The sequence below is a fragment of the Marmota monax genome, unplaced genomic scaffold (genome assembly GCF_021218885.2).
Source record: "Marmota monax isolate L192 unplaced genomic scaffold, Marmota_monax_Labrador192_F-V1.1 WCK01_AAM20220418_F8-fsc00070, whole genome shotgun sequence".
Classification (NCBI taxonomy): Eukaryota; Metazoa; Chordata; class Mammalia; order Rodentia; family Sciuridae; genus Marmota; species Marmota monax.
The window spans coordinates 9,396,121-9,540,299 of record NW_026692116.1 but is presented as its reverse complement, the minus strand read 5'-3'; the positions used below and the strand labels follow the sequence as shown (position 1 = coordinate 9,540,299).

At 36.2% G+C, this 144,179-nt stretch overlaps 1 protein-coding gene and 1 long non-coding RNA gene across 3 annotated transcripts; one reads left to right on the top strand and one right to left on the bottom strand.

Moving 5' to 3' along the window:
• Positions 1-54,839: 54,839 nt before the first annotated feature.
• On the bottom strand, positions 54,840-95,615 carry Plppr4 (phospholipid phosphatase related 4). The gene is made up of 7 exons (XM_046462358.2): positions 95,125-95,615; positions 72,849-73,034; positions 66,543-66,672; positions 64,255-64,450; positions 62,590-62,647; positions 61,773-61,946; positions 54,840-58,699 (listed from the first exon to the last, which is right to left on the bottom strand). The coding sequence occupies exons 1-7, from the start codon at positions 95,344-95,346 to the stop codon at positions 57,374-57,376; spliced, it is 2,292 nt and encodes a 763-aa protein (XP_046318314.2). The 5' UTR covers positions 95,347-95,615; the 3' UTR covers positions 54,840-57,373.
• On the top strand, positions 71,206-130,073 carry LOC124105228 (uncharacterized). 2 transcript variants are annotated; one of them, XR_006855668.2, is made up of 4 exons: positions 71,206-71,258; positions 119,509-119,681; positions 127,664-127,746; positions 128,680-130,073. It is a non-coding gene; the product is annotated as an uncharacterized LOC124105228 (long non-coding RNA). The 2 variants fall into 2 exon arrangements; XR_009228574.1 differs by lacking the exon at positions 71,206-71,258 and adding an exon at positions 105,408-105,582.
• The last annotated feature ends 14,106 nt before the right edge of the window (positions 130,074-144,179 follow it).

Sequence of the window (144,179 nt, the reverse complement as noted above, 5' to 3'; positions counted from 1 at the left end):
TGTAACAACCCATCTAGGGCCAACAAAATTGGGCTTGAAGAGGTAGCGCCCATAATGTTTTTAGAGCTATAAAGAAAGTGAAAGTACAAAAATCCCCGCTCTCTTCCTTTTACAGGGGAGCGTCCTTTTTCCCGCTCTCTCTCTATTTACAGAGAGAGTGCCCCGCTATTTGCTTGCGGATTCCCACTTTACCTGGGAACTTACCGGTGCACCACCCTGACTGCTGAAAGTTCTGGATCCTGGGTTCGAGGAATATAATTCCCCGTCCGGGGCACCAATTGTCGCGACCCCTCGCCGGCAAGGGAAAACACGACACAGGATTCTTCTTTCAGCAGTTTACTCAGGCCTTGTTTCATGTATCATCTTCTAGTGACCCCCCCCGCCGAGCGCCCAAGCACAGCCTAATAAAGCCTCCCACATACCAATCCCAAGCTGCCACGTGGATCTCTCTCATAGGGTGGGAAGGGATTGCGTGCCAATTCTCCATATAAGGAGTTGTTTATCACAGGCCACAGTGGAAGCCGGCGCCATCTTCTAATGGCGGCCACGGTCTATAAGAATGGCTTACCACACCCCTCTTCATAGGTCACATTAGAAGTCATTCCGGACTTCCAGGTCCTCTGGCAGCGGGCAACGCCATGGCAGACGCTGCCACACATGCCACTAATTTTATATATACAATAACTGAGTATGATAAGGCCCTACAACTTCATAAATTTCACCTAAACGCACAAACTTTGCGTTTCCGCTCAGGATGTTCCCGGGATCAAGCTTTAAAAATTGTCTCCCTATGTCCTACTTGTGCACCTTTTATCCATTCCCCTTCTCTGGGAGTCAACCCAAGGGACCTTCAGCCAAACAACATCTGGAAAACTGATGTAACTCATATTCCTAGTTTTGGAAAGCTGTCTTTTGTGCATGTCAGTATAGACACGTTCTCTAGTTTTATCTCCGCTACTTTACATTCAGGAGAAAAGGCTAAGGACGTGATACAGCACTATGTTAAAACCTTTTCCTTTATGGGAACCCCTCGATGTATAAAAACAGATAATGGCCCAGCTTATATTAGTCAAACCTTCCAAAAATTTTGCTCACAGTGGGATATTATACACAAAACAGGAATCCCATATAACCCCCAAGGACAGGCCATTGTTGAACGGGCCCATCAACATCTTAAAACCTATTTGCAAAAAACAAAAGAGGGGGAGATATACCAGAATTGTCAGGGACCACAAGCACTCCTAAGCATAACTCTATTCACTTTAAATTTTTTGCTCACTGACGCCGAAGGCCGTACAGCGGCGCAGCGTCACTTTTCCCCTCCCACCATACAAAAAGCACAGATAAGATGGAAGGATCTGGCTACAGGGAAGTGGCAACCCCCTGCTCCACTCTTGGCTAGAGTGAGAGGAGCTGTATGTGTCTTCCCTCCAGGGACGGAAAAACCCATTTGGGTCCCTGAACGCTGCACGAGACCGGTAGACGCAGACTCGGGAAGGAGCAATGACCCTGGGACTTCAGGGGGAAATTGACTCCTATCTTCAGTTGGCTGGGTGCCAGGGTCAAGTCGGTAAGCCCTCCTGTTGGCCCACTGAAGCCCCCACAGGGATCTCTGACGGGGGGGGGGGAACCCACGGATTCTGTTAAACATCTTCAAATCATCAGGCTTTTGAAACCACAGGTCCCTGACCTCATATACCACCCCTTGGTGCTGCCTAAGTCTCAGCTCCCAGATCTGGATGCCAACACGTGGGATATCTTAAAAACCACCCTTTTCTTACTTAACAACTCTGATCCCACGCTTGCTGGTGATTGCTGGCTCTGCATGATGGCAGGTGCAGTCATGCCATTGGCGGTCCCCATTAATTATACCATTGATTATGACAACACATGTCAATCTGGGCTACCCTTTAAGGTGCAGCCTCTAGGTGGTTTTATGTCTTGCCTTCTGGGCATGATGCAAAATAATACCTATGATGTTGATGTTGGAGTCTCTTCCTTTGGGAACTGCTCATTAGTAAAGAATTATTCTTCACCTACTCCACCCATTTGTCCCCCTAATGGTACAGTTTTTATGTGTGGTGGAAATTTAGCTTTTCCCAGGCTCCCAGCAAATTGGACTGGCTGTTGTGTTCTGGCATTACTGCTTCCTGATATCACGATTATTTCAGGAGATGAACCCCTACCCATTCCTAGCCTAGACACCCTAGTTAGAAGACATAAGAGAGCTGTTCAGGCCTTACCACTCCTTGTTGGCCTTGGAATAACCGCTGCTGTGAGCACAGGCACAGCTGGACTGGGTACGGCTATACATTCTTATCGCCGTCTATCTCAGCAGCTTATAGATGATGTGCAGACCCTATCTGGCACTATTAGGGACCTACAAGACCAAATTGACTCTTTGGCAGAAGTGGTCCTCCAAAATAGGCGAGGCCTAGACTTACTGACTGCCAATCAGGGGGGAATCTGTTTAGCCTTAGGAGAAAGGTGCTGCTTCTATGCCAATAAATCAGGCATAGTTCGCACTAAAATCAAGGAGCTTCAAGAAGACCTAGAGAAAAGGAGAAAAGAATTATTCGAGAACCCTCTTTGGACTGGGATGAATGGGTTCCTGCCCTACCTTCTTCCCCTCCTGGGGCCCTTACTGGGTCTTCTTTTGATTGCAACCTTGGGACCTTGTGTTGCAAACAGGATAACTCAATTCATTAAGGACCAGATTAACATTTTAACCTCCAAGCCAATACAGGTTCACTACCAACTCCTGGAGATGGACGACTCCGCCCATGAGGTGTACTTATGACCCATCCGGAGATGAGATGTAACTGGACAGGAGCCAATACCCGAGCCCTCCTATGTATGCCTGCTTTTGCCCAGGTCCCTAATTACCCTGCCGACTTGGTGCCGTCATCCCAGACCCTTACGTTCAGAAAGCTCCCTGGTCATAGCTATCCCACTGGCAAAGATGATGACTGGGATCTGCAGTTGTGTCCTGCTGGCCATGACATCCTTACTGAAAAGTGTCCGTTTACGTAGGACAAGAGCTGATCTTGTAGTACCCAGTGGCAACTTCCACGCTTGCACTGCAACCTAAGCCAGGGGAATGGGGCCTCCCCAGAGAAGGGTAAGCAGTGCAAGGGCGGTGGATGACCTAAGACAGGGGCTACTTGATTCCCATTGACATGCAAAAAAAAAAAAGAGGGGGACTTGCTGATAGCAGGCCCGCCCTGGCCCCTGGGGACTCAACCCCCAGTTCTTTGTTATGCATGTCAATGTGGCCAGCTCACAAGGCCATGACACCGGCTTGCGGTTCCCTGTTTATCTGCCTGGAGCATATGTGTCTCTCTGGAACATCTTGACCTGTTCGAGCCTCCTGATAGGGGACGGTGACGTGACGGTAACCCAAGGACGCAGTTATTACTCTTCCCTCCTCACTTTTGAGTAATTTCCCGCAGCTGTTAAAAAGATATATAAGGGGAACAAATCTGGCAATAAAGCGCGCACATGCTCCCTCCTGGATGAAGAACCTTGGTGTCCTGTGTATTTTTTAACCCCGCCGTCCCTCGCCGGACTCGGCTCCTTTAGCTGGACACGGCAGGAGGAGGGTTTAACAAGGCTAGGTATCAAAGGAATAGAATACCGGGTATTTGCCCACGATGCCATAGAGGGAAACATTGGGCTAATAAATGCCGTTCTCAAACCACCATAGAGGGTATTCCGTTATCAAAAAACAGACAAGGACCAAGTGTTTACCCACGATATCGTGGAAAAAGACATCAGGCTCCATTGCCAAAAAACAGACTGGAGGGCCCAATGCTCCGGGGCCCAAAACAACAAACATACGGGGCAATGGAGGAACCCAGCAGCACCATCAAGGTAGTGCCCAGGACGCATTATCCATTAAATCCCTCATCAGACAAACTAGAGGGAGCACAGGGTTGGACATCTGCGCCTCTGCCAGAGCAGTACTAACTCCAGAGATGGGAGTTCAAATCATTCCCACAGGAGTAAAAGGACCTCTTCCCCAAGAAACAGTAGGCTTATTATTGGGACGCAGTTCTTCAACACTAAAAGGACTTATGATAAGTCCTGGGGTAATTGATCCTGATTATGAGGGTGAAATAAAAATTATAGCTAGTTCTCCAAGAGGTATATCAGTAATTTCACCAGGAGATAAAATAACACAGTTATTACTAATACCCAGCCTACATGATAAATTTTCCAGTCGTACTGTAGAAAGAGGTTCCAAGGGATTAGGCTCCACAGGTGTAGATTGGGCTATGCTGTCTTTAAATCTAGATTCTCGCCCCATGCTAAAACTAAATATTCAAGGACATAACTTTATTGGACTACTGGAAACAGGTGCTGACCTTAACATAATATCTCATCAAGAATGGCCAAAACACTGGCCATTACAACAAGCCACTCAAAGGCTTCAAGGCCTAGGAGTGGCAACTAATCCCCGTAAAAGTACAATGGTATTAGATTGAAAGGATCCTAAAGGATGTGAAGGAACTATACAGCCCTATGTATTGGATCATCTTCCTATAAATTTATGGGGACAAGATGTCCTAGATCAATTAGGTTTGACATTAACAAATAACATCAATCCTAATGCGCCCACTACTAGGGCTAGACAAGGCTTTAGGAAAGAAGAAAGATTAAGAGAACAAGAACAAGGTATGATAGCACCAATTCAAATAGATCAAGAAACAAATAGACATGGATTGGGTTTTCAGAAAGGGCCACTGAGACAATCAAAATTACTTGGAAATCAGAAAGACCAGTGTGGGTTCCTCAGTGGCCCCTGACTAAAGAAAAGATACAAATAGCCTGGTCAAACAACAATTAGCGGAGGGATATATACAACCTTCCGTATCTCCCCATAATACTCCCATTTTTGTCATTAAAAAGAAATCTGGTAAATGGAGATTATTGCAAGATTTAAGAGCCATTAATAATGAGATGGTTATTATGGGACCTGCTCAATCAGGGATTCCCCAATTGTCTGCTTTACCAAAAACCTGGTATGTTTTAGCTATAGATATTAAAGATTGTTTTTTTTTTTCAATTCCAATTCATCCCAAGGATAGTCCACATTTTACATTTACTATCCCTGCACTAAATCATGAAGGTCCTGATCAGAGATATGAATGGAAAGTACTCCCTCAAGGGATGGCTAATAGTCCAACTATGTGTCAAATTTATGTTAACAAAGCAATCCAGCCACTTAGAAATCAAAATCCTGAACTACAAATATTTCACTATATGGATGATGTGTTATTGGCACATAAAGATAAAAACACATTGCTAGAATGTTATGCCACACTTACAAATTTATTAAAAAATTATAATCTAGAGATAGCAATAGATAAAGTACAATTAAATCTTCCAATTAATTATTTAGGGGTTTTATTATCCTCAACCATGGTCCGTCCACCCAAAATTCAAATACGAGTAGATCAACTCAAATCACTTAACGACTTTCAAAAGTTATTAGGAGACATAAATTGGATAAGGCCTTATCTAGGCATACCAACAGGAGAGTTGGGACCTTTATTTGATATTCTAAAAGGTCCATCAGATCCAAATTCACCCCGCATGTTGACGCCTGAAGCAAGAAAGGCATTAAAAATCATTGAAACATATATGGAAAATATGCATTTGGATAGAATTGATATAAGTTTGCCTTTATTATTTATTGTACTGCCAACAAAAAATATTCCTACAGGAGTATTCTGGCAAGAAGGTCCATTATTGTGGATACATTTATCTTATTCTCCTAACACTATTCTTACTAGGTATCCTGAGGCTGTAGGACAATTAATACTCAAAGGAATAAAAGCAGCCAAGGGAGTGTTTGGGATTTCTCCCAATAAAATTATTACTCCATATACTATAGATCAAATTGATGAGTTAGCTAATGAGTTAAATACTTGGGCAATAATCATGTGTAAATCTAATGTTTCATTTGATAATCACTTACCGTCTAATCCTTTGTTGTCTTTTTGGTCTAAACATCCTGTAGTTTTTCCAAAGATGACAAAAAAAAACCCTATCATGAATGCTCCAAATATATTCACTGATGGGTCAAATAATGGTATAGCAGCAGTTGTTACCCCTGATCAAACTTACATTTTTAGTACCCAAACAATCAGCTCAAAAAGTAGAGCTTAATGCAGTATTACAAGCTTTTATGATGTTTAAAAATTCTGTATTTAATTTATTTTCTGATAGTCAGTATGTAGTTAATGCTATAGTATCCCTTGAAGATGCTGGTAGGATTTCCCCTTCTTCTACTGTTTTCTCTTTGTTTTCTACTATACAAAGTCTAATCTGGGACAGAAAAGATCCATTCTTTATAGGACATATCAGGGCACATACAGGATTGCCTGGAACCCTTAGTTTGGGCAATGAGTTAGCAGATACATCTACACATGACATACATATTTTCTCCACAATAGAAGAAGCTATAAATTTTCATAAAAGGTTCCACGTCAATGCTAATACTTTACAAAAGCATTTTAAAATAACTAAAGAACAAGCCCGACATATAATAAAACAATGTCAAAATTGTGTGACATTTTTACCACAAGTTAATCTTGGAGTCAATCCTAGAGGACTGATACCTAACCATATTTGGCAGATGGACGTCACACACTTGCCAGAATTTGGAAAATTAAAATATTTACATGTTACAGTTGATACTTCTTCCGGATTTCTGATGGGCTCCCTTCATGCCGGAAAAAAAACTAAAGATGTTATAGCTCATTGCTTACAAAATTTTGCCACTGTGGGCATTCCAAAACAGTTAAAAACCGATAATGGTCCTGGTTATACGTCCACCTCTTTTAAACAATTTTGCTCATCATTTGGCATTACTCACATAACAGGAATTCCATACAATCCACAAGGACAAGGCATAGTTGAAAGAGCTCATCAAACTATTAAAATGTACTTATTAAAACAAAAGGAGGGAATTGGAAAGGGGTATATATCCCCCAAAGATAAACTTAAAATAACCCTTTTTACTCTAAACTTTTTAAATTTGGATTCATCAGGGCTTAGTGCTGCGGAAAGACATTTGTATCCAAAAAATGTACATAAGCTTAAGGTACTTTGGAAAGATATTCTAACAGGACAATGGAAAGGTCCTGACCCAGTGATAGTCTGGAGTCGGGGCTCTGTTTGTGTTTTTCCACAGGTAGAACAGCAGCCGATTTGGATTCCAGAGAGACTAACTAAAACAATTTCTACAGACCAAAAGGAAGATGATTCGACTCAAATCCATAACAGCTGATATCCAGATCTCCCGCTTGGCTATTCTTACATCTGCGACAGTGATTAACCAGGATGTTTTTTTCAATATCTATTTTATTATTGCTTTTTCCCACATCATAAAGTTCTATTTTATTTTTGAGCTCATACAGACCTAGGTTAATGTTTTTTCTGATCAGTTTTATTTTTTGACTGTGGAGTTTTTGAACATTGCAATGGAGATTTCACCTAGGTAAAGCTACAAGGCCTTTACTATTGTCTTATGTGTTATATGTTACGTGTGCACACTTCTGTTTTGTGTTGTATGTCTGTATGTGCGTATGTCCATATATCACATATGAGGAGCGCTCATGCACATGGATCCAAAAAATTTTTTTTTTATTATTCACATGATTTTAATAGTTTAATTTAATTTGGGTAAACAGCTGTTGAGGATTGTTTTAATATATGAACAAATAGAAGGTTAACAGATCTGTTTGTTTACTTTCACCTTTCCTTTTCATTATATTTAATAATTCTGTTCAGGATAATGTAAATTGTTCTAAATATTGTTTTCTTAGTGCCTGTTGAAATGTTACATATTTTTTCTTAGCATCATTGTCAAAATTCCTATTTTCATCCCAGTGCCGGTGAAGACAAAGATAAAACCAAACTACAACTTCTTCGAGAGTTATCACAACAAACCGTGTAAACTGATACATCAATGATTTATAACTCAACAAGTAATGCTCAATCAATGAGTCGATTTATTTTGGAAGGATATGGACATATTGATAGATTCCTCTGCTTTGAACTGCTTACAAAACTTGCCTGGACTATGTATCACTTGTATGCTTTATTTTGGGAGGATATGGACATATTGATAGATTCCTCTGCTTTGAACTGCTTACAGAACTTGCCTGGACTATGTATCACTTGTATGCTTTGTGATCTATTTGTTGATGCAGCGAATTATGGTAGTGCTAGCGTATCTTTGCTGATGTGTCACCAGTGATGCAATTTTTCCTAGGAGCCGTTAATTGACTTGGTGTCATGACATTTCTGTATCCTCCTCCCTTCTACTAGTGATGGTCTAATTTTGGGGGCCAACAGAGGTGAGGTAAAGAACCTCACCCCCCCACCGGCACCAAGGCCAAATTTGGGGGCCAACAGAGGTGAGGCAAAGAACCTCACCCCCCCACTGGTACATAGGCCTATCCACAAGTATGGCTATATGCTGGACCGGTAGTCAGTGACGGGTATGATCCAATTGCAGTGGTATCAACCTAAGACAGGAGGCTGATGCCTAAAAGTCAGTTTTCCGATGACGGGTAAGAACCATATGTTGAATTGGACAAACCTAACAGGCATGGTCCCTAGCCAGATTGCTTGTTACTTAAACAGAAGGAGGGAGATGCTAAGAGCCAAGTATATGATGCATGGCATTTTTGGTCGAAAGGTGACACCAGCTAGCCATTGAGATGATATGATTATGTTAAGATTTGCATTCATATGGATATTGGACTCCTGCTGTTCACCTAGGCCGGCTACGGGACTCCTGGAGAGTTCCCATTGGTTGGGGAAGTACAGTAGGAGGGAGTTCCGGGGGAGGAGCTCTCTGCGGGTCGGGAGGAGGCCACATGGGTGGAAAAAATCTTCCCTGGTGGTACCGGACATTGGCGGCAGTTTCAAAAAATAAACTTTGTTCCTGCTTGAGTGGCTCGTGATTTTGTGCCCAGCCAGACTGAGGCAGGCAGGGACCCCCACATACATCATAGCATCTCTTAGCAAATCATCACACACCACGGGAAAATCAAATAACAACTCTAAAACATGATTAGCACATTCACTGGAGGGAACAAGTTGGGTAAGGATGATTGGTCAGTACAAAAGGGGTATTCATTTGAACTGATTGGTTAAGCCAAGAGGGGCATATGTGCTGAACTACCTGGTTTCCCAACATGTTATCAACCACCATAAACTACTGGGAGGGTCATCTGGCATCCCAGGTATTTCCCTGTCTTATGCTGATTGGTGGCTGCTAGGGGGATGCTATGGGTCCCCACCTAGCCTGACTGAGTCAGGGACACCTGGCGCAGCAGATCTCTCCTGTTATTTGTAGATAAACAACTTAGCAGGGTGGGAATGTGCCTAGGAGCGCTCTGTGGGTCTTTCCAAGGACAAAGGTCATGTCCCTTCCTTGGACAGGCTTTGCTCTGAGATAGAGGCTGGTTTTTCAGGTGTCTCTTGTATGTATACAGATAGTTAGATTTTATTTTTAAATTAATTCAGCCATTCTCTTTTTATTGGAGAATTTAATTCATTTACATTTGAGGTAATGACTGGTAAATAAGTACTTCTACAACTATTTTGTTAATTGTTTTCTGTTTGTTCTGTAGGTCTTTTTTTATTTTCTGCCTTTCTTGCTATCTCTGTCATTTGGTGATTTTCACTAATGGTATCCTTTGATTCTTTAGTTTTTTTGTCTTTGTGTCTCTAGTAGAGATTTTTGTTTTGTGCTTACCAAATGTTTCTTATATAAAACATCACATAGTTATAATAAGGTAGTTTAATCAGATAATTTTGTATAAAAATATGCAATTTTACTTCACCCTCATTTTATGTTTTGATGTCACCTTTACATCTTTTTATATTGTGTAACAGTTTCAATAAATTATTGAGGCTATAATTATTTTTCAGTAATTTTGTCTGTTAATCATACTAAAATTATCAGTGATTTATGTATAACCACTATTGTATTAGAGTGTTCTGAATTTGACTATGTATTTACTTTTACCCACCAGTTTTATACTTTAATGTTTTCATGGTACTGATTAACATCCTTTATTTCAGTTTGAAGAACTCCCTTTAACATTTCTTTTAAAGCAAATTTAGTGGTGATGAACTCCTTACACTTTTGCTTTTTCTGAAAAATATTTTATTTCTTCTTTATTTCTGAAAGATAACTTTTCAAAGTAATGTATTCTTGGTCAGAAGTTTCTTTCCTTTAACACTTTGATAATATTACCCCATTCTTTCTTGGCCTATATTGTTTCTGCTGAGAAATCTGCTAATAATCATATCGGAGTTCCTTTATATGCGATTTGCTTCTTTTCTCTTGCTGCTTTGAAGATTCCCCACATTTTTGATTTTTGATGGTTTGATTAATTAAAATAAGACTTAGTTATTTAAGGTTGATTAAAATAGTCTTATTTGGTTTTAATCTTACTGAAGTTCCTTGATCATATTGTATGTTGATATTTAAATCTTTCCCAACTTCTGAATGTCTTTAGCTACTATTTCTTTAAATAAGTTTTATGTTCCTTTCTCTTTCTCTTTTTCTTGTGATCTCCTATAATTCAAAAATAACTCCCTTAATGCTGTTCCACAAATGCCATAGGCTTTCTTTTTTTCTCATTCTTTTTCTTTTCTGACTTTGTATTTTCAAATAATCTATCTTTCAGTTCACATTCTTTCTTTCTACTTGTTCAAGTCTGTTGTTGATATTCTTTATTGCATTTTTCATTTCATGTATTGTTCATTTTTATTATTTAAATCTCTGTTAAATTTTTCATTTTGTTCGTTGATTATTTTCTTTATTTTGTTGAATAATGTCTCTGTATTTGCTTAAAGTTCACCAAACTTCCTTAAAATAATTGTTTAGAATTCTTTGTCAGTTTGTAGATCTTCACTACTTTGCCATCTGTTAAAGAGATAGCCTTTGATAGTTATATTTATCCTTGATTTTTCATGTTTCTTCTTGCCTTATGTTGATGTTTGCATATTTTATGGAACAGTCCTCTTCTAAAGTGTGTTTTGCTTTCAGGGGAGAAGGACATTCACTTTGAGGGAGTAAGAGGGAGGTTTCTGGGTTGTATAATGATTCTTGAACTGTTTAGTCTCCATGCAGCTCTGTCAACAGAGTTCAGTGTTGATGAATATTTCATAGATCATCAGCAGACAATTCTATGGATATTCAAAGTGGTGGCAAGAACTATTGTGATTGGTGATGATAACTGCTAAGTTCCTCCCAAAGTCTGTTTCTCCAACTGGGGAAACTGTGACTGAGTGGATCATTTTTGGCACTTGATCTGGCTTGTATGCCATTTTATGGTGGTGATGGAACTGGTGTTAGATTTGTAATGAAGCCAGATTTAAAGATAGGTAGTTAGTGTAGTTAGGTAAATCGGGTCTAATATCAAGTAAAGTAAAAAATGAAGGCCTCCTTGAGAATGGAGTCTGAGAAAAGCAGAACAACTCTTGGAATGTTAATGTCCCCAAGGCGCAGAGCTCATCCCAAAGAAATGTTCATAAAACAGCTCCCAGCAAAAGTGGAGATGCTAATCCAAAAGTCCTTCCTTCCCAGATTACTCCTTTGGCCCACCTATGTCCCACCCTTGGGGCCTTCCCACCTACATTTCATCACTGAAAGACAATAGAACAAAGGAGAGGAATGGGGGGAAACTAGATGAAGACCTTAGCTATAAAAAGTGGACGACATCGCCCATCCACGGATTCCACCTCTTGGGTCCCCTTCTTCCTCGGGAGAAGTCTTTTCTGCTGTCCTTTAATAAAGCCTCTACTTTCCACTCTAAACTTGCCTAGGTGTGCTTCTCTGGTGTTAAACTTCAACATTAGGGTAGCAAGGACTCGTCACTGGTAAACAACGATAACAGTAATGTCCATGAATTGGTCAAAAAGCCAAGGCCAAGTATGTGTACACATGAAAGAAGACAGCTCTAGATTCCAATTATTGCACCTCCATCCAGGGTATAAGCTTCCTCTGCTGCTGAGTTGCTAATAGTATACTAGGTTCAGATATTACAAACCAACAAGGGATCCAGGGACAGCAGCATGGGCATGTGGAGAGCTATAATGGCTCTGGATTTGAGGCAAGTTTTGTCTCTCAATGGTAGCTGAGTTTGTGCCCAAAAAGTGGGTATGGGCAGATAGACCTTGACTCTGGAGTCTTAGATGAGAAATAGTTTGATTTGGCAGTGGCTCCGGTATCTGAGGAATGATCATATACAGTATATAATCAGAGTTGGGTTCTGGGGTGCAGGATATCTTTAGTTATGATTGAGCTGTGTCTAAAACTCAGACACATACCCAGAGATAGATTCTGGAGTTTAGTATGCAAACTAGTTGCTATGTTGATGGCTTTAATGTCTGGGGCAAGAGAAGATGCAGTGCAATCATATTACTGAGGTCATATTACTGGACTCTTAGAGTGGCCACAGCCCAGGGTTTAAGGTGGGTTGGGAGACATGACATTTGTAGTGCAGCAGCAACACAACAGCAGGTACTTCCTGAGAGTAGGCATATGCAGAAGTATTTATTTCTCTTAGTTTTCCTAGTGCGGATGACTATTGGTTATCTGAGTGGCAAAAAGTGCCAGAATCCAATGTGGGCCAGGATTCTAGGAACTGTAGTCACTTCTGCTGTGTGACTGATAGCCTAAGTCTTTCTTATTCCCAACCACCCCTTGGCATATCTGTTATGTTAATATCATCAGTGATGTTTTTTGTTTATGTTCTTTTTCTTCTTTCTTTCTTTTATTTTTGTGTTTATTTTTGTTTATTAATTTTTGAACAACTGTGTTGTTGCTACAACTCTTAATGGGTCCCTTAGCCATCGCAGAGCTATTTCGCTTTGTGAATAGCTATCTATTTTTTTTCTCCCCTTTATGGTGGAGGGATATAAACTGACATTTCCTACTTGATCTTCTTGTTAACATCTTCCAAACTGTTGCTCTTTAAAAGACTATTTGACTTTGAAAAATAACCCTTATATTCCCAACTCTAGATTTGCCTAATGTGGGTTGGGCATTCCATCCTACGAGTATCCGGATTGATTTAGACTCATTCTTAGAATCTATTTATCATTACTATGGTCTAAAGTATTTCCCCAAAATTCATAGCTGAAATCCCATCTTTAAGGTATGGTACTATGAGGTAGGATCTTTGGCAGATGATGAGCAGAATGGGATAAGTATCCTTATAAAAGAGGTCCAAGGGAGCCCATTTTTCTTTCCACTAAAGAAGGACACAGTGAAAAGATGTGTATAGATGAAATATGAAACTGGGTCTTACCAGGCACTATATGTGTCAGAGCTTGATCTTCCATTTCCCATTATCCACACTGTGAGAAATAGATTTCTGATCTTTATAAGCCACCCAGTATGGGCTAGTTTGTTATAACAGCTTGAATAGACTAAAAGAATTAATTCCAGCCACACAATAGTGGAAATCCTATATTATAAACTATGAATTTGTAGTTTTATAATTTTAGTTTATAGATCAAGAATTTATGAAACGTGTTTTGTGTTAGTTCCTCTAGTCTGGTCACATTCTAATAAGTTGATTAAGTTAAATTTTTGAACTTGGAGAGTGGAGAATTCTTCCTTGGACTGCATTGCTTCTTGGTGAGAACTTCTTTTGAGTAAAAAAATCCATCTACTTTATCTTGTTAAAGTATTAGTATGTCTTCTTTAAACCTGAAGTTAAATGCTATTCATTTATTGAAAGTCTTTCAGCAAATGTTGTAGGTATTGAGGATACAACAATAAACAAAATCATTGAAGCCTTTGCTTTTATGGGCCCTATATTCTAGTAAGATAATAATATTTATTAGTAGTACAAAAGAGTCATTGAATATTTTCTAATTATATTCTATCAGTTCAATATTTGGAAGGGAAAAAAACTTATTGAAAGGTAAAACCACCTGTTCAAGACCAGACAACTAATTGATGTAAAGCTAGGTCTTAAAACTAGGTTTTCTCATTGTCATAAAAAGGAGGAAGGTGTCAGAGAGTCAAACTAATATTTCCATAAATTGCTGTGTATCCTGGTAGAGAGGATCATGGGCCTCTTAGAGTAGTTGCAGCTACTAAGGGAGATGACACACCAGACAGAGACTCATTTTCATTTAGTTCCCTCATTGCTCTTCCTCAATTTTTGATACAAAAAATTGCCAAAATATCTACTAGAGAAAGTATAAGACCATATTTTACAGCACAGAAAGAAAATGTACCACTAAATAATGAGGAGAAACCAAAGTAAGAAAGACAATCTTTAACTAGTTAAGTGATTACTAGTCAATTCTGAAGATCTCCTTTAGCTTTGCTATTGGAATTGTTGCTTAAGTAACAAAAACAACAATACAGCCATGTGAAGGGAAGCATTCAAAATACACCCTCAAAGAATTAAATTATTGTGACACTAAGAAAATTAATCTCATGAGTATTTGACTTGAGAAACAATTCAATTAATTCTGTGTTCATGAGGCTTTAAACCTAAGAACACTTTGTGTTTACCTACCAGTTTCTTGAAAAAGTAGAAAAAAAATGTGGCTTTGAAGTTCAGTTTCCTGGATTTGGCTGCATATTCTATCTCCTACTCAATACTAGGTCTTTGGCCTAGATATTAGTCTTTCTGTTTCTATTTTCTCTTCCTTAGAAAGTAGCCTGTGTGTCTTTCTCTAAACATCTGCAGAAAGGGACAAATAGATCAGTGTATAAAAGCATACTTTAAACTAGGGAAATGTATACAAAATTCATTAAGCAAACATCAGGCATTCGTTATATATAAAGGTCCATTTAGCACTTCACTTAGTCCAAAGCATACACACACACACATACATACATAAACAACATAAATGTTTATGTGTGTGTGTGTCTGTGTGTGTGTGTATTCGTGTATGTGCATGCATACGTTAGCTTATCTCTTGCTTCTTTGTGGACTCCTACCAAAGGCCTACCCTGATATCATTACTGACTAAGAAACTTCTGGATAAAATGTGAGGTCAAAGAAGTTTGTCTCTATTCTCCCTCAAACTATTTTCCAGTTCACATTTCCTTCATATAATGGACATTAATATGCAGGACTTCTTATTTAAGATTATTTGAAGGATGTCATGAGAAATGCAAAGTAAAAAGTGCTTTAGATATGCAAGGACAAATTCTTTGTTTCAAGTGCTTTTAGCACCCATATTCAACAGAAGCTGCACAGAAGCCTGAGGTTTGGAAACTGATTTGCTTTATTTTATTCCCTTGTTCGTGAACCTCTTACTCAGCAGGTGATCCACATTTTCTTTGGATTTTAATTTGTTCTATTTTTAGGCAAATGGTATAAAGTTGTCCAAAATCTTCTATTGTATTTACAAATTATTATTACTAGAGTTCTCTGATGCAGGTAGTTTCTGGTTTTCTTTTATAGATAATTCATCTTAGTGTTCCCAGAAGTTTAAATGATATGTAGATGCTGATTTAACAGTAGCTCCAAATTAAGTAAAATCAGACAAATTTTAGATGCTTATAGGCAATGAATACATTTAATTTTTTTCATACAATCTGAAAATCATTTACCAAAAACCCATCTAGATATATGAATGATTCACCAATTTCTAATTTTTTTCTCCATACTATATAATAAGTATGCTAGCAATATTTGAAAAATTAATAGAAATGATTAGGTAACATCACTCTATCCACTTTTCTGTACACAGATCCTTCAAAAATATACACAAATTGGACATTATATTGCTCTGAAAGGAACATGGGTTTTGAAAAACTGGCTTCCTATGGCAGGGGCCATGTCTTAACATTTCTCTGTAATAAACATATTCTGTGTGCATAGCTGTCACTCAAAAATTTCTTGTCAATTTAAAGTGAATAGAAAGATCAGGAAAAGAATCTGGTAGTTGGGAATAGAAAATATATGTAATGCAAAGGTCTGACAGTACATCTTAAAAACTAGAGATGTATAAGCCATGTATAAAAGTCTAAAGTAGAATTTTGCAAGAGTAAAAATTTAGTCTGCTTAACCAATGTTATATTTCTGGGGGAAAATTGAAATCTGAAAGATTGCTCAACAAAGATAGTTTGAGCCCACTTGGTAAAAACAGAATGCAAGTTTATCAAGCAGAGTTGGAAGACTTCTGGAGAAGGATGGGAAAACCTTGAGAGAAGGATACAGTCAGAGGACCATAACAAGAGGATGAATGAATTAGGCATTCTGAGTGTTGTAGGAATAACTAATGCACAGCAGGAGGAAGCAGGAATGCAGATTATATGTCAGAGCAAGGGGAAGGGGCTGGCCTCAGAGTCTTTCTTATATACTTCTTACTTGCACATCTGAAAGCTCAGAGTCTACTGTGTTGGAGAATGGATTCTGATGATCAGTACCCAGAAAACCATCCTGTATGGGCACAATGCCAGAGCAGCATCCAGAGAACTGAGTCTAGAACAGAATACAAATCTCCAAATTAAAGAATTGTCTTAGAGGAGATGCAGGTAGCTTAAGGCATATACAAACTATTCAAGAATGTTATTGAATGCTTTCAAGGTTTCTAAGTGTACTGGAAGAGAACAGTTCAATGTTAGATAAGACCTCACAGACATGGATTTTTAAAGAAAGTTCCTATAATATTCTTTTGTCTCAGAAAGAGTACTATGATTTTCACTGAGAATTTCATATTTCCACATTTTAAAACTAAGATAGAAGATTGGGCCCTATGCAAATGAGAGTATTGCTGGGTCTAAAAAATTACAAGCCATTTAGATTTACAGAAAGGTTATTCTTGTAGGCAAAGACCAGTGACAAAGCACAGCCATCAGAAATGAACTGGAGAGAAAGCAAGGGAGAATTTTGATCTACAGCTTATACTTTGCAAATATGGTAGTAGAAATAACATTTACATAACTAGGCCACAGGGGAAATCTCATTTACAATAGTGACATTTTATGGCTTTTGGTTTCTAGAGCTGACCATTTCTTTACTAAGGTTTTTCTTTCTTCCGAGTCTTACAATTCATCCTTTATGCCATTTTTCCGTGATAATCTATTCAAAGGAAACACCCTATACACAAATGTAGGTGGAAAAAGTTCTTCTCTAGGTATATACCCCTTGTTTGAATAGGTCAAGAAATGGGGCACATTGTTGATATTTGATTTTTTTATGTTACTTTTCTTTCCAATACTTATAACAATTAAGTATCTTAAGAAGCATTGTTTATTCAAGGCATAATAAAAATAGCTGTTGGAAGAAATGATTGAGTTTCTTTAGCAACAGAAATATGTACTCAACCACAAGTTACTGAACATCAGAAATAATAGCTTCATAATGTAGTGTAATTGAATCTCATTTTTGCTATAATGGAAGACATTTTGATTAGTACAAGATACAATTACTTCAGTTATTAGACATCTGATAAGGTCAACTCATGCTTTTAAATACAAAGCAACTTAAATGTCTAACAGTCATTAAATGTCTGACATACATTTCATTTCATAATCTGCCCTGAAATACATGCAAAAATTCATCCATTGATGGAACATTGTATTCCACTCAACATTGAGTTCAATAAAATCAAGTTTCTCTCTTGCATATTTTTATGCTATCATAGTTATTCAGAATAAATCTCAAAAAGTGATTAATGTAAATGATCTATTAGGAATAATTCATACTTGTCTATGCTGACATACCATGAGGGATATATAACTTACATTTCCTATGCTGACAGGTCACAAACAATATGCTTTATTAACTTTGTCTTGAATTTGTACTAAAAATTATAATACTAATGATGGCTTTAATCAATTTCAAAATAAGAGACCAGATGACAGTAGTGCTTTGTTTCAAATATTTTTTTTTCCTAGAAAAATAGACATTTTTTTCAGCAGAGGTATTTTTTTATCTTTCTGTTCTCTTTTGTGAGACACCCACAGGTAATTCTGATTTCTATTAAAATGAAAAAAAAAATCATATTCAATTAAAAGTATAGTTGCATGTGAAAAACATTTAATAAGACTAAATGTGGTATAAAAATACAATTATTTCAAAGCAGAGTAAAATTTCATAGATTTCAATCAAACTGTGGTCTTCCTTTGCTGACAGAATGCAATAGGGTAGAAAAGATGTGGATCAACTTACCAACAACCATGAGATAATGCCTTGCATGGGCCTAGGAACCTAAAGATGAATAAAGATTTACCATCTTATCTTTAAGGACTTTAAGGAGCTCAAAAAACAGGGATTATATCATGTGAGAATTTATAATGCATAACAAATGAGGAAAACTTTGGAGATATTCATTTGCATTTAAAAAGTGATAATATGTTACTTATTCTGTAGAATGATGGTTAATACTTTCTGCCTATTCATGCATTAATTGGAGAAGTATACAGACTCATATACACCAGTGTATATGTGTTACATTTTCTCTCCAAGATTTTGGTACATATTGTTTTCTAAAATGTGCAAAAGACTTGTTGAATGATAATGAAGGTTTATTAAATATATGGACAGCAAATGAAAACATCTGAGCATGTCTTTAAATATGTAAAGAAGCTGAAAAAACAATGCAACTAGCAAGATAATGTAATTATATAACAAGTTGCAAAATGAACATGCAAGGATAGATAGAAACAAATAATAAGTAGCAATAAATAATTTAAAATCTCCCAAGCACAATAGCACAAAAACTACACTATTATTCTAGATTTCTTTTCAGAGCAAGGAATAAAACATTACAGCATTATTAATGAATAGAAAACTGAAGAGACATTCATGTTCCTTGGGAAGACAATCATATAGATAGAAAATTTGAATTAAATAATAGACTAAATGCAAACAGTAATAGGAAGTGTATGGAATATTTGGTTCTAATTTCATATAAAAGAGTAAATAAACATAATGTTAACACATTTGAAATATACTATTACATATTAAAACAACCTACTTAACTGTTATCAGAATGGAAATGGAAAAATAAATAAATAGACCATAATAAAGGGTCCAAGATAAATCCATGTACAATTGAAATTTAATGTATGATAAATATGTTCCTTAAAATTAGTGCGGAAAGGATAAAAGCTGATAAGCCTATTGACTTTCTATAAAAAATACCTCACAATAAAAACAAAAATCAATTCCAAATAGATAATAATCAATATACTTTTAAGATTTAAAAATATAAAGAATTACAGGGGAATGTTTTTAAAATCTTATAATAACAAGCAAGTAAATAAGTCACACTTAGAAGCCACAAAGACTAATATATTTTACTTCTTAAATTAAAATACCTGTGCAGCAAATGAAATTACAATAAAAAAAATGTTAAAAGAACAATTAGGAGAAAATGCATGTTCTGAATATAGGCCAAGAATAATACTCATATAAGTATAGTAACTCTATAAGCCAGGTTGAAGAGTCCTACTAGTTGCCAATGAAGAAAATGCAGTCTGTAGTTTGTATGTGATTAGTAAGTGTTATTTAATAAGATATCATAAATTCTTCAATGAGGGATAAATTTGAAATAAATATTAACTCTGTATCTTTGTTTTTAGATGCTTTACTATTCCTTTCTTTTCACCACATGCTTGCAGCATAAAACCTGCATGGATTTTCAATTTTAGTCTTCTATTTTTATATCTTAACAGGTTAAGATTCTGTTTCCTTAAACCTTGATTCATATGTTATTTTTCTAGTAAGTCTCCTCCTTACTGAAGAAGGGTGCTTAAAAATTGAACTTTCATAAGCCTGCTATTATAAAATATCTATTTATAGGTAGGCAACTGGCAGAGTTACCATAGAAACTAAAACAGCAATAAATTCAGAAAACATGGATGTGTAAGTAAAGATGTATTATAAATAGAATGCAATACAACACAAAATCCCTCATAATTATTAGAAAAAAATTCAAAATAGGTTTTTTTATAGGAATAATAGAAAAAAACAGCTTACAATTGTGTTTTATTCAGTAGTGTAAATCTGGGCTACTGGAATGAAGTTAGACAGTTTTCATTTCAAGATGCTGCCATGAAATCACCTTAAGAAAACTGGGTAAAGATAAAATTTCAGTATACTTTTAGAGGCCTGTGTATTAATATAAACAACTATTATTCCTTTCTAATTTCCCAGTATTAGATCTACTTCAAATGCAGTGTCCAAATTATTTTTATTTGGCAGATACCTTGACCTAAACTCATTCCTTCTACAAATACCACTACACCAACTTGCATTGAGCCTACTGTGTAAAATAAAAAAGGAGACCATCAAAGTGACATAATCCCTCTTGTTTTATTTGTTCTACTTAGTTACACATGACAGTCGAATGCATTTCAATTCATTGTACACAAATAGGGTACAACATTTCAATTCTCTGGTTATACACAAGGTAGAGTTGCACCATTCGTACAATCATATATGAATCTATGATCATGACGTCCATCTCACTTCACCATCTTTCCTGTTCCATGCCTCCTCCCCTCCCCACCTTCCCCTTTGCCCAATCTAAAGTTCCTCCATTCTTCCTATGTCCCCCACCCCCATTATGGATCACTGTCCACTAACCGGAGAAAACATTCAGCCTTTGGTTTTATAGGATTGGCTTACTTTGTTCAGCATAATATTCTTCAACTCTATCCATATACCTGCAAATGCCATAATTTTATTCTCTTTTCATGCTAGTAATATTACACTGTATATATAGACCACAGTTTCCTTATCCATCTATCTATTGATGAATGTTTGGGTTGTTTCCATAGTTTAGCTCTTGTGAATTGACCTGCTGTAAACATTGATGTGTCTGTGTCACTGTAGTATGCTGATTTTAAATTCTTTGGGTATCGACCAAGGAGTGGGATAGCTGGGTCAAATGGTGGCTCCATTCCAAGTTTTCTGAGGAATCTCCATACTACTTTCTAAAATGGTTGAACCAATTTACAGTCCCACCAGCAATGTGTGAGTGTACCTTTTTTCCCCGCATCCTCACTAACACTTATTTTTGCTTGTATTCTTGATAATTACCATTCTGACTGGAGGGAGATGAAATCTTAGTTTAGTAATTGGACTTTTTTTGGACTTGCATTTCTCTAATTACTAAAGATGTTGAACTTTTTTTATATGTTTGTTATCACTTGTATATCTTCTTCTGAGAAGTGTCTGCTCAGTTCCTTAGCCCACTTATTGATTGGGTTGTTTGTTTTTTTGGTGTTAAGTTTTTTGGACATAATTCCTTGATGATTAATGACATAGATATTTGGTGTGCTAATGCAATCATTCCTGAACTCCTGAGTGTAACTCCTTAATAAGATTGTACTCAGGAAGTTGAGGCAGAAGAACTGCAAGTACAAGGCCAGCCTTAGCAACTCAGTGTCTCCCTAAACAACTTAGTGAGATCCTGTATAAAAATTAAAAAAAAAAAATAGAAAGGAATAGGAATGTGGATGAGTGGTTAAGGGCCTCTGAGTTTAATCCTAGGTATCAAAATAAATAAATTAATTAATTAATATAAATAAATGAACAAATAAATAAATAAATAAAAGATTGTGATAAGAATTGCAGTTAATTCTGGTGGGAATGGGGTTTCATTTTCCCTCTTAGAAATATGTTTTAATTTTTGTAAAAGAGAGAGAGAGAGAGAGAGAGAGAGAGAGAGAGCAAGCACAGATGTTCTATTGATAAATGAGTTCCTGAATGGATTTTCCTCACCTATGGGTATCCATGAATATAAAATGGATTCATATGAAGAAATGTCAGTAAGGATCCTTTATTTAGTAAATTATAAATTGGTTTCATCCTAAATTCCAAGACATTATGTCATTTAATGTAATATAAATCAATAAGAATAACTGGATTTTCTTCCCAAATAAGTAGGGCACACAAAGTATTTCATATTTCTATGAATATTCTCTTGTTTAATTAAAAGCTTCTTAAAAATTGGCATGCAAAAGTGAGTGATTGCATTCCCATATGTCTACTAAAGGGAAAGAAAAATGAGTAGGGTGCAGGAAATATATATTAAATTATATCAAGTATCTCCATTGGTAGAGAATAGGAGGATTATGACTCAACATAGATTTGTTTGGGTGCAGAGAGCAAAGCATTCCATTTCTGAAAGGAAATAGCTATTCCCTCAGGGAGCTGTAAATGATAGAACCTGATTCAAAAAAGAGTTAACTTGACTGCAGGGGGATTACATAGTAAATTACTAACCAGGAAACAATTCTCTTAATGAAATATTGATCTCATTGCCTGATTTGGGGAATGTCAAAGGTCTCCCTTCATTTGATAAAATACAGTGAGTATGAAAACTAAGAGAACAGAACAAGTCACTTTAACGCAATGCAATGAGAAAAAAAAAAACAGTGGTGGGCAATATTAGGCATAAGAAATCCTGATGATAAAAATGTACTTTAATGGTAATTTTGATGAGTCAAATTAGAAATAAAAGGAAATATTTCTTCTATTTTTATTTGGAATTTTATTTGAAAAATAACATGCAAATGAAGTATGACAAATCCTATAGGTACAGCTCAATGAATCTTCATCAAGTGCTCCTTCTCTTTAAATAGCACACAGTCAAGTAGTAGAATACTGTCAATCTCCTACAAGCTACACTAACCCTTGGTTCCCTTTCTAGTCACTATTCACCTGTCCAAGTTTTGGCATATCTAATTTTGTGAAGGTAATGACTTATTTACCTATTCTGTTGCAGACATTGTAGTTTTCATTTTGGCTCTTAAACATGATGCTGCTCTGAATATTTTTGTACACATTTTTTTATCTATATATAAATATTGGGAATATACTAAGCATTTGAGTTGCTGAGTCCTAGGGTATGCACACATTCAGTTCTAACAGATACTCCAAGCAATTCTTTGAAGTGGTTGTATATCAACTTAAACTCCCACCAACAATTTGAGAGTTCTAGTTGTCCCATATCCTTGTAACATTTGACATTTTCTGGTAGGTGGGTAGGGAATCTCACGGTTATTTCTAAAGAGCAACTTCCTAATTTGTAAGAAAATTGAGGACCTCTTCATGAGTTTATTAGTTATATGGATCTCTTCATTGTGAAGGGCATACTAAAAATAGTAATTGTTTCATCCCGTCTACATAATTGTAATTGTAATCCCGTCTACATTTTAACATTTTGACATTTAAAAAAATACCCGTTGATGATTATTTATGCCAATGTACGACAAGCATTACACCAGGCTATCTTTACCACTTGAATTTTCACCTTATTATCTACAAAAGTGACTAATGTTTTCAGAACATGGTAGATGATTATCCTGTCTCCGTAGTTTTAGTTTTAGTGACTTATCTTGTCTGGTTCTGGCTTCTTGGTGTTTATGCTAACTACATACATAGTCTCAGAAGGCTGAGATGACATCTCAACTTTCCATATCCTGGTGTTTTATCTTAATTTTTTAGCCTTGAAGAATGGTCTAAGTTTAATTCCTGCTTTTCTGGAATGTTTGTTAATGCCATAAAACTGAGAGCTAGTTTGCCTGTTTGACTTTCCCTTTAAATTTAACTTCCTTAATCTTAAGCGGGTGGTGTTTTTCATGGGGAGGGGGCCTAGGACCTCAACATGTAATATATAAACGTAGTTAGGTCAAGTTGTGATAGTGTTTTAAAACTTCTGTGTTCTTAATGACAGTTTCTCTACTTATCAGTATTTCCAAGAGAAAGGTGTTAAAATCTCCACCTGTGAATGTGGCTTTGTAAATTTTTATTTTGTATATTTTGAGATTCCATTAATAGGTGCATGCACATAAGGCTATGATTTCTTCTTAATGCATTGATATCTGGTCTGTGTAAACTGGGTGAACTGATATCACTGTCTTTAGTTCTTTTCTCTTATGCTACTCAAATTCCCTGAAACGAGTTTTTTTCATTTTTGATCTTGAGATTACTAAGCCTATTTAACATCATTCCAGGACCCCAATGAAGAAAGACATTGGGTTTTCAAAATGCACTCTATGTCTGATGAAGTTTCACTTAACTTTCAGATTTTGTATGGATTCTTGTCCACAGCTGTGGTGAGTAATTCCCAGAGAAAGAACTCTGATCCTTTCAAACAAGCCACTGTCTTACCATCTCAGGACAAACTTTCCGTCTTCTGCAGAGTTGAGAAAGGACAATAAGAACAGATATCTGGTGGTTCATGCTGATTCTTAAGCAGCTTCTTATTTTAAGTCCCATGTTTATCTCCGTTTTAAAGGTACCAAGTGCTGCAAATTCAGCCTTGTGGCAGAGCTGGTGAAAATAATCAGGTGGTTTCTGTTTCCAACATTTGGTTTCAGCACTGATGATTGCATGTGGAGGAGTTAATTGCCCAAATTATGCAAATTAGAAGACTATCGGGGTCTACAGTTGTGTTGCTGCTAAAATTCTAACATCATAGATTCATTCTTTTTTAGAGCATTGATTTGTTTACTTATTTAATAAAAACTTGTTTTCCCCATTTCAAAAGGATTTGAATTAGCAAATTATTTTTTTTTTCATCATAAATCTGTTTTAAATGTGAATTACCCTGAGAAGTATAACACATTGACTTTCCTATCAATCATTTTCATTATGTACTAATCAGACCCTTCTAACAAACAGAGAAACCTGCCCATTAGGACTGGGAATATGGGTAAGGAAGTGCAAAAGGAAGGTATTTTTTCATATATTTGCTGGTATGTCTTCTTTAGAGAAAAGTGTATTTAGGTCTATTGCTGTTCTTAAATCAGGGTTTTTGTTTTGCTATTAGGTTTTTTAAATTTCTTATATAATCTGGATATAACCCTTTTTAAGATGTGTAGTTTGCAAACACTTTCTGCCATTGTGTAGGCTCTCTTCCCTCTGTTGTTGTTTCTTTTAAGCTGGGCAGCTTTTGACTTTGATGAGACCCCATTTGTCTATTTTTGCTTCCTGTGCTTTTGAAGTCTTGTTTGAAAAATTCTCAAAAAGTTGAGAAATGTAACAGTGCTTACCAGAGACTTGGGTGAGCAGGTGGGAGGGAGAGGTGAGGAAAGGTGATCAATGGGTTTTAAGTTACAGCTAGATAGGAGCAAGAAGTTCTGGTGTGCTATTGCGCAGTTGGGTGACTATATATCAAGATAATGTACTGCTTATTTCAAAAAGCTAGAAGAAAGGATTTTGAATGTTTTTATCACCAAGAAATGCCAAATGTTTGAGGATATAGATGTGTTGACCCTCATTTAAATCTTATAACGTATGTACATACATATCAAAACATCATATGCTATCCCATAACTATGTACATTTTCTGTTATGTTTTTATGTCTGGTTACCAAACAAACAAAAAAGTGAATCCATTTTGGAGCATTGTAAGCCTGCAGTGTGAAGACTTAGGTCCCCTGGGGAGAAGAGTGCTGGAGGGAGGGCTTTGGAGAGATGAGAAGTAAATGGACACAGAGGTGGACATGCAGACATAGAAGAAAGAATTCAAAGATAATTCTGAGGTTTCCAAAAGTTATCGATTCAATTTTAGTACTTAAATTCCCCTTCAAATCCTGTAATAGTTTTTGAGTTTCCGTGAAAATTATTAATTTTTTTTACCATGAATTTTTTCTTTGAGTTTTTAAGATATAGTACAGATTAATCTAGTTTTCGATTATTGTTTATGAGAAGTTATTTCTAAGTTACAAACTTTTTACAAATTGAATTATTTCATACTAATTTGTCTTTTAAATTTAGAAGTTTTAAGTTATTCATTATTTTATCTTACTATTTTTTGGTTCTTTAGTCTATCAACTAAATAACTAGTATGTTTTACAATTAGGAATACTGTAGAGTTAATGACTAAGTAAAAGTATCTACTCTGTATTGTCTTAGTTTTCTCTTAGAGTATTTATATTTTAAGCTAGCCTTTTTTCCCTCAAATTCAAATTCTACTAATCCAAGTAAATATTACAATTAATTTTATGATTTAAAATATTTTCATTTTTATAGGCCAGTTAATCCATATTTATATATAATTAAACTTGTAAGTACTACATAGGGACTGAATGTGCTGCTCATAATTCTGGAGTGACGGTTCAGCTTACCTGGAAGCAGTACTCTAGCCTAACAAGTTTTTTTTTTTTTCCATTGCTACATTTGTTCCTATGGAAACAGGGCCTCTTTTGCATTCTCTCTCTTTCTCTATCACTTTAGAAACAGGCTACAGAAGCAACAGCCAGGAAGAAACATGAAATATTCATACAGCCACTACTTAGCAGCTTCAACTCACATACTTACAAATGTATATTTTCTCTTAAAGGTTATGCATACACATGATGGCAGGCATTTCTATATTTCTGAACACCTAGCCACAAGCACTGAAAGCATTCTCTCCCCCACGGTAATGAAGCAGCTCAGGGATGATGCTCTGAGATCTGTCAGGGCATGTGTGGAAATGGACCAGGGAAGTAATAGCAGAATTAAGAGACAATGAGGACTTACTGAGAACATCAAAGGTTCAGTCATGCTCCTGGAGTCTATCAACAAATTTAAAAATGGATTAAAAAATCAAGTTTAGAGACAGCAGGTTCTTGATCAGGCTGGGCATGGATTTTGGAAGAGGCATTACTTCCCCCCACCCCCCAAGACTACATCTGAAAACTCAAAATAAACTGAAGTAATTTTTTAAAAAATTGACAAAAAATGACTTGATTTATCTTTATCTTAAAAGATAAACTCACCTGTAATCCTAGTGGATTAGATGACTGAGGCAGGAGGATTTTGAGTTCAAAGCCAGTCTCAGCAACTTGGTGATGCCCTAAGCATCTTAGCGAAAACTTGTCTTTACATAAAATATAAAAAAGGCAACTGGGTTCAATCCCTAGTACAAAAAATAAAATAAAATAAACTGAATTTATATTGGAACAAGGTCTCTGTTAAGATTGTGCAATCGAAGGAATCAGTGATTTTTATTTTTATTTTGGTATTGATAAGGAATTTTTCAGGTGAAATTCCCTTGATATACTTTTGGTGAATTAATTTATTACCTCACCTCCTCCAAATCTGGATGGTGCCTTTAAGTTGAATGGATGTGCATTTTAGAGCCTGACACTTATCAAGAAGTGGGGAAACGCCAAAATTCTGTGGAACACCATCATGGTCACAGCTGTGATCCCAAAACCATGGATTTAGGAGTCTGGTCTGTCAATAACAAGTTTGACAAAGTAGTTTAACTTCTTTGGGTTTTTGTCTCTGATTTTTCAAATTGAAGTATTAAGAATTACTAAGTTGTTAGGAGGACTTAATAAATCCATATAAATGATTTATAGTTTCTTCAACTCCAAGACATGATGCTGGGCACCAAAAATATTATGCTGAGTCATATTTTTATATATAATATGCCCTGTCCTAGAACTGAGTAATTCTAATGTAAAATTATTAAAATTTAAACCACAGTGTAGTTTTTTTATGAAGCAATCTTTGTTTTCCATGAAATTATTTATAGTACTTGCATGAAGGTACATGTTTTTTAAAAATTAATGAAAAAGTTTTGGCTATTTTAAAACAAAATTTTGTCATCTGTTTAATATGTTTTAGACATACGCTAAAATTTTAGTACTAAAAATTCAACACATTTGTTCAATGTAAGTTGACTTAATATCAACACAGAAAAGGAAATTGCTGTGGAAGAGAGGATTAATTAGAGGTAGAAGAGAATGAAGTCGGGAGTTGGGGATACATATAGTTCAGTTGGTAGAATGCTTGCCTTGCATGCACAAGGCCCTGGGTTCAATCCCTAGCATCACAAAAAAAATGAAAATAGACAAATAAAAAAGAAGAGAATGGACGTCCTCTGAAAGTATGTTTACTTTACTAATCGGATTTGAATTGGAAAGTGAGTTGGATGGCCACACTTTATGGTCTTTGAGTACAGGGATGTATAGCATTTGTTTTCCCCTTAATATTTTGCTGCCTTGATGTGGAAGATGTAAGATCAGTTGAAAAGGAAAGGTTGAAAATCTAATCAGAAAGTAGAAGTCTATCTTCTTTTTATCAAATACACTAAATTAATAATTTAGAGATAGCTGAAAGGGCCATTTACATTTAACAAGATTCTTTCATTAGTGATGGAAGAACAAAAATTCTTTGAGGGCAATTATCATTTCTTATTCATATTTTTTTTCTTAGAGCCTAGTTTAGTGCATAACCTGATTTTTTTTTTTTAATTTGTGAAATGAAGTGGCTAAGTACCTATGAATGACTCTGAAGTCACAATATTTTCAGGGTACCAATTACAGTATAGCTTTTGGGACTTGAACTTGATGCTGAATTTTTTCATTACAGTATTATCAGTTTTATTATTTTTAGAAAGAGTTAACTTTTACATTAATAATAAAATAATAATAATAAAACTAGTAAGGGTATGTTATATACAGACAGTCAGATAAGGGACGTACTGTGAATCTAAAAAATTTAGGGTTAAATCCTGATTTATGACATTGAGCTCAGCTCTCAATCTTTCAGTTCATCATTTTGCTCATATTAAGTGGGGGTAACACTTTGTGATGATATGCTTAAAACTCAATATGCTCTGCCTCTGTAGTTGTTATTACCTCACCTCCTCCAAATCTGGATGGTGCCTTTAAGTTGAATGGATGTGCATTGAGTAGGTACTGGAGTTCTACACTGGATCAAGAATGTAAGGTCTTGTTCCTGTCTTGCCATAGCACCATACACATCCTTGCCCTAACAACAGCAAGAACAATACCACTTGTGATGCTCTTAAACAGCAACACTGGACCCTGTCATGCACCCTGAGCCCCACTGTTTTGAAGAGAGTTGAGAAAGGGAGCCATTTTAGTTCCACACTGGGTGACATCAGTGCTTTTAGGAGGGGACAGAGAAGGCAGAATGCAGTTCTCCCTTAAGTGCTGATTTATGCAAATGAATTTAAACAAAACTGCTTTAGACTGGGTTTTATGTTTCTCAAAATTCTGTTCTGAATGCTGTTTTTTATGTTATATAAATGTATGCTTTTAAATTTTTTTCAGATTTATTTATTTTTCTTCATAAATATCAAGTAGCTTGTTTATTATCAATCACTAGACTGAGATATCAGAACTAAACGTTATAGTCTAATATAACACACATAGCACTAGTATCTCTTGGTGGCAGCCAGCTGAATTACAGGGACACATACTTGAGTATTGAAAATGTCTCCCAAACACAAAGAAATATTTGAACTGTTTACTGAAACCATTTACTTGAATATGTCATAGCCCATTAGATTTATACCTTCAAATATTTACAACAAAGCAGCTGAAATGTGAGTTTTAAGCAACATTAAATTTATTGAGTAACTTATATTTATGCCAATTTTAAAATTTTTTACAGTTTTAAAATAAATTGTCATCTATCATTCATTTGATTCTCAAAATCTTTGTATGTATGTGTTTTCTTTCTTATATTTTTGTTTTTAGAACTGGTATTACTTTTTATTTTACAAGTGCAGTGTATAGTCAGCTTTCAATTACTGTAACAAAATATGTGCAAGGATAAACTTAAATAGAGGAAAGATTTATTTTGGCTCATGGTTTCAGAGGTTTCAGTTCCTAGTCTCTTGTCCCCTTTGCCTTGGGCCTATGATGGCACAGTGCAGCATGGTGGAAACACAGGGAAAAGAAGGCAAGGTCATCTTTTGGTGACTGGCAAGCAAAAAGAGAATCAGAGAATCAGGATGAGTCCCTCAATGACCTGACTTCCTTCCATTAGGTGCCACCTCCTTAAGTTTCAGCCACTTTCCAATAGTTGCAGAGGCTGGGGACAAAGCCTTTGACACATGGGCATTTCAAGACTATCAATTTCCAAACTAGCAGGTAGTAATGGAAGTTCAGAGAGACTGAAGAGGTAATTTCCTAGATTGCACCACAGGTAAATGATAGATCCAGGACTTGAAACCAAACCTTCTGACTATATCCTCAGCCCTTATTCATATTACTAGAGTGTTTCTAAATAGAACTATGCACTGATTTTAAAATACAACTGCAAACATATTTTTAACAGCTTTCACAAATTCCAGGTCATGAATTTTACAAATTCAATTAAGCTTAAATATACAATTAGAAAAAAATTAATTTCTTGAAAGATCAAACCCACACTTTTATTATATAAAAAAAGCATCACAAATATGCTTTGGAGATGTTTAAAATAATTATAGTGAAAGGTTATTAGCTTACCATTGGGAGATGCAGTCAGCTGTGGTCCCCATAATCAATGCATGTCCTTATTGAACATGTTTAATTGAAAGGTCTAAGCATCCTCTGATCCAGAACCATTTATTTAACCAGTTCTGTTTGATATCAAGTAGTTCAATGTGACTAGACCATGAATACTCTGGTACTGCTTGCTCCCAGTGGAGGTGGAGGGGAAATGGTCTTCTTACTACTTCATAAAATGTGTGCTGAGCTCTTAGACCTGGGTTTCTACCTCTAAACACTAACTGAATCCAGGGTTTCACTTCTCGGTAGTTGGGGGCAGGGAAATCAGTGCTACTATTTGATGCTTCTGTGTTTCTGCTGTGCTGTAATATACTGTCCTCTGATACACTGTGTATTTTTGTCTGTTTTTGATATAATATATTTGTGGCAAACCATTTTGTTTGCTCAGTCTTTTCCTTTGTAGCCTTGCAACTCTGTTATTTCCTGATACTTGTACATAATTTATTCCTAACTGCCCTAAACACAGTTTTTGACCAGGATTAAGAATAAATGAAAAATTATATTAATGAAGTTATATTCACTTATAAGTAGAAAGTGATGGAATTAAAATGCAAACATGGTGAATGTCTCTGTGGATCACTACTCTTGAAAGAACAACAACAACAAACAAGCAGTGAGTCTTAAGCTTGATTCTCAACCTTATTTTTCTCTTTTATATTTTTGTTTTATTTAATGTATTCTGAATAACGTGATAGTCACAGAGAATATCCCAGTTACATATAAAATTGATCACTGAAAATAGATTAAAATAATTCCTTTTTTTTAAAAGAGAGAGGGAGAGAGAGAGAGAGAATTTTTTAATATTTATTTTTTAGTTTTTTTTTCGGCAGACACAACATCTTTGTTTGTATGTGGTGCTGAGGAGCGAACCCGGGCCGCACGCATGCCAGGCGAGCGCGCTACCGCTTGAGCCACATCCCCAGCCCCAAAATAAATCCTTTTATATTGAAAGAAACCTTTTAACATTTAGTTGTTTCTTTAATGTTTTTATTAGTGCATTATAGTTATACATAATACTGGGATTCAAACATGCATGGAATATTATTTTATCAATTTTAGTCCCAACTAGTTCTACTTTCCCTTTCTACTCCCTCTATATGTTCCCCCTTGCTCTTCTCTGCTGGTCTTCCTTCTATTTATTTATTGTTTTTTAATTGATGGTTTATAGATATACATAAAGATAGATTCATTGTGAATAGAATTCATATGTGAATAGCATAATTGGGTCAATTTCATTCTCAAGGTTTTCCCTTTTACATTATTTCTCCCTGGTTCCAATATTTAAAAAAACAAATCTATAGGATCACCAGATCTGATTGGTTTGGAATGCCATTTTGTCTATTTTTAAAGTTGCAACAGATGATCAAATCTGAACTCCAGAATGATTGCAAACCAGATATATGTTAAAATTAATTTTAGAAAACTTTATTTCTTTCTTGAAGATTTAGGATGTATGCCTTAGCTGTGCAGTAGGCTTAATGCAATATAGGATTTGATTTAGGGGAGAGAAAGGATTACACAAACCGAAATGCAAACCATAGAAGGCAGAGACTAGACTGGTCTGTGGCCCATAAAGAATAATGTTGAAGTATAGAATTGAGAAGACTAAGGGCATAATGTTCCTGAAGATTCAATCCAAATATAATCCACATACTAGTACCCAGGATTTGGACTAATTGAGTAAGCAGGATGTAGGAAGAGGCAGCTATGGTGCAGATATAGTGTGAGGACCAGAAAACTGGGTTCAACACCTACAGAACCTAACTCCCAAGTAATAGAGGTTGTGGAAATATGACTCTTAGCCAGCTACGTGAATTTCAGGGGCATGGCTTCAGTTCTTCTAGTGACTTAAAGCAAGAGGGACAATATTTCCCCAAATATCTGAGCAAAAGACTGTCCAGAACTTAGATAAGGGTGTGTTTATGAGGCAAATAGGAGGATAAGAGATCCTGAGGGTATGGGGAATTGTGAGAACCTCACTCAGAATGGCCCTTGGGTTATCTCAACAGGATGATGTTCCATCTGCCATGGACACACCATACAAAGGCTTTTCATATCAGGTTGTGCAGTTACTTTCTCATTAGTTCAGGGAGTAACAAGATTGCTGCTGGTTGCTAGGCAGTCTTGAAACAAGGACTGACTTTCATGGTTATTTAAAGAAAAAAATGTGTTTAAAAATGCTGATGCAGTGGTTAATTGAACAACACAGGAATCTCCAAGATCGTGTATTATTATGGGCACTCAACATCAATTTGAAGTGGAATGCCTGTCATCTACAATTCTACTTTCCTCATTTGGTTTAATCTCAGAAAAGTGACCAGTCGAGCACCTCATTCTTTCTCAGAGATGTTATTTGGTATTAGACTCAGCAGACTAGAGAAACTTGGCTAATATGTTTGGTCTGAACTAGGAAAGATGATTTTATAATGTCTATGAATAGGTAAGTATAGATTAATATCTTTCTTTTCACTGAGTGGTTATAAACCCTTCATCTTAATCCTTAAAATTGAGATACAAAGTTTGGCCAGGGAAGAGGAGAAGAGGAGTATGAGTTCTTAACTAGTATAACTTTTAAAGAATATATGTATGTGTGTGTGTGTGTGTATATATATATATATATATATATATATATATATATATATATATATTTTTTTTTTTTTTTTAGGTTATTAGCATTTTATTTTTTTATTTTTTTTTTAATTTTTTATTGTTGGTTGTTCAAAACATTACAAATTTCTTGACATATCATATTCCACACTTTGATTCAAGTGGGTTATGAACTCCCACCTTCCCCCCATACTGTATGTATGTGTGTATATATATATATATATATATATATATATATATATATTTTCCATATAAATTTACATTTTAAGTGTGCTTTTTTGAAGCATCAATTGTATAAAGGAAATATCATTAGTGATGGTGGGATGAAAATTTGCTGAAACTCTCAGCAAGTATCACCTGCATTTGTGTCTCCAATTCTTCTCCTATTGGTTCACAAGTTCACTCCAGTCCGATTCTTCTCTGCTGGTTCCTTAAGACTCTTATCAAAGCCTCTGGTAATGGTGACTTTCCTGTTGTACAAATTTAAGTTAAGTCAACTGTTGGTGCTCCTATTATTCCTTATTATGTAAATGTCATTCACTATGCAGTTAAGAATGTACATCTCTCTCTTTTTGTCTAAAAGTTTGAAGAGATGGTTTTTTGATTTGTTTAGTTTTTCTTTTAACATTCCAATTGGCAGTTGCCTCCCAAATGCTTCGAGATCTGTCAAATTGCTAGCAATCGTTCCTCCAGATGCTCAAACATTTCAGATGCACTCGGTTCAACTCTGTTTCTAATGAAATATTTCCCACCGCCCTCCAGCCTCCTGCTCCAATCTGGACTTTTTTTTTTTCTGGGCCTATTTGCAGCTAAACTCCAGAGATTCTCTTCACTGTTTTTGTTAGACTTGTGGTTTTGAATCCTGTGTCTCCTTTCATGTTTACTCCTTCATTTGTTGAAGCAGATCCTCTAGTACCTCTAGCTAAGCATCATGAAGCAAGAACATTTTTCCCATGCTTTATATCCAGCACACAGAAGTGTACTTAGGTAGATACCCACTAAATAATTCAATAATATAACAATAATTATGTATATTTATGGAATACCATGCAATGTTTTGCTATATATAATCATTGTAAAATGATTAAATCAAACTAATTAGCATGTACAGACACATCAATCAAAGGTACATGACAGAACAACCAGAAATAAATCCTCATATACAGTCAACTGATTTTTGACAAAGTTGTCAAGAACACACATTGGGAAAGGACAATCTTTTCGACAAATGGTCCAGGAAAATGAATGTCCAAATGCAGAAGAATGAAATCAAATCCTTATCTCCCCCCAGGTATAATATCAACTCAAAATGGATTAAATATAAAACCTGAAACTCTAAAACTACTGGAAGAAAACATAGAGGAATTTCCTTGACATTGGTTTGAGCCCCAAAGCACATGCAACAAAAGCAAACATAGACAAATGGGATTATATCAAATTAAACACTTTTGCATGACAAAAGAATCTGAGTACAAAGATCATTTGTGGAATGGGAGAAAATATTTGCACACTACACATTTGATAAATGACTAAAACATAAAATATTCTAAAAGAAAGTGAAACAAGTTGATAGCAAGAAAAAAAAACTTACTAAAAAATGAGTATAGGACTTAAATGGACATTTCTCAAAAGGAGACAGAGAAATGGTCAACAGTTATGTGAAAAAAAATGTTCAACATCATTAATCATTAGAGAAGTGTGAGTTAAGACCACAGTGAGATATCACCTCATATCTGTTAGAATAACTATCACAAAAAAAGTGAAAGATAAGTGTTGGAGAGGATAGGAGAAATGGGAGCCCTTGCACACTGTTGTTGGCAATTAAGTTTGTACAGCCATTATAGAAAATTGTTCAAAAACTGTAAAAATAGAACTACAATATGACCCAGCAATCCTAGTACTGAATATAGACATAAAATACATGAAATATACTTGGACATGTCAAAGATATCTACACTTCTATATACAGTGAAGCATTATTTTCAACTATCAAGAAATCAGGACTGAGAGGGAAGATGGGGACTGAGAGGGAAGATGGCGGCGAGGGGAGTGCATTACCCCCGTGTGCTGCTTCACTGTGTGGGAGTATGACAAGTCAGGACGGCTAAAGGATATCTTATTAGGAATTTCCAGCAATAGTGGGGTGCGCCGGAACCTGGAGGAAGGATTTCCATCGCATGAGGATCGGCTACGGGGACTCAAACGCGAGAGGTTTGTCGCACGGAGGGTAAAACTGCTTATTCAGCAAATCGCCCCGCGGCTAGAGTCTGCAGCATGCGCTGGGATAGAGACGCAGGGTTACAGCGCTGCAGTTTCTGCCAGCCGCGCAAGCACCGCACTCAGGGCTGAATTCTGGGTTCGAGACGGGGAAGGAAGCGGTCCATCTCGGTTCTCCACACCGGTCAGACCACAGAGGAGGCCAGCAGCCACCATGTTGGTAAACTGACGTCACCACACCTGTTTTTGACTGACCGCAGCTCATTCAGCCATAGAACAGGTAATTTCAGGCTGCAATTCGCCTGCGGCTTGCAGACAGATTGCTAGGGTTCAGCGCCTGGGGGCTTCTTAAAATCTGATCTTATCGGAGTGAACACGGAGCGCGGGGCGGCCGAGTCCCGGCTCCCGGAACCGTCCCGGAACCGCCCTGGCTCCAGGCTGCGGAGCCTGCGGAGGCTGCTTCTTGGACCCTGCTAATATCAGAGCAAACACGAAACACCAAGAAGCCGAATTCCAGCTCCCGGAACTGAGCCCGCGGGGACTGCTTCTTGGAGCTTACACTTATAGGAGCTTACACCGAGCACAGAGCGGCCGAGTTCTGGCTCCCGGAACCGTCCCGGAACCGCCCTGGCTCAGGGCTGCGGAGCCCGCGGAGGCTGCTTCTTGGACCCTGCTACTATCAGAGCATACACCAAACACTAAGCGGCCGAATTCCGGCTCCCGGAACTGAGCCCGTGGGGGCTGCTTCTTGGAGCCTACACTTATAGGAGCTTACACCGAGCACGGAGCGGCCGAGTTCCGGCTCCCGGAACTTCCCTGGACCGGGGCTAGGAGCCCGCGGAAACTGTGTCTCGGTCCGGGTCCTGCTGAGGGCAGGTCAGGACTCACCCATTGCTTGGGTTGCCTGGCAAGGGGAACGAAATGCTGCCATTCGCATAGGATACCAACATGGCAGAGATCTGATGTCAGCAGAAAGCGGTGGAGGAGAGATCTTCATCAATACCAGCGGTGACATAAGCAGTTGGTCTCCTGGTAAGGGGGGTGAGGCTCAGTCACCCGAGTCTCCTCAATTTGTCCTCGAGCCAGAGGGAAGGAGCCGGGCCACCGCCAGCCCCCGGAGCAGGCCCAGCGGCTCGCCAGCGTGGTGACCGCGTGACCCCAATTGGAGAGGGGGCGGAGCGGAGCCGCCACCCACACCCGCCAGGTGGGCAGACCCACGACCCAGTAGTACATGGGCGTGGTAGGAGGGGCAGGGCAGAGCCGCCCTTCGCGCTTGCAAGGTAAACAGACCTGTGACAGCCTGGCGGGTCAGGCCCAGTGGCCTGCCAGTGTGGTACACACGTCACCCCAACTCGAGTAGGGGCAGAGCAGATCCTTATCCCACGCCCGGATCAGGCCCTGCCGGTGTGGTGGTCACGTGACCCCAATTGGAGTGGGGGTGGAGCGGAACCGCCACCCGTGCCCGCAGGGTGAGCAGACCAGTGATCAACCTGCAGATCAGGCCCAGGGGTCCGCAGGCGTGGTAGGAGGGGCAGGGCAGATCCGCCGCCCGCGCCTTCAAGGTAGGCAGACCTACAACAGACCGGCGGATCAGGCCCAGGAGCCTGCCGGCGGGGTACAAACACCACCCTAATTGGAGTAGTGACAGAGCAGAGTCGCCTCCCTTGCCAGGAACAGACCCAGCATCCTGCAGGCGGGGTAGTCACGACACCCCAATTGGAGTAGGGGCAAAGCAGAGCCTCCACTCGTGCCCGAAAGGTGGGCAGATCTGCGACCGACCAGCAGGACAGGCCCAGTGGCCTGCTGGTACGACAGACACGTCACCCCAATTGGAGTAGGGGCAGAACAGAGCCGCCACCAGCTCCCAGAACAGGCCCAGTGACCTGCCGGCGTGGTAGCCACGACACCCCAATTGGAATAAGGAGAGAGCAGAGCCGCCGCCCGCACCTGCAGGAAAGATACGCAAGCAGTATGAAAAGACAAGGAAAGAAAGGACCACAAGCAATGCAGGTCAACGCAACTTTAGAAGAGGTAACAGCTGCAGCAGATGGAATGTCAGATAAAGAATTCAGGATATACATGCTTCAGATGATCTGGAGTATCAAGGAAGACATTAAACAGCAAAATCAGACAATGAAAGATCACTTCGACAACGAATTACGCAAACAAATCCAGGAAGCAAAGGATCAACTATACAGGGAGATAGAGGTTATAAAAAACAAGCAATCAGAAATCCTAGAAATGCAGGAAGCAATAAACCAACTTAAAAACTCAATGGAGAATACTACCAACAGAGTAGAACACTTAGAAGATAGAACATCAGACAATGAAGACAAAGTATTTCAACTGGAAAAGAACATAGACAGCTCAGCAAGACTGTTAAGAAACCATGAGCAGAACATCCAAGAAATATGGGATAACATTAAGAGACCAAACTTAAGAGTCATTGGGATACAGGAAGGTACAGAGCTCCAAACCAAAGGAATGAGCAGTCTATTCAATGAAATAATACAAGAAAACTTCCCAGACTTGAAGAATGAGACAGAATCCCAAATCCTAGAAGCCTACAGGACGCCGAATGTGCAAAATCATAAGAGATCCACACCTAGACACATTATAATGAAGATGCCCAACATACAGAATAAGGAGAGAATTTTAAAAGCTACAAGAGAAAGGAAGCAGATTACATTTAGGGGCAAGCCAATCAGGATAACAGCTGATCTTTCAACACAGACTCTGAAAGCTAGAAGATCCTGGAATAACATATTTCAAACACTGAAAGATAATGGGTTCCAACCAAGAATTGTGTATCCAGCGAAATTAAGCTTCAGGATGGAGAATGAAATTAAAACCTTCCACGATAAACAAAAGTTTAAAGAATTCGCAGCTAGAAAACCATCTCTTCAAAACATCCTAGCCAAAGTATTACAGGAAGAGGAAATGGAAAATAACAATGAAAACCAACAGTGGGAGGTAGGACAGTAAAGGGGGGGGGAAACAATCAAAGAGGAAAACAAACAATGTTTAGTAACAGAAATAAACAAATATGGCTGGAAGAACAACCCATATCTCAATAATAACCCTAAATGTTAATGGCTTAAACTCACCAATTAAGAGACACAGGCTAGTAGAATGGATCACAAAACAAGACCCAACAATATGCTGCCTACAGGAGACGCATTTGATAGGAAAAGACATACATAGGCTGAAGGTGAAAGGTTGGGAAAAATCATATCACTCATATGGACTTCGGAAACAAGCAGGCGTGTCCATACTCATATCAAATAAAATAGATTTCAAGCCAAAGTTAATCAAAAGAGATAAAGAGGGACACTACATACTGCTTAAGGGAACCATACACCAACAAGACATAACAATCATAAATATTTATGCCCCAAACAATGGTGCAGCTATGTTCGTCAAACAAACTCTTCTCAAGTTCAAGAGTCTAATAGACCACCACACCATAATCATGGGAGACTTCAACACACCTCTCTCGCCACTGGACAGATCTTCCAAACAAAAGTTGAATAAGGAAACTATAGAACTCAATAACACTATTAATAACCTAGACCTAATTGACATATATAGAGTATACCACCCAACATCAAGCAGTTACACTTTTTTCTCAGCAGCACATGGATCCTTCTCAAAAATAGATCATATATTATGTCACAGGGCAACTCTTAGACAATATAAAGGAGTAGAGATATTACCATGCATCTTATCTGATCATAATGGAATGAAACTGAAAATCAACGATAAAAGAAGGAAGGAAAAAGCATACATCAATTGGAGAATGAACAATAGGTTACTGAATGATCAATGGGTTATAGAAGACATCAAGGAGGAAATTAAAAAATTCTTAGAGATAAATGAAAACACAGACACAACATATCGGAATCTATGGGACACATTGAAAGCAGTTCTAAGAGGAAAATTCATTGCTTGGAGTTCATTCCTTAAAAAAAGAAAAAACCAACAAATAAATGATCTCATACTTCATCTCAAAATCCTTGAAAAAGAAGAGCAAAACAACAGCAAAAGAAGTAGAAGGCAAGAAATAATTAAAATCAGAGCTGAAATTAATGAAATCGAAACAAAAGAAACAATTGAAAAAATTGACAAAACTAAAAGTTGGGTCTTTGAAAAAATAAACAAAATCGACAGACCCTTAGCGATGCTAGTGAAGAGAAGAAGAGAGAGAACTCAAATTACTAGCATACGGGATGAAAAAGGCAATATCACAACAGACACTTCAGAAATACCGAAGATAATCAAAAACTATTTTGAATCCTTATACTCCAATAAATTAGAAGATAGTGAAGGCATAGATAAATTTCTTAAGTCATATGATCTGCCCAGATTGAGTCAGGAGGATATAGAAAACCTAAACAGACCAATATCAATTGAGGAGATAGAAGAAACCATCAACAGACTACCAACTAAGAAAAGCCCAGGTCCCGATGGGTATACAGCAGAATTTTACAAAACCTTTAAAGAAGAACTAATACCAATACTTTTCAAGCTACTTCAGGAAATAGAAAAGGAGGGAGAACTTCCAAATTCATTCTATGAGGCCAACATCACCCTGATACCTAAACCAGACAAAGACACTTCAAAGAAAGAAAACTACAGACCAATATCTCTAATGAACCTAGATGCAAAAATCCTCAATAAAATTCTGGCGAATCGGATACAAAAACATATAAAAAAAATTGTACACCATGATCAAGTAGGATTCATCCCTGGGATGCAAGGCTGGTTCAATATACGGAAATCAATAAATGTTATTCACCACATCAATAGACTTAAAAATAAGAACCATATGATCATCTCGATAGATGCGGAAAAAGCATTCGACAAAGTACAGCATCCCTTTATGTTCAAAACTCTAGAAAAACTAGGGATAACAGGAACATACCTCAATATTGTAAAAGCAATCTATGCTAAGCCTCAGGCTAGCATTATTCTGAATGGAGAAAAACTGAAGGCATTCCCTCTAAAATCTGGAACAAGACAGGGATGCCCTCTCTCTCCACTTCTCTTCAACATAGTTCTCGAAACACTGGCCAGAGCAATTAGACAGACGAAAGAAATTAAAGGCATAAAAATAGGAAAAGAAGAAATTAAATTATCACTATTTGCAGATGATATGATTCTATATCTAGCAGACCCAAAAGGCTCTACAAAGAAACTATTAGAGCTAATAAATGAATTCAGCAAAGTGGCAGGATTTAAAATCAACACGCATAAATCAAAGGCATTCCTGTATATCAGCGACAAATCCTCTGAAATGGAAATGAGGACAACCACTCCATTCAAAATATCTTCAAAAAAAATAAAATACTTGGGAATCAACCTAACAAAAGAGGTGAAAGACTTATACAATGAAAACTACAGAACCCTAAAGAGAGAAATAGAAGAAGATCTTAGAAGATGGAAAAATATACCCTGTTCATGGATAGGCAGAACTAACATCATCAAAATGGCGATATTACCAAAAGTTCTCTATAGGTTTAATGCAATGCCAATCAAAATCCCAATGGCATTTCTTGTAGAAATAGAGAAAGCAATCATGAAATTCATATGGAAAAATAAAAGACCCAGAATAGCAAAAACAATGCTAAGCAAGAAGTGTGAATCAGGCGGTATAGCGATACCAGACTTCAAACTATACTACAGAGCAATAGTAACAAAAACAGCATGGTACTGGTACCAAAACAGGCGTGTGGACCAATGGTACAGAATAGAGGACACAGAAACCAATCCACAAAACTACAACTATCTTATATTTGATAAAGGGGCTAAAAGCATGCAATGGAGGAAGGATAGCATCTTCAACAAATGGTGCTGGGAAAACTGGAAATCCATATGCAACAAAATGAAACTGAATCCCTTTCTCTCGCCATGCACAAAAGTGAATTCAAAATGGATCAAGGAACTTGATATCAAATCAGAGACGCGCCGTCTGATAGAAGAAAAAGTTGGCTACGATCTACAGTCGGTGGGGTCGGGCTCCAAATTCCTCAATAGGACACCCATAGCACAAAAGTTAATAACTAGAATCAACAAATGGGACTTACTCAAACTAAGAAGTTTTTTCTCAGCAAAAGAAACAATAAGAGAGGTAAATAGGGAGCCTACATCCTGGGAACAAATCTTTACTCCTCACACTTCAGATAGAGCCCTAATATCCAGAGTATACAAAGAACTCAAAAAATTAGACAATAAGAGAACAAACAACCCAATCAACAAATGGGCCAAGGACCTGAACAGACACTTCACAGAGGAGGACATACAGTCAATCAACAAGTACATGAAAAAATGCTCAACATCTCTAGCTGTCAGAGAAATGCAAATCAAAACCACCCTAAGTTACCATCTCACTCCAGTAAGATTGGCAGCCATTAGGAAGTCAAACAACAACAAGTGCTGGCGAGGATGTGGGGAAAAGGGTACACTTGTACATTGCTGGTGGGACTGCAGATTGGTGCAGCCAATTTGGAAAGCAGTATGGAGATTTCTTGGAAAGCTGGGAATGGAGCCACCATTTGACCCAGCTATTCCCCTTCTTGGTCTATTCCCTAAAGACCTAAAAAGAGCATGCTACAGGGACACTGCTACATCGATGTTCATAGCAGCACAGTTCACAATAGCAAGACTGTGGAACCAACCTAGATGCCCTTCAATAGACGAATGGATAAAAAAAATGTGGCATTTATACACAATGGAGTATTACTCTGCATTAAAAAATGACAAAATCATAGAATTTACAGGGAAATGGATGGCATTAGAGCAGATTATGCTAAGTGAAGCTAGCCAATCCCTAAAAAACAAATGCCAAATGTCTTCTTTGATATAAGGAGAGCAACTAAGATCAGAGTAGGGACGAAGAGCAGGAGAAGAAGATTAACATTTAACAGGGATGAGAGGTGGGAGGGAAAGGGAGAGAGAAGGTAAATTGCACGGTAATGGAAGGAGACCCTCAGGGTTATACAGTGGAGGGGGTAGAGAGAGAGGAGGGGAGGGGAGGGGAGAGGTGGGGAGGGGGGAGGGTGGATGATGGGAAAGGCAGGGGAGCACAACAGACACTAGTATGGCAATTTGTAAATCAATGGATGTGTAACTGATGTGAATCTGCAATCTGTGTATGGGGTGAAGGTGGGAGTTCATAACCCACTTGAATCAAAGTGTGGAATATGATATGTCAAGAAATTTGTAATGTTTTGAACAACCCACAATAAAAAATTAAAAAAAAAATAAATAAAAAAAAAAAAAAAAAAAAAAAAAAAAAAAAAAAATCAACCTAAATATGCATCCGTGGGGTGAAGAGATAAATAAAATGAAATTTTATATATATATATATATATATATATATATATATATATATATATATATATGTGTGGATAGATAGATGAGAGATACATAGGTAGAATGAAATAATATTCAGCATTAAAAAGAAAAACAATCTGTATTTGGAACGATGTTAATAAACCTGGAGGGCATTTTGTGAAGTGAAACAATCCAAGCACAGAAAGATAAATTCTGCATGATCTCACTTATATGTGGACTCTTTAAAAGGTAAACTCATTGAAGTATAGAATAGAATGATGATTATCTAGGTTGGAGGGGATCTAAGCGAAGGGGAGAAGAAGGTCAAGGTTACCAAATTTTACTTGAGTAATAAGTTTTAGTAACCACAGCGTGATTAACATTGTTAATACATTTTACATACATTATATCTCAAAGTTGATAACAGAGTAGATTTTAAATTGTCTCTGTATCAAAAATGATAAAGAGGTAAAAAGAATTCTGAAGATTCCATCAGGAAAGTGTTAGAGTTGATTTTAAAAAATATAGTAATGTTGCCGAATTAAAAAGAAAACATAAAAATCTGTAGCATTTTCTATACTTCAAGATCCTGGTAGCCAAAGCAATAGTGAGCAAAAAGTACTGAACTGGAGGCATCACATTACTTGATTTCAAAATATGTTATAAAGCTATTATAATTAAAAGTGTGTATGGTCATAAAAATAGAGAGTTCATTATATATTTATAAATGAATGAATTAATAAGTGGTTACATTAAAGAGTATATAAGAAATAAGTTTTCAAAGATCATGCATTTTTGAAAGTTTTTACTTTTTAAAAATTTATTTGCTCTTTCTAGATATACATGACAGTAGAATGCATTTTGAAATATTATACATACACAGAATAAGTGTAACTTGTTCCAATTAGGATTATTGTGGTTGTACATGATGTGGAGTTACATTAGTTGTGTATTCATACATAAGGATAGGATAGGTATGTCCAATTCATTCTACTGTCTTTTTTATTCCCAAACCCACTCTTCCCTTCATTTCCCTTTGTCTGTTCCAGTGAACTTCTAATCTTCTCCTCTCTTGTTGTGGGTTAGCATCCACTATATGAGAGAATATTTTGACTACGGGTTTTGGGGTTGACTCATTTCACTTAGCATTATTTTGCCAGTTCCATCCATTTACTGCAAATGCTGTAATTTCATTCTTCTTTATGGATGAGCAATATTTCATTGTGTGGCTGAGGTTGTAGCTCAGAGATATCATGCTTGTCTAGCATGTATGAGCTTCTGGGTTTGATTCTTAACACTGCATATACATAAATAAAGGTTCCTCAGCAAATAATTTTTTTAAAATATTCCATTGTGTATATAGAATACTACAGAAAGAATTTATTTATTTATTTATTTTTGCAATGGAGGATTGAACCCAGGGCCTTGTGCATGTGAGGCAGGCACTCTACCAACTGAGCTATATACCCAGCCCCTAAAGAAAGAAATTGAAGAAGACCATAGAAGATGGAAAGATCTCCCATATTCTTGGACAGGTAGAATTAATATTGTAAAAATAGACATACTATCAAAAGCTCCATACAGATTTAAGGCAATTACTATCAAAATTCCAATGATGTTCTTTGTAGAAATAAAAAAACAGTCATATCATGAAATTAATTTGGAAAATAGGCCAAAGAAATCTTCAGCAAGAAAAGTGATGCAGAAGGCCTCACAATACAAGACCTTAAATTGTACTTCAGAGCTACAGTAACAAAAACATAATGTTATTGGCACCAAAATAGACATGAAGACAAATGGGAGAAAATAGAAGACACAGAGTCACACCCACATAAATACAGTTACAAAGGTGCCATAAACATCCACTGGAGAAAGGATAGCCTCTTCAACAAGTGGTGCTGGGAAAACTGGAAATCCATATGTAGTATGGATTGAAATTGAACCTCAATCTCTCACCATGCACAAAAATTAACTCAAAGTAGATCAAGAACCTAGGAATTAGACTAGAGACTCTGTACCTACTAGAAGAAAAAATAGGCCCAACTCTACCATAATGGCTTAGGAACTGACTTCCTCAATAAGACTCCTAAAGCACAAGAAGTAAAATCAACAATCAATAATTGGGATAGCATCAAACTCAAAAACTTCTTCACAGCAAAGGAAATAATCAAGAATGTGAACAGAGAACCTATGGAATGGGAGAAAACCTTTATAATCTGTACCTCAGATAGAGCATTAATCTCCAGGATATACAAAGAACTCAATATACAAAGAACTTACTTTATTAGTAAGTTTATGATTGGTGGGTATGTTTTCCTACGTCAAAAATATTTTTTTCTTACGTATGAATCTATGAATTTTACTCTTTTATCTTTTTACATCTAGTATTGATGATAAAAACTGATGCCATATGATGACTTCTTTTCTTCCTTGTTCTCTTAGAAAACATTAAAAATATTTTTATTGTTTTAAATTTCAATACAATATCTTGGTGTGTGTTTTTATTTTCACTAATTTGTTGAACTTTTGATGGGCTTTTTCAACTTTTAACCCTAGGTTCTTTGCTCCTAAGAAATATTCTTTATTATTCAATTTTTATCTTAATATTAAACCAGTAACATTGCTATTCTCTGTGGGTATGCAGGTTGTAAGATTTCTTTCTTTTTCTTTTACACTAATATTGTTACCACTCTAGTATATGCTCTCTTACTTGCAAAATAATTTTAAAATACCATTAACTTATCTTGTGGGTAAATATATCTTTTTACATTTCTATATTTGCTTTACTGGAGTTTGGGAAGGAAGAGAAGTTACATGTGTGGCCAAGTGACTGTATTTAACTAGACATTTTCCTTTCCTATTTCAAGTGAAAGAGGTGAAACAAGAAGTGATCAATATGTGTGGAACACCTGCTGCACAGTTAATAGGCTAAGATGTGTTGCAGAATCAGGATTTTGTTACTGCCACTATGCACTGTGTGATTCACAGATGCAACTAGTCAGAGACCTGTTTCCATGGCAAGGGGCTGCTAGCCACCACTAGACATGAGTCATCTGTTCTGAGTGTTTGGAGAAGAGAAAAACTCTTCCAATGATTTGTCATTTAGACTAAAATACTGTAGAAATTTCCTGTTCTAGATTTTGTCAAGAGAGCATGCAGAAATATTTGCCTTAATTTATAAAGCAGTGAGGAGTTGGAAGAGGGGATAAGATCAAATGCCAAAGAAACCTAAGGAAACTTCATTTCTCCTAGCTTGATATATATTAGAAATCCTTTACTAAGTGGTTATTTTAGGGGAAAATAAACATAATCCATTAAATAGTCTTGGTGAAAATTTGGGAGAGGGGCTGAGGTAACATTATTACATAAGCTTAGGTGAAAAAATGATAACTTTCAGACTGTAAGAAGTTATGAAATTTATGCTAAGTGTATTGATAGCTTTAAGAGAAACCATTTCTGATCAAATCGGTTATTTTTTCAATTTTTAATAATTTTTCAGACAATGAAATTTTTCAGAAAGAAAACTAAATATTTTTTAACTAAAGAGATCAGAATTAGGGAGAAGTTACCTCACTGAATCCATGGTTCAATTTATTATCCTGAATTCTCTTATGTAAAAATTATTTATTGATTTAGAATTTTTAAATCGTTATACTTAATGTTTATTTAATCAAAATTGCAGTTTACTTTCATGCAAAAAACAACCTGTTACTTCTTGTTTTTATTATATTATACAGGATTTTTGTTTTGTTTGTTTTTTGGTACCAGGGATTGTACCCAGGGGAGCTTAACCACTGAGTCACATGATCAGCCCTTTATATTTTTTTTTTTTATTTTGAGACAGAGTCTTGCTAAGTTGCAGAGGCTGGCCTAGAACTTGCAATCCTCCTACCTCAGCCTCTCAAGTGGCTGGGATTACAGGTGGATTCACCACACCTGGCTATATATATATATATATATATATATATATATATATATATATATATATATATATATATATTTGTGTGTGTGTGTGTGTATTTCCTGGATTTCTAACTGCTATCTACACCATTTAAATATAATGGTAATATCATATTTAAGAACACATTTTAATTTTAGCTGGGATTTCAGAATTTGATTAAGGAATTAATTAAAATACATTGAAAAATTAGAAAAATAAAAAATGTGATAGGTGACAGCATTTTGATAAGCAAAAATTGAAAGACCCAGGCTCATTATAATCTAGTAAATTATGTGTTTAAACAACAATCTAGACATTTTAGTTTAAGATAAAATGGCAGTGAAGATGTTTTCACACAGTCTCTGAACAAAAAGCTATTCCTAAAAGAACAGCTCAAATTTGAACTTGAGGCTTAATCAAGGAAACCCCAATTGGGTTCTTAGGATTGGGGTGCAGGAGAAAAATTTAGAAGGAAAGAAACATCATAAACCTAATGATAAACTTAAGACAAAGGAAAACTAATCCTAGGAATATCATGTCAAATAAGATGAAAGCTCATAAACACTTGTCCTTGAAAACTAAGAAACATAAAAGTCTAGTCTGAAGAAGAAATGTAAAAACTCAGAGATGAGAAGGAAAACTGAGATAGTGGTATTTAGGAAAGAAGCAAAGACAAAGTAAGATTTCAACCAGAGAAGCATTTAAGCCAGAGAGAGGGATGGTGGATATTCCTTAGTTACCCAGGTGGAAGAATTGGGGGACTTGTCTTCAGCTCATTCTGATGAATCTCAAAGCATCAAAATTTTATTTCTTGGTGGACTTGGACAGCCAAGGCTCCTCAAAGACTCTGCCCTGACCCTCTCCTCCCAGGATGCTATTCTGACACTTAGAAGCTTAAGTAAATGTAGAGAGAATAGGGTGAAACCAGTTCATGTGGTAGGAGATGCATTTGTTCAACAGGGAATTAAAAAGAAGAAAAAGTACTTTTAAGAGACTTAAAGAAACAGAAGCAAAATGAGAAACTGAGGTAAGCAATGATGGGTCCTTTTGAAGAATTTAGCTTCCTGGTTTCTTTTTCAACTGCAGGAAATAAACTTTGAGTGTGAAGTCTTAATATTTTTATCTCCTGGGTTTATAATTGCCTTTGGTTATTTGGATTCATTGAGATAGACTCGTGTATAGTAGTGTGGAGAACAAAAGGTTAGAATAGTAATGAGAATTTACCTTCCCTATATTTCCACCTCATTAAAACATAGTGAAGGAAACAGCACTGTGTTTAAGCCCCCATGTGCAAGAGCCCTTCATGGTGACAAGCAAGGAAGGCTGCAGGAATATAGCAGGAACACCTATCACTACCACATGTTGAAAAGCAACTTAGGGTTGGACAATTCAAGAGAGGGAGTGGGATGGTGACCTGCCTTTTGTCCCTAAAAATATTAGAAGGCTGTGACCCTTGAAATGGTTGATAAAAATGTCAATGGGGGTCTAAACTTATAATCTTATATTTATATCTTACTTAATTCTCACAACAGATAATTGGAAATAATCATCATTATCCTCTTTATAAATGAGGAATTCTCATGAAGGGTGAGGGTTGCCCAAGGCCATGGATCTGGTGAGTGATTTCCATTTATTAACTGAGTTCCATCCTCATTGGTGGCAGTGCCGTCTGCTGCACATGTTGACCTCTTCCACCCAGGATCTGAAGAGGGGGCTGTTTCTGGGGAAGTGAATCCAGTGCTGAGCTTTATGAGAGCTCAGGGCTTAGCTTTTGTGTTTGTTTTCTAGGTCTGCCATAGGATCCACAAGTTTGATGACTTGAATGATAGAAATTGTCTTATGGTTTTGAGGACTATAAGTTTAAAATCAAGATTGTGGCCAAGGTTGATTCCTTCTGAGGGCTGTGAGGTAAGGATTTCTTTCAGAACTCTCTCCTTGGTTTGTAGATGTATATGGCTGTCTTTTCTCTATTTTTTTTTCAAATTGTCTTCCTCTGTATAAACCTTTATTTCTGAATTTTTCCTTTGCATATGACTTTCAGTTATACTAGATTTGAGTTCAAATATCTCACTGTAACTTTATTATCTCTATAAAAATTCTGTTTCCAAATATGACCATATTCTGAAGTACAGACAGGTAGGACTTCAACATTTGAATTTTGGAGCCATAAAGTTCAATACATAATAGCTATTCTCAAAAGGGAAAATAACCCTGTGGGCAGTCAGGCAGAGGACACAAAAGCATGCTAACTTCCCAGGGTATGAGGCTCTATAGAGATGCTTCATTGCTGTCCCCACCCATAGCCTAGAACCATTATTCAGCAATACTCAAATTCACCTTCTCTTTATGCTTGGAGATATTCATGATTTGCTGCTGTTAGTTCCTTTTTGCTTTACTGTCTCTTATTGATTCACTCACACCTCTGTGCAAAAATAAATAGTCCCTTTAACCCAAATTTCCTCCATTAAACCCTTTAAGGATTCAATCCATTACCAACTGAGATCCTGACTGATATTTCTGTTTGATCCAATCCCTTGAAGTCTATTGTTCTCAATTTCAGGTTAGATGAGAATTTAAGGATATTGCTATCACCGTTCATTCACAATTCACTTCTTTGGACCCTGATGGAATTTATATAGAATTCAGGAGTTCATCTTTGAAGATTAATTCCTTGGCAATCCTGACATATTTTACTAAGTTGGCTTTTCACTGTCCAGGTCCATATTCTAATAGTAGAATTAGAAATCTCTTGTTTTTTTTCTTAGTACCTGCCTTAATTCTATGTATATCCAACAACATTAGAGATTCTGCCCTGATTAGCTGATTGTGGTCATTGGAATAAGGATCTGTTTATGATGTATTGTCTGTCGAAGACAAGCTATCAGAGTTGCAGAGATAACCATGTTCCAATAATTATAATGATATGCCTTGATTATGCATTTACTAAAAAATCTTCTCATTTCAGAGTAAAATTTTTCTCTTTGAATTTTAATGACTAAAATGATTCTAATGATTCTTTGTGTCCCAATTGTACCTAGAGACCTATCACACTGAATGACCCTTTTGTTATGTCTTTTTCTTCCCTACCAGTCTATGAACTCCTCATACAGTGAATTATCATCGATTCATACTCATAATATTTCATGTAATGCTTGATGAATAAAAACAAAGAGGTCCATAAAAGCTGCCCACCATATCTTGGATACCCCGTGGCAACAGAAGTCTCTGCATATATCCAATAGACAAATAGAAGAGAGTGAGTTGATGGGTCAGCTGTGGAGATTCTATAGAAAGAGATGAGAAAGATGATTCCAAGAAGGATTACCTCACCTGTAATGTGACTGAAACTCTGAGAATGTGGAATTCCAGCAAGTGGAAGGATAAGACCACATCAGTGAAGGACAACCACAGGGTCCAAACACTGAAAAAACAAACAGTTCTGCTAAAGAATAAGGAAGTAAAATAAAATAATAAATAAATTATATCAATAAATAAATAAAAATAAAGGATATAAGAATGCACTTATATACTTCATGCTAAAATGCCACAATGCACTTTTTAAAAGTTTTAATGATAGCTAGTCATTTTATTCTCACAATTACCCTACATTATTAATCCTATTAATAAAAAAAGAAAACTGAGTCCACTTAAAGACTTTTTTAACACTCTAAAAAATCTAAAAACTATATCCTATTAGCAGATTGGTTGGGAATTAGAGGCCAATGTCTATGCCAAATACCATGAAATCACTATAGGTCCTGGACTCTTATAGGATTTTGAGTTTAAAAACAGACTCAAATGCCTGACTATAAAGAGTTTTCTTAGATTTCTGTTGCTGTTGTTGTTTTTACTGATAGAATAAGCATGAGCTCTTTATTTGCACTTGCCTTCACTACAGAAATCATGGTGGGGGTGAGAACATTTGAACAAACAACTATTGCTAAGTCATAAATGTTGTAAGGAGACAGCGTGTTCCAAGAACTTTAGTTTATACTGTGTCAACACTTTTTAAAGATGCTTCAAATAAGAAAAGGGAGAAAAACATAAATAGCATAAATTTGTTTTCAAAGTCTTAGAATGAATTTTCAAGAACTGTGGGACTTCAGAGAACAATCAAATAAACAGCCATTTATTTTTCTTCCAAATCCTTTCATACGTCTCTTTATGTGTTAAATTCCATACTTTACTTATTTTAATGATTTTTTTTTCATTCACAGTAAAAGAGACATCCTGTATTCATTCAATTATTATACTTATTGAGCACCTGTTGTGGTAGGAGCTACTTACAAAGAGCTTACGGTTTTGTGAGCATTGCATATTAAATGCCTCATTAATCAAATTGATTAATAATAAAAATTATATGATTAAGTGAATATAGTGAACATGCACAACAAAGATCTATAAATATTCTCAAAAGAAAGAGATTAGTTAGCCTTTTTGAGAAATGTGCTATCTCTGGTATCAGAAGATTCATTCATCCAAAATGAGGTGAGTAATGTATTAATTGTGAGGGATTAAGAAGTGAACAAAAGACAGTGTCCCTTGCTGTCAGTGCTCTGGGAACACCTACAAGTTGTGTGGCTGAGTAAATCACTTCTCTGTGTGTTTTACTTTTCTCATATGTGAAACATAGGTAAGTATAGTGATTATACTTGAAAGGAGTAGTGATTTTGTATAAAAGAAGATTGAAATTTAGCCTTGAAGGACAAAGGAGATTTTAGAAAGCCCCCCAGGAACCATTTTTATCTTCTTTGATCTAGCTAGAGAAGTCACAAAATTTTAGCTGGTCCCAGAATCTCTCAGCTAAAGACTACATTCCTCACGTTCTCTTGTATCAAAATGATTTAGTTTGGGCTAGTTGGGTGGATTATAAAAGATGGCTGCCACTTCTGTGTCATCTTAAAGACAAAGGTGCTCATTCTTTGCTTCTAACTTCCCCTCTGGGAAACTGTGATAATTAAAGCAAACTTAAAAGCCACATGTTAAAGAATGAAAATTCCTCCCCTAGTGTGTGCTGCTTATATCTGTACTACTAATGTCACCAGATGGAATCATACAGTATGTAAAAGATTTATGTTGGCCTTTTCATTCAGCATAGTTCCTGGAAATTCATTCAAGTTATTGTGCGTATCATTCCTTTTATTGCTGACTGATATTCCATGGTATAATTGTATAGCCGTCTGTTCAACCAATTACATATTGAAGAACCTTTGGGTTGTTCCAAGTCTTTGGCTGTTACTTCTAAAGAAGCTTTGAATATATATGTACCATTTTTTATGTAAACATAAGTTTTCATTCATAAGAACAAATGCCCCAAACTGTAGGGCAAGTACATGTTTAGTTTCTTAAAGAAATTTCCAGATAGTTTTCCAGAGTTGGTTATACCATTTTACATTCCCACCAGCAATGTATGAATGATTTAGGTTTTCCACATTAATACTAGAATTTGATGTTTGTCACTATTTTTGACAGGTATGTAGATACATAGTAATATCTCTGATAGGTGTGTAGTAATGGTTTTAAATTGCATTTCCCAAATAGCTAATGATGTTGAACATGTATTCATGTGGTTTTTTTCTCTCTGCACATCCTCTTTGGTGAAATATGTGAACAACTTCTTATCCATTTTTATTTTACTTTTTCTGTTTATTGTACTATTGTTTTTCTTTACTATTGAATTTTGATAATTCTTTGTATATTCTGGATTTGACCTTAACAGAATGGCTCATAAAGAAAAAAACATAAACTGGACCTCATCAAAATTAAGAACATTTGCTCAATGAATGACCCTCTCGAGGAAATAGAATAGTAGTTGCTAGGGACTTGATTGATATTGGGGGAATTGGGGAGAAATGGTCAAAGGGTAAAAGGTTTCAGTAATGCAGGATGATGATTTACTGTGCAGCATTATGACTACAATTTGTACTATTGCATAAGTAGTATTATATTGTATATTTGAAATTTGCTAAAAGAGTAGATCTTAAATCTTCTCACCACACACAGACAAATGGTAACTGTGTAAAATGATGGATATGTTAATTTGCTTAGTGGGTAATAATTTCACAATATGTATTTATCAAAACATCACAGGATACATCTTAAATACATAAATTGTTGTCAATTATAGGCAATAAATCATATGTCCCCTGGGAGGGGGCTCTGTTGATCTCTGTTGAGAGGATGAAATGATAAATTATAGTCTCTGAAAAAATATTTGCAAACCAATATCCAATAAAGGACTAGTTCTATAAGCCAGGGATTTTCTCCTTCTTTTCTCTTAAAGTTTTATAATTTCATGCTTTGGATATAAGTCCTTTAACTCATTTTGAGATAATTTTTGAAAGGACTCTTTCTGTGAGACTTTCTAGTCATTATTTAACCTAGTTCCAGAATGGGAAAGATTGATCTGGAGGTGGAGTGAATTATATTTTTCTAAAGATCACTACCTTTTCAAGATGTCATAGAATAAAATGTATAAGCCAAAGTAGGTGGAGGGAGGAGGAAACTTTCTAACTACAGAAAATATGTCATCCAGTACTGCCTTACAAAGCATCCTGAGGTAAGTAAGAGAAAAAGAGACTTTGTGTGAATACAATTCTCATATATTTTGTTCTTCAAAAGCATTCACTTAAATGTCAGTTGTGCTACTTTTAAAAGGTAACTTCAGAATTTTAGTGAGTTTTCTTGTAGATAGTGACTAAGAATCTGAAGGTAGGAGGTGTAAAAGAAATTAAATGGATGCTCAGCAATTTTCTCAAATAGAGTGGGTTGCAGAACCAAAGCTTCACTTAGTTCTCCACTCTGTCATGGGCTGTGGTGCACAAATACACACAATAGGGACTCTAATAATTGTCTAAGCAATGAAATAAAAATCATTTCTATTTTAAATGCTTCATCTAGATATTTTCTTGCATCCAGGTAGCATGGTCACTGAAGATTTCCTATAATTCGATTTTACTAGCATAATCCATATGCTATTACTGAAATCTATGTTATCTTCAAACTGTGACATTTGACACTACAGAGTTTTTGAAGATTTCTACAAAATAAAAGCAGAAAACACATTCAACAAACAGGGGAACTGAAGTATTCAGTCATAAGCAGGCCATTCCCCATTATGCAGGCCATGGTTTCCTTCTAGATTTAACCATCTCTATTCCTTTTGCTTTCTTTCAATAATATTTTTCTAATTTAAATTATTCTCTAAATCATGCATCAATTTCTATATTCCCTTTGAGTTGTAATATGAAATGACCCAAAGACTTCAAAGACTTAACCTGTATAAGACAGAAATGACATGGCCTCTAATGATGGCTTCTTACGTACATAACCCAGCATCATGCTTACCTTATTCCTCATGAGGAAGGTTCCAGAATGAGAGATGAGGGTTTACAAGTCACTTATTTTGACATAGTATGTGGTAAAATGGCTGACTAGGCTTAGCAAGCCAAATCAGTTTGCTTCTATTAAACTTGTGGTCAAAGAAGAGAATACTACTTAGTCATTTTAGGGAAGTAAGTTATGTTTATTTTCTCATCAGTAGTTGTGATCACAGTATAAAATATGTAATACTAATTCATAGAAATGTAGAAAGGAATTTTGGATATACTTTAGAAAGGATAATATAGCTGAATGTCCTTATTTTAGAGATGAAAATATTAAGAACCAGGGAAGCTTAATAGTGTATTTCAAACATTATGTGACACATATTGTTTTTTTCACATGACAACTTCTCTAAAATCAGGACATTTCCTATAATAAACAGCAGCTTATAAGGGCTGTTGGGTAGGCAGCAACTGTGATGTAATTGCTTAGTCTTCATAAATGCAATTGCTATTCAACAGTTGGACAAATTTGGTGGCATTTCTGGACAAGGGTAGCTTCCTGTTGCATTCAACATACCATTTAATGATAATTTGATGAAACCATAAACCCTGGTCATGGTCTAGAAACTTGTGCTAATACCTGCTAATTAGATGTTGAAGTTATCAGTAGTAAAACTCATATAATGGATGCTAATGGGTGGGAGAAAAGTCTAGAGCTAATAGTGAAGCAATTTTTAAAGAAAAACTGGCACAATGGATAATAATGTTAGGGGAAATATGCACATCAACTATTTTTAGTCAAAAATTGATGCAGAGTGTTGACCCTGACTCTTTCATATTTTCCTTTTTGTATGCTATAACATCAATAGCATCATAGCATTGATAGTGAAAAGGTGTATGTCTAAAAAAATAGAATTCCTTTGCTAAGTACAAAATAAAATTTCTAGAAAAGGAAATGTGTTGTAGTTTGACAAACTCTTCTTAGTGCAATTCTTTCTTCTAAATAAATGTGAGTTAATCAATTCAGGTTCATTCTTATTTCCTCAGCAGTTTTTCTATCAGCTAACTTAATATCCATTCATACTTTGTCTGAAGTAAAAACCAAACCATTCCAATTTTGATGAAGAAATCTAATCTTTATTTCTATGATGTTAGCACAATATACTCACACAATAGCTCTGATCTGTAATTAACAAAATACATTTATAGCACTTTACAAACTTTATCAGTTTGGAAAACATTGCATAACATTTTATTAAACACAATACTTTATATATATATATATATATATTATATATATATTCATAATTTTATTTACTTTAAAAAGATAATTAACTCTCTTTATTCAATACTTGATTTTATCAATAAAGCACAGCCTAACAAAGGAAGAAGTGCTCCCATTAGCAAATAAGGTAAATAGAACACTACGAAGAGATACCACCTGTTAGTCTGATTTATTTTAAATTAAGGTACCAGTGGAATGTAAACAAATTTTTTTGTAATCTTTTTTTTTTACAAAAGATGTGTTATCAAATATACATGCAGAGGTCTGAGTTCTAGTGTCTACCGTTATATTTCCTTAACAATGTGGTACAATTTGTTAAGTCATTAAAAACTGTAGCCTTTGGCACTTTGAGTAGAAAAAGAATATATCAATATTATGTAAAGAAAAAAAATTCAATGACTAGAGAAGTACTTTAAAATCTTTTGTTAAGAAATAGGAAAGATTAGGAAATATCATCTGCACCTGAAATGCTGCAGCTTATTTCTTCTACAGAGTACTAAAACCAGTCCACCTTCCCCTCTGCACGCTGGCACCAGCCAGAAGGAATGTCATGATGGTGGTGATGGTAAGAAGTGGGGAAGGCAGCGGTTTACTCCCACTTCTCTCTCTGAGAAGGAAATTGCCAGAAGGGACATGATGAGTCTGTATTTTATTGCCAGGGTTTACAATTCTGCTGGTTTCAGCTAAATTCCTAATGCTTTAGGAGATTGGTGTTTCTAGAAAGCTCTGCCCTTTTCATGTAGAAGCTGATATGATATGATAATATCCATCTCTGAACAACTCATGTTCTCATTGAAACCTGAGCTGAGATCAAATCAACCAGCTCTGTTTTTTTTTTTTTTTCCTTTTATGCTCTTGGCAATCATCAATTGTACATTAGAATTCTTAAGAAATGGTGTAAAAAGGTTTAATACTAAATTCCAAGAACCAATATTTCTTCATACCTTAAATATTTAACTTGGAAAACACTTCAAAATATTTTGTTTTCATCTTCTTGTTACTGATAGTATTGGTTTCCTTTGATTTAGGCTCAAGGCTTAACAAGATAGGTAGCAAAATCTTGTTGATGGTATGTTAAGCACGAAAACTGTGCCTTCAGATATTTTGAAGAAATACACTCTTTATTTATACAGTAAAATACTTTCACTTATCAATTTGCTTTTTTTTTTCCAGATTCTTCCTGTTGGTGTCCAAAAAAAATATTTTAGGGAAGGGGGTAAAATCCAACCACTCTGGCTGTAGATTTCTGGTATCAGGATATTGGAAAAGGTTAATATCTAGGACAAAATGAAATTTTTGGATTATTATGATGGCAACCTAAGCCAGCTGGTTGGAGACACATAAGGATAGATTTGACCAACATTTCTGGCAAGATAACCCACAATGTCAAGTTTTGGCTCAGATTTCTTGTTTATAACTTCACAACAGTCTACTCTGCTGAAGGAATGTCAATTATTTTCACTTTTAGAGCAGGAAAACATATCATATAACATCAAATAAAATTAATAAATTAAGAGTCATAAAATGCAAAATATAAACACAACAATTTCAAAAGATTTTCTGAAACAATATGTATTTTTAAATTATGCAGATTTACTCACTGAAAATCCGATTCTTCATTAGCAGTACCTGTACGTAAATAAAAAGCAGCAGAAAAACTATGCAAAAAAGCACAAGTTACTTACTCCCATTCACTGAAAATATTCCTACACAAGTTTTGATGTTGAAGAACGCATAATTTCGAAGAAGCGCACATAAACCTTCCATTTTCTGACTGTGAGAGCCACTACAGGGAAGCTGCGGTTATCCTATTCTAACACAAAGTAGCCAGCATCTTCTTAATAAAGTAGCATTTCTTTGACAAGGAATTGCACACCACTATTTCACAGCTAAATAGAGTTTGAGAGTTTACATGGTACATGTACTATAATAATCAGCACCACCCATATTGAGCTGTAGGTGCAGATTCTGCAAAATGAATATATAATACTGCATGGCCTCTGCTGTCGAGAAAACCTGTGTGTTCTGGATTCCCACAGCTAATTATAAAGAAAAATCCCCAAAGTTGGCACATTCAGGAAGTAAAATAGTATACATAGAAGGAAACCACTTTCTTTTAATACTGCCCTCTGCAAAACCTTTTGAATCTGATGATAGGTTTCAAGAAAACTCTTCACATTATCACATTAGTTAGGTTTTTGCATTGTGCTTTTCCCTCCCCCTGATGTTAAATCTACAAGTTTAGTGTGGTAGTTCTCAAGATGTAGAGAGTTCCGTGCGGATGGTGAACTATCTAATTTGGAGAGAAGGCTTTCCGATCCTCCGGAGCAGGTAGAATCAACACTCAGTCTTTTGGGAGTCGACCAAATGATTGAATGAATGGTCATCACTCAATCCTTATAAGCCCGTGTTGGGGAGGTTCCTTTGTAGAAGATATTTCTAGTGTTTTCCGGGCTGTTGCTTCTCTCAGGGATTAAAATGATGTTGCCCTTTCTCCGAAGGGTGGAGTCGCGGGAGGAAGAAATGGACAACGTCTCTGAGCCAATTTCACTGCCCTCCACTGGGGTGACACGGATGGTGGTGATCCCATGGTGGTGATGCTCATTGTTATCAATGTTGCTTCTCTTGCGATCTCCAGAACCAAAGCTGTCTTTCAGGGACTCACAGCTTTCTGAGTCCCTGTTGAGATCGTTGAGCTCGTAAGTTTGGCGAAGGCTGCCCTTCTCAGGAGCCTTCCATTTCCAGGAGCCACTGCCTTCGCCTTCGGTGGACGGGATCTGGATGATGGGCCTGTTGTTCTCCGGGTGAGCCTCGACTCTCACGATCCCACTGGGCTCGTGGTCTGTCAAGGTTTTGTAGCGGATGGATCCGGTGCAGGAGACGGTGCTGCCCTCGGTGTTCTTGGGGCTACTCTGCAGGACGCCCTGCTGCTTGGACATGGCTATCACTTGCATGATTCGAGGCTGACTGTTGCTTCTGTTACAGGCCACGGTCTTCTCAGCTGCCTTCAACCACTTGGCCCGAGCAGAGCTACTCTTGGGGGAGGTGCTTATGTTTTCCTGGGTCTCCTCAGGGATGTGCACCAGCTGTGAGGAGCCAGGGCGGGACTGGATGGACACTCTTGGGCCTCCAGGCATGCTGTTGTTACACCCGGGGACAGTGCTCGGCTGGATCTTGAGGTACTGATTGCCAGGACCGTGGTGGTCTCCATTCACCCCCACCCTGGATGGCTCTGAGCTTGACCTCATTTCTATGGATCTGGGGGGTGACTGCCCGGGCTCAGTCTCCATAACTTGCAGAGACAACTTCCGACTCTCATTCTTATTCTTCCACTGGGTGAGGAGCTGCTTGGATCGAGCAGAATCCATAGAGGCATGAATGCTCGCGTTTCTTCTGACAGGGTCTTCCACGGAGGGCGTGTTGGCTCTCGGCAGGGTGTTGCTGAAGGTAACCATGTTCTCCTTCCCCATGGGGCTCCGCGGAGTGATGATTTCCACGTCGGCGTTTGCCCTTTTGAGGTTTGTTAGGGAGCTGGCGTCTCGGTGGTTTCGGTTGAGGATGCCCTCTGTGTGAGCAATCCCGTCACTGCTGCTGCCGTTTTTAGCTGCTAGAACCCGGCTGGGGTCCTGATTGAGATCTGTCAGAGACCGGAGGGCTTCTCTGTGCTGAAACATACTGTCTTCATTAGGCAGAAAATTCCCCACAGCATACAGGCCCTAGTTCAAGGCAAAACCATAAATATCATGCTCTAGGACGCATACCTGCTGTTTCCCCCAGAGTGCATGACATGCATAAATAAGTCAGGTGCCAGGGGGAAGCTTTTTTTTTTTTTTTTTTTAACCACAAATAAACAGGACAATTATTTGGGAAAACAGTAAGCTCTGTCCTAATTAACTGAACTAATTGTACAGAAACACAGACACCATCTCTTTTTTCCATCCTCCTGGATGTTTTTGACATTTACCCTGTGTATTCTGAGAGGAAAAGGAGACCGTGAAAGAAATAAGGACATTTTGTTCTATCTTTCAAAGCAATTCATTTTTTTTTTCTGGATTGATTTGGGAACTTCCCTGTTGAGTGACACCTTAAAAAAATTAAATGATTTATTTTGCCTTCAGTTTTCAATCATACCTTATTTTGAAAAGTAGATGAGTTGCAGAGAATACAGAACAATGGATCATTCATAAAACGTGATTTCCGGTTTTGAAACGAGGTCAGAGAATATATTGTCACAACTCACATTGAGGTCAGCCTTGCCTGTTCAGCTTTGTACAGGGTGCACTCAGCAGAGAGGGCAGAAGCCACTGCCAAATGGTGGACCCATGTTCCTTCCAGATTTACCCTTGACCTTCAGTGGGGGAATCTTAATTAAGTTAATGCCACTACTCTCAGTCTGAGTCAAATTTTACTTCATTTTGTCTTCATATTTTGTCTATCAATCTTTTTGTTTGTTTTAGATTTGGAAAAAGCTAAACGTTCAAAGTCAAAGTTATTACCTTTTTTTTACATATAGTAGATTGACTCTCTACTGAGTTTTAAGATTTTGGGGAAGCTTTTAAGATTAAGCAGCAGATATATACTTGGGTGCTTATTTCAACAGAAGGTAACCACTGTCAACCTTTCAAGACTAAACAATGGAATTATTTGAATTTAACATTATATAGAATGTTTCACAATGAAGAACATCGTGGACTTAGAACTGATAAATTTCCAATCATGGAGTACAAACAGGAATGGAATAAAGTCAAGCTTCTGCATCTACAGCAATTTTAATTCCTGGTTAAAATCCTCTTAAATAGTATCAGTCTAAACTGTTACCATTACAACTCACCAGAAGAAGTAACTCAATGTTCTATTGATTGTATTTAAATTTGTAAGTTTGGACAACTCCTCCACTGGACAGTAAGCTCTGGATATTGTCCAAGGATGCTGATCTCATTTTAAAATTCTTTTCATATTATGAGACAGATAGTTATTATCCTCATTTTATAAATGAAGAAACAGGCTTTTAAGAGGCTATGTAACTTTCCCAAATGGGCAAGTTTCAGGAAAGTTGAAATTCACCCCCAATTTTTTGATCTGGAAATCCCATACTAATTCCAGGACACTTACACCAGTGCAAAGGCAATGTATGAACTAGAGAGTGGCAGTTCTCAGCCTCTTTATTCCTACTGTAGCATTGCTGGTCAATACTCCTATGGCTTATGCACCATTTCCAGCACACTAATTTTAATGTGATCCCTTTATACTCCACTGAAGAAAACATGTGAGTGAGAATGAGATGTAAAGTAACAATCCTGACTGTGCTAGTTTACAACATTGGAAAGTAAATCATTGCACACTTCAGTACTTTTATTATTTTTTGTAATCATCTTGTCTATTCTCAAGTGTAACAAGACCACATGATTTAGAACTCCTGCTATAGACAACTAACTTTTATTCTCTGTCAGGTCCTCTCAGTTTCCTTCATTATTACCTTTTTTTTTCCTGCATGTTCCTTCCATATTGGTAGTCCCTGGCTCCTTTTATTCTTATGATTTGGCAATTTTATATGCTGCAAATAACTACTTTGATACTTCTACCAATAATATCCATCATTTACAAATCTCAGTACTGATTGTTCTTTTCAGCCTCAGACGCAACTATTCAGCTGCCTATTGATTAAATTGAACTCATCAACTCCCCTTTACCTGACCAACCTGTTTCCTCTATCATTTACCCACCCTGCTCATGAAGTCACCATTAGTTCATTCTTCCAAGCTATAAATCTGCCCCTTATCTCTCCTTCCTCCTGTTTCCTCACCCTCCACTCTTTCACATGGCCATATCCTTGAAGATGTAATTTCTTCTCCTTGACTGCCCTCTTTCCTTCCTTACTCTAAGAAACTCTAATGTTTTTAATAATATAAACACATCAGGGCTGGGGTTGTGGCTCAGAGGTAGAGTGCTTGCCTACCATGCATGAGGCACTGGGTTCAATCCTCAGCACCATATAAAAATAAAATAGAGATATTGTGTCCACCTATAACTAAAAAATAAATATTAAAAAACAAAAACAAACAAAAAAACATCATTTCTGTAAAGGCTTCTTCATGTTCCTTAGGCAGTTTGCTATTCCCAAAGGGCTTCATTTACACCTTATTATAACATTTAACATATTGCTAATGGTAATCTTTATATTGTAAATTTCTAAAGAAAACCTCTTATTTTTCACTGTTTTAATAATCAGCACAGTGCTAGAAAAGAGTGGATATTGAATATATGAAAAATGAATGAATGAATGAGCAAGTAAAATGGATAATCTCAGTTTCCTTATGATGCAAATACTTATCTTGAAGATCAGGTTTGAAAGTAACACAATATTAGAGAATTTACTGATAGTTGGAACAAAATTACATTTAGGTGCCTACATCTGTGTTATTGGGCAAATTAAACCTTCACTTTCACAAACCTTTGCTTTCACAAATACTCACTTTTCTCATCTGTAAAGTTATATTAATAATAGTATATGCCATTTTTGTAAAGATAAAATACAGCAATTCTTAAATCACAACTTCTGGCTCAGAATAAAGAGTTCAATAAATTATTATACTGAAAGAGGGATGTGTAATTCAACTTTGAATGGAGACACAGCCTGAGATTTGTCTCATGAATACAAAATATTTTTGAGTAAATTATTATTATGCAAAATATGGTATGTGTAGTTCAAATTATTATTATGCAAAATATGGTATGTATAGTTCTCCATTTCAAACTGTGGCTCATCAAAAAAAATAATAAATTATTTACCAAATACAGTGCAATGCCTCCTCCAATTAAAAAACCACAATAGACATCAACAGGGTGGTTCTTATATTGTGTTATCCGTGTTAGCCCGCAGATGATTCCACAGATGATAAATGTGAAGACCAAGAGGGGTTTCAGGAGCTTAGAGGAATCCGTTAATGTGGAATTGAAGTACATCTTAAAAATGAAAGAAATGGATTAATTATGCTCGAACAGCTATTTTATTAGAAAATTCTTCTCTCTGCTATGGCTATTCTCCACCTGGTAAGAGGGGAAATGCATGACAAAATTCATCAAATAAATAACAGATCTCTCATTTAATTACATGGAAGTCTAAAAAAAAAACGAGACAGTAGAATTAGATCACAATTTAATCTCCATGTTAGTTGTCACATAACTACAGTCCATTTTCCTCATAAAAGACTTCATGGGCTACAATGACTATTCATTGCACAACATTTCAAATTTATACTGTCCTAGAAATCACCATTGTTACATAAATATTGAAAATTGTGTGTGTGTGTGTGTTTGTGTGTAATTCTTTTAGTACTTGTAATATTCGTGTATTTCACAATACCCTCTCAACAAAGTATAATATTGCATTAAGAGGATACAAGATAAATAAATATAATTATAACTGTAGAAAAAAATTTTTACTGTGCCATTTTTTTAATAGTAGCTTTTGATTCCTGCTTTTGATGCCATTGCATTGAAGGGATGCACTGTTCAAGCTTATGAACTAATTAGTCACCTGGAGACAATGATTGTTCCTCTGATTTTCTACAGGACACAATTTAATGAAAAAGAACTAATTACTTACCGAAACGTACACGGCTGCAAAGGCAGCGAGGGTCGCGTGTTGAGAAGGGAACGACTTTCTGCCAAAGGAAGACAGTCCAGTTATGTCTTTTAGCTTAGATACAATGTTAGCAATCATCTCAACCCTGGGTGGTTAAAATGGTCAACTTAGGCCACAAGACAACAACGGTAACTTTAACTTATGTATAGTTTTCTGTGGAAAACCTGGCAATTAAAAAAAAAAAAACCCTGCCACTGCTAATCACCATTAGTGTTAAAGAATACTAGGGATGTGCTTTCCTGTATTAATAAGTACCAGCTTGACAAAGAAACTTCTTGATTATGCCATTGAAATGATGTTGGAAAAATAGAAATGGAATGGAAAAAAGGATAATTGTTCTTCAGTATTAGAATTATGTTAAAGTAAAAGTTCATAAAAATCTAAAGATTTACAGCTTTAAAACTTTTCTGTGATTTTAAGTATTTAATTTACAAAAAATTGTAAAAAGACAAAAGTATTTTCTCACAGCAGTAGATCTTCTATACTCTGGAAAGCCTAAGAAAAATCTAATTTTAACAACATGTTTCTCAGTGTATTCCACTTTAAAATAATTATCGTCTCAAGAATGTCAGAGCTTTTTTATTTAGTTAAGCAATTAAAGGAGCAGGGTTGGTGTGCTGGATGACAGAATAGTGGAAGAGAAAACTGAAAAGGATGGTCCAAAAAGAAGACAGATTTTTTTTGCTATGGGTTAAAAATTGAGAAAAATAAAATTCATGTATATTAGTGCTCTCCTAATTATTTGGTATTTATTATTAACACAGATGAAATAATGTAATAGAACTTAAAATCACTGAGGACTGGTCTTGATTATTGAAAGATCATGAGAACTTGAATGTATATCATGAAATATTGAGTTCTGATTCTTCAAGATTAGTTATCAAAGTATTTTTCACTCTTCGATAGATCTTTGAGAACTCACTGAATGACCAATCCAAATGTATCATAATCATTTATTGCCCCATATTCCTTTATAATTTATTTCTTGTAAGTTTCTTTGGTACTTTCTCCTGTCATAAAAGTTTATCTTTACTTTATTGATTGAAAAAAAAATCAATGCTTTAGTAGTTCTTGAGTTTTTCTGTTCCTTTGTTTTCTGAAATGTAAGGCCAGAAGCTGTTCCAATCTTCTGTGTTCATTCAAAGAAAACAAATGACCTTGTAGAGGTTACCTCTTTCCAAACTCAACCAAAGTGAAAATTCATGATTCTTTGTACAAAAGATATGAGATAGATATTTACTACATTGGCTTTTAGTGTTCCACTTTAGCCAATATAAATATTGGCTAAATATCCTAAAGTAAATATCCTAAAGTAAACCAATTGTGGTAACCTAAAACCAAATGAGTAGCAGTTTGCTTTTAGGTCATTCCAGTCTTAAGGTGTGACTGGAATACTATGATATGAAGACTAGTAGGAGACTATAATGCTAAAATCTAGAGAATACAAGAGGGATTTGGAATGAGCCACCAATGGATTTCTGTTACAAACACTAAAGAAATTGTTAAATTGAGGGGGGGGGAATCAAAGTTGTTATGACTGATATATCATGCTTAAGGTAGTACCCCAAACAGTTACTGAATAATGAAAACGTTGACATGAAATGTTCTTAGATCTCAGTTTCTAACCTGCCACTGTTGATAACGGTAAGGTCAGATCCTGAGCAAATATCTTCCACAATGTAGGAATTTTCTTTGCAAGATACATTCAGAGAAGTATAGTTTGGCTTGCACACAGTCAGAAAGTATGGTGCCTGATATCCTGTGGACAGTTGTATGATATCTGTAATGAGAGCTGTAGAGCATAGTCCAAAGACATGAACACCTACAAGCAAAATGAAAAGAAGCTGTTACCAAGTTGATGGCCAGTGCCAATGCTGTATCAGCTTCAATCCTGTTTATTGCACCTTAACATGGAGACCTCAAAATCGCTTGTCATCATTAATTTCCCTAGGTTAATTTTGAGAAGATAGTATAGAAAATTCCTAAATTTCTTAACAGATACTTAAGAATAAAATGAATATTTCCAAAGTACTAATTTAAGGCATTTTTGTCAGTTTTGTTAAATAGGGCCAATCTTTAATGTTGTCTACCATAGGCCACTTGTGAAACACCTGGCACACCTTAAGGTGACCAACTGTGTGAATTGAGAAGGATTAAATTGGAAGAATGAATCAAAAATAAAACTAAATTTAAACTTGCTAGGCATTTTTTTTTTATGCTGCCAGGGCTTTCTTCTTGTGGTCCATCACTCTAGCCAACAGTTAAACCAAACTCTATCAAATCCATTCTCATTCCCTACATTCATGCTAGAATGCTAATTAAAACAGAGAAGAGGCTTGCAGGTTCTGTCATGGAAACAACAATCATAACGTAGGAACACAGCTATGGAGCCTCCCTCAGTGTTTGGAATTTGGGGATGATGTTTTTATATCTCCACCAAAATTCTATCTTTTTTTGTCAAAAAATATGTCTGCTTGTGGTAGCTTGCTTGTCCTTGTCCTTAGGAGTCTTGCTCTGTGATTATGTACACATGGCCTGGAACTGACTGGCTCCCTACATATTGTCTTGATTCCCTGAATTCATTCTTACTTGATTGCCTGATTCTGATTCATGAGTTACTCAGAAATCCTTATGAAAGGCATCTCCGTAATTCTTCACTAGCCACCTTTAGACCAAGAACCCTGGCTTGCACATTACCCTGTTTTATATTTTTCTTCTCTATTTAATATCATCAAACTAACACTCTTTCAATTCCTGCTCTGCCAACACACCTGGGATTCATGATACAGAAATTTTATTTCCACCTTCTTATTCCTAGAAGTATGCAAGGACTTTGCGAAGAGTTTAAATAATAAGGGAAATGTACTTATGCTTTTGGAAACCTAGAATCTTTAGGTATACAGATGTTGAGGTGGTTGACAGCATTTCAGAGAAGGTAAATGCCCTTTTGTCCACACACTTGGTTATGTTAGGGAAAACTTTCTTTGAGATGAGCTTATGTGTCCTGGAGTTTTATTTCCTTGCCTTGGATCCTGCTAAGGGTCCTATTGTTTTCTTACCATTTCAATATGATGCTTAGAGGAGCAGACTTTAGGAAATGATTTAGATCAGATATTTCCTCTTGCAACAGAAAAGGTTGCATTTAATCATCTACTAGATATTAAATGTAGCTACCTACTCCTTTGAACTGACATGTCATACATAAAAATAACTTTTACTGACTTTCTTGGAGTGAATATAAAACATTTAGGTTGGTGTGGTATATTGTGGGTGGTTACTTAACTCACTTATGAAAACAAAAAAGGACAATGACTCAAACTATATTACTATGGTCCCATGCTAATTTAGAAGAAATGAAGATTTAGAAATTGATTTGATTCAGATGGTGCTTAATCAGGCCTATAGATTTCCTACAGGTCTCATAGAAAAAAAAACAAGAGTTAGAGATTACAGGAAAAATAGCCACGAAACAGTATACTATTGTGACATTTTGACATTTGCACATGCAATAACTTCTGGATGAACACACTCCAAGAAATGAAATCACAGATGTGACTAAAGTAACTTCTGAAGAGTTATTGCACTGGCTTGCTCGAGTTTTTTCTCCATTAAGAAAAACTGAACACACATTCAGTGGAACCATTTAAAGTAAATTCATGCTTCAACTTGAGGTAAGAAAAAAATACACTGAAATGCATGGCAAGTTAGCTTTCCAAACAAGGACCATAACTGTAAATAATAGATTGCAGATAGCCTAAATTTTGGTGTTTTAACAGTTTCTTGTATAATGTAAAACACATCATGTACTTAAATTATACATCTAAATTATAGCTTTAGAGACTTAATATCTGTAATTAAATATAACATTTCTATTTGTAAAAACATTTCCTTTCTTTGTGACTCCTCACACCCACCAACAAATCTGACTGCTCTTCTAAGAAAAGAGTTGAAATTGCAGCCTCCAGCATTAATGTTAGGTTCCAGTCCAACTCCATTTCTTCTTTTGGAGAGGCAACAGTAGAGAATTCCTTCTCCTACCATAATCTGAAAAAAACAAAGGGCATTCAGGAAAGGAGTGTTGGTATGCCTGTTATACAACAAATATAAAAGAATTATATACCATCTCAACACACCATCAGTTCAACAAAGCAAAGATGTATTTTTCTTAAAAGCTTTAGCAAAAATAAACCATTTCTCCTGGGTATCTGAACAAGTGATGAGAAGAAAACAAAATCAGGGCACTGTGAGATTTGCCTGAATCTTCTGTCCTCCTGTGCACTGCTCAAGGGTGTGAGAGCATCCTAGCATTTCAATGTGGCTGCAGTAATTGGGCTTTAACACTTTTCCCAACCATACCTAGGGACACCTACACAGTTAATCACAGGGTGAGTGATTCTATCCTAACTCTTAGAGCTTTGGTATTTCATCCCTAAAATTGTGAAAAGAAGATGAGTGGGAGAAGGTAAAATGAGAATTAGGAACCAGATTATTATTATATATATTTTAGTTGTAGATGGACACAACACCTTTATTTATTATCTATTTGTTTATTTTTTATGTAGTGCTGAGGATTGAAACCAGCACCTCACACATGCTAGACAAATACTCCACTGCTGAGCCACAACTACAGCCTGGAACCAGATTTTTTTCCCTAGCAGATTAGGTTAACAAACCAACTTGGAATTTAGTAGAAGGACCAGTCTATGGAAAACACATGTGAGTATGAACAGGTACTACCTACAGCACAGCTGCCCCATAAAAATTTCTGCCAGGATTAAACTCTGTTTTTCACTCTCTGATATGGTAGCCACTACTCACATGTAGCTGTTGAGGATTTGAAACGTAGTTACTGCAAATGAGCTGAGTACTTAATTTTATTTCCTTGTATTATAATATATTTTTAAAAATTAAATTAATTTAGACTTTAAATAGCCACAAATGGCCAGTGGTTATTTTATTGGAGAAGGCAGATAATAAGAGAATCCAGTTAAGCAGGTAGTATTTTCTAGGTGGAAGACATTTAGACAATGTGTTTGAAATGGAGAGAGAACCATACCACAGAATCAGGACCGTCCTAAGGTAAGGAAATGATGCACTTTGCTGCAGGATTTTAGGACGCGGGAGATCTGTGAAGGAACTCAATATTACTTAAGCATTGTTTCCTTCAGGAGGTTTTCCTTGAACCCTCTTATTGTACCCTGAATTACATCTCTTTCTGTGTGGCTCCCTTAACACCTAGTCCTTTTCTCTAGCACAGCTTTATTCAAGAGCACTTTAATTGTTCATTTGATTGTCTTTCACTATGCTAGGACACTTATAAGGAAGAATCATTTCTTAGTTACCTTTTTCCTTACTGCCTCGTATATTGCCCGGCACTGCAGGATTTGTGTTTGTGACCTTGACCATGAGACTCAGTTTTGCTAACTACCCTGTACATTTGAGTTGTTAGTTATTCTACACAATAAAAACAAGATTTGAATTTATGAGTTATATTTATGCAAAAAGTTTCAAATAGCCTAAAAATTGTTGTGAAATTAGATAGATTTATATAAGTATAGGAAGCTGAAGGAAGTAGGGTTTTATGACATAACAACTATATCTCATATATAAGAGATCATGTCAGTGTAAAGATTTAAACCAAAGTCCGAGCTAGAACTATTGTTAGGAGTTAGATTTTCCAGGGGACCTTTCCCAGTTCTCATTACCAGTTTAGTATTTATTTTATGAAGTATTTAAAATTATAGTGCATGGTTTTTAAATGGCAATATGTTGGCAGTAAGCCTTTGACCTTCTCTTTCAAATGTTCAAATTGCTATACTTAGTTTTGTATGTAATGTGCCATATGTATCAGTATAAAGAATTTAATTTGTATAAAAATTTAAAAAATAATTCTTTTAAAGGAACTCTGCCAATTTCATACATATGATAATCATATGACACGAAAACCTCATTTAAGGCCAATCAGTATAGACAAAACCAAAAGAGATTTATTTAAATAATGAAGCATTAAGTTAGCTATTTTTACTTCTTGACAAGCACCATCCTGTAGCAGCAGCACCTCAAGTCAGACATGGAAATGTCTAGGTGCAACACTGTGTAGATAGATGTGATATCATATGCTGCTTACAGGAAATGGTATCATGACCATCTCAAACTCATCATTGCAAGAAAATTAACCACTTGAAAGACACTGTTGTATGTTTAACAGAGATTGATTTCGTCTTCACTTCTTCAATAACAATTCTGTGAATAATTTTGCTTTTCTCTTTCCAATTATGTGTAATAATTCACATGAATGCTAAATTACCTAATAATTTATTGGTACAGTGCCACTGGGGAAATGTGTCTTATTATACAACACAACAGTCATTATCTCAAGTGACCTTGAGATTTCAACAGTTTTATTTTAGTTGCTTTAATATGCTTTTACTCCTATGTCAAGAAGGCATGTCAACAATATTTGCCTTGATTATGAAATACAGAGAGAGGTTTCTGTCAGTATTTTGAAGTTACCCAATTGTCCCTCTCATTAAAGAACAGATCAATTTTCTTTTCATACTTGTATTCACTTAACCTCAATCTATATGCCATTGCATGAATTTTCAAAATGATTCAATCTGGTTTAAAGAGAATTCTCAGTGTAAGGAGACATGTTTCCTGATGCACTTCCAAAGGCGCCAGTTTACTTCCCCCTTTTGTTTGGCATGCTGACATGGTGTCAGGATTTAGGTTTGACAATAATGTTATTTGTTGCTATTGTTGTTTTAAACAGAAAGCAGTTTATGACAAGTATCTTTTCACAATAGTCTGTTTTGCTCTGTACCCAAGCCTGAAAAGAAGCAGCACAACTGTGTATGGGTGTGTGTGTGTGTGTGTGTGTGTGTGTGTGAGAGAGAGAGAGAGAGAGAGAGAGAGAGAGAGAGAGAGAAATATCTTGGATGGGTTTTGAGAAGGTGTTTTGTAGTGACTCTACTCCAGGGAAAATGTTAGAGGAAACATTGTGCTAATTATTATAAAACTCCCACCCTTAGAATAGCCCTATAGGGAAAACTCAAAATCCAAAAGTCTTTTTTTCCCCCTGTTTTTGAAAAATAAAACAAATCAACAAAAACATTGTAATGCTTGTCATAATGTGTTTAATGTTTAGATTTCCAATGAGTGTCTTTTAGAAGCCCCAACACATTTAATACCCTACATGTTGGTTGTATAGTCTCCTGGATCCAAAATTAGCCTCTAGGAACTATAATCAAATTATGACATAATTTGCCTAGAAAATTAGACATATGTATCCTTTAACAATATGTAATAAAAATTATATTTCATAAATATTTGCAATAAACACAGACATTTGGTGTTTTTTTTCCTTAGAAATAATCTCTAAAGGACCTAAACAAAAATGAGTATCTTATTTTTCACGCTAAAGTAAATGAACTTGAATGTTAAGAATAAAATTTTGTAACTTAAGGACAATTTTGGAGAAATAAAAATGTTCATTTCACAGACACCAAGGCATTTTAATTGCATGTATAATATCACAAAGACAAGTAAAAAAAAGACTAAGAAGCAAACACTAAAAGTTTTATTCTTAATTGCCTGCATCAAAATCAGTGGATCTTTTTCTCTGTTCATATGAAGATCCTTTTAAAGAATACTGCTGATGTGTTTTTATTTTGCTTTTTCTTCTATTTGAATGCATGAACATAAAAAGCCCCTCTCTGCACAGTCTTCTTTAAAAGTCATTTACAAATGAAGGGTTCCTCTTGCCTCCCTACTTCCTCTTCAACTGCATTTTTGGAACAGTCTGATGCAGTCATAAAGATGAAAAGAAAATGGCATCCTTGACAATCAGAGAATAGAATCTGTTATTTTCATTTTCAGGGTCGGGAAAAAATTGGGGGAGTAATGTGGGAAGGCTAGAGAAAGAATTATGATCCTAGAACAAGTTGATTACAGACACCACAGCATGGATGTAGAGAAAATGTGTGTTTTGTGCAATGTTCTCAAAAACAGAGGCAAAATGAAATTGGAGTTGAATTTAGAAGTAGTGTATGTTTGAAGTGAAAGATAAGAAAAACAATGTTTGAGATCAGTGATATCAAAATTTGTCTCACCTCCCAGTTCTTTACTAAAAACCTGTGAAATCAGTGTGGTAGAAAACAATTACTGACATCCTGAACTACTTTATGGCTTTCAAGTGACATGGGGGCCAATCAGGGCCCCGAGATGCAAATAGTTGCCTAGTTTGCTTCCTTTCCCATTAAGGGGTGTTCAACACCTGTAGAGGTGCAATGGAGATGCCTTGTGGAAGGAATCAGTGCTGACATTCCTGGGTCACTTGGCAGATTTCCCGTCTCATTTCTCAGGGCTCCAGAAAGTAAGCTTTGACCCGGACTCCCCTAAAGAGCATCCCTAAACTGTGTATTGAGATTTTGTTACAGGAAGTGAGAGAGTTAACAGAGGCAAGGACACAGTGATGAGGCCAAGGTCGTTGTCCCCAGGACATATAACAATGTCAGGAAATGAAGCTAGTTGAAATAAATGGTCCTGGCAGGGAGCATCACAATTAAATTTGCTTTCCAAGTGACTTGATAAGATACCCTGGTGAGCAACAACTTCCAGATATGTAAAAGGTAAGTTATTTAAATGATTAAATATCAACACAGTGTCTTTTTAGCACAGTCATGAATATTTGTGTAGTATTTTATATATTTTATTTCTAACATATCAATAGTAATAAATCTGGGCACTATATCTCAATTAGGAGAAGTGATTTTTGTTGTGATAGATTTAAAGAGAATATTCTTTCTTGTCTGGCCAAATGACTAAGTGATATATATATATATATATATATATATATATATATTATATATATATATATATAATATATATATATTATATATATATAATATATATATATATTAATTGAAAGTTTTTAGAAAAATGACATAAAGATACTATTATTTGGAGCCATTTCACCCTCTAAAATGTTTCTCTGAAAGTCTCAGCTACTTCCAAGGACATCATGAATAGTTCTAATCACCCTGGAGTCACTGTAGTTTGAATAACTCATTAATTTACAAAGTGTTTGAGTCCTTTTAAGTATGATACTAAAGTTCAGTGGAAATTAAGTTTCAGTTTTATCTTCTGAGAATATTTTATATAATTTGTTTATAGTATAATATCACATTATGATTATTTAATGTAGGAAAAATTTTAAAAACAAATTCATAGCTATATGAAAATATGGAACTTATAATGTTTTTGCAGAGTTTTCTAAAACTGCTGATGTATAGAAACCCAATAAGCCAATTTATTAAAATATCTTATGAAAACTCTATTTAAATGCAGCTTTTAATTAATAATTACTTTCTCTGACATTCACGAGTATCAGCAAAGCAAAATGAGAGTTTTTACTAGTAGGAGTGGATATTATTATCCTTGAAACATGTTTCTGGTTCTTTAGATAGTAGTCTAGGGGCAGAAGAAATGGTGAAAAGGCTTGGCTACTTTTATTTATTAATAAATGTATAAAAAATGTGTTATTTGTGATATGTGCTAATACATAGAAACAACTATGTTTTTTAAATTCATTTCCAGTAGATACATGTTTTTAAATGTAAATGTCTATTCTGAATCTAAAGTATCTTATTATGTATGTGCTCTCTAGGAATCTCAGTTGTATCCTTGTTAGAGTTGTTGAACCTTAGTGCTCATAATCAATAAAAAGTCTAATATAGTTAAAATGAAACTGGAAATGATATAAAAATTCATTTTTGAGAAAAAAAATGTGTTGGTTACCTAATTATTTTTTCCAATTTTCCAGACTTCAGATAGCAAATAAACACATGAAAGGCACATTAATTAGAAGTGCCTCAGAAATGTTAATAATAGCCATTCAAGGAGAATTATCCAATTAAAATTTTTCATAATGATTTATGTAAATCTTAATCTATTTCAACAGCTAGTAAACATTAGAGATAAATACATGTCCTAGATGTTTACTACATGCTTACTACATGTAGTTTATTAATTAACAATGTGATGCTGACAAAATATGTCAAAGACACGATCTTCTGTTCTGAGATTTAGAGTTTACCTTTTATTTGTTTTAAACTCATTTATTACACAATGTGATACTTTTTAGTTTTATGGGGCTGATAAAAAGAATTATGTTGTGTGTGTGTTTGGGGCGGGGGGAGGAGGGGGAGGGGGATTCTTACCGTAATTGCAGGTCCAGCAAAAGCCAAGCTAAGCAACATGAGGAATGGAATTGCCTCCTGGGTTGGTTCAATATACGGCATGCTAAGACTCCGGTCATAGCAGCTGAATCCAGAGTGTACAGGTTTGAAGACATCCGTGAGCTCAAGGAAATAGAGGCTAACCACAGAGGATGCCAATATAGGCAACTGAGAATGAAGGACATAGAAGGTCAATTTAGTCTTACATACAAGACATACAGATAATCAGTACATCTTGAGATAGGAAAGAGGTGGGTTTCTCCTCTTCTCTTATCACACATGTTTGGTGTAGAATTAAATGATTCATGAGTTCTATAGTTTCCACTTTCAAAATATATCCCTAGTTCATCCATGTTTGCCACCAGCCTGCTATGAGCTTCTTGTCTCTCATCTTCTAATTGGTGTTCCTTGCCCATTCTTTGTCTCCCATTCCACCCATTCATTTTCCACACAGCATCCCAAAAGTTCTTCTAAAAATATGTAGCTTGTATTACTCCCTATCTTAAGCACTCTAGTGGTTCCCATTCTATTGGATAAAAATCCAAATGCCATACCAGGGAATGCAAGTTTCTGCTTGTTTTACCCTTACTTTCATTGCTTATTCTTCTTGTACTACAATCTCATCACTCCCCAACTCCTTGCCCATTATGATCAAACTAGTCTTCAGTTTTGTCCTGTGACAGTCCAATTCATTCATGCTCAGTCCTTTGCATTTGTGATTCCTGCTTTCTTTCATGTTCTTTGCCTGACACTTTGTATAGTAGGCTTCTTTTCATCATTTAATGATGTCATGCCTTTCAATCTAGAGCAGTCTTTGACTCAATCCTCTATCATCTTATTTGATTTTCCCCCTGCCACTTATCCTTATAGAAACTTCCTTGTTAATTTAATATTTAACTTACTTTTCCCCCTAGATTTCCTAATATCTCGCTAAAATAAGTGCTACACAAAATAAGAATCTATCAGTATTATTTGTTATTGAGTTGCCAGTGCATAGAATTTTTCCTGGCACAGGGTAGGCATTTAATACATTGTTTAATAATTTAATGAAGCAATAAATATTTATTGATAAACAACTAATTGAGTGAAATATAAGCTTTAATTTATTTCAATAATTAGGTTAGACTTAATAGAATTAGCAAATAATAGTACAGGTCACCCTGAAATAAAAACTTCAGATAGCAACGAATAATTTTTAGTAAAATTATCTTTCAATTATTTCATGGGACAAACACACTAAAAATTACCCATTGTTTAACTGAAAGCCTAATTCACTCTTCATCTATGTACAAACTAAACACAATGTGTTTTCTAGAGTTTGTGTAGAATTTTTAAATTATTCCTTTAACCCCTATAGTGTGCCAGGCACTCTGCAGGTGCTAGCTATAATATAATAAACACAACATAGGACTGGCCATCAAGGAGCATAAGTGTGGTGAGAGGCCTGCTCTCAGCTAAAGAGAAAATATTGTAAATGCTTTGCCTAACGTCAGACCTTTCAGAACCTGAAAATTCAAACTTTCATAGCATTGAAAGAATTGTTTCATTTAAGGCTTTGCTACTTGTGGAAGAGAGGATATTTACTGAGCCATATATATAGCAAAGGTGTTTTATAAAAAAAAAAGTATTCAACATTCAGCATTTGGTTTTTTAAAAATAAATTAACAAGATTGGCATTATTCCTTTTATTCCTAAGAGGTCTCTTAGTAATGAGGCAAGTGTTAGGTTTGTTGGAAAAATGAGTAATGTATGATGATTAATCTGGCATTGTCTTTCTGTTTTTTAGATGGGTGATTTCCAGAGAACAGTATGCCAAAACATGTCTATTTTGTCTTATTCATGATCATTTGATCTCTACAAATATCTAATCATTCCTCCTCTCCTGAAATATATAAGAATAGATGCTTTGGGTATTAACCAATAAATCAGCACTTCATGGTACATACTAGTGATTGAAATTTTCACATAAATCCCCATAAATATATTTTAGTTTTAATTTAACAAATATTCCATATGGCACTTATTATATATGATATAATTTGCATTAATTTGATTCATTAGTAGTAAGCTCGGTTAATTTAAAATTTTCTACTGTGAAAAAAATAGGTGCTATGGCAGGTGTTTAGCAATCATCTGTAGTAAGTGGTAGAGGAGAATTTTGAACCCATGAATTCTAGTTCCAAATTCTTATGTCTTGGCCACTATTCTGTATCTCCTTTACAAAAATAGGAATAGAGGGTTAAGATAATGAAACACAACTATCATCAATAATGGGGGTACTGTTTAGCTTAAGACTTTCTATTTGAAAACTTTAGTTAAAAATATATATCACATTCATGTGGGATTAGGCCCCAACTTCCTTAATAAGACTCCTGTAACACAAGAATTAAAATCAAGAATCAATAAATGGGATGGATTCAAACTCAAAAGCTTCTTCTCCGCAAAACAAACAATCTGTGAGGTGAATAGACACACTACATCTTGGGAGCAAATCTTTACCCCTCTCACATCAGATAGAGCACTAATCACTAGGGTATATAAAGAACTCAAAAAGCTAAACACCAAAGAAACAAATAACCCAATCAATAAATGGGCCAAGGACCTGAACAGACACTTCTTAGAAGATGATGCACAATCAGTCAACAAATACATTAAAAAATTTCATCATGTCTAGCAATTAGAGAAATACAAATAAAAACCACTCTAAGATTTCATCTCACTTTAGTCAGAATGGCAGCTATTATGCATACAAACAACAATAAGTGTTGGTGAGGATGTGGGGGAAAAGGTACACTCATACACTGCTGGTGGGACTGCAACTTGGTGCAGCCAATGTGGAAAGCAGTATGGAGGTTTCTTAGAAAATTGGAAATGGAACCACCATTTGACCCAGCTGTCCCACTCCTCGGGTCTATACCCAAGGACTTAAAAACAGAATACTATAGGGACAGAGCCACATTAATGTTTATAGCAGCACAATTCACAATAGCTAAGCTGTGGAACCAACCTAGATGCCCTTCAATAGATGAATGGATTAAAACAATGTGGCATATATACACAATGTAATATTACTCAGCATTAAAAGAGAATAAAATCATGGGATTTGCAGGTAAATGGATGGAGTTAGAGAAGATAATGCTAAGTGAAATTACCCAATCCCCCCAAAACAAATGCTGAATGTTTTCTTTGATATAAGGAGGCTGATTCACAGTGGGATAGGGAGCTAGAGCATGGGAGGAATCGAGAATAGGGCAGAAGGGTGGGAGGGGAAGGGAGGGGGCATGGGGTAATTAATGATGGTTAAATGTGATGATCATTATTATCCAAAGGACAGGTATGAAGCCACAAATTGGTGAGAATATACTATGTATACAACCAGAGATATGAAAAATTGGCTCTATATGTGTAATAAGAATTGTAATGCATTCTGCTGTCATATATAAATAAAAAATTACATAAAAATACATATCACTTACTATAAACAGACATTACTTTAAATATATGGTTTCTATAAATTAGCAAGCATTTTTCTATTAATCTGAATGTTAAATATTTCACTTTTATACCAAATTCCATGATTCACTTTTTTCCCTCTTCCCTGGATGCCTTTTTGGGTTTTCTACATGTATTTTGCAAGTGGGAATCAAATATGAGATTTTCCATGATCACCCAAATGATATTTGACCATTTCATTTCTAATGCACATGCCCCCAGTAAAGTGAATTAGATTTCTTTTGAAGAAAGGGGAACAGAATTTTACCAAAATAACAAATCAGAAAAGAAAATAAGTTTTCCTTAGTAGATACAGATTTACCTTTGCACTTTGTGGATAACTACTTTAGAACCTGCTTAATTGTGCCAAAGATATAGCCAAGGAATGAAAATGCTATTTTCTAGTGTGTGTGTGTGTGTGTGTGTGTGTGTGCGCGCGCGCTCATACACAAGCATGTATGCATGTGTGTGCTTGTGTGTATATATGTGTATAAGTGGTAAAGAACACTTAGAATTTTACAACTGTAGCAGAACCAATGGAATCATATGACTTTCAACACAGCATGAAGTTCTATCACCAGCTCTTTCCCTTTTATTACCAGCATAACCTTGGAAACTTTTCCTTACATTTCAGTTTTCTCATCTATGAAATTGATACATTGATAGTACCCATCACCACAGGACAGTTGAAAAGATGAAATGAGGTATTGCAAACAAAATTCAACACATCTGGAATAGAGTAGTTTGCAGTAGTCTATTTATCTGTGGGAATATTTTGGAATATTTTCTGTGGTTTGTTTACCTGTAGCTTGAAAATCTTAGGTGAAAATTGTTTAAGAAATAAGCAATGCATAAGTTTTAAATAATTTTTTACACTATGTTGTTATAATTGCTTTGTTTTATTATTAGTATTGTTAATTTCTTAGCAACTAAATGACAAATTAAACCTTATTATAAGTATGTATGTACTAGAAAAAAATGAAGTATATCTAAAATGTGGTGATATATAAGCAGTTTCAGGCATCCTTGGAAATTTTTAGGATGTGTCCCCCATGGATAAGGGTCCAATTACTGTATAAAACTGTTTAAATGTTAACATTATTATCCTTGTTATAAATATTGAAAACATACTTGTTATTAATCACCTTTCTCATAATGTCTTTCTTGATGATCCTTTCTGGGAATAAATTTTTTTTAGCTCTAATTCCCCACTTCTTTTCAGGAAAATTTTATACACTGCTTTTTATTACAGTTATCTACTATTAATTAGGTCTGACCTTTGCTCTGCTTCCCAAACTAAACTCTCCTAAGGCAGGGGTCTAATCTTGATTATTTCTGCACTGTCAATAATAATACATATCATAGAGACTTCCAAATATATATGAATGCATCTAAAAATAGCATGTGAAGGAAAATAATTTCTAACACTAATATTTATTCATCTTAGTCCTTTTAGACATTAATCTTCTTAAAGCTGCAAATTTTTCTAGATATATAATTTTCTGCACATGTATTAATATCTTCTATAGTTCTGAGAAGCATGAATCAAAACCTGCATTTGTTTTCAAAACAGAATCATTTTCTTCCCTTTTGGCATTTATTCCTCTGATTTTTTTACAAGCATCTTTTACTCTTTGTCTCCTACATCGATTTGTTTTGATTTTGTTTTTACTACCCAACCACAACAAGTTAATTGACAATGTGTATTTCTAATATGCTTACTTCAAAGGTATATTTCATTTTTTTGGAAATTTTTAGCAACAGAAATTTCTTTTGAGTGTAAGAAATTTAACAAACAGTATGTGCTATTTTGGCATAAATGTAGAATTGACATACACATAATAAGATTACCTAGACTTATTTTGATTGCACTTAAGATTTTGAACAGGAGATTCAGAGATTATTAAAGGCATATATAGACAAGCATTAGGAATTTTATTCTTTTGTCATGATGTAGCTAAGAAAAACATGTGAATCAATTTTTTTTTCTGTAGCCATACAGAATAGAGAAAATACTTGAAGATTAGAAAAGTGGTTTTCAAAATGAAAAGACTGATTCTTATAACAATCATATGCTAAGAAACGTATGAGTGAAAATAATAGAGCAATTTTTCAAAAAAGAAAGTAGAACTTTCAGTAGTCTATTTATCTGTGGGATAAAAGAACAGATAAAAGAAAGGTATTTTAAAAATCACATTTGGTATAGAATATTGATTTTTCTGATGCCAATTTTTAGAAGACAAATCTACAAAGTGTATCCATTTTACTGAAATATTTATGGAATCTACCATGTCATTTTTTCTAGGTCAGGCATCCTACTTGGTTTCAGCATGGTGATAATCAGGGCAAGCTTTACTTCTCATTTGGGAGTGTTCCCTTTGTGCTCAAACAGGAGGAACACAAATCAGTTCCATTCTTTACCTTTTACATGGCCATGGTGAATTCAGGGTCATATAAGTGCCCCTTCAGCTGATGGGTTCACAATCACAGAGGGCCAGTTAACATAGGGCACTGATGGCTCATTTGCTTATTTATCCTTTCCACACATCTGTTGAGAGCCTACTGGTATGACGCCTTGTTTTAGAGCCTGGGAATATGGTCAGGATAAAAACAAAGTTCTCTTTTTCCTGAATATCTCCATTCTAGTTGAAGAAGGAAGTTAAAAAAAAATAACATCAGGAAAAATGCATTTTCTAAAGAAGAGGGATGTGGTCATTCAGTGCCTGGATTCTTATTTTAGATCAAGGAAGACTTGACTTAGTAGCTGCCATTGAAGCAAAGACTTGAATGTGCAAGAAAAAACTAACCATGTGTGAATCCGGTAAGGGAAAAAAAAAAAAAACATAATCAAACAGAAGCAGTGATCTAAGATGAAGTCAGACAGGTAGACTTGAGACTAGCCCTTGCAGAGAACTGAAGTCCAAGGTAGGGACTAGGATTTTATTCAAAGGAAGATTGGAAACATTTTAGAGGGTTGAAGCAGAGATGTCATAGGACCTGAATCGCTTCTGAGAAGATCACTCTGACTATTGAATTGAGCATAGACTACTGGGGTCTAAAAGTAGAAGCAGAGTGAATTTAGAAGGCTCTTCAAAACTCAATAAATATTTATTGAATACCTTGTAAGTGCTAGCACTTTTCCAAGTGTAAGGACTAAAGCAATAAACCAAGCTAGGAAGACTCCCTGGGTGATTGGAGCTACATTCCAGCGGATGCATGGCAGATCCAGAAATCCAGGCAAAAGATGAGATAGCTTTTACTATAGAATGGGAGCTGTAGGGAGATTTGCAGGTCTTGGATTTAATTTTGGACATAGAAATGAAAGGACTTTATAAAGTGATCATTGAAGAAGAGTTAACAATAAAGGTTGATTTGAAGGATTGGGGATGTAAGCAATTGGACAAGCAGTGTCATTTCCTGGGATGGGAAAGCCTGAGAAAATGCCAGGAAGAAGGAATCTATAGTTCTGTTTTGGAAATACTGCAATTGAGATACCTCTTGGTTATTTAAGCAGAGTTTCCAACAAGAGAGTGAAACACCATTTTGAAGCCAAATGGAGGTAGAAAGCTCAAGTCACTGGTACAGGATGATTTAAGCAGTAGTGTCCTCACCATTAATTGCCCAAGAAATTTCAAAGTTAAATTAGCTTCATTTCAACATGAATAATGTCACAAGAAGTCAAAGAATTTAATTATTCAAATTGTTCAAAGGAATATTTTTATATTAATAATAAATTTAAAATGAGAGTCCTGGAACCAATCTTGATAATATCTTAAAATTTTTAAAAAATGAAAGAAATTAAAAAGTAATACAGGGTATTGAAATTCAAATTGGAAGAAATATTAGCAGATCAAAGCAATTTTATTAAGGACCATGGCCAGGAAGAAGATTGTCTGTGGTCAACATACTAAAATTAGGTGATTTTCCATTTCTTGCAGTACAGTCTTTAGTGACATTCTGTAGTATATTTTTTTTTGCCTTGTAGCCAATAAATAAATGTTTCCTTCAAATATTAGCAATAATAGTACTAAAAATATAATATAAAGATTTATGGTTTATAAAATAATATTTGACCTCATTGTAGAACATTCAGATCTCAAAAACAGGTTATAAAAACATACTGATGTTATTTAGGTCTAGAAAGCTAAATTATTTTTCATACATAAAAAGACACATGTAGATACAAATTAAAAGGAACACTTTTACACTGTTGCTGGCACTGTAAATCAGTATGATGACTATGGAAATCAGTATGGAGTCTCCTCAAAAGAATAGGCATGGAACCACAGTAAGACCCAGCTATACCACTTTCTGGTATTTATCCTGTAGAATTTAATCATCTTACTACAGTGATACATGCATACTCCTGTTTATAGTAGCATAATTCACAATTGCCAAACTATGGAACCTGCCTAGGTATCCATCAATGGATGAATGGATCAAGAAAATGTGGTATACATACACAATGGAGTTTTATTCAGCCATAAAGAAAAAATAAAATTATAGCATTTGCCATACTTTCTCATAAAAATTCTTACTCTTTCATATTTTTTTTCTCCCTGAAATCTCTACTCTCCATTCAGAATTGAGGACTCTACTTCATGTACTTCCTATGTACCTTTATTGAAGAAACTGTTAGTCTGTTTTTGATTACAGTTATTTTATATATGACTCATCCCAGTCCTAAGGTCAGGTATTTGAAAATAATTCAGACAATTCTTTGAATGATTTATGTATCCACTAAATATTTACCAAATTTAATTGAAGGAAATCAAGAAGTTACTATAAAAGAACCTAAAAACATGGATAATTACTTACAAATACATAGCCTGTGTTAAGGAATTAGGTGTCAAGTAATATGCTAAATTGAACAGATTGCTGTTAAGAATTGAACAGATTGCTGTTCTGTTTGTACCTTATAACGTCTAAGTATCTATTAGAATTCCCAATTTACAGATGAGAAAACTGAGGCAGAGGTGGATTACATAAAATGCACAGTATTCACAAAGACAGTAAATGAGAGCACCAGCTTCCTGCTAGGTGCCTGAGCCCAAGAAACATGCTCCAAACTGCTTCACTCATGGGTCTCAACCTACTTTCCCCCCTTTGCTGGTAGAATGGTTTTGATTCCCAAGTGGTAAGGTAGTCCTGTCAGGGATACCTGTAGATTGAAGAAGAACCCCCCTATTGCTCTTAATTCTTACTCTTTTAAAAACACTTTTGCTGTTCACTTTCTCCTTGTCAACTAAACAAAAATCGCTTCTTCTGCTCAAATCTAAGATCTATTCTTTCTAGAGCTCATTTCACATTGATTTACTAAGAGGAGAATATAGGGAGCAACTTCCTTGGGTAATTTAACATAACTTACAAGACAAAGACCCTGCCCAAGATGCATTCAGCAGCGTGTCTCACTCTTAAGTGACAAGGCCAGTAATTGAAATCTGGTCTAAGTTCCTGGAAGCGTGTGCCCCATTACATCCCGCTGATGCTTTGTCACATGTCGCCATCTGGCACTAGTCTACTGCTTTTCAGGAAAGGATAGCCCCAGGCTTAAATGGGAATGCCAGCTTAAAGGACAGACGGCACGGGATGGCCATGTGTGCAAGGGGTTTAAGTGGCACTAAATGAAGGGTGCAGGCTCCTTCAAATCACAATCTTACTGATAGGGTTTTCTGTGGTCTTGCAGGTTCTTCTTTGTGCAGTTTCTCTAAAGTCAGTCTTAGTTTTTATTTTTTGGAGGGCTTATATTTTAAGAGCCTTTAATGATATTTTGGATGTGGTCTTATTTTATCTTCCCTAGGGAATTACTTCTAATATAAAATACCAGCAATTGAAAACACTTAAGGTTTTCCTGCTGTCAGTCCTTCCTCTGGGCCACCTTGTCTGATGCACTGAAATATCCTGCAAATAAATGTCTTGATCAGAGTAATCATCATATTGAATGGCAGTTGATTACTTACTGTTTTTTCCTATTCAACAATGAGGTCTTTGAGAGCAGGGAAATGATCTTATTCACCTTTTTATTCCTGACATATTAGATGACCTCAGTATAGAATAAATTTATGTGTGAATGATTTGAACAGAGATGCCAAATGTTTAGGAAGTTCTTATAATAATAGTTTTAAAAAGTCCCCTTGTTAATAAAAGCTCTATGTAATTCTAACACACACACACACACACACACACACACACACACACCCCTTCTGCTTTGAATGTCTGGAAGTATAGTGATTTTGACAGTATTAAAAATAAAAAAAAATAAGTCTTTCAAATAGCAATAGTAATTAATAGAGAATGGCAACCAGACCTAATATATATGCTAGCTCTAATGAGAAAAATCTGTTCTTCTATGTCTTAGCATCTGAATATGAACTACATCTTTACAGCTCTAAAAATATTAGCTACAGTCACTCACTTATTTAACAATAAAGTCTAAAATAATGATAAGTGGATGTTTTATTACCTGAGTATTGATCTAGCATTAGGCTTGGAGTAATAGGTTTTGTAATCATCAGCCTGAACCCCAGGTACTGAAGATTTGTTCTTCTTACATAATTAGACACTGAAGTATGTGCATTGTGTTGGAAAGCATTTTGTTCTTTAAACCAAATTAGAGATTAAGACCTGAGGCTGGGGACCTGTATTTCAAGTGTCGAAAGCAATTGCTTTTAAATCCTTTTTTCTAGCTGTAATTTCTCTTCCTGCTTATAATATAGCTGACTTTTAAAAATACAGTACTAGTAGTAATTTAATGTATTTTTCCAAGTACTATTTAAAGGACTTTACATATCTGAATTCATACACTCTTCACCACATCTCTTTAATGAATATACTGTTATTATTATTGCCACTTTCCTTACAGATGAAGGCATAGAGAAAGTGCATGACTTGTGGAAGTCTATACAGCTTGTTAGCTGGATTACAAACTCAATGAATCTGGTTCCTGAGTTCAAACTGGTGATTATTATACTTACTGCCTCTTCCTAGAAACTTCTGCCACTGACCTATGCCTTCCCTAAGACATTGAGAAATAGCAAAAATAAATACAAAGAGCACTTTGTCTTATATACTGTGAATGCCATTCTAAATTTCTGCTGAGTGATATTGTGCATGTATTTTTTGATGTCTTCTTTAAAAAGTAAGATTTTCATATTCTCAGATTAGATATGGTTTACTTTTTCATATAGGGAAAACATACAGATGTATACCTAAACAACCTTAGAAAGGAAACAAATAGTATCTTTGGGAACCTTTAAGTATTTCTTAATATCAAACAAAACAGAAGTTGAGAGAGAAAAATTGTTATTGTAATATGATAATATCAGGTAAATGGGATGCAATTAAAAATTCTGTACTTGAGATACAACATAAGAAAAACAAACTTATGATTCTGAGTTCTAAAGTTACATATTACTTAAGTATTATAAGTGTTTTGATTTTTTTTTCATATTGCTTACTATAATTAAGATCAATTTTATCATTAAACCATTTTGCTTAAGTACTATAAAAGTTATTTTGTTATGCAGTAATTGACCATTTTATTTAACAAATGTTTATTGAGTTTATACTATGTATCTGATAGATTCTTATTTAACCTATTAATTATCCAGAGAATAGATTTCTTTTTTGGGGGGAGGGGGTGGGTACCAAGATTGAACTCAGAGGCACTCAACCACTGAGCCACATCCCCAGCACTATTTTGTATTTTATTTAGAGACAGGATCTCACTGAGTTGCTTAGTGATTTATTTTGCTGAGGCTGCCTTTGAATTCTCGATTCTCCTGTCTCAGCCTCCTGAGCTGGGATTATAGGAGTGTGCCACCACACCCAACCAGAGAAGAGATTTCTAATCTAAATGTGGGGATGAGAACCCAATACATTATCATGGGGTCTCTCTCCAAATTTGTCTCCTGCATACTTAAGTGCATTACATACCCGCTTTTAAAATTAAAAAATTCAAATTCTACTGAAGGCCTTATTTACTTTAAGGTTGCCTTTGAAAGGGGGTGGTGAACATAAAAGTGATAGTGAAGGTGGACTGTCAATGTGGAACATTAATAACTTCCATTTTATTTTTTATTTTCCAGCACCATAAAGCTGTGATTAAATTAACTAAATTAAGTAGGATTGGGAGTATGTGCTTCACTATGAAATGCATCAAGAAGTCACATGAACAATATATTCAAATCAAATATAAAGTAACATAGGATACAAATACCTCTGACAAACATTTTAAGGCTTAAAAGAATAAATCTAAGTATTGTTGCATTGTTAACTAACACAATCACTAGGAAAGGTAAGTGCACTGAATCAGGAGTAAACACACATAACATTTTTAACCCTTTGGGAAACAGATTTTCATCTCATAGTATGCACAGATTTGTAGCAGACTGGCCTAATAGAATGGAAAGGCCGTTGAGCTGAGGGATATATAAATAGTACTGTGGATGATGAAGTTTGCTAATCAACCCTTCTACTCTCTTCAATGGTTAGCCATCCATTAGGTTCATTTTGCCCCCACTTATATGCCAAGCTTTGGCAACTTAACCAGCTGATATGTGGAACTAAGAGGTCCCATATTGCTCTTGGAGAAAGGAAAATCCAGCTTCACTTCCAAAGTCAGTTTCTGACTCTCTGTCTTGTTAAACAGATTTTGCCTAGATTGGAAATTGCTATCCTAGTAGTGACTTTTAACATGGCCTGAAAAATGAAGAGACAATGTTGGAAAAGAAGGTAGAACTGAGGTACAGCTCTTTGGCTTCCTGGGGTCATTTCCTATGAGATGCCTATTGCTCCCTTGACCTCTACTCTTCTGCACTAACTCCATAATCATAGCAAAGTAAAGGGGTGGTTGGGAAGAAACAACAAAGCTCATTGAATCAGACTGAGAACTTCAGAATGGGTAATTCTTCAAGTATTCTGCATCTCCATTGAACAGGCATCTTTGAGGAGGCAATTCACCAGGCCCTTCTTGGTTATGTTAGAACCAACATCTGGGAACTAAAGTCTTAGATTTCTTCCTCTGTTTCTGATTAGGACTGAAGAGAACACTAACCTTCAAGGTCAGCCAGAGACTAAGCCAAGGCCAAGTCTGAAGCAAAAGTTTAGTCCAGGATCTATCTTCCACATTTTCATTAATTAAGTTGCTAGATTTCTTAACCAACACAACAATTAATACATCACAATTTTATTTAGAAAGCCACTGTCTGCTCCTCACTATTTGTATCACTCCAGAGGCTAGAGTTTGAAAATGAGTTATATGAGGAATCCTAAAACATAGCCAGAAGTAACAAAGAAATCACTACCTAGCCTAAGATTTGATAATCTATCATCATCAAATAATTTTTCTTCATACATGTAAAATTTAACTGGAAACTAGAAACTAAATGAGGTCTTTGAGTGGAAAAGTTTTCAAAAGTTCATTTCTTTATAGTAAGTATGGATTGCTGCCCATCCTTTTAATAAGATTTCCCTATGAAAAAGGCTTATTATTTATGCCCAAATCTTCACAATTGAACATTCTCCATGTTTTAAACAGTCAAATATCAGTTGTTATAACACAAGAATTTCCAGATCATCACCTAAAGGGTAAAGAACACACTGATTCTTTGAGGTTTAGCTGCTTTAAAGAAAATATTTCAGTGCATTGCACAATAATATCCTAAAAGAGGTCACTTATTCTCAAAGACTCAAATACCTTTTACTCATTCATCATTTTCTGGAAAGAATAATATTATTTATTTCACAAATGTCTAAATTGAGGTGTGGCAAGATGTGATTGACACTGGAGAGATCCTGTCGCTGAAAAGTTTATATACAGTGTCACAGGATTCTAGAAAGGTGAGAACAGCAGGGTCTTACCTGTAGTATTGGCATCCAAATCCTTGGAGCAAGGACTTGGAGAAGAGTTTTAGACTAGTAGGTATAAGGATACTTAGTAAATGTGAATTTTCCTTTACTTACTAGGTCAAATAATAATATCTAAGGCAAGTGGTCTCCATTTTGTGAGTGTATGTGCACCTCTATCAAGGAAAAATGGACAGTCTAGTAAGGAGTTGTTGTTGTTAATGTATTTATACATTTATAATGAATTGCTCCATCATTACATGCACATTGTATAAAATATATCTAAATGTGTGATACAAAAGGGAGGAAAATCAGGAAACCCAATGCTTTTCCACAGAATCGAGTAATATCTGAAATCACAGGCAAAGTTCAAATAAAATGAAGAATACATGTCAGTAAATGGGAAAAAAAAAGTCATTTATTAGTCACTTGACTTTGCTTTAGAAATTGTTAGCCATAGTATATAACTCATATATAATCAAAGTGTCCTAAAAACTCTAACTTAATGACAATATTTAGACAAGCTTGGAGAAAGTGAGCTACTTGCCTAAGACCACAAAGTTAATAAGTAGTCCAAATAAAATATGTATAATCTATGTGTATGTAAACATACACATCTTTTGTGTATGGCATGAAAAAATGCTAGTATATGTGCCTTATGTAACTAAAATAGTTTTCTATGAAAATTAAAACTGTAAATTCTTTGTTAAATAATGTTTTTTTAGGTCATAAATCTCAGACAATCCAGAAGTATATCCTATGTCATAAAAATAAGCACAATTGTAATCTAGAACTGAGGGCTCATATAGACCGTGAACAGTGATTCACTCCTCAGTTGTTCATTAGTCCACGAGGCAACCAATGTCTCTGATGGGACACTCATCAACACTTTACAAATAAAAACATCTCCACAAGCTGAAAGAAAACAAAAAAAAAATATGTTTCTATTATCAGTCCCATTGTATTCCATACATTCAGTGAAAATTTTTTGAAATTCTACTACAGACTAAGAAGTATGCAGTAGCAGTTCTATATTGTTTCCATTACTTTAACCAAAAGGCATATCATAAGCAATCAATATTTATTCAATGGAAAAATAAACTGTTATGAAAGTACAAAATAGATTATTCCCTGAAATTTTATTTAAACACCCCTTATATTGGAGGACTCTTACTCTAATTTGGTCTCTTTTGGACCATTCTGAATCATGCCTGTGGCTTTATGAAATGTAAGTTTACTCCTAAGCAATCATATAGCAAAGGCTTTTGGTGAGAGCATTATATTGTTTCCATTCCCAGACAATATCTTTTCCACAAATAGCCTTGGTTTTAATTACCTCTATTCCCTTCTCTCTAACTTATGCTTAATTCTAATGATCTGTTAGTTTTAGCATAGACAGAAGCCCTCTTGTTACTGTAAATAAGAAAGCAATTATACTCCTTTATGTTGATTGACATTATTTTCTGATTAAAAACAACCAAACAGTAAAGTACCTATGTGGCAATTGGTTCAGAGTTTAATTATTAGCAGAAAAAACCTCAACATTAATTATGTCAAAATTAGTACTTCTGTCCTTGGCATCCATCCATATTCCAAAATCCTCTTGACCATTAGGAAATTACTCCAGTCTCAGTTCTCTGGAAGTACATTTCTCAGCTAATCTGTCCTATAAGAAACCTTATAAATCTGATATATTTATGATGCTCATAATTAAATGATATCACAGTTCACATACAAACCTAATTTTTTTTCTTGTGACCAAGGCGGAAGAAGGGAAACAGTTGGGTTTTAAGAAAATTCTTGGACTTTCCTAAGTGACAGTTACTTAATTTTGTTAAAAAAAAAGAGTCAAACTCTTAATTTGTATTTAAAGAATCCAATGAGATGATGTATGTGGAAAAATTACTCTAAACTATATCAGAAACTTCAAAGCTATTGATGTAAATTTTATTCTTATTTCTTCCAAAATTTCCTCTTTTCTATCCGTTGGAGTCCTCATATCAAAGGAAGTAACTGAAATTATTCTGGCAATGAGATGAAAAAATATAATTTTGAATGTTCTTATCTTTAGCTGTAACCATGCTTTTTAAAAAGTCTAAAATTTGGGGGAAAAAAAGAAGACTCATTCATACTTGCTTTAACATGTTGTTTAGTGCAATGTGATGTCATAAAATGTGCTTAGAAGTTAGCACAACCAGCTAGTTCAATGACCTGAATTTTAAATGTTATAACCCAGAGGGAAACTTTCTAATATGAGGAATTCTAGAAATAGTAATAATTAGGAAAGAGCACTAGAACAGGAGTCAGGAGACCAGGTTTTATTCCATAGTACATAATTTAGGTAACTTAAAGTTTTCAAGCCACAATTTTCTTATATATGATAAAAGAAACAGTCAGACCAGGTGCTCTTGTATTATACAATTTTATTTGACTTAATTATGTAATTTGAGTTTTAAAGAATACATGAAGACATTCCCTCATTTTTGTTTTAAGGCGAGCTTGCTTGAGAAATAGCCCATGCTGTACATATATGTATGTTGAGAGGAAATCTGTTTTCTGTGAGAAATATTTACAATACATTCCTAGCCTAAAAAGCAAAAAATGGCCCTCAAATGCTTTTTAGGTAATAACCCAGCTTAGACAGTCTGAATGCTAGAAGGGTCTCCATGATTTGCTTACAGATTGGATCTCCAATAAACTCATGTGCCCTTCACTCCTGCGTTCAGTTTTCTCATACCTTTTCTCTTAACCCTGCTTGGCCAGCCTCTCTCTACTTCATCTCCTTGAGATTCCATACTCCATGCTTCTACCATTCTCATAGATCTATATGAGTCTACTTTCCTAAACTTTTTTTCAGTTCCAATTCTTTCCTTCCACCTCACCCATAGCTCCTCATTAATCTCCTGAGAAGACTCATGGGTGCTATTTGGCTTTGCCAGAAGAAAACTTCTTTTTAATTGGATAGTCATTGTGCTTATAAAACATCTATGCTAGAAGTGAATCAGTTTCAGTTACCATTAAGTGGGAAGCAGCACTAATAAAGCCAAATTCAGTAGCTGAATGTAGAGAAAAATTCCATGCCACAACTCTGACTAAGCCCTCAACCAGAATTCCTTTAAGTATGAAGCTAGCCAACTCATGGAAGAGGTGAGTCTCTCCGCCCCTCATCACTAATTTTAGCATTTTCACTGGAAGCACCTGTGATTCAGCAAGGTGCAATCATGATTCAAGGGCCAGATGGACAAGTATTCCAGTACTGGCTTGGTCACTGAATTGCAATGTGTCCCTGGTTAAAGATGTTTAATGCTCTGAGCTGCAATTTTCTAACTGAAAAAATAAAGATAATAATATTTTTTTGGTTTAGTAGTTTTTGAGACTTAAGATGACATATCCACAGGGTCAGTCACATAATTGAAATTTGATTGTCCTTTATCATCATCATTGTTATTTTTATTATTATTTAAATTCTCATGAGTTGGTAAAAGCCAACTATTTTCTTTTTTTCTGTTAGAACAAACAAGGACAATGAACATTTTATGTCACTTGGTCTTGAAGACACAACAAAATAGTGATGGTACCTAGGAATGGAATGAAGTAGAATAGAATAGAACAGAATGGAGTAGAATAGAATAGAATAGAATTCCTTCATAGTAGGTTCTATGTCCAATACTTGGTATCTGCAGAAATGTCCTCATTTAACTCTATCTCCAAAAACTTAGCTTCATTTATTTTTTCTTTTGCGTCAGACTTTGTGCAGTGTGACTCGAAGAGAGGAGGAACTTGCCAGCTCATCTCACTTGGCAGGGTTTGGAGTGTTTTTTGAGCAGACTATCTCACTTTGCAATCTAGAAAAGGGGAAAAAATCTATAGCTACTATTTTGGTACATGCAATGCAGAAATGTTGTGATGTTGTATTTCCTAGTGATGTTGAAGTTTATGGGAAAGGAAATAAACTATGCATATTTTAAAGTAAGAATATCAAATGAGTCATATAACTTTCACATGGAGCATAAGATAGAATAGAAATCTTGAATATAAGTATCTGCTACAATTAAAAAATAAATTTATTAAAATATTTCTATGGAAAATAATTTCAATTTTTTGATATTAAAATATTCTGAATATGTAATGTTTCAGATACCACTGTTTTATGCTAACAGATGATATTCTCACTCCATGTGTGTTTATATATGCCAGTTTTTCAGAATTATGTGCATGTGTGCATGTGCACATGAACATGAGATATCAGTGTTTGTATCTGTAGAGCCCTGTAAAATATCTTTTCATATAGGTCAATCATAACTCTTATACTTTCATAGGTATTAGTAATAAAAATCAGTAATAAAAAGTAGGTCATAAAATAATGTTTAAATGAAAAAGTATATCTTTCCTATTTAGTTTATATTAAGAATTTGTATCTTTTAGCTTAAAAGGTAATTTATTATGTATTTCATGTACTGAACTAACTGGTCTTGGAACAGATTGACTTATGAAAACAAAATTGTGAGTCTGAGCACAGAGGGACCATTATAAAGCTTAGCATAGAGGAAATTCTTGAGCCACCCAGACATTCAGCCCTATCACATATAATATTGGGTTTTTAAGCTTAAAAGATCATTTACTAGTTCTAGGTATGCTATCTACAGTTCCCACCGTAAGTGGAACTGGAGAGTGGAGAGTGGTTTGAAATTTTAAAGGTAAGAGAAAATATTTTTTCCGTGGACCATTCCTGCTTGCCTGTTTTGCTGTTTAATCTAATAAATAATAAAACCTTGGATACCTTGTCTGAGAGTTCCTTCTACAACCTTCCCTTTCTTTTTTCTAGATTGAATAGTATAAAACTGAATTACCCAACTAGTTCCTAAAATGACCTGCTCTACAGAAAATCATCATGTATCTTTCAAACTATCAGGTAATAGGATTGTCCTCAATGAAATACTGTATCAGCAAACAATCAGTAGCTAAACCAAAAGTAAGAAAAATTCTAGTCCCTAACTTAATGTTTTGTTTACCATCAAGGTTGGTGATGAACTGGGACAAGATTACGTGATTTTAGTGACTGAACACTTGGACCTAGAGCGGGGTACATAATTAGGTATACCCTAAAACTGCAATTGGACCCCAGAGTTCCTCCCCACTCCTTCTCTAGCCATGGGCACTTAAGGAGGGGTACCTGGCTGCTAACTAGTAAGCCAGCAGGGAGTGTATGCTGTTCACCAACTCTCTGTGCTTAGAGACTATCAGTGGTGCACAAATTGAGCTGAGGAGGCTAGTCTTTTTCTAGAGGAAACTGTTTCCCCTCCATCAATGTGCTCTCTCCCACTACATATGTCTTTCTGTTATTTGTTTCTTTATTTGTTTGTATCTTTTATTTTGAAATAGGGTCTTGTTACATATCCTAGGCTGAAAATAATTCCTGGGCTCAAGAAATCTATCTGCCTCAGCCTCCCTTAGCCTCCTGAATGCCATTTTCCTAAGTGAAGAAACAAGAGAAAGTAACTTTGCCTGTGTGAATATTCTTTCACCACCTTGAGAGACAGTTATTTGTGAAGAACATCAGCTCTGCCTCCACTTTGCTTTGTAAACATGGGCAAAGCTGTTTAAAATTTATGAGTTTCTGTTTATTCTTTGAAACCTGGATAAAAACAACCTCTATCTTAAAGAGAATCTTTACAGACTCAACAAGATGGTGCATGTAAAGAATTTAGCTTTATTCTAAGTGCTTCACAAATGATTGCCGTATTTACTGCACAAACAATATGGCACTCCACTCTCCCTATTCATGTCCATTAATACAGATCCATTCAGGAAAACTTGGTACCCAAACCATTTCTGAAAACTGGGGAGAAAGTGGCTTTTGCTGAATAAAGAGAACACCCAAGCTAGGCCTTGTCAGGACTGATCTCTCAAGTTTGGCCTTAAAGTCAAAGAATCCTGAAAGTCAAAGAATCAGGTCAAGGGCAGTTATAAGACAGGAAAAGAAACAACACACTGTGTGTCTACTTCACCTCAGACATGATGCTACAACCTGATTATATATTCTCTATTTTAAGAGAAAAAACAACAATTTTATTACATATGACCATATGTGTATTTACATTTATATTACATGATTTCTAGTATATATGAAGACACTGAGGACATGAGAAGTAACATGGGCCAGAATTAGCCAAACAGTAATGGCACAGATGGTACTTGAGTAGTTCCACCTGTCTATATAACCTAGGTTGTACCCAGACCATGATGCTATTTTCCTGCCATAATTCAAGCTAAGTTGATTTCAGTCCCCTCTGTTCCAAATGAAACTTTCTCCTCAGTGTCCCAATTAAGTTTCTTAGTATCTCATACCCATTAAGAATAGCAATTTAGAACTGCCTGAATAACTTTTTAAAAGGCAGTTTAAAATGTGCCTGTCAGCATTAGACCCAGCTAGTTGGTCTGGTTTTTCGGTTGTTTTATTTTTATTTTTATTTATTTTTTGTTGTTGTTGTTTACTTTTTTCTCAAGATCTGACTCGTTTTTTAGCCTTTTTTTTTTTTTTTTTACTTCAGTAGTGGTTCAAAATAACAGAGGAAGCTTTGGGCTTCTATGTGATGGAAGGATATTTACTCAGGTTTAACTCTTCCATCTCTATTAGTAAGGTCTTGGAAAACTATGCTGCAAAGCAAAGTGTAATTACTCTAGAGCATCTTACTGGCATGTTAATTCTAGTTATGTTTATGCATCCTCCAAAGGAGATGTAAAGCTTATGCTCACCAGTGTCAAAATGAGTCATTTCAAAGTGCTTCCTGTCAACCCCTTAAAAAATTGATGTACTAATGCCTTCTATATTCTGGAAGCTCTTTAGTGGTATATCAAGCATTTAAGTTTCAGGGACATAATCTGCAATCTAATTTTGTAGCTTTCTCTTTGAAGTCTGTTACCCCCAAGATATAGTGTCATAATTATTCATTCAAACTCCATGAACTGTCTTCAGTAATTGTTCTATAACTTGTCCTGCTGAGAAATTCAAAGAGGATATCTGAATGGGTCAAAGTGGAAGTAGTGAATTGGGGTTATTTTCACTCATGGAAAAGATGTAACATTTGTGAGATGTTTGTTCCTAGAGACATAATTCAATTGCATTATGAGGCGCTTTTGAAATCCTATGTTAAGAGAACCTCAATAGTGCACACTCAGATTCTTTAAGGCAATAATCTTATTTTCTGGTCTGCATCCTCTTGTCTGGAAGTGTTTTTCTTGAAGCCATACAGCTGCAATATGTTTGTGGTCAGTCACTAGCTGACCTGGGGTGTGTACCTTCCTAGAGATGCAACTCAAAAATTAATTGGTTTCTTTTACACAAATGTAATAGATTCAGATGTTAATGAAAGTGCTTAAGTTTAAAACTACAGTGGATTAACAATGCCACAAGTGGCCTGACAGTTTGAACATGAAGGCAGGTATCTCATCTTTCTATTTCTTTACCCTTTTCAATCAGGAATCTTCTGCTGCCCACATTTTTCTTGAGATAGCTCTTTATCATTTTTCAGCAATAATTACCTAAGCCATAGCCTGAAAATCCCTTGTGAAAAGAGTAAGGGCAATAAATGAATCAATTAATTATTTTGAAGAAATAGAACATTTTTTTCTTCTTTTCTATAGGTCATGGATGAAGGGATTACCCACCATTTCTCTGAGATTTATGCAAGTCACATCCTTCTTAAAACTGAAATCAATTTTAAAAAAAAGGTATACCATGTAAAATAAACTTCCAAATATACTATTAGATATAAAAACAGTCTAACAATATCTCTGCCCCCAAGTTTCAAGACAGGGACTCTTCCTCAATCCATATAAACCTCACAGTAAACAAATACAGAATATACTACCTGTACTTGAAAGTACTAAACCTCCATATTTGGCTGAAAAGACAGCCAAGGAAGGATATTTATAATTCAGCAATAGTCTTTTAATTCTCTAGGTAACCAAGGCTCTAATTACATAGAACATACTTTTATGGTTAAGGTCTTCTGATTTTGCAAAACCTATGCAACACATCCTTTCTCTGCCTGTAATTTAACAAACTCCTTGCTTAAAAATGTCTTCCCAATGCAATGGATTACAGTGCATGGAGTCTCTGTACCTGTCAATCTTTATAACCCTCCCATAATATTTTCCTCCCTCAAACACTGCATTCCGTAAGTTAGAGGTTCATTATGAATACATCTACCTATTATTTGCTTATCTGCTTGACACAGAATAAATTCACAGATACAAATCATATAAAACCAGATGATGTCATTTTTAAAAAATATATATACGTATAATATAATTTTTTAACCATGGAGAAAGACCAGTCAGTAGCTTGATGATTGTTGCCTGGAAATGAAGACCCAATTGTAGAAGCAGATGCAAGCACCATAGTAAGTCTAATAGGAGAAGGTTTGGGGGATGTTAATAAAAAAAACAACAATCCTAATACTAAACAAACACTTCAGGTCCTCAGAGCCAGGGGCATGGCAGTGTGCACTTGAATTCTCACCCAAAGCTCTCAGAGTTCTAGATACATACTCGGCAGACTAAAGATACAAATCCCAGAATGTGCGCATCATGGCCCCTCTGGGGCACTGATAGCCGTTATGCACACTGGCACGACAGGGCAGGGAACTAGACCCACACTCACACAGGTATCTCTTCCCTGCAGGCCACCCAGCAGCGACACCTCTAGTGGTAATCACCCTAGGCTGGCAGGTATTCACAGGCACACTCAGGGGAGCTTTGGAAAACCCTGGGAGGGGATTAGGGAAAGGGTCGGTCATTTGGGGACAGCAGCGCTGTCCTGGCACTATCTGCTTGCCTCCAATACTGTCCAGGACCTGAATTCACTCCGGAGGTGCCCGGAAGATCTGCATTATGCCAAGGCGGTGGGCCAACTCACCTCCACGAAATAAAAGCAGGGCAGGAGGGTGACGCTGTCCTTGATCACTTTGCCCTTTGGCCTCTCCTTCGCCGACATCCCGGCCGCCTGCCCGGGTCTGCGTCCTCCGCCGGGCGAGGTGTGCACAGTGCAGCCGAGGCGAGCTGCCTCCTCCAGCCGCAAGCGCCTGGCGCGGCTGATGTCACATTCCCCGCGGGCACCGCTGGAGCCAGCGCGCTGCATGCAGCGCCCCCGCCTTCTCCCCTCCCCTCTTTGCAGCAACCCAGCGGTCCCTGAGCCGGCAGGTCCTCTGCCTTCCTTGCTCTGGCTCCCGCTCCTGGTTTTCTAGAGAGAGACGTCCAGCTCCCTCCTCCAAGCTGTTGCTGCAATGGCTTCTCCTCCCCTGTCACCCTCTCTCGGCTCTCCACCGCCTTGGCAAGGCTCCAAGGATGTGGGAGCTTGACGTCAAGAATCGCAAAAGAGGGAAGCTCTCCTGGTGTTTCTGCAGTAGCTTGGCTGAGGTGCTGAGGCACCCAGTCCCCTCCTAGGAAACCACCTGGGTCACTCCAGAAATGCTAACTTGAGGACTCCTGGAGAATAGCAGCTCGGCCCAGCATACCACCCACAACAAGAAAACCAATCTCTACCTTCCTGAAATAAAACTTGCTCTTACTGAAAATTAGGCCCTGGTAAGAACTCACTAAGTCTGGCTGCTCGCCCCTTCTGAGGATCTCTGCCTGGGAGAATTCCTGACACCCACTATTAAATAGTATCAGCTGTTGGGACATGGTCCCTGTTTTCCAAAAGAGGCAGATGGTGCAATGGACATCCTCATTGCACCCAAAGTCCAGGACATATTCTAACCTTACTCCTAGTACAATGTCAGTGTTAAAAACCAACAAGTCTTCAGATGATTTCTGGTGGTGGATGTGGCTGCTCTCAACTTTGTGATTCTTTTGGCAACTCAAAAGTGCAAAGTGGTTCAGACCAAAGAAAGTTTGCATAACATTAATGAAGATAACCCATTTCAGTTCTCACATACCCTAGGCCATTTCCAACATCTTCAAAATCTCCTTATCAAGCGAGTGATAATCTATTCCTAGTCCATTTTTCAGCTGGCCTTTTCAGTTTCTACTCCAATAGTTCTTTGGCAATATGGAGATCACACCATCCACTAATGTAGTTAAATGTTTCATTGCCGTTACTGCCTCAAGTCCTCATATACCTCTGCCAAGATTGGGGTTCAGTCCAACAGAGTCATCACCATTTCCCCTTTCCCAGTTTACCATATTCACCTGCAAAATCCCAGCCCTAGATTAAAGGAAGTCTCAGTTGTTCCAGAGCAACTGAAGGTGGCTGGAGAAAAACGTACAATTGCATAATCTTGTCCCTCCGAACAAACTTTAAGCAGGTCCACTACTTACAATCCTAGTGTTTTTTCAGTTTGTTACTATCCCATTCATACCTTCTCCTCACTTCTCAAATTTCTTCATTCTCTGCTAATGGCTTCAAACTCATTTCTTTCATAAAATATAAGTCCTACAAGAGGACTATCCCATCTTCCAGAACTAGTTGCTAGCCCTACCCCAACCACAGCTACCGCCGATCTCTTGACTAGATTGGCACAATTAATAGTCTCTTAACTATCCTTCCAGCATCTTCCCTTACCACCTACCAACTATAAACCAGTCATTACCTAGAATGAAAAGTAAATTCATTTGTGTTATTTCTCTGCCAAAACTTTCTAAGGCCTTCTTCTCACTGTGTTCAGCAGAAAAATCTAAGCTCCTCATCTTATGAGTCTCACTGGCTCTGCCTGGTTCTTAGACCTTGTTCACATAGCTCTATGTCTCAATGGCAAGCGACTCAGTCTAGCTTTGTACTGCCTCAGGGTCTTTGTACATAGTGACTATTTGTTCACAAACTCTATTCTAGAAACATTGCTTGGTTAACCCCTTAATCCATGCCACTGCTCAAATTTTAGCTTATCAGGGAAGTTTTCCTTGACATACTCTTGAAGTAGCATTCTTAACACCAGACGTTTATTTTACTCTTTATTTTTGATATTATTTTCTTTTGCTTTATAGAACTTATCACTATCTAATAGTTTAATAAGTATTGCCTTGTTAATTTTTTTTTCTGCCTTGTCCACTAGAATGTAAACCCCATAAGGTCTAGGACCTTTTCATCATGTGGTAACAGGAACTGTGCTTGGCAAAGAGAAGGTGGTCAGTAAACATTTGTGAAGAAATGAACTGATCAATTAAATTGAATGATGTATATAAAATCATGCAGCACAAGTTCCTTGCACATATTATGTATTCAATAATTGTTGGTTGATTCCATTTGTTAACTATTATGTAACTCATCATTGACTCTACTTCTCATTACTACCAAAGTTACTTTGTGTGTTGGGGCAGACTTTTTTTTTAATTTTCTTGGTAACTAACAAAATTTATAATTCTTGATTAAGATAAAAAGCAAGTTAGAATAATTTTAAGTTGTTATAATTTGTCATCCTGGAAATTGCATTTCTACAAAAGGGGATTTAAACAGGAGACTAAAATTATAGCTTCCTAATTCATTAGTAACAAACTGAAGCCCTACAATAAAATATCAGAGATGCATGCTGAATACATGTTGACAATTCAAGAAGTACTTGAAATATTAGAAAGGAACTCCTCTACCCTCCCTAGCTGGTCTGCCCTGATAGATCTTCCCTCCTTGTTAAGCATCAGGAAATGCTTCAGAATTCAAAGCCAATTCTATTGCAAATCCTTTACTCTTCCCTACCCTAGATTCTCCTTCTTTCTCTCTTTTCTTTTACAATATTGTATTTCTTTTTATTTTATTTTATTTATTTATATGTGACAGTGGAATGCATTACAATTCTTATTACACACATAGAGCATAATTTTTTATATCTCTGGTTGTGTACAAAGTATATTCACACCAATTCGTGTCTTTATACCTGTACTTCAGTTAATAATGATCATCACATTCCACCATCATTTATAGCGCCATGCCCCCACCCTACTCCTCCAACAACTCTGCCCTATCTAGAGTTCATCTATTCCTCTCATTCTCCCTCTCCCTATCCCATTATGAATCAACCTCTTTATGTCAGAGAAAACATTCAACATTTGGTATTTTGGGATTGGCTAACTTAGCATTATCTTCTCTAACTCCATCCATTTACCTGCAAATGCCATACCCAAAGGACTTAAGAACAGCATACTACAGGGACACAGCCACATCAATGTTTATAGCAGCACAATTCACAATAGAGGATAATTCATAGTGGGAAAGGGAGCTGGAGCATGGGAGGAATAGAGAAACTCTAGATAGGTAGAGAGGTTGGAGGGGAAGGAAGGGGGCATGGGGTTATTAATGATGGTGTAATGTGATGATTATTATTATCCAAACTACAGGTATAAAGACATGAATTGGTGTGAATATACTGTGTATACAACCAGAGATACGAAAAATTGTGCTCTATATGTTAAGAATTTTAATGCATTCTGCTGTCATATATAAATAATAAATAAATAAACAAATAGCATACTACAGGGACACAGCCACATCAATGTTTATAGAAGCACAATTCAAAATAGCTAAACTGTGGAACCAACCTAGATGCCCTTAAATAGATGAATGGATAAAAAATGTGGCATAATAACACAATGGAATATTACTTAGCAATAAAAGAGAATAAAAACAATATTGTATTTCTGATCTATATCATTTCACACACATGTCAGATTATTTTACAGGTCCCCTTAGATACTAAACTCAATGATAATGACTTACATTGGGGCAACATCTTGATGTATGTTCCAGGGGCTCTCTATCACAAAGCCACATCCTCAGCCTTCTTATTTGTTTATTTATTTATTTATTTATTTTTAAATTTTGGGACAGAGCCTTGATAAGTTGCTGAAGCTGGCCTCAACTTGTGATGCTCTTGCCTCAGTTTCTTTAGTTGCTAGAATTTTCGGCATATTCTACCATTCCCAACTGTACTTCAACTTTTTCATGCACAAAACACTGCTGTGATATGAACAGAGCAAATAATTTCCCTATTTTATATTTTAAAAAGTCATAGATAGAACTCAGATGTAAAAATAAGTAAAAAGTCAAACACAGGTCCAAACCTGTGAAATATTTCAACTCTGCTCTTGATAGCAAGTCACTTAATATCTTTGAGCTTTGGTTTTCTGGTATATAAAATGGGAAAAGTTATTGGCAATATCTGTTGCCATGCTCTGTAGCTCAATTGTGACCATATATGTGAAAGCACATGGTGAATTATAAAAACCAGTTAATCTATTCATCTATCTATCCATCAACCTATAAAAATTTATTGATCCTCTACTATGTGAGAGTCACTTTTCTCCTTAAGTAACAACTGTAAAGAAGAATAAATAGAGTATCTTCTCTCACAGAATTCACAAATGACAATGCAAATGCAGATGGAGTGAAGAAAGATCAAAGACAATAACTTAGTCATAATAAAACAAATAATGTTCACTATAAACTAGTGCCTTTTTTAAGTGCTTGATAAGTCTTTTAATCCTTATGATGTGGGTACCATTACCATCATATGTTACAGTTAAAGAAACTGAGACTCCAAGAAGTTATGTGTTATTATATGTAAGAATAACAAATATAATTAGTGAGTCTGAGATTTAATTAAATTAAATTAATTAATTAATTTATTTAGTACCAAGGATTGTAATCAACTGTGCTTAACCACTGAGCCACATCCCTAGGCACCCCCTTTTTTATTTTGATTTTGAGACAAGATCTTACTATATTACTTAATACCTCACTAAGTTGATGAGGCTGGCTTTGAACTTGGGATCTTCCTGCTTCAACCTCTGGAGCCTCTGCGATTACAGGTATGCATCACTGCACCCAGCAGGACTGAGAGCTTTTAATCCAGAAGGTTGTTCCAAGTTCTAGGATCTTAAGAGTTAGTTATATATGCTGCTTCTGCTAACAAATTATAGCTTGTAACATACATTACTTAAGAAACAATTATGGTGCAGTTGTAACTGTGATGAGAAACTTCTTAAGTGTGGTGCCCAAGGAAGGTCTTGACTGTTTTGACACTCAAGTGACTTATATCATTGAGGCTACCAGACAACATTCCTGAACTAAAATCTGTGCTCCATCCCATCTTCCCCATGTAAATGCATATTTGGATGTTAGATGTTGCTGCAGGTATGCTAATTGTATCTCTTTATATAGTAATAGTAGCATTCAAGCAATTTAAGATGCCTCACATAATTTGAACATTTTTAATGAAAATTCTCTTCCAGTACAATCAAATGAAAAATGGCACCCACTGAAAAGTAGCACCCTGATATGTTACAAGACTAAGGACTTCACAGCAAAAATAACCTGCAAAAAAATATGCCTGAAAATGTACTTGACATCACTAGTAAAACTGTCAGAGTCCTTAGATAAGAAAGAAGTAGTTTTTCTATGTACTGGTTTTGGATGCCAACAGCCAACTACAAACTTCTTTTCAACCTCCTGGCAACTATTCATTCTTGGGGTATTTGCATGTTGTTTACCTTTAAGGTCATAAAACGGTGTATTTAATTTAGCAATGTATTTCCCCAAAATTAGCCTACTCCTCAGCATTTTAAGGAGACAACAAAGTAAGGTTTTATTGTATTTTCTAGAATAGTTATGTCTTTGAGGAACTGAATATGCAGATGTGTGAAGTACTGATTTGAGAAGCGATTAGGAGATGTGAAGATAATGTTCCCTCTCTGGCTTCACCCTGGACTCATTATCAGGCTGTGGATAGAAATATTTTAATACAGGAACTCAGTTTTCCCATCTAAAAAATGAAGGAGCTAGATGGGTGAAGTGGACATCTGCTGTCTGCTCAGGATACATAGTTTCTTGTTTTTGTGATGGCTTCTTGAATTTTCAGAATGTAAGTTCCCACTCTCATAGTCACAGCTAGACTGTAAGGGGAGGTGTTCAGCCCTCTTGAGGCAAAGAGCTAGGATGGTGAAGCAATCTAATTCGACTGTGTTACCCCACAAGTTGAATCTTCAAGGGAGTGATACAGAGAAAATTCTTGATGTCAATTCATGCAAGAAGAAAAAGAATGGTGATTAAGGCTGGTCTTTGATTCTCTAAACTACTTTCCACTTTTCTTTTCAGAAGTCTGGCTTTTCTACTTTCTATTGTTTCTTTGCACCTAATCATTTCCTTCCAGATAAATCCCTTTCCCTTCCCTTCCCTCTCTTTCTCCTTGTCTCCCTTTTCTCATTAATTCAGACAGAATTCATTTTCCATGCCTGTAAACAACTTGAAATTTCCAACTAATACAAAGAGGTCACTTATTAAAGGATTAACCGAAGATTTATTTCCAGTTACTTTAACACTAAGTTTACCTAACAACAATTCTGGCAGGTGATTTTTTATTAAAAGCAGAATTCTATATTTTTTTGCTATCAATGATTTTGTCCACCCTAGTCTCCTATGACTCCCTAATAGAACGTTAGGGAGTTTTATACAATTCTCATGAGCTCCCTCTCCCAAAACATGTCTTCTCTGAGAGACAGCCAGACAGCCAGAGCTACCCCCCCCCCCCTCAAGAAATTCCATAGCAGTTAACTCAGGGAAGGAAAAGAAACCTTAGATTGTGGAGCTTGGCTGTGGGTGTGCATTGGCATGCTAATGTGTTGGCATGGATTAGGATCATCCCACAGAACCTCTCAGGGGATTAGAAGGGTCTGAGTTTTAGGAAGGCCCTGTATTTAGGGCCTCAACTCACATTGCTTCTTTGCAAGAATCCTGGTTGGAGGTGGAACAGAGTCTGACAGCTTGCCTTGGGGGCCACAAGCAAGAGAGACAGGAACTGCATCTGAACCTGCTGCTCCACCCTAGTATTGAACATAGCCAAGAAGGAGCTCCACCATTTGGAAATACACTGAAGGTACGACTGTACAGCTGGGCACAGTTACTGCCAACAGGGCTCCAGGTGTGACTTGGGGGTGAGGTGTAAAGAGTGAAGAAACCCAGCTACCCCCTTATAAGTGCAGCTAAGGTCAATGACTGTATCTCCTTTTACATCTGGTAACCATCTATGGGTGACAGATGTGTTTTTTTCCATACATTTAAGCTAGCTGCATAGCACTTGCTTTACAAATATATCACATTCTACAAATAAGGGCATCATTTTTATTTTAAAACATTTCATAGAAAGAAATTTAATTATATTTTAAAACATTCAGTTTATCATAAGAAATTTAAATGTTACTGTTGTCAATGAAAGCAGACCTGTGTAGTTTCATGGGTTGTTGTATTTTTAATGACTGTAAAGCAACAATGTCAGATTTTATCACCTACTTGTGCAGTCTCTCTCCAATGGTGACTACCAAGAATGTAAAGAAATTAAAATGAAAAATTCTGTGAGAAAATGTATGTAGCCATTCTCTGTAGGAAACTATATTCATGGAATTAAGATTAAGTTTTTTATTTAGAAATCAAGTAGATTCTATTTGAAAGTATTATATTTAATATATTTTCCTAAAATGTGGTTTGTTTCATGCTTACATGTTATTAAAATGTATTTAACTGTTTTCTACCAAGTTCTGCTTAGCTGACCCTAATTCTCTTTCAACTTACCCTAATGTGCTATATTATACACTACTTTGTGTATGAAAGCATTAAGAAATTCATGCACATAAATCAGCAATTCCTTTTCCTCCATTGTCACCTTATGAAAATAGTTCTCTATATTTACCACTATCTTACTGGGAAATAACAAGAATCGACTCATTAAAATATAAAATGGTCCCATCCACCTGTCTAAAAAATCTTGTTACCTTCTTTGATTTATTTGTGACCTTGCCTCCCTCTTTGTTATGTCTCCGTTTCTTTGTGTTTTTTTTTTTTTTAATTTTCAATAAATTTTTCTCTTTGATGATTTTCTCTTCCATATCTCCATGGGCATCCATTTATACTTGGTTTCCTACAAAAGTCCAAGCTCCAAGCTTCCAGTCTCGTTCACTGCACAACACCCCTCTGCTCCACTAGGTACTTCTATCTCAGCTACCCAGCATTGAGCTTTATTTTCCCCTTCTAGACAGTGTCCTCTCCTCTGAGAAATATGTTGAAGCCATACGCAGGCCAAGTTTATTTTGTTTCTGTGCTTTCTATCATGCCATTCACTTTTGGAATGTAGTTATATCTCACATTTCTGAATTTCATGCTTGCTACTCAGATGTCAGAGACCTTGCCCTCTCTCTTTTTCTCTCTCTCAGAACACAAGTAATCTTTATTATGCACTACACAATATATTATGAACTGTTTTTTTTTCTATTTGATATTTTCTTTTTTTATTGTTGGTTGTTCAAAACATTACATAGTTCTTGACATATCATATTTGACACTTTGATTCAAGTGAGTTATGAACTCCCATTTTTACCCCGTATACAGATTGCAGAATCACATGGGTTAGGAAATGAATTGGAGAAATGACAAAGTCATCTTTCCTCTGTCCATCCCCTCCTTTCTATTTCCACTCCATTTCACCATTTTGTTTAATTCATCATTATATCTATGACATTATAATAGCCTCCTGGCTAATTTTCCTGACTTCAAATATTTCTTTTCTGACCAAGTCTATAATTTTGTGCCAGGAAAATTCTCCTAAAGCACAATTTCAATCATACCACTCCTTCACTTAAAAATACTTGTGGCTGGCTCTCCATTGCCTAGAAAATTATATTTAAAAACTTTAGACTGATGTAAGGTCTTCCACAGTCTGACACCCACCAATCTTTCCATCTCACCTCCCATTCTTTCCTCTAAAGACACTAACTACAGACATCACTGGGTACATGGTATTACATAAACCATTTTCTCCTGCATTATAGCCTTTTATGTGCTCTTCATTTTTCCATTCTTCAATTTTCAAATCAAAAGCAGTCCCCTTATGAAGTTTCCTTGATCTTTCCCAGCTCTGTGATCCTTTAGGATTTCCTGTGGAAACTTTTTGGAGATCACATTATATTCTGCCCTGATTATCTTATTTTTCCCCAAATGTACTTTGCTCCTTGGAAGTATGATCCATGTCCAACTCATTTTTTTTCTTTTTAATACTTAGCATAGTATTTTGGACATATCAAAACTTCAGTGAATCTATATTGAGTAAATAAATTTCATAATTTCTACTCTTCCTTCTATAGTGGTCAGTAGAGCACTAGAACAATGTAAAGCTTCTGAATGAATCATTGTCAATTAATGTAGCATTTTATAATTTGTGATTCTGTTGGGATGAGCATGCTCTTTCTCTCTCTCATTTTCTCCCACAACAATTTGAGAACACTGTCAAGTCTCACAAGAAGTGTGAAAGGAGTCTGACATGTACAAATGAGAACCTATATTAATTAGCTCAGAGTGCCTCCTGCTCTCTCAAAGCTTCAGTAATTATCCCTTGGTTGCATAGCTAGAGGTTGTATTAGAAATAGTCCTACATGAGAACTTTCAACATGTCTCTGAAGCTACTGAGAAAAGTGCTTTCAAGAAAATACATGTTAGTCCTCCCTTTTTTTTCTTTTCCCAGAACCTAGCCACCCATATCCTCTCTTAAATATTTTTTTTTCCCAAATTCTCCTAAATTCTACAGAAGATTCACTTTCCCTTTGCACTTTTCCAGGGTTGTCTTCATGCTATGAAAGCTCCAAATGTTTTCTATAACACGCATGTTAGTTGTCTGCCTTTTCTATATGTGTGTCTTGAATACATCTTCCTAGCTGTTCTGTATCCCTTAAGTGGTTGTCCTTCTCTGTAGACAGGGAGTTATAATTTATTTGTCAGAGTAAACTACAATTTCCCTGTATGCTTCCTTGACTGCCATGCTGATAATCATTATTATCACAACCAGTTCTAAGAAAAATCAAGGCCAGCTGATTTTAGAAGGAATTAATACAAGGAAGCATCATCATGGATTGAAAAGCAACATATGATGATGAAACTCAGGGGTTCCTAACCTTTGCTGACATTCGTACCACTTATGTTCATGCAGTATATTCTGTAAGGCCTTATGGAAAGAGCTGAAGCAAGATTGCTCCTAGTATGAAAGTACTGTTAGGGTTTATTTCAATTTCACAAAAATATATAGAAAACATGAAATTATACACCTAAAATTTCTTATGTCTAATACACACACACACTCATTAATATTTGAAAAATAGCTATTTTCATGCTGGAGTTGATTTGATTGACGAAACTTATGTAAATATGATTTTGTACAGGTATGGAGTCACAAATGGCAGAGGAGCTCTGGCCTTCTCTTTGCAAATGTGGAGATGGTGCTCATTTAAACTCTCAGATTCATTGACTCATCTGCCATGTAGAATTGTGTACTATTAATATATAATTCAATGAGATATACTCTTACAAATTTTTTATGAATTGAGAGAGGACTTCTTCTCCAAATACAAGGTAATATGTGATTCTGGGACGTGGGGACATTGTCATATTTCACAATGCTAATCATGGGTGAGCACAGAACTGAAGTGAGGTCAACATACAGTTCCCTATATCCTCTGGCCTTGGAGATCTATTCGGAGATGGTCATAAAACCAACAGGAGCCTAGCAGAGTACCCTCCCAGGAGTTTCATAACTAGAGCCAGTGGTACAGGGAAGAGTGCCCTTCTCTAAGGTCATGTTTCCTCAGTCACATGAAGAAAGTCTCAAGTAGTAGATAAGCATGGAAGGGACATTAATAGAGAAGAAGAGACACCTCAGGGTTTTTAGTCCCTGAGTCAGCCACCCAGGAGAGCTCCAATGTCACCCCTCTGAGGTTCAGCCATGTAAGTCAGTAGCCATCTCTTTCCCTAACAATATTTACCTCAATTATTTTTCTTTAAGTTCCTATTACTTTTAGTCAAAAATTTCTTTGTAATATACATTCTATAAAGTTCACTGAGTGTATATAGTTGAACAAATGATTTTGTATGAGTATTTTAAAGTATGAGGTGTTAGCAATCAGTGTCTAATTGATTTCAAGCTACACTCAATCCTGAAATGTGTCATAATAGACTACAAATCACACCTTAAGGCAAATTATGCATCAGTGCATCATTTGGTGCCACCCACAGCTTTCAGGCAGGTAATAACAAGGATGTGCATCAACCCCTCTTAAATAGTGATGTGGAGCTTCACTAATTGCAGGCATGCACAACTTGTCCATGTGCACAACTCACTGAATGGTGAATTGGCAAGTTCTGTAGTGGGCCTGCATTTACAAGGGGATGCCAGAGGAAAGGTAAGTAGAACATAAGCAGCTTAAAGGAGTCAAAATGTGAAGTGTTGGCATACTTTGCATTTTGAAAAAATCGAGTTTCTCTTTAACTTAGAATGTCTAACCCTTTCAGAAAGGGCTTCTTGCTTCCCAAGAAAATGATCTCACATTTCTGGGTGAGATTCCTATATAAGTCTACATTTTAATTTTATGAAGAAAAACTGCAGTGTCATTCCACAGGCCAAAAGAGAAGCCATCTTGAAGCAGGTCTTTGCTTTGGAAAGAATTGACCTAGGTGAAACTAAGTTAAATAGGAAACCCATCATCCTTAGGGAAGGGTGTCAGGCAACTTTCTGTCCCAGGAAGATGCTTCTCTGTTTCCTTTATATGCTAAGAGATAAATCTGTTTTATATAAAGTTAAAATTGTTATGTTAGAAAGACATTCTTACATTTTTATTTTACTGGTTAAAAATTAAAGGTCTAAAAGATGGCCCTAAACAAGAAGTTTTTGACAGGAGACAAAAGACTTACCAGAAGGACTTATCAGAAGTTTGCTGAATTTGGTGATCTCAGTCCAAAACCAAAGAGACTGGGAGTTGTTTACGAAAGGCTGGTTCTGGAGAAATTTATAACAATGATTGAAGCCTCACTGGATTGGCTCCCCTAGCATGGTATGTTTTGAGGAACAATAATGAGCTTTAGAACATGAAATGAGAGACCTCTAAGCTGATGGTATTAGAAGAGGTGTTGCAGCAGCCCTCACACCATTAGAGAGAATCCCAGCAATTTGGGCTAAGTTGCACTGGACTGTGGAAGACTAGGGTGAGGCATCAATGGAACAAAAATTCCACAGGAAAAATGCTTTTCCATTCTCTTCCTTCTGGCATTAGAAATGAACTGAACCCTTTGTACAACAAGTAAGTCTTTAGAGATCCTGGATCCTTGAAGAGCAGGGGTTACCATATGACCAAAATCAGCTTACATGTATTAGTTATGCTATTTGCATTTTGGAAACACAAATGCACCCATTCTTTTTTGCATGCATTAAGATTGCATTGGCAGTGACAGAGTTGAGTAACTATGACAGAGATCATGTGGTTCACAAAACCCCAAAATTTTACTCTCGGGTCCTCTACAAAAAATTTGCTGATTTCTGATGTTTAATAGCTTCCACCATTTCTTTCTAGTGAGACTGAATTTTAGTCCTTAAGTTTACTCTGAGCCTAAGTAGTTGTTCTTATTGCCCCCAAAATGAATCATGACTTTCCCCTCATATTTCATTTTTCACTAAGCTCTCCTGACTGAGCTCTTGAAGAAAATTCTACCCTACCACAATATCTAGGGAGTGTCTCTTTACTGTAACAGTCTATGAATATGAACATTTAATAAAATGAATTTTTGACATCACTACAGACACACATGACTAACATGAATGCAAAATAAAACCAAAAGTTTATTTTTATAAAAAACTGACAGAAATTAAAAATATCCTCTAATATATTATAATAGAGAATAGAGTAATATTTTAATATGACATTTAAGTTTCAGGCATTCATTTGCCTTTGCAAATATCATTCAAAGAAAATCTTAAATTTCTAAATGTCATAAAATGGCAAAAGGCACATTATACAAATATCTCCAACTTGTTCAATCTGTGCTGAGTTCTTTGAGAGTTTTTTAAAATGGCATGATAATCAGATTAAATTAACCAATATTTCAGGGAAAGCAGATGGCCCCTTGGTCTTAATGTCATTTAAACACTGAAACCACCTGCTGAAAGAAATATGATTAGAATTAATGGAAATAATGTTGCTTTCTATCATTGACCAGTTATTCATTGCCATTATAGCATGACATAATTTTTAAAAGTATATATTCTGAATATATACACTCACACATACAAGCATATTGATACACAATGTTTGTACATTGAAAGGTAGCTACATTCTGTATGTCTATCTATACTCAATGAAATTTGGGGAAAAATAAAAAAAATTAATAATTCAACAAATATTTATTGAGAGATACTATAGTCTGAATATAGTCTGAGTGTCCCCCAGTGCTTCATGTGTTAAAATTTAATCCCCATTTGTAAGCTACTCAGAATTATAATACCCATTGAGAGTAGAAAATGAATCCGACTATGGTGTTTAAAGTTGGGGTCTTTAGGAAGTGCTAAGAATTAGATAAGGTTATTGGGTGAAGTTCAAATAAGTCCTGGTGACTTTATAAGAAAAGGTAGAGAGATAAGATAGCCACACAAAAAACTGAATGCTCCCCATCTCTCTCCCTGTGGTCACTTTTAGAAATATATTCAATACATCAAAATACCATTATTTTATACTTACCTTCATCTACTAATAATGTAAATGAAAAACAGAGACTTCCCATAATGGCAATTTAGATGACACACAATAACATGCTTGATAAGAACAGCAAAAAATATTAGAAATGATGCAGAAAATGTCCTCTAAATAGCATGGAACATCCACCAAGTTAGTGAGGACTTATGAGACTTAGACTAGTGAGAGCACAGCATCACAAAGGGGTGAACTGGAAATAGACACCAGAGACATAAGCCCAGGAGAGGAAGGAACTCACCTGAATGGGACTATAATACCTGGGGGGGTAGGGGAGCACTCACTGAAAGGTAGCTTAACTTTGGGGTTGATTTTTTGAGGTGGAGATATTGAACCTGAGCTCAGTAAATGACAAAGGTAGGAACTAGCACAAGTACCCTTGCTTGGAACAAACATCGCAGAAGCTGATTCTGGAAGGATGATATTAATATTACTTGGAGGATCATTGTAGGCAGCTCAGAGAATCTCCAAATCCTCATCCTATGCTACAAATGCCCAGAGTTAACTGGAAGCAAAAAATGAACTCCTTCCTGAGGAAGATAATAGCACACTAAGCCAAAAAATTCTCTAAAGATATTTTCAAATAAAATTAGCCAGCAAATAATTTAAAATTGCAAGGTGTATATTGAGTTAAGTATAAATGATCCAGAATTAGCAGAAGTAATTGAGAGTAACAGATCCAAAAGAATTACAGATATTTGAAACTGGGACAAAACATTGTATTCATGGAGAAAAGTTAAACTTTAGGTTTTATTGTTGTTTATTCTTTTATATCTTGTGAGGGAGTTAGGCTTGCAGATTTTAAGAGAAACTGGTGTATAATTAAAAATTTACATGAATAGATTTAGTAGCAGATTAAACTGATGAAAATATGAAGATGAAAACAGAAACATGATAAAAAGTAATGTATTAGTCAAGAAGAGGTTAAATAGATCTAGGGAATTTTAAGTTCTCTGTATTTATGATGGAGGTCATAAAGAGGAAAAAAATTAGCAGGTAGAAAAAATGAAGGGCAAGAAAGAGAAAAAAATGGAAAATGTAAATATATGTAATATATGATACGCACACTGAATACAATATGTAATTGTATGTATATATAATTTTAAGACTTTAAATTTACTGTTATTTAATTAAAATATGAAGACTAACATATAAGTTTTATAAATTAATTATTTTCTATTTAGAGGAGATCTTGAAAATGCAAAAATGTAAAGAAAGGCGAGAGTAGCCATACAAAAACTTAGCCAAAAGAAATTGATGTGGATATATTAATTACAATGCTATAAAAATGTACAGTTCCTTGGAATTAACCTAAAGTTTTGCAAGACTTCTACAGTAAAAGCTAAAACACTTTAATGAGGTAAAATGAAGGCTTTAATATTAGGAGAATAATACCATGTTTATCAATTAGAACAATCAAAACCACAAAATGATTAATCCTTCTGGACTCATGTATAAATTCAAAGTATTCTCAAAAGAAATCCCAAAATGTTTCTTGGAAAAACTTGACAATGATTTCTAAAATCTGTATGAAAATTTTACAAAGGCCAAGAATTTAGCCTTTGTTAAAAAACAATTTGTTGATTAGACTTGATAGTCATTTGTTTCCTCAATCTCTTAGACAGATGCCAAAAAGATATTGTGAAGATATAACAAATGACTTTAGACTGGGTCTTATTTATCCATTTAGATGTGCTTTGTATACCAAGTAAAATTTATATGCTGTAAGTGTGAAAGTAACTATAAAATTGTAAGTTATTTATATTTGAAGTCTTCCATTAACTACAAATAAAAACATACACATTTATGCCAAATCTGTTTCAAATGCCAAAGTACTTTAAAATATGTGACATAAACAGAAATAGACACTTGTGAATTATTACACATAAATTTGTTGTAATGTTTTGTGGTAAGTTATTATGTTCACAAATATCAATTTGATCAAAAATATCTTCACCTGGGGAGGTTAAATTGGACCTAATAAGTGAAGCCAGTTGTTCAAAATTGAACATAAAATTCTAGATTGCATTTTGGAATCTGATATACCACAAGAGTCAAAGCAACTGAAATTTACAAGTCTTTTGTGAGGTTATAGAAAGCTGGTTGTCTATGAGAAGCTGAGAAAGGAGAACAGGTGGTGTCTGTAACAGGTGCTTCCTCAGATAGAGGAAGGAGTTTGAAAGGCTTGAGGACTTGAAAGTGATTTCTTTACAACCATACAATAGTGAAGTCTTCATGTATCCACCATGATATCCATTCCTAATTTTTGAAGACCTCAAATATAAATAATATGATAGAAGGGAGCACATAATGTGATCTGCAAAGAAAAAGGGCAATGCCAAATTCTTGCCCTCATTTGGTCTACTCTCATTGTTACCAAGACTTTACATTTTGAATAATCTCATGATACTCAATTGTTTCTCTTTAAACTGACATATACTTACTGGTAGAAATACCATTTCAAAGTCCCCCACATCTCCATACATGACTCATCTTTCCTTATAGAATACTCTTTCTCCTATACTTTGTTAATTTTATCTAGCCCTCTGAGACACTTTTCTCATTTACCTCTCTTATCTACCTGAGTCCTGCTAATTTCTTGAGGTATTTTCTCATTTATACCACAATTACTAATACCCTAAACTCTTCTTACTGAGAATACTGTAAGATTCTTCTGTTAACCCAGCTTCCAGTTTTACTTCTGAATAATCACCTTATTCTATTGCCAGAGTGATTACCCATAAAATCCAAACTTGAGCATGTCACATACCAGATGATCACATTTTAATGTGATAATGTTTAATTGTATAAAGCAGTGATTTTCAAACTTTTTCCTTCTTTATAAGAGAACAAATTTATATACAACTAAAGAAATAAATTTGAAAACTACCATTTTCATTTTTAAATTCATGTGAATTAAGATGTCACTCTATTAAGATGTAACTACTTGCCATTTAAACCTGTTCACTTTCTCATTAGCCATCAGTACTTCCAATGACTTCTTTCCTCCCCTCTCTACCATATACATAAAAACTCTAGGAAATTGCCCAAAACTGAATAGTACCTTGGCTTATTAGATATCTTATACACATTGATACAATTGTCACCTCTGGTCCCCACACATTTAAGAATAATGAGTATACAATGATAAATTCAAGATTTTACTTATACTTTTATTCTACTTTCAAAATTGTGAAATAAAAGCACTCAGTGAGAAAATATAAAAGATGGATATGAGTTACAATTATATTAACTCCTGATTGACTATCAGGCCAAGAAATAGAAATTTTCCAGCACACTAAAAACTTTCTGTGTGTCTGTTTTTTGGGGGGTCTTTCTTCTTGTACTCAACATGATGGTTTAAAATTAACCTCTGTATAATATGTAAATATAGTCCCTTTTTTTCTGTTGATTTTTTTGTGTGTGAATATTCCACAATGACTTATGCATTCCAGAGATTATAGACTTTTAGATAGATAAGTTCCTGTTTCTAATGATTATAATTGATGCTAAGAATAGACCATATATGTCTCCTTGGGTGAATGTGCACTACTTTCTTTATGGTGTGTATGTAACAACAAAGATGCTAGTCATAGAGAATGAATATTTCGATTTTACTACATAATTTCAAACTGTTTTCTAAAGTTGTAGTACCAGCAATGTGTGAGAATTCTCATTATTTCACAGGCTAGATTATGATTCTATTAAACTCTAACAAATACAGCTGACTATTGGTGGTTTCTCATTTTGGTTTTACATACTGTCTTTTCTGCCTGCTCAAGTCTTTTGACAATTTTCCTATAAAGGATTTTTCGTCTCTCTCTTTTTGTTTGTAGGTGTTTTTTTTTTTTTTTTTTTTGTACCAGGTATTGAACCCAGGGGTGCTTAACCACAGAGTCACGTCCCCAACCCTTTTTATGTTTATTTATTTATTTATTAAGACATGGTCTCACTAAGTTGCTTAGAGCCTCTCTAAGTTAATGAGGCTATTGAACTTAAGATCCTCCTGCCTCGGCCTCCAAAGCTGCTGGGATTAGAGGTGTGCTCCACTGACTCACTTGAAGGTGTTTTAATATATATTTTCTGGGTGTTTTTTTTTGCCACTTTTATCTTGCAAATATAGTCACTTAAAATTTTTAATGAAAGTATCTCTAAATGACACTGTGAAGTTCTAAATCTGAATGAAGTCCATGTGATTAATTTTCTCCTTTAACATTACGGCTATTTGTGTCCTGTTTAAGCAAGTATTTTATGTTCTGAATTATAAAGACTGTTCATTAATGATTTATTAAAATATCTAATACATAGGCCTTTAACTCTTGGGGTTAGTTTTTTATGCAATGAGATATAATATTCATTTTCTCAAAAGATACTCAAGTGTCATATGATCGTGTATTGAAAAATAAAGTTTTATTTTTTGCCTAGCTGTAGTTTCTTTTACAAAAATCAAATATTGATGTCTACACGTTTTTATTTCCTGAGAATTCTATTCTATTCCATTTATTTGTCTATCCAAGCACTAATGACCTGAATGGTATCATTATCACATTATAGTAAATCATGATTTAAAGTAGAGAAATTCCCTTCCAGCTGGTTCTTCTGCCACACTATTTTCCCTTGCAAATCTAAGAAAAAGCTTGTCAAGTTCCACAGAGAAAATAAGTGAAAAATCAAAAATATGGCAAGACTTTTTTTTGAAACAGCATTGAATTTGTAGATGAATTTGGGGAGACTTCACCTCTATTATATTCAATCTTCCAATCCAGGGACATAGTGCATCTTTCAAAATAATTATGTCCTTTTTAACATTTTTCAATGGTGATTTTATAAGTTATTTTTTGGTAGAGGTTGTTTTTTTACATCTCTTTTAAAAATTTATTTGAGGTATTTGGCACTGTTGGAGTACATGGCATGTTTAATTTGTTATTACTATATGAAAATACATGTGATAGTTATTTATTGATTTTGTGTCCAGCAATGTTAAATCTCATAATGTACCTATAGCTTGCTTCATATTAGAGACTAATGCAGTTTTTCCTAAATTCTAATCTTTTCATGATGTTTCTATTTCTTTAAACATTGAAATGTACATTTTATATTTTGCCTCTGATGGCTCCATTATTTGAAATCCTGTTGATCTTTTTCTATTGTCTTTGTTTTTCTGGTTCTCACCTTCAACTTTTGCAGGCCTCATTGTTTTTTAGTGGGTTGGTCACCATAATTGAAAAGTTGTTTTTCAGGATCCTTAAACATTTATATATAATGTAAATTCTGCCATAGTTTTTGCAGAGGCTTTGGTTGGATGGCATCATCAGCCTTAAAACATCTTCACCTAAAGTAAAGTTGAGATTTCCTCATCTGGTATTTGAAATAGGGCTGCAATCCCTGGAAGGGCAGTTCTATTTCTGATTGACCTTTACCCTGAGGAGGTAGCCTCCTGTAATTTCAAATTTGGGGGAGTTGAAGACAATTCCTACTTGATGCCTCTTCTGAGCTTTGAGTCTGTCTCTGCTATTCCACAAACTCTCAACATGTGAGTTCTGACTTTCCAATAAGTGTCAACAAGTGCCCTACAACCTGAGGTAGCTTCTGTGCTCAGGTGATCCTTGATTCCTTTATAATCTTGACACTCTATTATTAGCTTTATGTACACATAAAATGAACGCACATATACAAAAGTGACTTAATACCAGAAGTTGGGGTTCCAAGTTTGGAATAGAAATTTCATTAATCCATCATGAGCTTAGTTTTCTTTTATTTTTACTCTTGCATTTTTGCCTTGCTCTTATTCAGTCACAAGTTGGTTCCTCATTTAAAAATAGGGCAAATGCCTAACTGCATCAAGGGAGGATAATGTTTTCAAGCTGGGCATATTGTCTGACCCAACAAAAATCACAATTTTAATATCCAGGTAAGCAATTAGCAGTTTCTGCCAAGAATTTTTTTTTTATTTTTTTTCAGTTGTTGATAGACCTTTATTTATTTATATGTGGTGCTGAGGATCGAATCCAGTGCCTCACTCATGCCAGGCAAGTGTGCTACCGCTGAGCCACAGCCCCAGCCCAATTTTTTTTAATATATTTTTTTTGTAGTTGTACTTGGACACAATACCTTTATTTTACTTATTTATTTATTTTTATGTAGTGCTGAGGATCGAACCAAGGGCCTTGCACATTCGAGGCGAGCGCCCTACCACTGAGCCAAAACCCTAGCCCCTCTGCCAAGAGTTTGTGCAGATAATTTGTGAACTCTAAAGCAACAGATAAATGAGATAAATGTAAGGTAATATTTTTATATTTCTAAAATATGTTATCTTGAATCAAGTGTAGGCATATTTACTGGAATACATATAATAGTTGGGAGAAAATTTAAATTCTACCTAATCCCATATAGGAATTAGAAGCAGTTTATTTTTTTTCTTTAACATCACTAACAGATGTTTGATAACCTATAGATGCCAATTATTGCTTTGAGGTTAAAAAAGTCATCTGGTGGATTGTAACACTACCTAGCATATTTTCCAGAAAACATACCTGTGAGAACACAAAAATAAGTAATAAATTAATGAAAATATAAAAGCTGAAAATTATAAGTGTTGATCTTTGGTTAGAATTAGGATGAAATTTCCATTAGTTGAGAAATGTTTTCAATACCTCACTCATGCTTTGTCTCAGGAAATCAAGTGACCCTTCCCATCTGAAAAAAGGTGAAAAAAAATTCTAAATTCCTCTTCAGTTGCATAGTTTCTGGTTGAAGCAACAGCTTTTTATAAACAGGAAAATGCGAGACTTTTTTTTTCCTTTGGAATTGCTGTTTATTGTGGGACTGTCTGAATGTTCCTACAATTCAGACTACAATTCCCATAGAGCAATAGCATGAGATTTTGCAATATAGCATTTCTTTCTTTCCTCCCTCCCTTCCTTCCTTCCTTCCTTCCTTCCTTCCTTCCTTCCTTCCTTCCTTTTTTCTTTCTTTCTTTCTTTCTTTCTTTCCTTCCTTCCTTCCTTCCTTCCTTCCTTCCTTCCTTCCTTCCTTTCTTTCTACCAGGGATTGAACCCAGGAGTGCTTTACCACTGAACCACATCCCTTGCCCTTTTGTATGTCTTATTTTGAGACAAGGTCTCACTAAGTTTCTAAGTTGCTGAGGTTGTTCTCAAACTTGCAATCCTCCTGCCTTAGACTCCTGAGTTGCTGGGATTACAGGTGTGTGCTACCCAATTCAACATGAATTCTGAAAAATTAATTCCTTAAAGTAAAATATGGTGAGCAAAAAAAAAGCAAAGGAAATCTGAAAGATATATCAGAGCACATGCTAAGTATTGCAGTTTTCCTGGATTCCATTAGGTTGCCTTTGGACAGCAGGAGTTGAAAAGAATGCACTTCAGAACAGCAGAACTTCACAAATGCTTGCTTTGTACACAGTGAAAATGATGAGACAGATATGTAATATACTAGCACTCCACTCATCCATTCATTCAGTAAACATTTACTGAATGTCTAAGCATGTGAGGGTAGTCTTAGTGTGGAACATATGGCAATAAACAAACAAGGGAAAAAAACTAAATTTCTTCCCTTCATGGAATTTACAATTAACAGAGAGATAAATGAATATAAAAATAAAGATATGTCAACTTTGAAGTTGATGGGGTAACAAAAAAAGACAAGAGAGATGAGCATGGGTAGGGAAGAAGTGGTTGCTATTTCACATTTGAAGTGGGCAGGGATAGGCTACTTGATGAACTACATTTGAGAAGATGGCATACAGGAAGGAATCTAGCATTCCATGCTAGTTTTTATCCTGACAGAAGATCAAGTGCTTGGCACTTGCCAGTTCTCCACCTGGCACACAGTTCCTTAAGCCACCAACATAGTACCTCCTTTACCATCTTGCATTTTCAGGAAGAAAAATCAGACCATTCTTAGACACACAAAAGAATCAGTGCTGTTGATAGACTTTTCAAGAAGAAATATAAAATGCCTATTACTATGGTCTAAATGTTTTTGTTCCTAGTTCCCATCCTTGATAAATATGTTTAAACATAACCCCCATGTGATGGAGTTAAGAGGATATCACCTTTGGAAGGTGATAATGTCAGGAAGTAGAGCCCTCATACATAGGATTAGCACCCTTAATAAAAGAGACTAAGAGAACTCATTTGTTTCTTCCATCATGTGAAAATATAGCAAGAAGGTTTCAACCATGAATCAGGAAATAGGTCCTTAACCCAACACCGAATTTACCAGTGCTTTGATTTGAACTTCCTGGTCTCCAGAAACGTGAGAAATAAATGTTGTTTACAAGTCCTTCACTTTATAAAAATTTTTAATAGCAGCCAAATAGACTTATAAACTATCTTTTAAGTGTTATAATTTGAGATAATGATACATTTATTTAATAAAACATAAACTTAAGCCTTTGAGAAACCCAATGCATTACTAACTGATAAAGCTAGGAAGTGGTAAATTCAAAACCACCACTTGGAGATATTTGTGAAATTTTAAAACCATGATGTTTTCCTTTCCTGGGGCTGCCATTCTGCATATCTGAAAGTGAGACTATTCACTGTGTGTCCTATATCCTGGCATGATTATCCAGATGCCAGCAATCAAAAAAGATGAAGCAATACACAAGCCATTCTACATTTGCAGTTTGTCACTCTCATAACTTTCCCCATGACACCTTGCATCTCTTTTCATAGTCTACACTGACACATATACAATTGCCATGCAATTACTTGTATACATGTTGGCACCCCTCACTGGACTACTTAAGGACACACATAGAATATTAACCATATTTGCTTCCTCAGTCTTATATAAATATTTTTTGATAAGTGAATTAATAGATTTTTAGAAAGTACAAATTTTGTTAGATTTCCATTTTTTTTTTGGTGGATCTCTGTATTCCTTTTCTCACATATTTCTGAGTCTGTCTAAAACATGTGACTGAATATCATTTAGCATCAATTGCCAAAACAGCTTCAAAACAGTTTTATCCACTTATTTAGGGCATACTTGTGAATGGCCTTTCATCTGGCTTAAGTGGCCATTCTTCTAAGAGAAGATGACATTGTAATCATAACCATACATCTGGCCAGACACAAATAGTCCATTGTTTCCCTGAAGCCAAGTAAAGAGCTTTTCAAACTGTTTTTCAGATCCATTGAAGGCAGAGCGTTTGAACTTAACTTCATCAAGAGGGGTTATGCCAAGAAGAAACTGTACTAAAATTTGTGATGATTCTGTAGGAATATTATCTTTCTTATTTGTAAGACACATGTTAATTTTATAAATGCCAATGCATAAAATCTTGCAAATACAGGAAAATATGCAAAATAATCCACTATATGGTGGCCATCATTAAAATATTAATGTATGGTATACATAGTCTTTAAATTTTATTGAACATTTAAGACATTATTAAATGTTATTATCATACAAAATCTATAATTGCTGGGTACCTGCCTATAATCCTAGCAACTTGGGAGACTGAGGCAGATGATTATAAATTCAAGGCCAGACTCTGCAATTTAGCAAGACCTTGTCTCAAAATAAAAAATAAAAAGAACTGAGGATATAGCTCAGTGGTAAAGCACCTCTAGGTTTAATCCTCAGTACTGAAAAAAACAGTCTATTTTTTTTGTTGTTGTTGTTGTTTTAGGATTAATTTCTAGTGGAAAGATTGTTTAATTAGTATATTGAAAAGCTAATATCATGGTACTTGGAGGGTTTGATTGGCCAAGCCAGTCTGTGTCAGTCTTTCATGACTACTTTGATGGAAGTAATACCTGTATTATCCCATTCCTTCTCTGTGTCAGTAGTCCTATATTTGTGACTGGGATTCTGATGGAAAAAATACTTACTCATGTTTCATCTTTCTCCTGGGCATAGTTGTGATTTCAATTTCCTCCAGTCTATTTATCTTTCAATATAATCACATGTGCTTTATTTCTAGACATTAGAAAAATTATTGGTTCTTAAAATTCTTTTTTTAAAAAAGATTTTCTTAGTTGTAGATTGACACAATACTTTTATTTTATTTGTTTATTTTTATGTGGTGCCAGGGAATCAAACCCAGTGCCTCACATATGTGAGGCAAGTGCTCTACCACTGAGCCACAACCCCAGCCCTTAAAATTCTTTATTAACACTGTTATAGACTATTTTTTAAAGAAAAATTGAATTAGATAATCTCAATGGAATCTTGTCAACAAGAAGAGTCAAATGCCTGTCTGCTCACCATGCTGATTCTGCAACACAGAACAAGGATATTGGTGATGAAAGGTTTGTTGACCTGCTCCTCCAAGTTAAATACTAGTCTTTGACTAGAAGGTGTAGGGAGAGCCTTAGGTGTTTGATCTCACCCACCTTGAATGGAGTGTCCATCATAGTAAGATTAGAAGGAGAAATGAGGGTGTCTGTTGTGACTCAAATGCCACCAATTCATGTTGCTCTTTACAAATTCAGTAGATTTTCTTGATTGCATATTTCTCTGTCTTCTGTACATCCTAAGGACAATGTCTAGAGATTTTTCAATGATTTACCCAGCTATGACTGTTTCACTGGACAGAAGAGTCTACTGCTCTTTTCATATTGTCATTCTGTAAATAGTTCCCTAATTTTTTTTTTTAGCCTCTAAGCTTTGAGGTGGTTCTTATGCGACAAAGGATCTCTAAGATAGCTATGATTATTGTTATTATCATCATGATTATTACCACTATTACCATTTATTTCACTAACCATATCTATTGTACTCTCAATAGGTACTCAGCACAACAAAGATCTATGGATATAGTAGAAGACACTGTACACATGTGTATTTAAGAATTCAGTTGGGGACACAAAAGGTGTTCATGAAATGTTGGAAGGAGGGGCAAAATTATTATTTATCAAATACATTCTATAGGCGAAGAGATATTTTCTCAAAAGCAGCAAGGTAAGAATAAGTTCTCATTTATTTTTAAAGAAAATGAGATGATATCTTAGAGTAGTTTTGATTTGCATTTCTCTAATTGCTAGAGATGATGAGAATTTTTTCATATATTTGTTGATTCATTGCATATCCTCTTCTGAGAAGTGTCTGTTCTGGTCCTTGGCCCATTTGTTGATTGGGTTATTTGTTTCTTTGGTGCTTAGCTTTTTGAGTTCTTTATATACCCTAGAGATTAGTGCTGTATCTAATGTGTGAGGGGTAAAAATTTGCTCCCAGGATGTAGGCTCTCTGTTTACCTCACAGAATGTTCTTTGCTGAGAAGAAACTTTTTAGTTTGATTCCATCCCATTTATTGAATCTTGGTTTTAATTCTTGCTCTATAGGAGTCTTACTAAGGAAGTTGAGGCCTAATCCCACATGATGAAGATTAGGCCTACTTTTTCTTCTATTAGACGCAGAATCTCTGGTTTAATTCCTAGGTCCTTGATCCATTTTGAGTTAAGTTTTGTGCATGGTGAGAGATAGGGGTTTAATTTCATTTTGTTGCATATGAATTTCCAGTTTTCTTAGCACCATTTGTTGAAGATGCTATCTTTTCTCCAGTGCATGTTTTTGGCACCTTTGTCTAATATAAGAGGAAGACAAACAACAATAATGGTTGGCAAGGATGTGGGGAAAAGGTACACTCATACATTGCTGGTGGGACTTCAAATTGATGCAGCCAATATGGATAGCAGTATGGAGATTCCTTGGAATTCTGGGAATTGAACTACCATTTGACCCAGCTGTCCCTCTCCTCGGTATATAACCAAAGGACTTAAAAACAGCATACTATAGGAACATAGCCACATCAATATTTATAGCAGCACAATTCACAATAGCTAAACTGTGGAGCCAACCTAGATGTCCTTCAGTGGATGAATGGATTAAAATATGTGGCATATATACACAATGGAATTTTACTCAGAAGTAAAAGAGAATAAAATCATGGCATTTGCAGGTAAATGGATGACGTTGGAGAAGATAATTCTAAGTGAAGTTAGCCAATCCCCAAAAAACAAATGACGAATATTTTCTCTGATATAAGGAGGCTGACTGATGGTGGGGTAGGGAAGGGGAGCATGGGAGGAATAGATGAATTCTAGATAGGGAATAGGGGTGGGAGGGAAAGGGAAGGGGCAGGGGATTAGCAAGGATGGTGGAATGTGATGGACATCATTATACAAAGTACATGTATGAAGACACTTACTTTTTATACAACCAGAGATATGAAAAATTGTGGTATATATGTGTAATAAGAATTGTAATGCAAAAAAACAAAGTGCATGTATAATGACATGAATTGGCATGAGCATACTTTATATACAAAGATATGAAAAATCATGCTCTATATGTGTAAAAAGAATTGTAATGCATTCCACTGTCATGTATTTAAAAAAATAAAATCTATTAAAAAAGAAAAAGAAAATAAAACTCAGAGGAGTTGAATAATTTGCCCATGGCTGGCTCCACAGCAAATTAAAGCTAGGGATGCCAAAAAGATTTGAGTGAGTTAAGTCTATGACCTTCTTTCAACTTAGTGAAGGTCAATTAAAAAAAGATTGCAAGCAAATGTAGGATAGACTGGTTGACAATATAAATATATGTTTTACAGGAATTTAAATTAAAAAAATCCTTTTGATGCTAAAGTCCTATTGAGACTTAATGAAGGAAAAAGGAACCTAGTTCCACTTAATATTAATCAGGAGAGAATGGATTGGCAGAGAGATTTATTCTGGAAAGGCAACACCTGAGAAGCAAAGGCATGAGGACAGAACATGAATTGATTTGTGAAGGCTAGAAGGACATGTTTGGCCAGAATTAAATATTTTCCTAAGATAGGTGTTTAGTAAATATCTGGCCTCATGAAATAGTACCTGAAGATCCACTGAATAGATCATTGGATCTATCAATACAGGGTCACTTGGTTATCTCTGGAATGTGAACATAATCTAAAATTGAACAAGAGATCAGGTCCAGAGAGGCAAGTACTGTAAATAGATGCCATGAAACTAGATCAGCTGTTACTTACTATTCACTTAGGTGCTTATATCTATATTGTCTGGCTAGAATAAGAGTCCCTTGATTCATGGAGTAACTATCTGCAATTAGACTATTTGCTTCTCTGATAGAAACAAGGTAGGAAGATTGTCCGGTGGAAATTCAAACTATCTGCCTAAGCAGAAGCAGACACAAGATGGTGACTCTTAAACAGTAAATATCATTTTTTGTATGACATGTATCAGTGGGCTTACTTGCTACTTGAATTTCAGTGTCTTTTTTTTAAAAAAAATTCTCTTGACTTAACCTGCTACCAGAAAGATTTTTCTATCCCATACTTTTATGAGTTGACAGTTGTTGGGCCTTCAGTTTCAAGGACAGGTGTGGTGTCATTGACATCTGAGAATTTCTAGTGGGACCTGGAAAATAAGATGATGGGTTTCTAGCTAACTCCCGGGAATCTGGTGGATAGAGGGGAGGAAAACAAGTTTCCACCTAAATTTGTTGTATTTTAACTCCAGTCCAGTAAATATACTGAGGTAGGGTAAAAATGGACTAGAAATCTGAAAACATGAGTTAGGGAAGGAAGTCTGAATGTTCATCAAAAGTCAAGTCAGAAGCAGGAAATCAGACGACTAGGAAGCTATGAATAACTGAGAACCCTGAAGTTTTACCTAAAGCAGTTATAAAGGTTAAGCAGTCTTGTCCAGGTTTGGCTTTTATATTTTTCATAAAGTACAATGGAAGGGAAAACTTATGGGGAGGCTGATAGTAGAAAAAAGAATTTGAATATTATTTTAAAAAAGCAATATTTTTAGTAAGAAAAACAGATTTTTATGTAGCAAGGTAAAGTTTAAGGTCCTTATGGCAGACACCCCTCTAATAATAAGAAATGTGTTACTTTTTGAAGGAAACTTATCAATTATTAGATGTATCTAATATTTAAAACAATGTCCATTGGATTGTACTTGAATTTCTCCCGATGGCTAAATGAACAAGTTATCTGAAAGCATTACCAAAATTATAGACCTTTAATGTTTGGTGGCATCTAGAGTTGTTCAGTTTCAAATTTTGTCTTGTAAATATTCAATTCCTTTGTTCCATCAAGTGTTTCTCAAATGATATTAACCCTTTCCCTGCAATTCTTCAGAATGTCAATATATTTAAATGCACCCTTTGCACTGTAGCATGCATTAACCCTTTCCCACCTTGATGTGCATATCACATCACACCCAGAATATCAATATTGTAAGCCAGGGATTGTTGGATTCAGAATCTGAAAAGTAGTTTAAGGACACACATACTCACTGTGTGTCCTTACAAAGGCAACTGACTCTTTGTAATTCACTTTTTTCAAATCTGCAAACTATTAGTATCTCTGTGTAGAATAAAACCTGAATTATCTATTTCAATAAGTGCTCTCGTTATTCATAATCATCCAGCACACTTTTAGCACTTTAACATTTTTAGTTGACATTGGTTTTATGTCCATTTGAACTCCTGAAGTTTTCAAGTGAATTGCTCTTGGCCTGGATTTTTTACACCTTTCACTTTTGTAACTGATTTTTTTTTTTCATTTCTAAAAACAGGAATTTACATGTTTCCCAATTATATTTGGGCTTTGGCTGTTAAGTTCTTATTTGCAGTGTATCTAAAATTGTGTGGAGATTGATCTATTGTTTTCTAAATTGTTTATCCCTAAAACCATTATGAAATCTTCAGATATTTTGCTGTAAATGCATATTTATGGAGTACCTTTTGTGTATCAAGTAATAAAATGGGCATCAGAGACTCATGATCTAGAAAAACATAATTAAAAGAATATTATTTGATAAGTAGTATAGATGTACTGTTGATATAACAAATACTAATCTAGCTCTTTGTACCTAGAACTGTGTTAAAGATCTCTACAGCATTATCTCATTTAATTGTCATCTTTTTTAGGTACAAACTATTACTATACTCACTTCAAAGATGAAAAACTGAGCCTACATGCTTGACCCTAACCTCTCTTTTTGAATAAAAATCTTAAGAGAAGTGGTTAAATTTCCACTGCTCTGTGGAAGATGAATCGTATTTATGGAATGTATTTGGAGTACCAACCTCATACTTGGTTTAAACTTGTCTCAGTTTGTTTCAATTTTGTTTTCTTGTTTTAAATAATACTTTCCTGTGATACTACAGATATAATTGCAAACTACATTGCTTTTGAGAGAAGAGCAAAAACAAACAATTATAGTGTCGGATAATAATCATCTTTATTTTCAGGCCAAGGCCAAGAAGAGCATGATGCTGGACATAATTGTCTTTCTTAGCTTTTGTAAATCCATTTCCTTGAGTATCATTATTCAAGCAACAATTTAGCCATATTATAACTCTGCAATTGTCCTCCTTATCAGCCATTTTGCTTTCTGCAGTTTCAGTTACCTGAAATCAACCATGGCCCAAAAATATTACTTGGAAAATTACAGAAAAGTAAACAACTTATGAGTTTTAAATTACATGCTGTTCTCAGTAGCATAATGAAATTTCACACTGGCCAGCATTTTCCTTTTTGGAACTTGAATCATTGTTCAGTGTATACATTGTTCAGTGGATACACTTTGTTCAGTGTATCCACTCTGTATACACTACTCACCTTTTCGTCACTCAGTAGCCTTCTTGGTTATCAGGTCAAATGTCCAAGTACCACAGTGCTTATGTTCTAGTGATCCTTACATAATAGTCTAAAGCTAAATCAGAGTGCCTATGTCATTCCCCTTGATTTATCTCATCATATATGCATAGTATCAATTCATATCATCACAAGAAGGGTGAGTATAGAACAACAACATATTTTGAGAGAGACAGAGAGAGAGAGAGAGAGAGAGAGAGAGATGAAGAGATAGAAAGAGACTATAGTCACATAACTTTGATTACAGTATATTGTTTTAATTGTCCTATTTTATTATTAGTTATTGTTATTAACCCTTACTGTGCCAAATTTAAAAATTAAAATTTATCATAGGTATACATGTATTATGTTTGAAAAATTCAGTATGGAAAGGATTTGGTACTTTTTGTATTTCCAGGCATCCATTGCAGGTTTTAGAATATATCATCCATGGATAAGTGTGGATTATTATACTATTATTTGAGCTTATTCTCCTCCATCATATCACAAAAGAACATCTGATACTTTGAAGAAATCTAGAAATATTTAAATTTCTGCAGCACTCCCATCAACAACAGTTTAAATACTCTTTTAGAAAAGAAAAGAAAGAATAGGAGTGATAGATTGCTTTTTAATAATTCCACAAAGAAAGCAAAATGTAAATCTTTGTGTTTCTAAGATATGCAAACCATCTGTATATTAGGTTTTTTTTTCCCAGAAGCATTCATTTGTAGGATGATATTCGTGATCAAAATATATGGTATTTTGAGCTCTTTGAGCATAATGAATATATCCTTGCTAGTGAATTTCCTTTGGGGACTAAAAGGAGCACTTTAGGAAGCCTTACTAATTCTCAAGGTCTGTTGGAGCACTACTCTTGAAATTGCTTCTAAGATGTTCAGGAATAAAGAACCTTAATGACTTTGAGTAGTAATTCACAGAATGGTACCTCAGTGATCCCTGGGTGTTTGACTTGCAGACAGGGCAGACCTCACTGTCTAAGAATCAAGCATCAGGATTTCTAGACCAGATTGTCATTAACTGGCTGTGTGACTCTGGGCACACCATTAATTTTCCTAGTTCTCAGGTTCTACATCTGAAAAATAGGATGATTAGATCACATTATCCCCAAAAGTCCCTTCCTGCTCTAAAAAGTCATGATTCAAACAAGAGACTCAATCTCAATAGACAGCAAAATTGAAAGATTACCTGACAATGCTGTATGCATGTGAATGTGTGTGTGTGTGTGTGTGTAACACAAAAGTGATATAATTTATGGTGTAATAGCCTTAAGTTTATTATTTGAGATAGAACCCTTGAAAGGTGCTTCTCTTTCACAATATCTATCACAATGTAAGCATGAATTTGTATCATGCTTACCTACAGTTTTTTATATAATCTTACTTTTTGATTGTAATGGTGAAGCATCTGCCCCCAGAAAGACTTTAGAATCTCTAAAGAAGAAAAGCTGCCTTTTTCATCACAGATCAGTTTATTATATTAGCTATCACTAATAAAAAAAATTGGGAATGGCAAAGTCAGGAGAGATAAAAAACCCATAGGTTGGGTATAACTATGTAAAAGTCTCACACAGTTAATCAATGACAGTTAAATTTTAACTTTGAAAGTAACATGAGCTTCCTGCATTCCAAAAATGTCAAGTTGAAGTTCTGAAAAGATTGTCCACACTAGATTACACTGATATCACAGTTTTTCTTGAGACTCTGTCCAGAAAGTTGCTTGTGACAGGGCTTAAATTATTCCACTATCTATACTCAGAAGGGTCCTTATCAGCCTTTCATGCCAACATGTGCAAGCATTGGTTTATAGAGCTGCTATAATATAACTACCTTTCCTTGGATGGTGGCCCAGCAATATCAGCCCTGCCTGCAAACACTCTAGAAGCACTAATGGTACTACATAGTGTATTCTACAGGTTGCCAGAGGTATTATATAGAAAAACTAAACTTGATTTCTCTATCATTTCCCTCACTGGACTAAGGCTCTAAGATTGCCCCAACCAGAAGTTGCTAAAAAACCTTCTTCCTCAAGGGGTATTCAAAGGGTTGAGTCAATAATGCTTTGTATAGATTGGCTAGCAGATATGTCATACTGCTATGAAAGCTCCATGGATTACAAAATGAGTGAAAATGTGATGATTGCAATTCCAGATGTGCAAAAGTGTCTACAGTATGCTGCTTAAAAAGCATCAGCAACAACTCAGGCAGGATTTATAGGAGAAACATAAAGATGGCTCCACTCTTTAAATTATTATGTGCATTTACAGATTACTGTCATCACTGGTGTTGTTATGATTTTTAATACAGATGGTAAGATGCCAAAAGTATTTTGTATCAACTAAGTTGGGAATTTAGCATTGGGATTAACATTATACAATTCCATGGGAAAAGAGGATAAATACTGGATTTTTTTCAAACCTATTTTCAAAGAATAAGCATCTTTTGCAAATGACTTAATAAAAGGTAATTCCTTAATAACTCACTTATGATTTTGTGTTAAAATGTCAAAGAAGGTATCAGGTAAGGCTCTAAGATTGCACCAACCAGAAGCTGCTAAAAAGCCTTCTTCTTCAAGGGGTATTCAAAGGATTGAGTCAATAATGGCTTTGCAGAGATTGGCTAGCAGATATGTCACACTGCACATAAAAGCTCCATGGATTACAAAACGAGTGAAAATGTGATGATTACAATTCCAGATGTGCAAAATATTCCCTTCTTAAATTCCCTTTAACAAGGGAATTACTGGAAAACTTAACTTTGGATGAAATTTGTGGTGTGGTGTATACACTTCTATCAATTGCACATGCTAATATCAACCTGCAGCAAGAATTCCATTTATCTGACCCTGTTTCCATGCCAAACTAAAGTTTTGCAAAGTAATGACAATATGATTTGGATCTTAATAGCAGAAAATACAAGAAAGTTACAAACTGACCCAAACTAGCATCTTGACAATCCCAATTAAGTATCAGCAGCTTAGCTTTTATTGGAATAAACCCTACCAACCATTAGATTTGCTGGCATTGAGCTAATTCCATAATGGCATTGGCTATGATACAGTTTAAAGGGAATTATGGAGTAGAATCTGTCAGTACAAATCTTGAGTGGGAGGAGTAATGTTTCTAGCACACTGTGTGCTTCCATGTCCATCTGGTGTTCTGAAATAAGAAAAGCCAGGAGGTCTGCAAAATGTTCTTGATGGTACATTTGAGAAAGAGAAATGCAGAAGATAATGCATATTCATACCTTTATTTTATTACTATTCTTATTAGCAAAGGGCACTGGACTCATCGAGCTACAACTTAATTTTGCCTAAAGTGAAATTAAGAAACATTTTATGTCTCACCTGCTGAAGGTAAGCATGTCATTTCCACATACATTTTTATTTTTAATAACAATCCTAATGAAATTATAACTCTGAAGTCATCAGATGACCACCTTTTAGGAACCAAAATGAAGGTATTTGCTATTTTAGTCTGTGATTCATCTTGCATTGTTAATTCTATCAAATTACTTATGTATGCAAAATTTTGATATAAATGCCTTAATGCAATAACAAACCTTAAGACAGAAAATCATAAAGGAAAAATACTTTTACTCCTATTGACAAAAGATTATCACTATTTTAATCATAGTACTCCCAATATCATATGTATTTATACATCAAATTATATGTATTTTCCAAAAATATTTTTGCATATTACTTTTTAGTCTGCTCTATTTATTTAGTAAAATAACATGGACATTTCTTCATAACTATAAATATTTAGTTATGGCTTCTTTATCAATTAGGTTTAGAAATTAGCTTAATAACCACATTCTAACCTGATGTTCATCCAGTTGTTTTTGAAAGATAATCTATTTCTTTGTTGGATGCACACCTACTGTTTCTTCTTTGGAACTGGAATAAAGAGAAATAACTTCACAATATGTCCTTCAAGGACATCTGACACATGGTACCTGATGCACCCACAAGCCTTCCTCATTGTGCACCCACTGCCTAAATGACAGGCACCATGTAAGCAAAGCCCTCATCAGATTCTATTTCCTGGGACAGGATCCAGAATGGTTGGACTGTGCCCAGAATCAGAGAAAGATATTTCAGGTTTCAAACAAGTTAGAGTGTTAGGGCTCTGTTCTTGTTGGGGCTGAGATCCAGCAGCAATAGCCAGGAGTAGAGAGCAAAAGATAAGCTAATCTGATTGAGCCAGAGTTTGCTTTAAAAAATCTAATGCTTTAATTTCTTGAAGACTACTATCATCTGAATGTTTGTGTCCCCATCCCCCAGATTATATGTTGAAATCTCAATGTCCAAGGAGATGGTATTAGAAAAATAGGTGTTGCAAGGTGATTGGATTATGAAGATGGGACCCTCATGAATCAGAGCAGTGATCTCATAAGAGACCCTTACCCCTTCCACCATGTGAGGACCCAGCAAGAAGATACACTCAGTGAAGGGGAAACGGAGGAAGCTGATCTTCACCAGACAAGGAATCTGCAGGCACCTTCACCTTGGACTTCCCAGATTGTGAAAACTGAGTTTCTACCCAGCGATGGTACTTTGTTGTAGCAGCCCAAATGAACTGAGACAATCTCACTGCAAGAAATGGCTACACTGCTGTGAATTATGCTAGCAGCACATGCAAATTCTGCTTCAGAGCTCTGGACTCCTTTTCGTGTCTGTTCCCTCCCTTACCCCTGCCCAAATTCCAAATGTGGTCAGGCTGCCCCAGAATGTGCAGACACAAATGAGGCATAAGCCATTTGGTCCATTCATTCCTACAAAACATTATTGAAATACATGTGGGCTTTCCCAAGTACATTTTAAACCTGTGCTTAATCATCATACTGTTGAATCATTCCAGTTCTCCATTTTACTCCTCAGTCTCCTGAGATTTTTTTTATTGCTAGCCTCAGGCACAGTGCCTGACTCACAGTAGCACACTGAGAAATGTTTGTTGGAACTAATGATTAAATGAATGAAAATGAATATATTTTTTTTTAAATCATGAATTTCTAGTGCTGCAATGGCAGACTTTTCTGGTTCAAGGTTTTGTTCCTGAAATCTTTCAAATCCCATGTGACATTTCACTCATCTTTGAAAGATTAGACTTGAGTAGGCAGCATAGACATTTGCAATGTCACAAGATTGGTAAACTAATTCAAGTTTATAGTCCAAGGTGCTGCTGAAGGCTTAGGAAATCAACTTTATTCTGATATTTTTAAAATGTAGGAGATAAATAAATTCTAAGGCCATTTTACTGCCACTGTGTGGCTCAGGTTCACCTAGGCAAGATGAAATCATTAAGTGTGTTTTTATCTACCAAACAAGGCCTGTCAAGGCTTAAGAAAACAGAACGAGCTCCAGGTCTACAACTTGGACAAAGCAGTATGCAACAATCATATTACATACCACCTTCACTGGTTAATCCTTTCTCCAAATTCTGGTTGCAATGGCTTAGAATTATACAGTTATTTAGATGGGCATGGAGCTACTCAAATTAGTCCACACCCTCTTTCATTTCCACCCATTGATGTATTATGCCTGGCACTTAACATTTGGACAGTATCTAATCCTTTCTACTGATACCAATTTAAGTGACCAGGATTATGTCTTATTCAGTATTGTTTCACCTACTCTTATAAAAGTACCTAGCATATAAGATTAATTAAATAATTTCCTTTTCTTTTTTTTTTTTTTTTTTTTTTAATTTTTTATTGTGGGTTGTTCAAAACATTACAAATTTCTTGACATATCATATTCCACACTTTGATTCTAGTGGGTTATGAACTCCCACCTTCACCCCATACACAGATTGCAGATTCACATCAGTTACACATCCATTGATTTACAAATTGCCATACTAGTGTCTGTTGTGCTCCGCTGCCTTTCCCATCATCCACCCTCCCCCCTCCCCACCTCTCCCCTCCCCTCCCCTCCTCTCTCTCTACCCCCTCCACTGTATAACCCTGAGGGTCTCCTTCCATTACCGTGCTATTTACCTTCTCTCTCCCTTTCCCTCCCACCTCTCATCCCTGTTAAATGTTAATCTTCTTCTCCTGTTCTTCGTCCCTACTCTGTTCTTAGTTACTTTCCTTATATCAAAGAAGACATTTGGCATTTGTTTTTTAGGGATTGGCTAGCTTCACTTAGCATAATCTGCTCTAATGCCATCCATTTCCCTGTAAATTCTATGATTTTGTCATTTTTTAATGCAGAGTAATACTCCATTGTGTATAAATGCCACATTTTTTTTATCCATTCGTCTATTGAAGGGCATCTAGGTTGGTTCCACAGTCTTGCTATTGTGAACTGTGCTGCTATGAACATCGATGTAGCAGTGTCCCTGTAGCATGCTCTTTTTAGGTCTTTAGGGAATAGACCAAGAAGGGGAATAGCTGGGTCAAATGGTGGCTCCATTCCCAGCTTTCCAAGAAATCTCCATACTGCTTTCCAAATTGGCTGCACCAATCTGCAGTCCCACCAGCAATGTACAAGTGTACCCTTTTCCCCACATCCTCGCCAGCACTTGTTGTTGTTTGACTTCCTAATGGCTGCCAATCTTACTGGAGTGAGATGGTATCTTAGGGTGGTTTTGATTTGCATTTCTCTGACAGCTAGAGATGTTGAGCATTTTTTCATGTACTTGTTGATTGACTGTATGTCCTCCTCTGTGAAGTGTCTGTTCAGGTCCTTGGCCCATTTGTTGATTGGGTTGTTTGTTCTCTTATTGTCTAATTTTTTGAGTTCTTTGTATACTCTGGATATTAGGGCTCTATCTGAAGTGTGAGGAGTAAAGATTTGTTCCCAGGATGTAGGCTCCCTATTTACCTCTCTTATTGTTTCTTTTGCTGAGAAAAAACTTCTTAGTTTGAGTAAGTCCCATTTGTTGATTCTAGTTATTAACTTTTGTGCTATGGGTGTCCTATTGAGGAATTTGGAGCCCGACCCCACCGACTGTAGATCGTAGCCAACTTTTCTTCTATCAGACGGCGCGTCTCTGATTTGATATCAAGTTCCTTGATCCATTTTGAATTCACTTTTGTGCATGGCGAGAGAAAGGGATTCAGTTTCATTTTGTTGCATATGGATTTCCAGTTTTCCCAGCACCATTTGTTGAAGATGCTATCCTTCCTCCATTGCATGCTTTTAGCCCCTTTATCAAATATAAGATAGTTGTAGTTTTGTGGATTGGTTTCTGTGTCCTCTATTCTGTACCATTGGTCCACACGCCTGTTTTGGTACCAGTACCATGCTGTTTTTGTTACTATTGCTCTGTAGTATAGTTTGAAGTCTGGTATCGCTATACCGCCTGATTCACACTTCTTGCTTAGCATTGTTTTTGCTATTCTGGGTCTTTTATTTTTCCATATGAATTTCATGATTGCTTTCTCTATTTCTACAAGAAATGCCATTGGGATTTTGATTGGCATTGCATTAAACCTATAGAGAACTTTTGGTAATATCGCCATTTTGATGATGTTAGTTCTGCCTATCCATGAACAGGGTATATTTTTCCATCTTCTAAGATCTTCTTCTATTTCTCTCTTTAGGGTTCTGTAGTTTTCATTGTATAAGTCTTTCACCTCTTTTGTTAGGTTGATTCCCAAGTATTTTATTTTTTTTGAAGATATTTTGAATGGAGTGGTTGTCCTCATTTCCATTTCAGAGGATTTGTCGCTGATATACAGGAATGCCTTTGATTTATGCGTGTTGATTTTGAATCCTGCCACTTTGCTGAATTCATTTATTAGCTCTAATAGTTTCTTTGTAGAGCCTTTTGGGTCTGCTAGATATAGAATCATATCATCTGCAAATAGTGATAATTTAATTTCTTCTTTTCCTATTTTTATGCCTTTAATTTCTTTCGTCTGTCTAATTGCTCTGGCCAGTGTTTCGAGAACTATGTTGAAGAGAAGTGGAGAGAGAGGGCATCCCTGTCTTGTTCCAGATTTTAGAGGGAATGCCTTCAGTTTTTCTCCATTCAGAATAATGCTAGCCTGAGGCTTAGCATAGATTGCTTTTACAATATTGAGGTATGTTCCTGTTATCCCTAGTTTTTCTAGAGTTTTGAACATAAAGGGATGCTGTACTTTGTCAAATGCTTTTTCCGCATCTATCGAGATGATCATATGGTTCTTATTTTTAAGTCTATTGATGTGGTGAATAACATTTATTGATTTCCGTATATTGAACCAGCCTTGCATCCCAGGGATGAATCCTACTTGATCATGGTGTACAATTTTTTTGATATGTTTTTGTATCCGATTCGCCAGAATTTTATTGAGGATTTTTGCATCTAGGTTCATTAGAGATATTGGTCTGTAGTTTTCTTTCTTTGAAGTGTCTTTGTCTGGTTTAGGTATCAGGGTGATGTTGGCCTCATAGAATGAATTTGGAAGTTCTCCCTCCTTTTCTATTTCCTGAAGTAGCTTGAAAAGTATTGGTATTAGTTCTTCTTTAAAGGTTTTGTAAAATTCTGCTGTATACCCATCGGGACCTGGGCTTTTCTTAGTTGGTAGTCTTTTTATGGTTTCTTCTATCTCCTCAATTGATATTGGTCTGTTTAGGTTTTCTATATCCTCCTGACTCAATCTGGGCAGATCATATGACTTAAGAAATTTATCTATGCCTTCACTATCTTCTAATTTATTGGAGTATAAGGATTCAAAATAGTTTTTGATTATCTTCTGTATTTCTGAAGTGTCTGTTGTGATATTGCCTTTTTCATCCCGTATGCTAGTAATTTGAGTTCTCTCTCTTCTTCTCTTCACTAGCATCGCTAAGGGTCTGTCGATTTTGTTTATTTTTTCAAAGAACCAACTTTTAGTTTTGTCAATTTTTTCAATTGTTTCTTTTGTTTCGATTTCATTAATTTCAGCTCTGATTTTAATTATTTCTTGCCTTCTACTTCTTTTGCTGTTGTTTTGCTCTTCTTTTTCAAGGATTTTGAGATGAAGTATGAGATCATTTATTTGTTGGTTTTTTCTTTTTTTAAGGAATGAACTCCAAGCAATGAATTTTCCTCTTAGAACTGCTTTCAATGTGTCCCATAGATTCCGATATGTTGTGTCTGTGTTTTCATTTATCTCTAAGAATTTTTTAATTTCCTCCTTGATGTCTTCTATAACCCATTGATCATTCAGTAACCTATTGTTCATTCTCCAATTGATGTATGCTTTTTCCTTCCTTCTTTTATCGTTGATTTTCAGTTTCATTCCATTATGATCAGATAAGATGCATGGTAATATCTCTACTCCTTTATATTGTCTAAGAGTTGCCCTGTGACATAATATATGATCTATTTTTGAGAAGGATCCATGTGCTGCTGAGAAAAAAGTGTAACTGCTTGATGTTGGGTGGTATACTCTATATATGTCAATTAGGTCTAGGGTATTAATAGTGTTATTGAGTTCTATAGTTTCCTTATTCAACTTTTGTTTGGAAGATCTGTCCAGTGGCGAGAGAGGTGTGTTGAAGTCTCCCATGATTATGGTGTGGTGGTCTATTAGACTCTTGAACTTGAGAAGAGTTTGTTTGACGAACATAGCTGCACCATTGTTTGGGGCATAAATATTTATGATTGTTATGTCTTGTTGGTGTATGGTTCCCTTAAGCAGTATGTAGTGTCCCTCTTTATCTCTTTTGATTAACTTTGGCTTGAAATCTATTTTATTTGATATGAGTATGGACACGCCTGCTTGTTTCCGAAGTCCATATGAGTGATATGATTTTTCCCAACCTTTCACCTTCAGCCTATGTATGTCTTTTCCTATCAAATGCGTCTCCTGTAGGCAGCATATTGTTGGGTCTTGTTTTGTGATCCATTCTACTAGCCTGTGTCTCTTAATTGGTGAGTTTAAGCCATTAACATTTAGGGTTATTATTGAGATATGGGTTGTTCTTCCAGCCATATTTGTTTATTTCTGTTACTAAACATTGTTTGTTTTCCTCTTTGATTGTTTCCCCCCCCCCTTTACTGTCCTACCTCCCACTGTTGGTTTTCATTGTTATTTTCCATTTCCTCTTCCTGTAATACTTTGGCTAGGACGTTTTGAAGAGATGGTTTTCTAGCTGCGAATTCTTTAAACTTTTGTTTATCGTGGAAGGTTTTAATTTCATTCTCCATCCTGAAGCTTAATTTCGCTGGATACACAATTCTTGGTTGGAACCCATTATCTTTCAGTGTTTGAAATATGTTATTCCAGGATCTTCTAGCTTTCAGAGTCTGTGTTGAAAGATCAGCTGTTATCCTGATTGGCTTGCCCCTAAATGTAATCTGCTTCCTTTCTCTTGTAGCTTTTAAAATTCTCTCCTTATTCTGTATGTTGGGCATCTTCATTATAATGTGTCTAGGTGTGGATCTCTTATGATTTTGCACATTCGGCGTCCTGTAGGCTTCTAGGATTTGGGATTCTGTCTCATTCTTCAAGTCTGGGAAGTTTTCTTGTATTATTTCATTGAATAGACTGCTCATTCCTTTGGTTTGGAGCTCTGTACCTTCCTGTATCCCAATGACTCTTAAGTTTGGTCTCTTAATGTTATCCCATATTTCTTGGATGTTCTGCTCATGGTTTCTTAACAGTCTTGCTGAGCTGTCTATGTTCTTTTCCAGTTGAAATACTTTGTCTTCATTGTCTGATGTTCTATCTTCTAAGTGTTCTACTCTGTTGGTAGTATTCTCCATTGAGTTTTTAAGTTGGTTTATTGCTTCCTGCATTTCTAGGATTTCTGATTGCTTGTTTTTTATAACCTCTATCTCCCTGTATAGTTGATCCTTTGCTTCCTGGATTTGTTTGCGTAATTCGTTGTCGAAGTGATCTTTCATTGTCTGATTTTGCTGTTTAATGTCTTCCTTGATACTCCAGATCATCTGAAGCATGTATATCCTGAATTCTTTATCTGACATTCCATCTGCTGCAGCTGTTACCTCTTCTAAAGTTGCGTTGACCTGCATTGCTTGTGGTCCTTTCTTTCCTTGTCTTTTCATACTGCTTGCGTATCTTTCCTGCAGGTGCGGGCGGCGGCTCTGCTCTCTCCTTATTCCAATTGGGGTGTCGTGGCTACCACGCCGGCAGGTCACTGGGCCTGTTCTGGGAGCTGGTGGCGGCTCTGTTCTGCCCCTACTCCAATTGGGGTGACGTGTCTGTCGTACCAGCAGGCCACTGGGCCTGTCCTGCTGGTCGGTCGCAGATCTGCCCACCTTTCGGGCACGAGTGGAGGCTCTGCTTTGCCCCTACTCCAATTGGGGTGTCGTGACTACCCCGCCTGCAGGATGCTGGGTCTGTTCCTGGCAAGGGAGGCGACTCTGCTCTGTCACTACTCCAATTAGGGTGGTGTTTGTACCCCGCCGGCAGGCTCCTGGGCCTGATCCGCCGGTCTGTTGTAGGTCTGCCTACCTTGAAGGCGCGGGCGGCGGATCTGCCCTGCCCCTCCTACCACGCCTGCGGACCCCTGGGCCTGATCTGCAGGTTGATCACTGGTCTGCTCACCCTGCGGGCACGGGTGGCGGTTCCGCCCCACCCCCACTCCAATTGGGGTCACGTGACCACCACACCGGCAGGGCCTGATCCGGGCGTGGGATAAGGATCTGCTCTGCCCCTACTCGAGTTGGGGTGACGTGTGTACCACACTGGCAGGCCACTGGGCCTGACCCGCCAGGCTGTCACAGGTCTGTTTACCTTGCAAGCGCGAAGGGCGGCTCTGCCCTGCCCCTCCTACCACGCCCATGTACTACTGGGTCGTGGGTCTGCCCACCTGGCGGGTGTGGGTGGCGGCTCCGCTCCGCCCCCTCTCCAATTGGGGTCACGCGGTCACCACGCTGGCGAGCCGCTGGGCCTGCTCCGGGGGCTGGCGGCGGCCCGGCTCCTTCCCTCTGGCTCGAGGACAAATTGAGGAGACTCGGGTGACTGAGCCTCACCCCCCTTACCAGGAGACCAACTGCTTATGTCACCGCTGGTATTGATGAAGATCTCTCCTCCACCGCTTTCTGCTGACATCAGATCTCTGCCATGTTGGTATCCTATGCGAATGGCAGCATTTCGTTCCCCTTGCCAGGCAACCCAAGCAATGGGTGAGTCCTGACCTGCCCTCAGCAGGACCCGGACCGAGACACAGTTTCTGCGGGCTCCTAGCCCCGGTCCAGGGAAGTTCCGGGAGCCGGAACTCGGCCGCTCCGTGCTCGGTGTAAGCTCCTATAAGTGTAGGCTCCAAGAAGCAGCCCCCGCGGGCTCAGTTCCGGGAGCCGGAATTCGGCCGCTTAGTGTTTGGTGTATGCTCTGATAGTAGCAGGGTCCAAGAAGCAGCCTCCGCGGGCTCCGCAGCCCTGAGCCAGGGCGGTTCCGGGACGGTTCCGGGAGCCAGAACTCGGCCGCTCTGTGCTCGGTGTAAGCTCCTATAAGTGTAAGCTCCAAGAAGCAGTCCCCGCGGGCTCAGTTCCGGGAGCTGGAATTCGGCTTCTTGGTGTTTCGTGTTTGCTCTGATATTAGCAGGGTCCAAGAAGCAGCCTCCGCAGGCTCCGCAGCCCGGAGCCAGGGCGGTTCCGGGACGGTTCCGGGAGCCGGGACTCGGCCGCCCCGCGCTCCGTGTTCACTCCGATAAGATCAGATTTTAAGAAGCCCCCAGGCGCTGAACCCTAGCAATCTGTCTGCAAGCCGCAGGCGAATTGCAGCCTGAAATTACCTGTTCTATGGCTGAATGAGCTGCGGTCAGTCAAAAACAGGTGTGGTGACGTCAGTTTACCAACATGGTGGCTGCTGGCCTCCTCTGTGGTCTGACCGGTGTGGAGAACCGAGATGGACCGCTTCCTTCCCCGTCTCGAACCCAGAATTCAGCCCTGAGTGCGGTGCTTGCGCGTCTGGCAGAAACTGCAGCGCTGTAACCCTGCGTCTCTATCCCAGCGCGCCTTGCAGACTCTAGCCGCGGGGCGATTTGCTGAATAAGCAGTGTTACCCTCCGTGCGACAAACCTCTCGCGTTTGAGTCCCCGTAGCCGATCCTCATGCGATGGAAATCCTTCCTCCAGGTTCCGGCGCACCCCACTATTGCTGGAAATTCCTAACAAGATATCCTTTAGCCGTCCTGACTTGTCATACTCCCACGCAGTGCAGCAGCACACGGGGGTAATGCACTCCCCTCGCCGCCATCTTCCCTCCTCCTAATAATTTCCTTTTCTAAATGCTGGGCAGCCTGTGATTCATAGTGGGATTTGGAGGCAGCATGGGAGGATTAGACAAACTCTACATAAGGCAAAGGGGTGGGAGGAGAAATGAAGGGGCATGGGGGTAAAAAAGACGGTGGAATGAGATGGACATCATTACCCTAAGTACATGTATGAAGACACAAATGGTGTGAATATATTTCGTATACAATCAGAGATATGAAAAATTGAAAAAAATATGAAAAAATGCTCTATATGTGTAATATGAATTGTAATGCATTCTGCTGTCAACAAGAAAATGGCATTTTCTTGTTGTCATATATAACAAATTAGAATAAAAAAAATTTAAAAAAAAAACCTAAATGCTGGGTAGCCTGTTACTTATTACATAAAAAAAGTCAATTCTAGGGTATTTCTTTTAAAAAGAGGATGATTGCTTTTGCTCTACTAGATTATTTGTTACTAAAAAATTATTCCTGATAATTATAATAATTGCTTTCCATTTATTAGTGGTTATTAAATAAACATATGAGTTGCTTTAAAAAATACCCTATAGCCTTTATAAAACTGATAGCACTGTAAGTATAGATTAACTTACTTTGTTTACAAGGAATATTTGGTCATTCTTTATCTCTTCCTCTTCTTTCCCAATTCATCCATCCTATCTGAAAATTATTACAGCTTTGTAAATTATAATTTTAGTGCTTTAAAGAATGGTTAGGGGCTAAGGTTGTAGCTCAGTGTAGGAGAGATTGCCTCACATGTGTAAAGCACTGCATTCAATCCTCAGCACCAAATAAAAATAAATAAATAAAATATTGTGTCCATCTACAACTAAAAAAAAAAAAGAAAAAGAAAAAAGAATGGATTAGTAATTATAAATGTAGAATACAAGGTACTTTAAGACACAACATGACAAGATGTCTAGAGGGGACCTTGACAGTCCTAGCTGCTATGATTGGGGTGTGGTTTGAGTGTCCCCCAAGGATTCACTGTGAGTAAAGACTTGATCCCCAGGGATGGGAGGTGGGGGAAATTTTGGAGGTGAGGGCTGGTGGGAAGTCCTTAGGTAATTCTGGAAGATGAGGTATGTTTTCTGAAACTCTTTGGTAATTCTTGCAAGGAGGCAATTATAAAAGGGGAGAACGTGGCCCTTCACATCCTCTTTTTCTCTGCTTCTTTTTGAAATGTATGACTCCTTGCTCCTATACATACCCCCACCATGATGTGCCACCATCTGTCACTTTCACTAGAAGCAAAGAAATACTCCAATCTTGCACTTTGAACCCCCCAAATGGTGAGCTAACCAGATTTTTTTGAAAACAGTTAGCTTCCTCCATATTTCATTGTCATAACAAAAAACTGTCTAATAGACCAGCATAATGTGTAATCCTAGAAGTTTTCATTGGAAGACAAAAGAAACCAGAAAGTCTAAAGGGCTGGGCAAGATCACCAATCAAGTTCACAAGTCAAGATCACAAGTCAAGTTGATAAAGGCTATAAAACTAAGACAGTAGAGCCACTCTGTGGTGCATGCCTGAGGATGAGGCAAGAAGATCACTAGTTCAAAGCCAGCCTCAGCAAAAGCAAGGTGTTAAGCAACTCAGCAAGAACCTGTCTCTAAATAAAATTCAAAAAGGATTGGGGATGTGACTCAGTGATTGAGTGCCCCTGAGTTCAATGCCCAGTACCAAAATAACAAAACGAAACAAAACAAAAACAACAAAAAGGAAAAAAAAACTAAGGCAGTAGGAGGTATTTTGTAAAATATGAAGAGATCATTAGAGGTAGAAAATTGGAAGAGAGGCCTCTTCTTCAACTTTGCTTTCAGCACAGGATGGATGAGAAGAAACAGTCATCAGGTTATCCATGTTAATATGGGTTAATTTAATTCTTGAATAAGCATAACACATTTCTTAAATAATGTCTCCAATTTGGGGGTATCAGCAATACAGATATACAAACAGGTGAAACAGATTGAATCTCTGGGTGAGAAAAAATGACATTTTCTTGTTGTCAGCTCTTGTTAGTGAAAACTGTAGGAGTGTGGATGTTCTCTAGCCTGTGAGTTTTCAGCAGATAACATGGTTAAGGTCTCAGGAACTGTTTAAAAAATGACCAGGGCATAAGGGCAGCTCTGTATCTGAGATGGATACTCATTTATCATTAGCATTCATGTGTGCTATTTGTAACCTTTGAAACAAGAAAATATCATCGCATTTTATTTTGATTTGATGAGGAAAACATTTTTGCCCTCCTATATTTCAAATCTGTCCTTCTAACATTAGGGAAGACCACACACACATACACACACACACATATATATGTGTATATATTTCTCAATATGCTGCTGTTTTACAGGATGAATTTTAAAATTAAAAAGCAATGATGAAAAATTTAAAGCATAAAATATTGTAGGAAACATTTCTTAAGGCAACATCCAAATGATACAATCACATGGAACAGTCTGTGTAATTGTTACATTGAATACTTCATTCCAACTGATTAGAGAGGATTTTATATAAAATTTGGAGGGTTTTCATAACAAAACATTTATTTTGCATAACATAATTTTGAAAACATACTTTTTAATTGACAGTACTGATCTCTCAGACTTTTTTGTAAGGTTGGTCTGTTGACAAGGCTTTCCTCCTTTTATTAATGCCTTATAATTATACATAATAGTTTCAAACATTTCTTTAAATCAAATATTTCTGATAAGTAGATAGAAATACTAAAGTTTTAAAATCTCTATAGGTGAAAAATATTCTTGAATATCTATTGTCTTCACATATAATTGTTATATGTGAAGAGATTTCCTCTACAGTTACAATTTGTAGTTCAGTCTCCCCTTTTTTTCTGTCTAGGGAACAAATTAAACTTAAAATTATTTTATGAATATTTAAGGAAATAGAAATTAACAAGGCATTTGGAAATTCAGGAACTTATAGCTAAGAACAAATTGATGATAGATAAAAATCTCTTTTTTTAATAGATTTCAGATGCTGGCAATCCATAAATATGTATCAAGCCAAAACTATTATAATTTTGGACCCCAGATGGAAGTTGTTTATGAACAACTAGGGAACATCCAGTTTATTTATAGCACAGAAATCACTAACACTTGAAAAACAAAAAAGCAATTACTGTATCTCCAACCGTGTAATGACCATGTAAGATAGAAGAATCACATATTTAACTTCATCATTCTTAAATCAAAAGCTGGACTGTGGAGATTATGACTACATTTGGAAAATTTGAGAAAAATAACACTTTCAAAATTACAACACAAAAAAATGCAATTAAGCGGCTACTATTATTCCCCAGAATAATAAGGTTCCATTGGAGAAGACATAAAAAAGTCATCAGAGAAATATTAAACAAAATTAATTAGATAACTATCATTAGATGACAAAATATTCTTCCCTACTTCTCTTTCTTTTCCTTTTATGGTTGATATGTTCCTTTATTAACCTTGCTTTTCTATTTTTCTTTTCTTTTTTTCAGAATCCTAGTATTTCCATTTCTTTAAAATATATCTTTGAAATATTTATACATTCTTTCTAGTTATGTTATCTTCTTCCATATGCTCCCTTTCTTTCTATTCACTCTTTTCTGTTTTTTTTTTTTTTTTTTTCTCTTTGTCTCTACAGAAGTAGGACTAGTACAATGAAATTCTCAGGAAAGTTTCCAGCTCTAAAGAAGGAAGCACTTCCTAAATCTTAGCATTATCTAAAATAGACACAATCAACTTTCCTGGTAGTGACCCCTTGCTTTAAGAGAGAAACAAAAAGAAAGCGATTTATCTGGAAAGTTGCAGAGAATTCTGGCATTAAGTAAGAGTCTGTGGTAAGTAATCTCTACATTATAATTCAGCACTAAAATGATACACTTCATAATTCTGTTTCTTGCCCATAGTATATTCAGATCTTCCCATAATTCGGACCACTCTGCACTGCTTACAGAGTAAGTGATCATTTCTTTATTTTTTCTTGCCTCTGTTTAGGAAAATGGAAAAAATCTTTTTTCAAGACTCCTGGAAAACCACTTGATATGCTCAGCTCAGTGCAATTTTTTCTATTCTGCTTCTCTATTTATGTTTTATTATCAATTTCTTTCTTCTTTTATTGCTTTTATTTTTTTCTCCCCATATGCCCATCTTCTCTGCCTCACTTTTTCCTCTTCTCACCCCTTCCCTTTTCCATCTTTCTTCACTTCTTCCTGTTCTTTCCCCTATATTTTGCATCCCTCTTCTTGCTCAGAGAATGCTTGTTTGAGGCCTTGCCATTCAGTCCCAGAGCTCAGCAGCAATTAGTCATTAGAGAAGGAAAGGAGATACTCTCTGGCCTCTTTTGGAAGAGATTACTTCTCAAGCCTCCCACTCTCATAACCCCCTCCTACCATGTCCTTTTCCCCTTTAAATATTAATGGTATCACACTGGCAACCTCCTAATGTAACTGTGGCTGGCACTCTGCAGAGGCAAGAGGAACTGCAGGTTCTGTAGCAGGTAAGAGACTTTAGACATCTTTCCCTTCTGTTACTAGCTCTTCTGTAGTCTCTGGACCTCAAGCTTGCCAAAGACAGAAATAAACCGGGTACATTTCAATAGTTACAGCTCAGGGACATGCTCCACTTCCCTTGAGCTGTAAATTTTCTGATGTTTATCAGAAAAGCAAAGGCTACTCTGACTGCAGGAGGAAGGGTTAGCTCCTGCTCATCTGGAGGGCAACTATGCGGTCAAGTCTCCAGGCACTGATATCTCAATGCCTCTGGATTAAAGAGAGAAAACTATTTAGTGTGGGGCTCTTTGTTTCCAGATGTCACTTATTCATATCACATTCTTATGGACTCTATCTGTGCCACCTTGCTAACTGTTTTGATGGTGCCCAGAATAAGGGCAGTGTGGTTTCCGAATTCTAGTGCAGCAGCATGAGCTCCTGGAGAATTATGAAACAGCTGAGTGCTTCAATGTGCACCACTTAATTATGTGCCACATGTAATTTCAGAGCAGTTCTATTTATAGCAGGACTTTATTTTTAAAAACTTATATTTCAGAGTGGGAGGCAATGCAAATCACTTTAGTCCTTGTAATGAGCCTTAAAATGCTACTCAACGGAGCTGTAAAATTGGCCAGCACTTCAAATGGGTCACATTTAGATCAAGATGGCAAAGAGTACGTTAATGGTATAAAAACAAGGCGGAGCTGGAATATTCGAGATTTCTCTTGGTGTAATGTTTGTGTGTGTGTGTGTGTGTGTGTGTGTGTGTAATCCGTATGCATATCATGGTGCTCATAGGTGTGTGGGTGTGCCTGTCTGTTTTGCAGAGAAATGGTTATTTATCAGATAGACAAGAGGTCAAAAGAAATGTAGGACATCTAATAGACACTCAGACTTTATACAAATATCCAACAAGGTGAGATTGAGTAAGATGAATATTCAGGATGAATTCCAAGTGGGAGAGACATAATGAAATGTAAATATGTGAGAGTGGGCAGGAGAAACAAAGCTCAGAGAGCTGGAGGAAAGGAGGGGGCTTGTCTGGATTGTCAATCACAAGGCAGCAGCCAGAGGAGAGGGGAGAGCCTGAACCTGAGCCTCCACTAAGCCAAAGTGTCTGAGTACGTTCATGTGTTTGTGCACATGCGAGTGTGTTGGTGGAAAGGAGACGATAGCTTATTGGAGGTCCTCAGTCTCTTGTAGACTGAGTGATTCCTAGACTTCCAGATTTGGTTATATATGAATGAAAAAAGAGATTTATTATTTTGTTTTATTAAGTGATTAAAGAAGCGATTAAAACCTGTAAATAATTTTGGGACACCTAGAGGTATACCCCCAAATACATCATTCTGTTCTAAAAGTGATGGTAGTCCCTGTCACCCAGTGACATGTGAATGTTCAACTTTTCCTCTTCCCTGATCCACCCAGCCCACATTCTGCCCATAGAGACTGATGGCAGTTCCTGTGACAATTGAGCAAGAGATACAGAGATTGTGTGTAGTTTTAGACTTGACACAACACTCGCCCAAGTGCTGGACTCCAAGACTGAGTCTGTGGGAAACACGTGGTCAGGGCTCGTCCTGAACTCTTTCCCAACAGAGTGATAATGGTGTGCTGGAATATTTCTATTTGCTGGGCATGATTGCTGCATTGTAAAGAGATGACAGCGGTATTTCTCACCATTTCTAAGCTGTTCCCTCTTATGTTTACTTTTTACTCATCTGTGCAGCTACTTCCAGCTTTAATCTTCACATTTACTTTCACATTGTCTAACTGAAATTCAAGGGCAGCTCTGACCTCCCTCAACATTCCCATTTTTGCTGCTTTTGCCATTAATATTCACTCAGGACCCGTGCACTCACATTTGCTCAAACATATAGTCCATGGCAGATGAAAAAGATTTGCAGCCAAACTATAGTTAGGAAATTAGATATATTTTCAAGCTATAGTACACATACTTTTTGAAAATAGCAATGAAAAGACTGAATTTAATCCAAAGGTCCAGAGTGAATGAGTTTAAAAGACTCAAAAACTTCAGATACGATTTCAAAACCTAGATTAGTAGTCCCCCCCAAAAAATTAAATTATATGTTATGGGTGGTTTTTAATTAGTTACCTATTATTTAAAT

Excerpts from the sequence above, each read along its gene's own strand:
- Plppr4 (XM_046462358.2), bottom strand. The coding sequence starts at position 95,346 with ATGCAGCGCGCTGGCTCCAGCGGTGCCCGCGGGGAATGTGACATCAGC. Across the intron at positions 73,035-95,124 it reads CCTGCTTTTATTTCGTGGAG|TTGCCTATATTGGCATCCTC; the intron begins GTGAGTTGGCCC and ends CTTCATTCTCAG. Across the intron at positions 62,648-64,254 it reads ACCGTTATCAACAGTGGCAG|AAAGTCGTTCCCTTCTCAAC; the intron begins GTTAGAAACTGA and ends TTCCTTTGGCAG.